General features: G+C 42.7%; 4 protein-coding genes and 1 long non-coding RNA gene across 6 annotated transcripts; all 5 read right to left on the reverse strand.

Moving 5' to 3' along the window:
* Positions 1 to 16317: 16317 nt before the first annotated feature.
* Positions 16318 to 19659, reverse strand: LOC146756796 (uncharacterized). The gene is made up of 4 exons (XM_085524211.1): positions 19582 to 19659; positions 19032 to 19216; positions 18106 to 18253; positions 16318 to 17221 (listed from the first exon to the last, which is right to left on the reverse strand). The coding sequence occupies exons 1-4, from the start codon at positions 19610 to 19612 to the stop codon at positions 17064 to 17066; spliced, it is 522 nt and encodes a 173-aa protein (XP_085380337.1). The 5' UTR covers positions 19613 to 19659; the 3' UTR covers positions 16318 to 17063.
* A 1155-nt stretch (positions 19660 to 20814) lies between these two features.
* Positions 20815 to 29705, reverse strand: LOC146756797 (uncharacterized). Of its 2 annotated transcripts, XM_085524209.1 has the most exons (8): positions 29465 to 29705; positions 28402 to 28516; positions 27970 to 28143; positions 27752 to 27858; positions 27189 to 27326; positions 26296 to 26444; positions 21035 to 21068; positions 20815 to 20954 (listed from the first exon to the last, which is right to left on the reverse strand). In XM_085524209.1, the coding sequence occupies exons 1-8, from the start codon at positions 29665 to 29667 to the stop codon at positions 20852 to 20854; spliced, it is 1023 nt and encodes a 340-aa protein (XP_085380335.1). In that variant the 5' UTR covers positions 29668 to 29705; the 3' UTR covers positions 20815 to 20851. The 2 variants fall into 2 exon arrangements, with proteins under 2 accessions (XP_085380335.1, XP_085380336.1); XM_085524210.1 differs by lacking the exon at positions 26296 to 26444 and having other exon boundaries at positions 20885 to 20954.
* Positions 29706 to 50158: 20453 nt separating this feature from the next.
* On the reverse strand, positions 50159 to 106063 carry LOC146756798 (ankyrin repeat domain-containing protein 26-like). The gene is made up of 26 exons (XM_085524259.1): positions 105823 to 106063; positions 104760 to 104874; positions 104328 to 104501; positions 104110 to 104216; positions 103547 to 103684; positions 102654 to 102802; positions 97393 to 97426; positions 97212 to 97312; positions 73881 to 73909; positions 73716 to 73779; positions 73592 to 73627; positions 70687 to 70772; positions 67459 to 67676; positions 65692 to 65875; positions 63960 to 64106; positions 62419 to 63375; positions 62027 to 62179; positions 60626 to 60801; positions 60364 to 60430; positions 57785 to 57897; positions 57236 to 57377; positions 56184 to 56477; positions 55264 to 55496; positions 54630 to 54876; positions 52663 to 52708; positions 50159 to 51150 (listed from the first exon to the last, which is right to left on the reverse strand). The coding sequence occupies exons 1-26, from the start codon at positions 106023 to 106025 to the stop codon at positions 51008 to 51010; spliced, it is 4356 nt and encodes a 1451-aa protein (XP_085380385.1). The 5' UTR covers positions 106026 to 106063; the 3' UTR covers positions 50159 to 51007.
* LOC146756799 (uncharacterized) lies at positions 93364 to 96017 on the reverse strand. The gene is made up of 4 exons (XM_085524212.1): positions 95940 to 96017; positions 95390 to 95574; positions 94464 to 94611; positions 93364 to 93579 (listed from the first exon to the last, which is right to left on the reverse strand). The coding sequence occupies exons 1-4, from the start codon at positions 95968 to 95970 to the stop codon at positions 93422 to 93424; spliced, it is 522 nt and encodes a 173-aa protein (XP_085380338.1). The 5' UTR covers positions 95971 to 96017; the 3' UTR covers positions 93364 to 93421.
* Positions 106064 to 107693: 1630 nt separating the features above from the next.
* On the reverse strand, positions 107694 to 111622 carry LOC146756800 (uncharacterized). The gene is made up of 2 exons (XR_014937347.1): positions 109851 to 111622; positions 107694 to 108793 (listed from the first exon to the last, which is right to left on the reverse strand). It is a non-coding gene; the product is annotated as an uncharacterized LOC146756800 (long non-coding RNA).
* Positions 111623 to 125442: the final 13820 nt, after the last annotated feature.

Below are 125442 nucleotides of genomic sequence, written 5' to 3' on the forward strand. Positions count from 1 at the left end.
TAGAAAATCAACTCCAAAGCCTGCAGCCAGGAGGCCAACGTAAGTAGTCTGACATAACTTTGTCCCAGTACTATCTCAACAGAGAACCTACGCTACAGGTATTTCAATGACCCTCAGATACAGGACATCGAGCAGCAGCAACATGGGGTAAATAAGCCTCACCAGGGGCGGGGCTCAACGCAAAGGCAAGCTCTCACGTAGTTCTCATCTGGCTCTCCCACAGACCGGGGAGATGCACATATCACAGAAAGTACCTCAGAATCCCAGGGAGAATCAGACTCTTCCTTTTTCTCTGTTCCTACTGCTGGCAGAGCACCTACAAAAAAATGGACAAAGAGAGACACTGAGAATTTACTGCACTCCACTTTTATACCCCATCAGTCAAACAAAGGATCTGAAAGATGAGTAACAGTACTACAGCAAAGGACAAACCAAGAAATGAGTTACACTCAACGGTAGCTTTACACCCAGTCACATCACAGTATTCTGTTTTCTCCTCTTCATTTCTTTTCCAGCAAAAGATGCATAAGAATGGTGGCTGACATGACAATGTCCCTCGTGTTGGGACAACGTTAAGGAAGAAACTCCAGCATGCTTCAGTCTCAGCATATGGACACCCTGAGTCATCTTCCCTCTTGCCTACACCTCCATCATCCGGCACTTACTATCACATTCCACTCTACAGGACATATCACAAAAGCACGATACAAAACAACCTCACACTAAGAGGAAGCTGCCAACACACACGGCTCCTTGCTTAGTGCTATCAAGGGATACCTCACCTGACCATGATTCATAATCCTGCAACTTCTGACCAGGTACATACATAAGGACTGACATTTAGGAATGAAACAGAAGCTCACAGCTCCAATACAGTCCAGAACACTGCAAGCATTTTAAATCTTATCACTTCAAAGTCTAGTATCTTCTGACCACCAAACTCCCATCTAGAGCAGACCACAGTCAGTTCTCTCTTCTAAGCTACTCCATTATGTAAAACAAACTCAGCATTGACTCACACAGAAACGCAAGGAAAATTTACAGGAATGAGCCAGACAGGAGCAATGGCGTCCACTCTGGAAAACCGTAACTGCTGATTCCAGCCTGAGTGCTGACTATTCATGCTTTTCCAAAATAAACTCTTTGCACATAAAATGCACTAAGAGAAAAGTGAATGCACCGTGAGTGCTGCTTCCACACCTTCTGAGCAGCAACTGACCAATAGCTACACGAGCTCTGAAAACATCTACAGCAACAAGATATCCTCTGGAGACGGACATACTATCTTCTGCTCTGAGACCCTGGGGTGAGTACCTAAGCACCCACCTCTCTCTGAGGTCATGCTCTCAAGCATACAAACGAGTAGCACAGGAGAGATCTCCTACATTTTACAACTGAACAAGGTGAGGCACTGGAAGAGTCTTCTCTGACTTTGAATCAGGTCAGCTCTCGGCTGAAGCCCTGAAAAACCACAGCTTTTCAATCTGATAGTACCCATTAGAAAGGGAATCAATAGTGTCACACACAAGGCACACTAGACTACCTACTTGTTTTGTGCAGATCAAGGAGAACACAGCAACAAAATTAATAAAGAAACTTGCATCATACATAATCATTAGGAACCCAGCACCACCATTTGTGACCTTTAGGAAAGAACGAAAAGCAACAAAAGCTGCAGACCTTCTCTACCACAGCAGGCTAGGGTTCACAGCTAAATCTTAAACCAGATACCACTCCCACCACTTTAAGCAACCACCTAAAGCAAAGAAAAACACCCGAACAAACACATATCCAAAAAGTATACATAATGAACGCAAGAACCGCCTGGACTAATCAAGCAGGCCAGCAAGTTCAGTGTTCACTGCTGTTAATTAACATCAGCCAAGCACTTCATTGCTACAGCACATACTCACTGAACAACAGGACTAACAAGGAAAACAAAAGAAAAAGTTCACTTGTCTGTAAACACAGACAAATCCAATCTATGAGATAGTTACCCTTGTTGTGCTCCCCTGAAACACTCTGCAAGCGTACTCCATGTTCAACTGCAGGTGGGAGAAACACAGGAGGAGATGCTTTCCTCGAACCTTCAGAACACGGCTGTACAATACAGTACATACGCGTAAGAATTTGTACAAAACAATTTTTTTAAAATAAAATCTAACAAAGGCTTTTGCATTTTAAATAAAAGGGCAAAAAAATCCTCACAATTCATCTAAACTATTCCATAATGTTGATTAAGGCTGGCAAATCACAGAGCCACACAAGAAATTAACACAGGAAATCAAGATGTTGATTGTGAACAAGAAGCTGCAGCTCTGTGTTGATTGAACATTGGCATCAAATTTGCACCTGGCATTCAAATATCAGCCTACATTGCTGGGGCACATGTCCCACAATGTTGAGTGAGTGCATCACTACGTTGCAAAAGCAAGATTTGATTTGCTTAAAGGCCAAAAAGGCAAAGCTGATAGCGATTAAGCTATCTAGAAAGTCTTGTATTTTTAAGAAAGGAGTGGGGAATTAGTTTTTTTCCCAACAACAAAGGCTAGAGGGGAAGTAGCTACAGACCCTGCTCACTCTCATCTTGAGAATTATCAGACAGAAAGGATAAACACAGCCAGCACACTTGGTGTCTGCTGAACATGATTTTCAAAATCGGATTAAGTCTATCTAGAGAAGACAGAGGTTCTATACAGAAAAATCTAAATGTCTGGGTTGCTCAGTGTATTGGCATCCGTTAAACTCTGACTGGATCAGCAGAATAGATCTGAATAGTAGGAAAAAAAAAAATCCTCACAAAAATATGCCTGAGAAGTTCATAAGTTTAAAAGCAGCAATAAACTGCTGTATTAAAACTGTGCTAGAAAATCAACTCCAAAGCCTGCAGCCAGGAGGCCAACGTAAGTAGTCTGACATAACTTTGTCCCAGTACTATCTCAACAGAGAACCTACGCTACAGGTATTTCAATGACCCTCAGATACAGGACATCGAGCAGCAGCAACATGGGGTAAATAAGCCTCACCAGGGGCGGGGCTCAACGCAAAGGCAAGCTCTCACGTAGTTCTCATCTGGCTCTCCCACAGACCGGGGAGATGCACATATCACAGAAAGTACCTCAGAATCCCAGGGAGAATCAGACTCTTCCTTTTTCTCTGTTCCTACTGCTGGCAGAGCACCTACAAAAAAATGGACAAAGAGAGACACTGAGAATTTACTGCACTCCACTTTTATACCCCATCAGTCAAACAAAGGATCTGAAAGATGAGTAACAGTACTACAGCAAAGGACAAACCAAGAAATGAGTTACACTCAACGGTAGCTTTACACCCAGTCACATCACAGTATTCTGTTTTCTCCTCTTCATTTCTTTTCCAGCAAAAGATGCATAAGAATGGTGGCTGACATGACAATGTCCCTCGTGTTGGGACAACGTTAAGGAAGAAACTCCAGCATGCTTCAGTCTCAGCATATGGACACCCTGAGTCATCTTCCCTCTTGCCTACACCTCCATCATCCGGCACTTACTATCACATTCCACTCTACAGGACATATCACAAAAGCACGATACAAAACAACCTCACACTAAGAGGAAGCTGCCAACACACACGGCTCCTTGCTTAGTGCTATCAAGGGATACCTCACCTGACCATGATTCATAATCCTGCAACTTCTGACCAGGTACATACATAAGGACTGACATTTAGGAATGAAACAGAAGCTCACAGCTCCAATACAGTCCAGAACACTGCAAGCATTTTAAATCTTATCACTTCAAAGTCTAGTATCTTCTGACCACCAAACTCCCATCTAGAGCAGACCACAGTCAGTTCTCTCTTCTAAGCTACTCCATTATGTAAAACAAACTCAGCATTGACTCACACAGAAACGCAAGGAAAATTTACAGGAATGAGCCAGACAGGAGCAATGGCGTCCACTCTGGAAAACCGTAACTGCTGATTCCAGCCTGAGTGCTGACTATTCATGCTTTTCCAAAATAAACTCTTTGCACATAAAATGCACTAAGAGAAAAGTGAATGCACCGTGAGTGCTGCTTCCACACCTTCTGAGCAGCAACTGACCAATAGCTACACGAGCTCTGAAAACATCTACAGCAACAAGATATCCTCTGGAGACGGACATACTATCTTCTGCTCTGAGACCCTGGGGTGAGTACCTAAGCACCCACCTCTCTCTGAGGTCATGCTCTCAAGCATACAAACGAGTAGCACAGGAGAGATCTCCTACATTTTACAACTGAACAAGGTGAGGCACTGGAAGAGTCTTCTCTGACTTTGAATCAGGTCAGCTCTTGGCTGAAGCCCTGAAAAACCACAGCTTTTCAATCTGATAGTACCCATTAGAAAGGGAATCAATAGTGTCACACACAAGGCACACTAGACTACCTACTTGTTTTGTGCAGATCAAGGAGAACACAGCAACAAAATTAATAAAGAAACTTGCATCATACATAATCATTAGGAACCCAGCACCACCATTTGTGACCTTTAGGAAAGAACGAAAAGCAACAAAAGCTGCAGACCTTCTCTACCACAGCAGGCTAGGGTTCACAGCTAAATCTTAAACCAGATACCACTCCCACCACTTTAAGCAACCACCTAAAGCAAAGAAAAACACCCGAACAAACACATATCCAAAAAGTATACATAATGAACGCAAGAACCGCCTGGACTAATCAAGCAGGCCAGCAAGTTCAGTGTTCACTGCTGTTAATTAACATCAGCCAAGCACTTCATTGCTACAGCACATACTCACTGAACAACAGGACTAACAAGGAAAACAAAAGAAAAAGTTCACTTGTCTGTAAACACAGACAAATCCAATCTATGAGATAGTTACCCTTGTTGTGCTCCCCTGAAACACTCTGCAAGCGTACTCCATGTTCAACTGCAGGTGGGAGAAACACAGGAGGAGATGCTTTCCTCGAACCTTCAGAACACGGCTGTACAATACAGTACATACGCGTAAGAATTTGTACAAAACAATTTTTTTAAAATAAAATCTAACAAAGGCTTTTGCATTTTAAATAAAAGGGCAAAAAAATCCTCACAATTCATCTAAACTATTCCATAATGTTGATTAAGGCTGGCAAATCACAGAGCCACACAAGAAATTAACACAGGAAATCAAGATGTTGATTGTGAACAAGAAGCTGCAGCTCTGTGTTGATTGAACATTGGCATCAAATTTGCACCTGGCATTCAAATATCAGCCTACATTGCTGGGGCACATGTCCCACAATGTTGAGTGAGTGCATCACTACGTTGCAAAAGCAAGATTTGATTTGCTTAAAGGCCAAAAAGGCAAAGCTGATAGCGATTAAGCTATCTAGAAAGTCTTGTATTTTTAAGAAAGGAGTGGGGAATTAGTTTTTTTCCCAACAACAAAGGCTAGAGGGGAAGTAGCTACAGACCCTGCTCACTCTCATCTTGAGAATTATCAGACAGAAAGGATAAACACAGCCAGCACACTTGGTGTCTGCTGAACATGATTTTCAAAATCGGATTAAGTCTATCTAGAGAAGACAGAGGTTCTATACAGAAAAATCTAAATGTCTGGGTTGCTCAGTGTATTGGCATCCGTTAAACTCTGACTGGATCAGCAGAATAGATCTGAATAGTAGGAAAAAAAAAAATCCTCACAAAAATATGCCTGAGAAGTTCATAAGTTTAAAAGCAGCAATAAACTGCTGTATTAAAACTGTGCTAGAAAATCAACTCCAAAGCCTGCAGCCAGGAGGCCAACGTAAGTAGTCTGACATAACTTTGTCCCAGTACTATCTCAACAGAGAACCTACGCTACAGGTATTTCAATGACCCTCAGATACAGGACATCGAGCAGCAGCAACATGGGGTAAATAAGCCTCACCAGGGGCGGGGCTCAACGCAAAGGCAAGCTCTCACGTAGTTCTCATCTGGCTCTCCCACAGACCGGGGAGATGCACATATCACAGAAAGTACCTCAGAATCCCAGGGAGAATCAGACTCTTCCTTTTTCTCTGTTCCTACTGCTGGCAGAGCACCTACAAAAAAATGGACAAAGAGAGACACTGAGAATTTACTGCACTCCACTTTTATACCCCATCAGTCAAACAAAGGATCTGAAAGATGAGTAACAGTACTACAGCAAAGGACAAACCAAGAAATGAGTTACACTCAACGGTAGCTTTACACCCAGTCACATCACAGTATTCTGTTTTCTCCTCTTCATTTCTTTTCCAGCAAAAGATGCATAAGAATGGTGGCTGACATGACAATGTCCCTCGTGTTGGGACAACGTTAAGGAAGAAACTCCAGCATGCTTCAGTCTCAGCATATGGACACCCTGAGTCATCTTCCCTCTTGCCTACACCTCCATCATCCGGCACTTACTATCACATTCCACTCTACAGGACATACCACAAAAGCACGATACAAAACAACCTCACACTAAGAGGAAGCTGCCAACACACACGGCTCCTTGCTTAGTGCTATCAAGGGATACCTCACCTGACCATGATTCATAATCCTGCAACTTCTGACCAGGTACATACATAAGGACTGACATTTAGGAATGAAACAGAAGCTCACAGCTCCAATACAGTCCAGAACACTGCAAGCATTTTAAATCTTATCACTTCAAAGTCTAGTATCTTCTGACCACCAAACTCCCATCTAGAGCAGACCACAGTCAGTTCTCTCTTCTAAGCTACTCCATTATGTAAAACAAACTCAGCATTGACTCACACAGAAACGCAAGGAAAATTTACAGGAATGAGCCAGACAGGAGCAATGGCGTCCACTCTGGAAAACCGTAACTGCTGATTCCAGCCTGAGTGCTGACTATTCATGCTTTTCCAAAATAAACTCTTTGCACATAAAATGCACTAAGAGAAAAGTGAATGCACCGTGAGTGCTGCTTCCACACCTTCTGAGCAGCAACTGACCAATAGCTACACGAGCTCTGAAAACATCTACAGCAACAAGATATCCTCTGGAGACGGACATACTATCTTCTGCTCTGAGACCCTGGGGTGAGTACCTAAGCACCCACCTCTCTCTGAGGTCATGCTCTCAAGCATACAAACGAGTAGCACAGGAGAGATCTCCTACATTTTACAACTGAACAAGGTGAGGCACTGGAAGAGTCTTCTCTGACTTTGAATCAGGTCAGCTCTCGGCTGAAGCCCTGAAAAACCACAGCTTTTCAATCTGATAGTACCCATTAGAAAGGGAATCAATAGTGTCACACACAAGGCACACTAGACTACCTACTTGTTTTGTGCAGATCAAGGAGAACACAGCAACAAAATTAATAAAGAAACTTGCATCATACATAATCATTAGGAACCCAGCACCACCATTTGTGACCTTTAGGAAAGAACGAAAAGCAACAAAAGCTGCAGACCTTCTCTACCACAGCAGGCTAGGGTTCACAGCTAAATCTTAAACCAGATACCACTCCCACCACTTTAAGCAACCACCTAAAGCAAAGAAAAACACCCGAACAAACACATATCCAAAAAGTATACATAATGAACGCAAGAACCGCCTGGACTAATCAAGCAGGCCAGCAAGTTCAGTGTTCACTGCTGTTAATTAACATCAGCCAAGCACTTCATTGCTACAGCACATACTCACTGAACAACAGGACTAACAAGGAAAACAAAAGAAAAAGTTCACTTGTCTGTAAACACAGACAAATCCAATCTATGAGATAGTTACCCTTGTTGTGCTCCCCTGAAACACTCTGCAAGCGTACTCCATGTTCAACTGCAGGTGGGAGAAACACAGGAGGAGATGCTTTCCTCGAACCTTCAGAACACGGCTGTACAATACAGTACATACGCGTAAGAATTTGTACAAAACAATTTTTTTAAAATAAAATCTAACAAAGGCTTTTGCATTTTAAATAAAAGGGCAAAAAAATCCTCACAATTCATCTAAACTATTCCATAATGTTGATTAAGGCTGGCAAATCACAGAGCCACACAAGAAATTAACACAGGAAATCAAGATGTTGATTGTGAACAAGAAGCTGCAGCTCTGTGTTGATTGAACATTGGCATCAAATTTGCACCTGGCATTCAAATATCAGCCTACATTGCTGGGGCACATGTCCCACAATGTTGAGTGAGTGCATCACTACGTTGCAAAAGCAAGATTTGATTTGCTTAAAGGCCAAAAAGGCAAAGCTGATAGCGATTAAGCTATCTAGAAAGTCTTGTATTTTTAAGAAAGGAGTGGGGAATTAGTTTTTTTCCCAACAACAAAGGCTAGAGGGGAAGTAGCTACAGACCCTGCTCACTCTCATCTTGAGAATTATCAGACAGAAAGGATAAACACAGCCAGCACACTTGGTGTCTGCTGAACATGATTTTCAAAATCGGATTAAGTCTATCTAGAGAAGACAGAGGTTCTATACAGAAAAATCTAAATGTCTGGGTTGCTCAGTGTATTGGCATCCGTTAAACTCTGACTGGATCAGCAGAATAGATCTGAATAGTAGGAAAAAAAAAAATCCTCACAAAAATATGCCTGAGAAGTTCATAAGTTTAAAAGCAGCAATAAACTGCTGTATTAAAACTGTGCTAGAAAATCAACTCCAAAGCCTGCAGCCAGGAGGCCAACGTAAGTAGTCTGACATAACTTTGTCCCAGTACTATCTCAACAGAGAACCTACGCTACAGGTATTTCAATGACCCTCAGATACAGGACATCGAGCAGCAGCAACATGGGGTAAATAAGCCTCACCAGGGGCGGGGCTCAACGCAAAGGCAAGCTCTCACGTAGTTCTCATCTGGCTCTCCCACAGACCGGGGAGATGCACATATCACAGAAAGTACCTCAGAATCCCAGGGAGAATCAGACTCTTCCTTTTTCTCTGTTCCTACTGCTGGCAGAGCACCTACAAAAAAATGGACAAAGAGAGACACTGAGAATTTACTGCACTCCACTTTTATACCCCATCAGTCAAACAAAGGATCTGAAAGATGAGTAACAGTACTACAGCAAAGGACAAACCAAGAAATGAGTTACACTCAACGGTAGCTTTACACCCAGTCACATCACAGTATTCTGTTTTCTCCTCTTCATTTCTTTTCCAGCAAAAGATGCATAAGAATGGTGGCTGACATGACAATGTCCCTCGTGTTGGGACAACGTTAAGGAAGAAACTCCAGCATGCTTCAGTCTCAGCATATGGACACCCTGAGTCATCTTCCCTCTTGCCTACACCTCCATCATCCGGCACTTACTATCACATTCCACTCTACAGGACATATCACAAAAGCACGATACAAAACAACCTCACACTAAGAGGAAGCTGCCAACACACACGGCTCCTTGCTTAGTGCTATCAAGGGATACCTCACCTGACCATGATTCATAATCCTGCAACTTCTGACCAGGTACATACATAAGGACTGACATTTAGGAATGAAACAGAAGCTCACAGCTCCAATACAGTCCAGAACACTGCAAGCATTTTAAATCTTATCACTTCAAAGTCTAGTATCTTCTGACCACCAAACTCCCATCTAGAGCAGACCACAGTCAGTTCTCTCTTCTAAGCTACTCCATTATGTAAAACAAACTCAGCATTGACTCACACAGAAACGCAAGGAAAATTTACAGGAATGAGCCAGACAGGAGCAATGGCGTCCACTCTGGAAAACCGTAACTGCTGATTCCAGCCTGAGTGCTGACTATTCATGCTTTTCCAAAATAAACTCTTTGCACATAAAATGCACTAAGAGAAAAGTGAATGCACCGTGAGTGCTGCTTCCACACCTTCTGAGCAGCAACTGACCAATAGCTACACGAGCTCTGAAAACATCTACAGCAACAAGATATCCTCTGGAGACGGACATACTATCTTCTGCTCTGAGACCCTGGGGTGAGTACCTAAGCACCCACCTCTCTCTGAGGTCATGCTCTCAAGCATACAAACGAGTAGCACAGGAGAGATCTCCTACATTTTACAACTGAACAAGGTGAGGCACTGGAAGAGTCTTCTCTGACTTTGAATCAGGTCAGCTCTCGGCTGAAGCCCTGAAAAACCACAGCTTTTCAATCTGATAGTACCCATTAGAAAGGGAATCAATAGTGTCACACACAAGGCACACTAGACTACCTACTTGTTTTGTGCAGATCAAGGAGAACACAGCAACAAAATTAATAAAGAAACTTGCATCATACATAATCATTAGGAACCCAGCACCACCATTTGTGACCTTTAGGAAAGAACGAAAAGCAACAAAAGCTGCAGACCTTCTCTACCACAGCAGGCTAGGGTTCACAGCTAAATCTTAAACCAGATACCACTCCCACCACTTTAAGCAACCACCTAAAGCAAAGAAAAACACCCGAACAAACACATATCCAAAAAGTATACATAATGAACGCAAGAACCGCCTGGACTAATCAAGCAGGCCAGCAAGTTCAGTGTTCACTGCTGTTAATTAACATCAGCCAAGCACTTCATTGCTACAGCACATACTCACTGAACAACAGGACTAACAAGGAAAACAAAAGAAAAAGTTCACTTGTCTGTAAACACAGACAAATCCAATCTATGAGATAGTTACCCTTGTTGTGCTCCCCTGAAACACTCTGCAAGCGTACTCCATGTTCAACTGCAGGTGGGAGAAACACAGGAGGAGATGCTTTCCTCGAACCTTCAGAACACGGCTGTACAATACAGTACATACGCGTAAGAATTTGTACAAAACAATTTTTTTAAAATAAAATCTAACAAAGGCTTTTGCATTTTAAATAAAAGGGCAAAAAAATCCTCACAATTCATCTAAACTATTCCATAATGTTGATTAAGGCTGGCAAATCACAGAGCCACACAAGAAATTAACACAGGAAATCAAGATGTTGATTGTGAACAAGAAGCTGCAGCTCTGTGTTGATTGAACATTGGCATCAAATTTGCACCTGGCATTCAAATATCAGCCTACATTGCTGGGGCACATGTCCCACAATGTTGAGTGAGTGCATCACTACGTTGCAAAATCAAGATTTGATTTGCTTAAAGGCCAAAAAGGCAAAGCTGATAGCGATTAAGCTATCTAGAAAGTCTTGTATTTTTAAGAAAGGAGTGGGGAATTAGTTTTTTTCCCAACAACAAAGGCTAGAGGGGAAGTAGCTACAGACCCTGCTCACTCTCATCTTGAGAATTATCAGACAGAAAGGATAAACACAGCCAGCACACTTGGTGTCTGCTGAACATGATTTTCAAAATCGGATTAAGTCTATCTAGAGAAGACAGAGGTTCTATACAGAAAAATCTAAATGTCTGGGTTGCTCAGTGTATTGGCATCCGTTAAACTCTGACTGGATCAGCAGAATAGATCTGAATAGTAGGAAAAAAAAAAATCCTCACAAAAATATGCCTGAGAAGTTCATAAGTTTAAAAGCAGCAATAAACTGCTGTATTAAAACTGTGCTAGAAAATCAACTCCAAAGCCTGCAGCCAGGAGGCCAACGTAAGTAGTCTGACATAACTTTGTCCCAGTACTATCTCAACAGAGAACCTACGCTACAGGTATTTCAATGACCCTCAGATACAGGACATCGAGCAGCAGCAACATGGGGTAAATAAGCCTCACCAGGGGCGGGGCTCAACGCAAAGGCAAGCTCTCACGTAGTTCTCATCTGGCTCTCCCACAGACCGGGGAGATGCACATATCACAGAAAGTACCTCAGAATCCCAGGGAGAATCAGACTCTTCCTTTTTCTCTGTTCCTACTGCTGGCAGAGCACCTACAAAAAAATGGACAAAGAGAGACACTGAGAATTTACTGCACTCCACTTTTATACCCCATCAGTCAAACAAAGGATCTGAAAGATGAGTAACAGTACTACAGCAAAGGACAAACCAAGAAATGAGTTACACTCAACGGTAGCTTTACACCCAGTCACATCACAGTATTCTGTTTTCTCCTCTTCATTTCTTTTCCAGCAAAAGATGCATAAGAATGGTGGCTGACATGACAATGTCCCTCGTGTTGGGACAACGTTAAGGAAGAAACTCCAGCATGCTTCAGTCTCAGCATATGGACACCCTGAGTCATCTTCCCTCTTGCCTACACCTCCATCATCCGGCACTTACTATCACATTCCACTCTACAGGACATACCACAAAAGCACGATACAAAACAACCTCACACTAAGAGGAAGCTGCCAACACACACGGCTCCTTGCTTAGTGCTATCAAGGGATACCTCACCTGACCATGATTCATAATCCTGCAACTTCTGACCAGGTACATACATAAGGACTGACATTTAGGAATGAAACAGAAGCTCACAGCTCCAATACAGTCCAGAACACTGCAAGCATTTTAAATCTTATCACTTCAAAGTCTAGTATCTTCTGACCACCAAACTCCCATCTAGAGCAGACCACAGTCAGTTCTCTCTTCTAAGCTACTCCATTATGTAAAACAAACTCAGCATTGACTCACACAGAAACGCAAGGAAAATTTACAGGAATGAGCCAGACAGGAGCAATGGCGTCCACTCTGGAAAACCGTAACTGCTGATTCCAGCCTGAGTGCTGACTATTCATGCTTTTCCAAAATAAACTCTTTGCACATAAAATGCACTAAGAGAAAAGTGAATGCACCGTGAGTGCTGCTTCCACACCTTCTGAGCAGCAACTGACCAATAGCTACATGAGCTCTGAAAACATCTACAGCAACAAGATATCCTCTGGAGACGGACATACTATCTTCTGCTCTGAGACCCTGGGGTGAGTACCTAAGCACCCACCTCTCTCTGAGGTCATGCTCTCAAGCATACAAACGAGTAGCACAGGAGAGATCTCCTACATTTTACAACTGAACAAGGTGAGGCACTGGAAGAGTCTTCTCTGACTTTGAATCAGGTCAGCTCTCGGCTGAAGCCCTGAAAAACCACAGCTTTTCAATCTGATAGTACCCATTAGAAAGGGAATCAATAGTGTCACACACAAGGCACACTAGACTACCTACTTGTTTTGTGCAGATCAAGGAGAACACAGCAACAAAATTAATAAAGAAACTTGCATCATACATAATCATTAGGAACCCAGCACCACCATTTGTGACCTTTAGGAAAGAACGAAAAGCAACAAAAGCTGCAGACCTTCTCTACCACAGCAGGCTAGGGTTCACAGCTAAATCTTAAACCAGATACCACTCCCACCACTTTAAGCAACCACCTAAAGCAAAGAAAAACACCCGAACAAACACATATCCAAAAAGTATACATAATGAACGCAAGAACCGCCTGGACTAATCAAGCAGGCCAGCAAGTTCAGTGTTCACTGCTGTTAATTAACATCAGCCAAGCACTTCATTGCTACAGCACATACTCACTGAACAACAGGACTAACAAGGAAAACAAAAGAAAAAGTTCACTTGTCTGTAAACACAGACAAATCCAATCTATGAGATAGTTACCCTTGTTGTGCTCCCCTGAAACACTCTGCAAGCGTACTCCATGTTCAACTGCAGGTGGGAGAAACACAGGAGGAGATGCTTTCCTCGAACCTTCAGAACACGGCTGTACAATACAGTACATACGCGTAAGAATTTGTACAAAACAATTTTTTTAAAATAAAATCTAACAAAGGCTTTTGCATTTTAAATAAAAGGGCAAAAAAATCCTCACAATTCATCTAAACTATTCCATAATGTTGATTAAGGCTGGCAAATCACAGAGCCACACAAGAAATTAACACAGGAAATCAAGATGTTGATTGTGAACAAGAAGCTGCAGCTCTGTGTTGATTGAACATTGGCATCAAATTTGCACCTGGCATTCAAATATCAGCCTACATTGCTGGGGCACATGTCCCACAATGTTGAGTGAGTGCATCACTACGTTGCAAAAGCAAGATTTGATTTGCTTAAAGGCCAAAAAGGCAAAGCTGATAGCGATTAAGCTATCTAGAAAGTCTTGTATTTTTAAGAAAGGAGTGGGGAATTAGTTTTTTTCCCAACAACAAAGGCTAGAGGGGAAGTAGCTACAGACCCTGCTCACTCTCATCTTGAGAATTATCAGACAGAAAGGATAAACACAGCCAGCACACTTGGTGTCTGCTGAACATGATTTTCAAAATCGGATTAAGTCTATCTAGAGAAGACAGAGGTTCTATACAGAAAAATCTAAATGTCTGGGTTGCTCAGTGTATTGGCATCCGTTAAACTCTGACTGGATCAGCAGAATAGATCTGAATAGTAGGAAAAAAAAAAATCCTCACAAAAATATGCCTGAGAAGTTCATAAGTTTAAAAGCAGCAATAAACTGCTGTATTAAAACTGTGCTAGAAAATCAACTCCAAAGCCTGCAGCCAGGAGGCCAACGTAAGTAGTCTGACATAACTTTGTCCCAGTACTATCTCAACAGAGAACCTACGCTACAGGTATTTCAATGACCCTCAGATACAGGACATCGAGCAGCAGCAACATGGGGTAAATAAGCCTCACCAGGGGCGGGGCTCAACGCAAAGGCAAGCTCTCACGTAGTTCTCATCTGGCTCTCCCACAGACCGGGGAGATGCACATATCACAGAAAGTACCTCAGAATCCCAGGGAGAATCAGACTCTTCCTTTTTCTCTGTTCCTACTGCTGGCAGAGCACCTACAAAAAAATGGACAAAGAGAGACACTGAGAATTTACTGCACTCCACTTTTATACCCCATCAGTCAAACAAAGGATCTGAAAGATGAGTAACAGTACTACAGCAAAGGACAAACCAAGAAATGAGTTACACTCAACGGTAGCTTTACACCCAGTCACATCACAGTATTCTGTTTTCTCCTCTTCATTTCTTTTCCAGCAAAAGATGCATAAGAATGGTGGCTGACATGACAATGTCCCTCGTGTTGGGACAACGTTAAGGAAGAAACTCCAGCATGCTTCAGTCTCAGCATATGGACACCCTGAGTCATCTTCCCTCTTGCCTACACCTCCATCATCCGGCACTTACTATCACATTCCACTCTACAGGACATATCACAAAAGCACGATACAAAACAACCTCACACTAAGAGGAAGCTGCCAACACACACGGCTCCTTGCTTAGTGCTATCAAGGGATACCTCACCTGACCATGATTCATAATCCTGCAACTTCTGACCAGGTACATACATAAGGACTGACATTTAGGAATGAAACAGAAGCTCACAGCTCCAATACAGTCCAGAACACTGCAAGCATTTTAAATCTTATCACTTCAAAGTCTAGTATCTTCTGACCACCAAACTCCCATCTAGAGCAGACCACAGTCAGTTCTCTCTTCTAAGCTACTCCATTATGTAAAACAAACTCAGCATTGACTCACACAGAAACGCAAGGAAAATTTACAGGAATGAGCCAGACAGGAGCAATGGCGTCCACTCTGGAAAACCGTAACTGCTGATTCCAGCCTGAGTGCTGACTATTCATGCTTTTCCAAAATAAACTCTTTGCACATAAAATGCACTAAGAGAAAAGTGAATGCACCGTGAGTGCTGCTTCCACACCTTCTGAGCAGCAACTGACCAATAGCTACACGAGCTCTGAAAACATCTACAGCAACAAGATATCCTCTGGAGACGGACATACTATCTTCTGCTCTGAGACCCTGGGGTGAGTACCTAAGCACCCACCTCTCTCTGAGGTCATGCTCTCAAGCATACAAACGAGTAGCACAGGAGAGATCTCCTACATTTTACAACTGAACAAGGTGAGGCACTGGAAGAGTCTTCTCTGACTTTGAATCAGGTCAGCTCTTGGCTGAAGCCCTGAAAAACCACAGCTTTTCAATCTGATAGTACCCATTAGAAAGGGAATCAATAGTGTCACACACAAGGCACACTAGACTACCTACTTGTTTTGTGCAGATCAAGGAGAACACAGCAACAAAATTAATAAAGAAACTTGCATCATACATAATCATTAGGAACCCAGCACCACCATTTGTGACCTTTAGGAAAGAACGAAAAGCAACAAAAGCTGCAGACCTTCTCTACCACAGCAGGCTAGGGTTCACAGCTAAATCTTAAACCAGATACCACTCCCACCACTTTAAGCAACCACCTAAAGCAAAGAAAAACACCCGAACAAACACATATCCAAAAAGTATACATAATGAACGCAAGAACCGCCTGGACTAATCAAGCAGGCCAGCAAGTTCAGTGTTCACTGCTGTTAATTAACATCAGCCAAGCACTTCATTGCTACAGCACATACTCACTGAACAACAGGACTAACAAGGAAGACAAAAGAAAAAGTTCACTTGTCTATAAACACAGACAAATCCAATCTATGAGATAGTTACCCTTGTTGTGCTCCCCTGAAACACTCTGCAAGCGTACTCCATGTTCAACTGCAGGTGGGAGAAACACAGGAGGAGATGCTTTCCTCGAACCTTCAGAACACGGCTGTACAATACAGTACATACGCGTAAGAATTTGTACAAAACAATTTTTTTAAAATAAAATCTAACAAAGGCTTTTGCATTTTAAATAAAAGGGCAAAAAAATCCTCACAATTCATCTAAACTATTCCATAATGTTGATTAAGGCTGGCAAATCACAGAGCCACACAAGAAATTAACACAGGAAATCAAGATGTTGATTGTGAACAAGAAGCTGCAGCTCTGTGTTGATTGAACATTGGCATCAAATTTGCACCTGGCATTCAAATATCAGCCTACATTGCTGGGGCACATGTCCCACAATGTTGAGTGAGTGCATCACTACGTTGCAAAATCAAGATTTGATTTGCTTAAAGGCCAAAAAGGCAAAGCTGATAGCGATTAAGCTATCTAGAAAGTCTTGTATTTTTAAGAAAGGAGTGGGGAATTAGTTTTTTTCCCAACAACAAAGACTAGAGGGGAAGTAGTTATTCTGTTTCACTACTGTTCTAGAAAATCAACCCCAAAGCCTGCAACCAAAGGGCCGATACAAGAAGCTTAACCTAACTTTGTCCCAGTACTATCTCCACACAGAACCTACACTACAAGTATTTCGTTGACCCTCAGTTACAGGACATAGAGCAGCAGCAATATGGGGTAAATAAGCCTCACCAGGGGCAGGGCTCAACGCAAAGGCAAGCTCTCACGTAGTTCTCATCTGGCTCTCCCACAGACCGGGGAGATGCACATATCACAGAAAGTACCTCAGAATCCCAAGGAGAATCAGACGCTTCCTTTTTCTCTGCTCCTACTGTGGGTTGGGCTTCTACAAAAAAAAAGGAGAAATACAGACACTGAGAAATATACTGCACTACACTTTTATACCCCATCAGTCAAATAAAGGATCTGAAAGACGAGCAGTAATTCTACAGCAAAGAACAAACCAAACAGTGAGTCCCACTCAAGGGTAACTTTACATCCAGTCACATCACAGTATTCTCTTCACTCCTCTTCATCTGTTTTCCAGCAGAAGATGCCCAAGCAGGACAGCTGACATGGCTACGTTCACCATGTTTGGACAATGTTCTGTGCAGCATCTGACCAATAGCTACACATGCTCTGAAGAAGTCTACTGCAACAAGCAGTGCTCTGGAGTCAGACAATGGAAATAGTATCTTCTGTTTTCACACCCTGGGGTCTATGCCAAATTACCCAACTCTCTCTGAGCTGGTCATGCTCTCAAGCCCACAAAGGTTTAGCAAAGGGGAGATCTCCTACATTCTACAACTGAACAAGTCGAGGTACTGGAAGAGTCTTCTCTGAGTTTGACTCAGGTCTGCTTTTGGCTGAAGCCCTGAAAAACCACAGCTTTTCAATCAGATAGTAGCATCGGAAAGGGAAACAATATTGTCACACAGAAGATAGATTAGATTAGCTTCTTGTTTTGTTCAGACGGCATCAAGGAGAACACAGCAACAAAATTAATAAAGAAACTTGCATCATACGTAATCATTAGGAATCCAGCACCACCATTTGTGACCGTTAGGTAAGAACGAAAAAAAACAAAAGCTGCAGACCTTCTCTACCACAGCAGGCTAGGGTTCACAGGTAACAGGAAAGTTTATCATCTTTGAGGATAATCATCATTTTACTTTATTTACTGAACATTAATACTTATAGAGGAGCAATCAGGATCATATTTAAACTCACTTCTCGCATAAGCTGTGTCTTCTGAAACTTTACGGACTTGATGTTTATTACTAGAAACAGAATGTTTCACATCCCCCAAAACTGTCGTTTGCAGCTTCCTTCTAGTATCTTCCTTCTCCTGTTCTTCTTTCCATTTAGGTGACTCCTTCTAAAACAGATTGACCAAAACAGCTGAAAAGCACAGAAATCAATATCTACTTCACCACCCATTAACAACTTGGAAAACGGTTTTCTTGGGTAAGACTTAAATGAAGCAAAGTGCAACATGGTTTCTAAAGGCCTACAATTTTTAGTGGGAATCTGCACAATTAAACTGCAGTGCCTCATGTTGTAAACCTCATCTCTGGCTATGCAAAACCTCTGAGAAGCACTTCCTTGTGTCAATCTAAATGCAGTTTCATTGATATTATTCAGAAAGTCTTCTTTCTGCCTACATATCTCACAATTTCACTAGTTTCCTGCCCTCAATTTCATTCAAAACTTCCTTTTGTTTCTTCATTTCCAGTCATTACCTCATGAATTCTACTAAATGGCTACAACTTCTAATGGATATTATCCATTCCCTCAGTTTTACATAACAGAAAGTGCACAGATTCCAGAAAGAATGAAGTTTCCTGTCTTTCTCCTTCCAAAACTCTCCAATCTCATAATAAAAATATTGAAAATAATGTCTGAGTTTGGCTATGAACAAGATGTTTTCAGTATCAAAATACAATGATTGAATACAGATACGTGATTGAGTATTAACAGGAAAATAGTTTACTGTCGCTTACCTGTATTACCCTTAACAAACTCTTCCAATTGAATCATCCCTGTACACTTACTTTTGTGCTTGAGGGAAATGCTGCCCATAGATTTTCCTCATATCTATTTAGGCCCAGGTTTTCACTTTCTTGTTTTAGTGTTTCATGGAATTTATTATGTACCTCTTTGCACTGCCCTTCTTCCTCTTCCACCAATTCATCTTCCTCAAGGTTGCCTGAATCTGAGACATCTTGTTTCAACAACTCTCCACATTCTCCTCTGCTCAGATTTGCACCTGTTGGTTTTTTTTGTTTGAGGCTTTTCTTCTGTGACTTAGGAATTTCAATTCTAGAACTATCACCACCACCTTAAAGCATGAGAAAGGGAAAGAGGAATATGAATCAAATGGGTTATATAAATAGCAGCAGGCATTTTACCCATTAAAAACACAGGAAAGTAGTCATCTGGGACTGTATGGAAAAGAAGCCAGGTAAGGGCAGGATGGGAGAAGGACACATCAGACACAAAGGCTTAGGAGGGGACTCAGTATGGTCATTTCCATTATCTTACTTATTTTATTCTGACATGACCATCTGTTCTGTTCTTATAACACTACTTTCCTCAATTACTACAGCCAAGTGAAAACAACAACAACAAAAACCGAAATGAAATTAATTAGTAAGTTTACTTTTGTATGTCATTGTATTATGAAGTACTTTCCAAATAACTTACCATTATTTCTGAACTGTTGGGGAACATTCATTAACGATGTCAAGTTTGGCTTCTGTGGCTTCTGCAAATAAAAACACATTTTAAAAGAATTATTTGATCTGTTTTTGTTTGCTTTTTTGTTTTAAAGCAAATCCTTTACTTACATCAAATCTTGAACAGTAAATACAACCAGGCTGTCCCCTTTTGAAAGGACTCAGATACTTGCTAGATCCTTCAACTTTAATTACACAAACATTCCTCTCCTCTTGTGTACAAGTCAGTGACTATTCAAAACTATCTGTAAATGCGTAACAATTCTAAAAAGGTATTTTAATCCATTGGTAAAATACAACTACACTCGCGATTACTTACTTGTAAGTATGCACAACTCAAGTATCAATTAAAGTTCCTGAAGCTTGAAGAATAAATTAGTTAATATAACTCCACTTAGTGAAATATCTGTAAATTTCAAAATAATGCTAGAAATTTGAATCACTTCCCCTAAAATCAATGTAAGAAAATAGAAAAAATTTTAAAGTACACATGCTTACATCTCCAGCATTACAGAGTGTGCTGAACTAACAAACTAAAGTTCCTAATCACTGCAGAATCCCAGTGCAACAGACTAAATACTCCAGACGCCATTGAAAAAACTGGTAATCCTTTGGAACATTCATAAAAACAGCAGGATAAGCACATGGAGCTTATAAAGAGAAAAGTCCAAATATTCAAAAAATGAAGATAGTCATGCAGTGTGAGATTATATACAAGCACGGAATGTCATCCCACAGAAGGAAAAAAGAAAGAAAAAATAATTATTTGAGCAACTCAAGTATCGAACACTTGAGGAACCTAGTGAGGAAGGAAAGAGAACCAGGTGATGAACAATTTCACTAGATTTTGATAAATAAATGTTCTTTTTCATTATCGTGTTCTTTTTCATTAATCATCCTATCATGTAAATTAGGGGAAACAATTGTGAAGTTTGAAAGAGAACAGAACAGGTTATTTATTAACTTATCAACTCCTAGGGTTGGCAAATCTCACTCAATGAACAACTAATACAATGTGGTAGTTTATCTTAATATCTACTCTTTTGCCTCAAACCACAAATCTACTGCATGTTCTGCCAAAGCAACAATTTTTAGGAAAAACTTACAGCAGAAGAAAGGTTGGCAGATGAGAGACTCTTCTTAAGGAGGAAAAAAAAAAACCAAAAAAAAAAACAAAGAATTGGCTGGAAAAAGAGTTTCCTTCTATCTCATAGGAAATTGCCTTCAAATCACTTATTTTACACAACTATTTTCCCATAAAGGCACCATACCTTGGCTGTAAAATCCAGTTCTTCTTCCTCAGAATTATTCCAGGTGCCATTACTGCCCTCTTTTTCAGAACTTCAAAAACAACGAAAAGTAAGTACTGGTCCTCTCAAATAATTCCTCAAATAAGCATTTGGTATTTTTATAAGACTCACCTTGTTGAGTATCCTTCGAAAAAGTCATCCATTGCTGTTCAAATATAAATCGACATGTTGAGATTAGATTTTGCATGCTAAAAATTAACCAATACAGACATTTAACATGAAAACAGCTCATAAGAGTACAGAAGCTGAAGTGGCCAATTCAATAAGAACAGCATGAAGGAAAGTATTTACAAAACAAATGCTTTTTCAAATTATACTGAAAAACAAATCAGACATATCTACAATATCTACCATTTTTTGCTGCCGTACCTTGCTATGGATTATAAGTAAAGTATATTTATAAATACAAAGAAAATCAAAAAGCATACTCAGGAGCTATAGGTTATCCCTAGCTAGAAGAATCACCAGCATTTCTCTACAGTGAATCAAAAAATGATATACTTGAGACAAAAGGAGCATTAGCAGGGCATGCTATACTACACCCCCAAGTTTTTATCAGTTCAGTGAAGGTAGTAACTCACACCTAAGACTATAGGATAGGTCAGGTCAAAAGGGATCTCTGGAAGTCTCTCAACCAACTACTTAAAGCCAGCTCAGCTTTGAGGTCAGGAAAAGTTGGTCAGGGTTTTATTCAGTCTAGTCTTGAACACCTCCAAGAGAAGGTTCACAACTTCTCTATTTTGCCATCCTTATCATGGCAACACTTTTCATCTCCAGCTAGAAACCATCTTGCTTCCATTTATACCTCTTGCCATCTTCGCTTCCTGTCAAGTATCACAGGGAAGCATCTGGCTTTGTCTTCTCATCTGCATTGGACGCTGCAGTTAGGGCCCTTCAAAGCTGCCTCTTCTTCAGGCTGAGTAAGTCCACTTTCTCAGCCCTCTCTCACAGGGCAAATACTCCTTCACAAATATGATGGCTCCCTAGAGAATTAGCTTGCTATTGATCGATCGACCTCTCACGTAGAAGGAACTCAAAATTACAGCCAAGGCACAGTCAAGTGAGTGCTAAACAGGGGCTGACAATCGCTTCTCTCAGTCTCCTGGCTTTGCTACTCTTAGCACAGTGCAAGCTGCAGCCCTTAGCTGCCAGAGCACCCTGCTGCCTCATGCTCAGCTTGCCTTCTGACAGGTCTGTGTCCTTTCTCAGCAGAGCTGCTCCCCTGCCGTGCAGTCCCATCATGTTTTGTAGGAAGGGGCTTTTTCACCCCAAATGGGTCTTGGTATTTGCCCCCGATGGATTTCTTAAGATGCCTGCCAGTCTATTGCCCTGGCTCATTGAAGTCCCTCTGAATGCCAGCTCTGTGCTGAAGCATATCCAACAATCGCTCTTACTTCAGATCATTAGCAACCCTGATGAGAGCGCCCTGCAGTAAATCCTTCAGGTCACCGTTCTAATGAAAACTGCAGTCTAGGAACACAATTTTTGAAGCGCTAACACCTCTTAACAACTAAAACATAATAGAAGGACTTTCTGATTCCCAGCACAGAAGGGAAAACAGACATATCTGATCTCCACATAGAAATCATAATTCCTGAAGTTTCTGAACTGTTAAATATTATAACAAAAAGAAGGGTTACTACTAACAACCTACAAATGAGTGTACAAATTTTGCCTTTCCTAAACACAGTATGCGAGAATATTCCCTGATCTGAACACAGCTTTCTGAGATGCAGTACAGTATAAATGTTCAAAGAAATCTCATGGAGAAAAAAGCTAGAGGCTGAAACTTCCCATCTGAGGGCATCTTAAATGGTTCAAATGCTAACAATCTGATTTTTGATGTTTTCCACTACAGAAAACACAGAATATTCTTAAATGCTAATGGAATCCTGCTGTATGTAAAGCTAAATAACTAACTCAGTACTATGACTCTATCTGCTAACTTTCCACGCAGAACAGAAAATTGCTGCTGTGTGGAACAGTTAAACTCTGGACAAACGACTTCAGTTACATCTTCAATGAGTACCACTAGAAGTAAGGAAAACAGCTCATTAAATTACCTACACTTTTGCTTTCAACATATAAATACTGCCAATGATCCTGCTATCCTTTAGAAGGCGAGACAGGAATTTGATGAGATAGCTTTCAGCTAGACCAAAACCACAGCCATGATGCACTGACACAGAAATGAGATCTAGTCTCCAGGGACCCGTTTCCACTTTAACTGAAGCCTATATCACCATTTCTGAGCAAGAGGAGAACAGATTACAAAACAAACAACCCCAAAACCAACACTATCACAAGTGATAAAAGCAAATGCTGAATTCAGTAATAAGGGACTCATGCAAAACATGCAAAGAAACAAAAGCTGCCCCAAATCCACTCTAACTCATAGATCTTAAATCATCAAGATACAGATCTGCAAGATAATAAGCACCTATGATGAATAAGTATTTGTGTATCACAAGACATGTGTGGTATTTAAAATACTGCTGTGCAGAATGAATACCTTCACTCGATTCTTCTGTTCTCAGAGTCTGCTCAGGGGACCGTTGCATTTCTATATCCATTAAGGGAAAGGCATGGAAAGGACAGACAACAATGACATCAGAATAAATGCGGAATCTCACAAGTTTGGAAAATACAAAAAGCACACACACAAAGCTACAGCACTGGGAGAATGCGCTGTGACTATGACATGCATTTGTGTGCATGTCTACATCTGTGTGTCAAAAGAGAAACTGTGGAACACTACCTTGACATCAAATTCTTTCACAATAAATCTGTTACTTTTCTCTGGAGCAGAAGATTGTCCTACTTACATGGATTTTATCACATACACATGCAGTGCTGTGGAAAAACAGCTACTATCAGAAACATACACTTAAGAGAAAGTTTAAAAGAATCATAGGATGGCTTGGGTTGAAAAGAACCTCAAGATGATTTCTCATCCCTTCTGGCTTTTCTCTGTTTCCTTAAGAGGGAATACAGGAAAAGTTTTATCTGACCTCAGGAGATAAAAATCACACAGAAGTGATAATTTACTTTTGTAAAGAGTTTTACAATGCTGAGACAATTCCTCTAATCATAGAAACACTAAGGTTGGAAAAGATTATCAAGTCCAATTGCAAATGACTCAGGGAAACGCTGAACAATACACTAGTATGTGCTGCAGTGGCCAAACATACTGTCACTGCAAACATACTAGAAACAGAAATAGCACAACTACTGTTTTCCTCAAAAATAAATTGTTACTTAAAATCTAAGAGATCGGTCATTCAATATGTTCTGGAAGCCAATCTGTACGTGATTAATAAAAGGGTTCATGTTCTGACATCCAAATAATCATGAGCAAACTTGTTGAAAAATGCTGACCTGTTCAACATTCTTCAGAATCTCCTCTTCTAATTAGAAAGTACAAAAGTAGCAGAAAGGATAAGGTCAAAATTTTAGATAGCAGAAAAATAAAACAGAAGAGCAAAAGACAATAAAAGAATTCCAAAGTGGGTATTTCTCTGGTCTCTCTCTCAACATCCCGGCTTCTCTAAAGGACACTTTTAAGACTGTTACTGTGGCATATTAAAAGGACTCTCATGATTCAGGGTGTGGATGCAATCAGAGACTGCAGAATTAATTCCAATATTGTTTCTACTACGCTACTGAACTTTCTCTCTGCTCCCTCCTACTCCTCATGCTGGTGTCATCTTTAAGAGACTGAGCACAGGGAGAATCACAGAATGGTTTGAGTTGGAACAGACCTTTAATATCATCTAAATCCAACTCCCTGCTATAGGCAGGGACACCTCCCTCTAGACCAGGTTGCTCAAAGCCCCATCCACCTTTGGCTTTGAATGCTTGCAGGGAGGGAGCACTTACAACCTCTCTGGGCAACCTGTTCCAGTGTCTCATCCCCCTCACAGTAAAGAATTTCTTCCTGATATCTAGTCTAAATGTACCCTCTACTTGGAAGAAGAAACCCTCAAATCACATATTTTAAATTAACCCAGGCCTGTTAGTCCTTACAATGGGGTACCAGAGCAACTATCTATGTGCACGGAAGGTAGCAACTGAGTGGATTTGGATAAAAAAAAGTATTTCAATGATTAAACCAACTGTATCGAGCCCCACTGAAAAACAAGCAAACAAAACTTCAAAACCAAGCTACGAAGAAACTTTTTCAACCACTCTCTAGTTCAAAGTAACTGCTCCTAAGTCAAAGGCAACATCACTTGGGTCTAAAATCTATACTTCCATCTGGGATAAGTCCAGGAAGAAAAAATATGCCATGTATTCTTTGATCATATTTCTCAGTCTTTATAATAAAAAAGTAATGACTTGTGTTTGAACAGTCTGCTGCCCATCTGACACATGATTCTCACAAAACCCTTAAAAATAAGGAACAAATAAAACCTCGTACGTTGGGGCTTGAAACGTAAACTGCAAGGCAATCTCATTCATACTAAAATAGCAACTTTCTAAGATTCATTTAGGGCAATTTGAGCTTATAAACGCTGCCTGGATTTTACAAATTCATTGAAGGAATGTATTTCTTTTATTTACAAGGCAATGAGAAAATGTAACAGTTTTTCTGGATCACAAAGTCTTTCTCAGTTGTTTTTTTTTTTTTCTTTTTTAAATAAAAGTAATTGAAAAAAACATTATTTGATTATAAATCAAACCATGTCCAAAAAGATACGGTATATACAAACAATGTACTGTTGTTGCTTATGAAGTTATTTTTCCAAGACAATTTTTGTTACGTCTCCACAACACAAACAAAAGCAATTGTAATTGAAGGTGAGAAATTATGTCTCCCAAAAAAGGAGCTTTATGCAGGTGAAACTATTAAAATTAAAACAAAGTGACAGAAATCCAGTGGTAATCAACAAAAGATGCATCTTCTTGCAATTCATCTGCTGCTTCGCTGCTACAGAAGATAAAACTACTATTTGGGATGAAACTACAGCTTTTGCAATTGGATTTTCTGAACAACAATCTAAATGAGCATCTCTAAGAAAAATTGCACACCCATAAAACAAGGCTACTTTAACCTATTTTGTTTCTTCTCTTCCCTCCTCCCCCTTGCTAAAGGGACAATTTAAATAAATGGGCAACTTGATGTGCTGAAAGTGACAACTGTATGAGCAGATGGATGTAGTGCACACAAATCACAACTGTCCCCACAGCCTGTGGAGATGCAGTGTAAACTAGCAGCAAGCAAACACATTCATAACACTTCTTATTACAGTCCACCTGATGATTCCACTGAAGTCCACACTGAGCACGGTGAATTTAAAAGATGCAAACCAACCTAAGGAAGGGGCCACCACGATTCTGCCCATTAGCTCTACCACAGTTAAGTATCCTACCTCCTCTGCTCGAAGCAGCTGCACCCAACGTAAAGCCAGCAGCTCTTGCCTGGTGAGGAGTCACTGGCACAGGGATGCCTCCTTTAGCACCTGCAGAAGCTTCCCCTGCGTTCTCATGGTCTGCATATTCTGCCAGTGTTTTACTAAGACTACGGAGAGCAAAAAAGGAAATGCATTTGGGAAAAATAATCCCATAGCTACATAAACACTTAATGGGATAATAAGAGCCTTATACTATCCATCCTAAACATAACCATAGCCAAAACAATTTTCATATTCAGTAAGTGTAACATACTCTACTTTTTGCAAACCGTAACATACTCAAATATAATGGACACATCTATTTTATAGATGCACATCCAGATCTATGAAGTTATTTACTTCTGCTCGGTACCCTTTGCAGTCCAGTTTTTACAAATACAACCACTCTTATGAATGAACACCCATGGGTAAAATACTTATGTGTAGGAGGAGTTAAACTGCTTAGTAATTTAACAAAAGAAATAACAGCTAGATCTCCTCTGAAACAAAACAGGTGGTTCCTGGTCAGTGGAACTGAAGACAGTAATAACAAGGGTTCTGTTTTGAGAAGAATTTACAAACATTTCAGTTTTTCAAGTTGAACTTCTGCGTCTGTGGGCTACAGACACATTTTAATAGTGTATAGCAGGCAGACATCAGCTTAGAAACAAACACTTGAAATCTTACAGAGAATTTTGAGCAGAAGCCCTTTTCTCAACTTTCAAATTAACACCAGACACATGAACAGTATACGTGAGAAGATGTCAATGAACACATCTTCAAAATAGCACCGTTAAACTTGGTGCTGTTACCAAAAAGGTTCAAACTCAACACTGATAACTAAAAACCTAGCAATAAATTTAAAAGTTTACCTAGCATTTCCATGAAGAATAGCATAGTCCTCAGCTGTCCATCCATTAACGTCTTTATGGAAAATTTCAGCACCATAGCGAAGAAGTATTTCTACCAACTTAAGCTCCCCACCGGCTGCTGCAGTCATAAGTGGGGTTCTACAGCATCCAAAATACAAGACAAACCATACAATTTAGTCAGACATTGTAATTATTTTAATTCCCATTTGCTCAATCTCAAAGAAAATCACTTTATGAACAGAAAAAAAAGCTTCCATATTAACAACACTTGCATACAAACTTGGCATCAATTTGAAAAACTCTCTCTGGCATAACAGCAATGTTGCTGGCACAATAGCAATTTTCCTGCCACAGCGGCTACCAGAAACAATGTTTTCTTGCAGTTCTCAATGCAGAAAACATGCAATAATGCATGCCACCTGCCAAGCTGAGACCTGCTTTCGCCAGTCACTCAACGAGCTCTTTCTCTGTGTCTTTCTACTTCAATGCTCATTCCCATCCCTCCCATCAGTCCAACCTGAAGATAACTAAGGTGACCTGCAGAGTTTAGACCATCTCCTCACCTTTCACACGGATCTCGAGTGTGAACATCAGCTCCTTTTTTAAGAAGGAGCTCTACCATTTCTTTGTGATTTTCAGAGATAGCAAGAGTAAGAGGAGTACATCCGTCCTGAAAGAACAGAAATAATTCAAGTTAAAAATCAAAAGAAACAAACAAAAAATCTACAATAAAAATATCAATGCAACTTTTTGAACTTCTCTATTGAATCTCGAAATGTACCTTATTCTGAGCATTGATACGGGCACTGTGCTCAATTAACATCCCTGCTAGAAATGTGTTAGGAGTTACAGCAGCCAAGTGAAGGGCAGTGTTGCCACCAGCATCTGCCAGGTTCGGATCAGCACCATGCTCTAGCAGGATCACTGCACATCTTTCTTTCTGGCATTGTACTGCCTGGAAACAACACACACACACACACACACAAAAAAAAAGGTAAAATTTCCAGCAGTCATATTTCACTGTGTCACTACTACTACAACTTCCCATTCCTGGAATATAAAAGCATCTGCCAAGATTAGCTAGCACATGCCAAAGCCACACTGATTACAGCATGCATGCTTCTACACAGACTTACTTAAAGAATCTGGAAAGACATCATTTAATACATAATCAATAATTCCTACTTGCAGCAACATAGTATGTTCTACTTACCTTCATCAGTGGAGATCTGTTATCACTGTCAAAAAGATTTAGCTTACACTTGTTTTCTACTAGAAACGTAACGACATCCTCACGTCCATTTGCACAAGCAAGATGCAGTGGTGTCCTAAAAGTGAAACGTGTAAATTGAAACAGACAGCTAAATAAATATTTTCACTCTGTGGTACATGAACAGGGCAAATTGCATTTCTTTATCCCAATTACCTCCCAAAATAAACAAAATCAAATAAAAACAAGCTTATTCCATTACCAGCGTGCACCAAACCATGTCGCTTAGTACAACATCTACATGTTTCTTGAACACCTCCAGGGACGGTGACTTTACCACCAACCTGGGCAGCCCATTCCAGTGCACAACCACTCTCTGGAGAGGCTTATCCTAGCATCCAACGTGAACCTCCCCTGGTGCAAGCTGAGGCTGTTCCCTCTTGTCCTAACAGCTCCCATCACAGGCAGGCTGATGAGTACCCTCCATAAGACCAGCTTCCTCCAAGGCAGAGAAGATGAGGACGAAATAACAGGCAGAACGTCAAATAACTCATCATGCCTTGTCACAGACATGGAACAACTCGAGGGTGACTGTCCCCACTGAGAAATTCCCAAATAAGTATACAAGATCCTTCACCTCCGAATAGAAGCCTGACAATATTGATCTGAGCACTGTATTTATTATTTATTTAGCACAGTGTACCGCAAAGAGCTCGAATGAGTAATTTAACTGTAACAAACACAACTTTGTGCAGGAGCCCCTCCTCACCCAAAAGCAGCCGTTACCAAGCACTGGGGAATATGACAACCTAAAGGAACCACCATCAGCTTCGCAAGCAAGAAAGCCTTCATGAAGCCAGCAGCCTTATCGCTGCCCTTTCTCACCAGCCCCCAACAGAGCTCTCAGCTCGGAGGAATGCCGAGCAGCCCTACGAGGGATCCAGGCCGGGAGGGCACATCGGAGCGGCCTCTACCGGCCGTCCCAGCCACGCGCGGCCCCCGTTAACAGCAGCCCTCTGTGCCCAGGTCATGCAGCGGGGATCCCGGCCCGGCCCGCCGCCCTTACCGCTGCGCCTTGTCGCGCTCGTCGATGTCGTGCTTCTTCAGTCCTTGCTGCACCAGGGCCAGGTCTCCGGCGGCGGCCCCTCGGTGCAGCTTGGTCAGCTCCTTCCGGCGGATCTCGTACGCACCGGCGGAGCACGCCGAGGCGGCGCTGCCGGGCGGCGGATCCCGTTTTTTCTTCTTTACGAAGCTGAGTATCTTCTTCATGTCGTCTTAAAACTCTGCCGGGCCGAGCCCCGAGCAGGACGCAGAAACACGGCGCACGCTCAGGAAGCCGCGGCCCAACCCACAGGCTGCAGGGCAGCCTCAGGCTCCCAGCCGGAGCCGGGAGCCCCACGTATGCGTTATACGTGCGATATTAAGCGATACTAAGCGATATGAAGCGATAGTAAGCGATATCAAGAGGATACACACCCGCGGAGAGCAGGAGTGTGCGCATCTGTAGGCTCGGCTGCCTCAGAAAGCGGTTGGCAACGGTGTGTCCTGGGGCCGTTGCCTTTGGAATAGTCACGGGGATAACCGTCTGCAGGGTTATTTCTTGCCCTACTTGTGGGTATTATTTAATAGGGATCTCAAAGCACGCGTTTTTAACCTGTTACTAAACCAGTTGTCAGCTTTCTGTCTTCAGTTTTCCCATCTTCCCCTCCCCCCCTCCACCTTTGTTCATACTGTTTATTAAATCTTTAATATGGGTGATTTTGAATAATATTTTTAATTCATTCCTGTTAAAAACAAATAGTTCCATTTAATTTTTATTTTTCTTCAGAAATTGGTATTTCCTGTCACGGTTCCTCATATTCTCAGTGTGTTCTCTTTGGTAATCTGGAGCTTTCTCTAAGAACCATTGAGCAATTGCTATTCCTGTTGCTGTCTGCATGAGGTGATTCCTCTTCTCTTACCCAGTACTAGATCCACGTAGCACAGTAAGATTTTCAAGTAAGGGCTTAAGTGTGGCTTAAGTGTTGCGTAAGCATTGGCATTTGGGTTAGTCTGCTAAAGACTCACCTTTCCTTTGACATAACAATACGGCTGGATAATTTAGCTCACAATCCTTGCAGCTCTGAGGTACAAAATGGCAGTCTGAAGCTCTCTTTTTGCAGTCTTTATTTTTCCCCTATTAAATCACTGTGTGTATTTTGCTTATTGAAGAGTAACAATGGCAGTAAAAGCTTGTGTGCTGCGTGTTGTCTGGTCATAGAATCTTTTAATCATAGAATGGAATGGCCTGGATTGAAAAGGCCCACAATGACCATCTAGTTTCAACCCCCCTGGATATAGCCACATCCAGCCTGGCCTTGAATGTCTCCAGCGATGGGGCATCCTCAACCCCCTTGGGCAACCTGTTTCAGTGAGTTACCACCCTCTGTGTGAAAAACTTCCTCCTAATATCTAACCTAAACCTCCCCTGCCTTAGTTTCAAACCATTCCCCTTGTCCTATCAGTATCCACAGGTGATTTACTACGCCTGATTTGCAGCTGATGTGTTTACAAGCTGGGAAATCTGGCTGGGCAGATAGCATGTTTCTGCATTGCTTGCTCCAGGGCTTTGAAGAGAACTGGGCAGTTGCAGGTAGAGACTATAGCAGCTCCAGCTCTGTCTAGGTTGGAGAGCTGGAGCTGAGGTGGTGCTTTTGATGTTACACTCTTGCTTCCCTATGCAGCCAATGTGTATGCTTAAATACAGTTTTGCTTGTTCCTGGTCCAGTCTGAAGCTCTCACACTGTATCTCATGCACATGGTCTGTTAATCCTCAGCTGGATTAACAGCTAGTTTCTATTGATAATGCTGAAAGAATTCCTTTTGGCTTACTCTAAATGAAAAAGATGCAGCTATGCTTCCCATTTTAACAATGAAAATTAAGAATAGGTTTCAAGATTGAAAAAAAAAATATATCATTTATTTGCTTTCTTTATGACTCCATTTTCAGTTGACATAAATACATGACTTGCAGATTTTCAAATGGAATATATGGAGTTGCAACTAAAAGTTTGATCATGTCTCTCTACCAGACCTCTACAAGTCTCATTTTACCAGAGAGAAATATCCTCCTTCTTACTTGTGTCACCGCTTCTGGCAGTAAATACATTTGTGAGTGACTGTTTTTCAAGGCTGAAGCACAGGAAGAGTAAAATTTCATCAAAACTGTGATCAAAACCTGGAGTTCTCACTGAGAATGGCAATCACTGCCATTAAAGCAGCCTCATGTGGTTGTTTCACAGAAACAAGATCACATATCCCACTAGTTTTGTGGGTTTTTTGGTCTCTTTTTTACATGCTTTAATAATAAAGACTAAAAATTAAGTTTTGTTATTTTGTATATGCAGTGTTTCTTCCTGAAGTTCACACCTTATTGCCACTCTTGCCAGTATCAGTACAGCACAGGGCCTGCAGTCACCTCCCTACCTCCCCAGACCAAATCCATGAATCATTTGCTTCTCATAGGCCTCAGATGAAAATACTATTTTATAACAACTCTAACCACGTTAAGGACAGTGAGACACTTTAATGCAGTGCTGTGCAGTTCTACAAACTTGGCAAATACCTCTAATGCAGGAGGAATGTCTAACGTGCAGCCTGAGGTCTTCGATACCACAACTAAAGCAGATCTAAACCTGAAAATACTTACACCAGCATGTTAGTGTAAACCCTTACCTTCTCTAGTGTTAACTATGGCTTGCCATAGCATCGTGGCAAGTCTCAAAACCACAAACGTGGGGAAATAACGAATGGCAGGATTTTCAGAGTAGCCTATGGTCAGCACAGCTTGGGAATTCAGCTCTCCTAGGCCCTCCAGGAAAATGTCATCATGCATTTTCCTCACAGAATTACTTAACTAGTCTCAGGAGCTTGCAAAACCCACAGAGGTTTTTAACTAGCTTACTGAAGCAAAGGCTTGAAGGTTGTCCTGAGGGGCTTCATTCATTTTGCTTTGTTGCTGAGCTGTGGTTTCCAGTCTGTCACTTCCAGCCTTGAGCCTGAAAGAGAGACAGGCCTTGCTGTGGACATTCACAAGAGCACAACTTCTGAAAGAGCAGTCTTTATGGAGGGAAACTGACAACTTCTACTTTCAAAAACTCACGTTACTTCATTGCATTCCCTTCTATTAGAATTCAAAAAATAGCTTTTTGAAAGGAACATGCACACAATTCTCCCAGCATGGAAAAAGCAACTTCTTGATTGGCAGCCCTCCTAATTACAGGTTAGTAAAACAAGGCAACCAACTTTCATATCACTGAATCTACCCTGCTGAAACGATGCTCAGTGTGCTACAGCAACCTGAGCTCATGCCCCCACTGTAACCTTAAGCTGCTCATAGGAGCAGACACGGAATGCAGCAGCCCCATTCCTTCCCAGTCACTGTCATAGCTGAGTGCACGCTGAAGCATCCTGAGCTACAGAAATGTCCCAGAGAAGGAATCAGCTCTCCACTCTGGGTTGTTACAGCAAAGACCTGAGCACCACTCTCTGGGAACTACGTGGAAACTTAGGACGGACATGGAGAAACCTCAGAGTCCAGAGCTTTGATGTGAGTATATGGCTTGTGTTGTCGTGTAATTTGGTGCCTGTTTACATTAAACATCCCCAATATGGCTGCAGTCTTTCATGTGGCACAAGCTTAGCAAAAGGGCCAATTCACAGTTGGGCATCGAAGGCAGGAGCTTGGGCTCCTCCTAGAATCAGGGATGGGGAGAATTCAGAAATACCCATTGCTCATCCACTGTTAGGTTCATGTCAGCTTCAGTGCAGAAACCTGCAGGGGGAGCAAAGTGTTTCTGTGTATCCACTAGAAGGCTGTTTCTAACACACTGCTTTGCCCCTCCAGCTTGTGAAAAGCACCCAGGCCTGCTAGCAGCATTATGTACCTTGAACAGCTGGCCTAGAGCTTAAGTATTTCAAGGTCTCATTGTTCAGAAGCATAAGGCAGAGGCAGCAGCAGAGGGAGGTGGGTCCAGAGGTGACAAGCCTAGAAGTAAGCAAGCCAAGAAGTAAGCAAGCCACCAGGGGTCCCTGCACATCCTTCAGAGAAAGTACCTCAGAGTACTGGGGAGATTCAGTCTTCCTCTTGCTCTGCTCCTGCTGCGGGCAGGGCACCTATGAAGAATGGACAAAGTGAGACACATTCAGTCTCTTGCAGTGAGTTTTCCTAAGTCTGTTAAGCCCTGTCATCAAAGCTTTGCCATGCTCTCTGTGGGGAAGTGCAGCTGCAAGCTTTGTTAAAAATTGGTGTTATCTAGCTTTACAACGTGAGTTTTCCAGTTATCATGTTCTGTGTTTTTTTTCAAGATTGTAATAGGGCCCTCTGTCAAAAGAAGCCCAACTCTATGCAGAGAGATGTGCATAATCAGGCAGAGCTTTCTAAAGAACAGCACCTGTTGCAGAACGGCGGGAGAAAAGCAAACGATCACACCTGTCATTGACATATGATCAGCTAATCTCGTTTATTCCTTGGCTGCGTGTACATTTATAATACGGATAATTAGCTCATACATATTGCAAAAGTGGAGCTCATCATTGGTTCCCAATTACATACCATCCCCAAGTATCTTTGCAGCTTCTTGTTATCATCCTGAAAGCTACTCCCTTGCTGAGTTCCCAGAACCATGGCTAGTTTCTCACCATCCCAGGGCATCCTGTTGTTCTCACTGTCCTTGCAGGTGTTATGGCTGCTTGATTAACTGCACCGTGTTTACGACCCTTCTCAGCTAACTAGCTGTAAAAAACACTCTCTACATTTCCCTCGTTTTCTTTTAGGCTGAAAAGGCTCAGTTTACCGACCGACTAACCATATTTAACAAGCAATTCAGTTCATTTGTTCAATTAGTTCTCATGTAGTTTTATCCTGCTCCGTAGCTGCTGCTCTGTGAACTCCTTATCTTGATCCATGGCTGCTGCTCCATAAAATTCTTCTTGTATTACAACAATTTCAAGATACTGCCTATAGAATAACAACACTACTTATATTAATAACATAACTATGATAACTCAATCAAGGCCTTGATTGACAATACTCTAAAAGTGAAAAAAGAGACAAGTCAAATACAACATAACAACATTACTGTTAAACCCACTAAAAAGAACAAATATGTCTGTACTGCAACCTAAGTTTCTGCAACCTGAAAATAAATCTGTGAGGGTCCCATTGTGTTAATCTGTACCTGATTTGGAAAAGTCTTCAATTTTCATATACTCTGATACATTGATTTTTTAATGACCACTAAAATTTGTGCAATAAATGCTTTTAAGATGCTCATAACCATGCTCTACTGACTGAGTTATCCGGGCTAATAATTGATTAATGATCGCGCAATTTAATGGAATAGCATGTCAAATAGAACCAATTTTAGAGGACAAATGTACTAGAGTATCACTAGGGGCATTATTACTTACTGACCCTTGAGAAACAGCAAACCGTGTTGGTGGTGGTTGCGACAGGCTGTGCCAGCAGGGCCTTCCCTGCTTCAAAGTGCACCTTTCCTCTCTCACCCATCACAGATTCTCTCCTGCATTCAGGGTCTGAAGGATTTCTTCCAGTTGTACACCACATCCGCATGGCCAGTGCATGATATAGAGCCCAAGTGGAACACCTGCTTGGAAAACAGAATAAACTATCAAATTTGGTTCTATTAGCGTGCACTTTCCTCTAAAATGATGCATGGTTATATTTTCAGGTCCCAATTAGTTGGATGTAAGCATGCGCAGGGTCACCCTGCCATGGACAGGATGGTGGCTGCTCCTGGGTCACAGCTGAGCCCTGTGCTGTGGGGCTGGGCAGGATGGATCACAGGCCCCATGGTTGCCCTGTGACGCACAGCACTGGGAGGTGGGGGCAACGCTGCCCTCTCAGCCTGTTCTTTTCCATTGGGATGTGTATGTCTGCGTTCGTGTGGCTGTAGCTGGGTGTACCATAGGTACTGGTGTCTCAGTACCTGTGTGGGTCGGTATCTCCCATGTGGAAGAGTGGGGGGGTGTTGATCTGGGGAGATGGAGGGTGTGTGTTGATTTGGTGTAGCTACCTCACGGTTCAAGCTGGGTGCTGTTGTCATTGATTTCATTTTGGGGGTGGGCTGGGGAGCTCAAGGGTTTCTGGTGTTGTAACAGCCTCTGCCTGAGGTCGAGGCAATCTGAGTTAAACTGAATCTTGTAATGCTGTTAAGAGTTGTTGTCCCCAAAATGCAGTTCAATCTAGATCCTGTCCCAGGCACTGAACATGATGAGGACAGCCCCAGGAAGCTGGCACAGAGCTCTGCCCTGCTCCCCATCACAGGGGAGCTGTGGGGGGGCAGCTCTGAGCCATGCTGTCAGGTTGGGGGGGCAGGTCCCCCAAATGCTAAAGCACAAAGTCCCAACTCAGCTGCAGTCCAGTGAGCGTGGCTTCTTGGCCTCTGCTTCTTCAGATCCTTCCCTTGCTGCCCTGCCTCTGCCTGTGGGCAGGCAGCAGGAGGCCCTGGGGCTGCACTTGCCTGTTTTGCCATCTGTTCCATGCCCCAGAGCACGGTGCCTGCAGGCCCCGTGCTGGGGCTGAGGGCTTTGGCCACAGAGGGTGAAGGTTCAGGGCTGGGCTGCAGATGGGCTCCGTCCTTTCGCACTGTGCTGGGTGCTCCTTTAGGGCTCAGGACTTGCACTGCTTTCTTGTGGTCTCTGAGCCTCTGTGCACCTAATTTTGCTTCTCCCTCGGTGCCTTTGGTGGTGTCAAGCATGGAGATAATAACTGCTGTCCAGGGAGGGAGCTCCTTCCTTTGCTGAGAGCTGGGGGACTTCTTCTTCCTGGCTTCTGCCTCTTGCTCCTGGATCTCCTCCTCCCAGCACACAGGAGCCAGCTTCATGCTCTGCTAAGGGCACTGCACTGCCTGGAGCTGAGCTTTGCACACAAGGGCTGGAGTTGACCCAGAAGTCCAAATGTTTGGGCCCCCAAACCAACCACTGTGAGCCCCTCCAGGGAGCTGCAGCTCTCCCGGCACAAAAGACAAGGCTGTAGGGCTGTCCCCAGCCTGGCCAGCTGCGAGAAGCACAAGGATGCGTTGTTCCTCCCCAGCGCCTCCAAAAGCACAGCTGCTTTGGGCTCCCTGCCTGGGCAGTCTGCTCCCAGGGATGCCCTCCCATCCCACACTGGATGGGCTCCAGGTACGATCCCACAGAGCACCTGTCACTTGTCCCCTTGCCTTGCAGCGTGCTCACCCCTGCTTTGCTCCATCCTGCAGGCAGCATCACCCTCCCCAGGGCTCCCACCAGCTGCCCCTCTCTCCCCGTGCTGCTCCCACCCCAACTGTGAGGGATCCCAGCACAGTCCCACTCCCCCCCCAGGCCTTTCCAGCAAAGCGTTGCCCTTCACCTTCCTGCCACCCCGGGCCTTTGTCCCCATTCCCAGTGGAGCAGCTCTGCCCCTTTAGCTGCTCACTGCTCTGCATCCCACCACCACCCTGCACTCTGCTCCCTGCTCTGCAGTGCTGCACTGCCAGCTCCATCAGCCCATCCCACACAGCAGCAGGTGCCTTTTCTTGCTCAGAGCTGTTGTACAGAGCCCAACTCCTGTTGGTGAAGGCTTTTTTTCTCTGCTGGGTGGTGCAGCCCAGCACTGCGCTCTGGGTTTGTCAAGGTGTGTACAAATATTTGATCCCTCGATGTGTTCCTGTAAATAGTGTAACTTATTTCGCTCTCATGATGTACGTTGGTTTGAATTGTTTCCCGATGGATGTGTTTGTTCCTCGCCTCTTTGTCTTCACAAATAAAGCGTTACTGAAAGGAAGAGACAAAGCAGTGCTGACTGTTATGGGGAAGAACAGAGCTGGGAGCCGCCCGTCCTGATGTGCATCCTGTCCTTCTGTGCCGTGGGTGCTGTGAGGAAGTGAGCACATGGGAACAGGGTCCTCAGGGACTGCAGGGATGTCCCCGTGGCTCTGGGATGTACCTGAGCAGCTGCCTGGGCTCAGTGAGCCAGCTCAGGGAGCAAAGTGCATTTTGGGGCACTCCACCCTACAAAAAGGTCCTTGAAAGCATCGCAAGGAGGCGACAAAGCTGGTAAGGGCTACGAGGTTCATCCTGTAGGAGAGGCTGAGGACCCCCGGCTCGTCCGAGCTGCAGGAGATGGGGCTGAGAATCCGTCCCGTTGCTCGTTGTGGCTTCCTAAGCAGGGGAATGGCACAGAGCTGCCCGTAACTGATGAAGGAAGCGGGGGAGGGCTGAGAAACGCGTCTTTGCCGTGGGGGTGGTCCAACGCAGGCACGGGCCCTTCTGGGGGGTGGTGGATGCCCCGAGCCCGTCACTGACCGAGTGGCGTTTGGACAATGCCCCGAATGTGGTGCTTAACTTCAGGGCAGCCCTGAAGCGCTCAGGACCCGCTCGGTCCCTTCCGGCTCCTCCATCCAATTTAATTGCCCCCGCATTTGTCCCATCCTGGGGGCGGCCCGGCTGCTGGAACCCCCGGCAGCGCTGCGGGGACAGCCGCCAGGTGGCAGCGCGGGCTGCGGTGCGGGGACGGCGGGCGGTGGGCGGTGTTGGCACCGGGGCCGTTTGCGGGATGTTGTGAGGTTCCTCCCTCCCTCCCAACTCCTTTCTGCCCCCCCCCGCCCCCGAGCCGCGCTGACTGCGCTGCAGTGCCCGCAGAGATGATGATGCTGGCACCGCGTTGTGCCCCACTCCGGGGTGATGGCGTCAGTGGGTCATACCTCGCACACTGGTTTGAAGGGAGCAGCAGGGAGAACCCGCTGGGCTCCCCCCTCATCCCAGCACCACACGTGCCAGGGGCAGCACCAGGCAGGTGGGTGCCAGGCTGGAGGCTTGGGCACATCCCAGGGCACAGATCCCCACTGCTTTCTTCTCTTGCTGCTGAAAGGAGCCAACCAGGATCAGGGACAGGACCTCAACTCTGACCAGCAGGAAAACTCAGGACAATGGAATGCAGTCTGCCAATCTTTTACCAGTTCAGCTGTGCTTTATGACTCATTATTGCAAAGACTCTTTTAGTAAAGTACCACCCTGGGGTATCCAACCAAAAAGAAAAGGTTTTTATTAAATTAAAGGGGTTTTTTTTTGTTTTTTTTGTTTTTTGTTTTTTTAAACATACTATAATAACTACTATGCAGTTCAACTGTCAATCATCTCAGAAAGTTCACGAAGGAGATCATCCTCATCCTTCTCCAGGTCCAAGTCAATTTCTGCTACCATTTCCCCTCCTGAGATTTCCAAGATGAACTTTTCAGTGTCATCTTCTACAGCCTTGGTGAGCAGGCTGACCTCCGGCAGGGCTGGAGCAGCAGTCTGGGAAGAAGGAAGACAAAGTCAATGATTGCTCAGGAGATCCTTCCTCTGCAGTGCTTCTCCTTCAGCACTGCTGATCCTGAACCCAACACGGGGGCTAAGGGGCTCCTGAAGGATGTTAACAACCACGGGAAGTCTGCAGAGCACCTCAGGTCTTTTTAACAATGCAGCATTAATGGACAAATTCCTTCACACTACAGAGGAATCACAGGGCTGCAGAGCATTTTGCACACACTGTCATTCATCCAGCATCCTGCACACAGTGACTACTTTGAAAGGAAACCTGCAGAACATTTCAGTTCTCCACACTTTCTACAGGAGTTGTATCTCAGTATCAGCCTGACCAGGACAGCACTGACACTTCTTCCCCTCCTTACCAAAGCTGCTTTTTTAGCTGGAGGCTCCTCTTCTTCAGTGCTCGTTTAAATCAGCACAGTGCTAGAGCTGTTACATACCACATTCTATTTGAGCAACAGAAAGTCATTCCTGTTCCCCTACACAACATCCACCCACAGTCTGATTTCATTGAACACGAAGCCATCGTGACCTTTTTGTATCCAGTGCTCCCACGTTAACCTCACAAGTTGTACCTGGTGCCAGCAGGGTTACTGCCTCACTGCCAGATACAATCAGATCAATTCTGAGTTTGAGGAGTGCAAAGCTGTCTGGGAAAGCCATTGAAAGTACCAGGATTGTGAAACATGGCTGCAGCTCTTCACCAAAGGCAGGAAGGTAGGAATGCACTCATGATGGTGGCACATGGTGAGCAGTGAGACACAAGAACATGTGAAGAAATTGTGTCACTGTGTCCATCTACAGAAGGGACTCACCTCTGCGGGTGCAGAGACAGCTTTGGGAGCAGCCCTGCTCCATTCCACAGTCTTTTCCTCTTCTCTTCCAGGTGCTTTAAAACAAGGAAAAAGAAAATCACTTGGTCAACAGCAAGCATAGAAAGAAACCTGAGTGCCAGCGTTTCCTCCATGTGCTTATTTCCTCACATTCAATAACAAAGAACACAAGAGAGGCGACATCTCGCAGTCCATACAGTATCCAAGCTCTTCCCTCCTTCACATGCTGTCTCTTCACAAAGCCTCTCTCACCTGCCCAATGAATAACTCACCCCCCTGACCTTTGTGACAGAGGTTGGCCCCCATGTTAAAAACTCAATCCATGCTTTACAAACACATTTACATATTAAAACAAGCAACACGCCAAAGATGAAGATAACCTTGGCGTCAACACACAGAACATGCCACACCAAAAACATGGCAGAAAGAAAGTACAGGAGAAACTGAATTACAAAACCTCACAGCGAATGAATTCTCCAGAATGAAGCAGGCAGACACCACAGATTCAATGGAAAAACACATGGATGGACATCCTGGCACTTCCTGCCTTTGCATGTTGTAAGAAACAGCCCAGGCAATTCTAAGCAAACTCCATTTGCTTGACAGGGGAAGCACTTCAGCAGAGCAGACAGTGAAACACCTCGTTACCTGCTGGCTTTGCGATCTGCTGCATCCGCAGGGCTTTCTCCTGCTTGATTTCTTCTAAGCTTTTAATATGCATTTCTTCCAATCGCTTGATTTTACGCGGTGGCTCTTCCAGTTTCACGTTACCAGGCTCAGGTGGAGGGAAAATTCTCTTCTTCTTGCGCTTATCCTTAGATCTCTTCTCAGTAAGAACCTCTTCTACTTTTTGCTTCTCTTCTTCCAGTCGTCTCTTCTTCCAGATCTCCCCTGCTGGCTTGGCACCCTTCTCTGTCATCATCAAGAAAGGAGAAGCATAAGGATTACAAGAAATTACAACGAGAGCTCAAGTTTCCAGATTTGTCATAATATTACAGAATATACGTGTTCCCAACAACAACGCTCCTGAGAAAGAATAAGCAGAAAGCCTAGAGAATCTGTGCAGCAAACACCGATGACCATTTACCTCTCCTTGGTGCTCTGTCAACCTCGATCTTCTTCCCCAGCCTTTCTACGAGGCTGCGCTTCAGCGGAAGGCCACTGACATCAGCTACAGAGAGAAAACAACAACATTCCTAAGATAATTCCTTTGGAGAAAGATTTTTACAAGTCAACCACAAACTTTGGTTTCTCCAAGTGTATGTTCTCAAATTCACCTTTCAGCTGCTACACTTGTGTGCCACTTGGAGTCATCACAGACCCACGACACACTTTCCTCCCTCCTGCTTCAGCAGTGCCCTCCCATTTACGTGGAGGCAGCCAAACAGCAGCTCACAAGCAGCCCTTACCTACAGAGGATTTCCGTTTTCCAGGTTTATCAGCAGTATTCGGTTGACTCACAGGCACCTCCCCTAAAACAAAGAAAAACAAAGTGCTTATTTGACAGAAACCAACAGAATTACTGTCTTGTGAGCCCATTTCCCACCCAAAACAAATACAACCAAAAGACACCACTTTGACAGCCCTGACACAAAATAATATTGCAACTGTAATGCACTCAGGGTAAGTCCCAATTGTAATTTCTCCATTCCACTTAGGAGCCACCAAATGGAAGCAAAGGTACTCATCATTACCCTGCTTTGCAGGCAGCATCACAGTGCTGACCAGTGTCCGCACATTCTCCTTCTTAGGCACACGAACAATCTGAGATTTGAGCCGATGAGCAGGAGCTCCTGAAGGTCCTTCTGATCCAAGTGTTTTTATTCCAGCATTCAAACTGTCATCTGGGAACACAGAGCAGTAAATGAGACTGAGGGACAGAGGCACACGCTGAGGACCACAGCTCTGCAAACTGCCTCCTGCTCAGAAGCATGCAGAACAAACCCTGTCAGCTCTCCCCACAGCTAAGAGCACCATGGACCTGATGTCTGTCTGCTGCCCTCCTTTCATCCTTCTGGATATTAAAAGTAGGCTTTATCCCTTACTTTATCCCATCCATATGACATTAGATTCCTCTATCAGCAAATGTGGCTTTCACCAGTGGTTGAAAAGATGCACATACAGGCACTTAAACTCCATGCTGTGGCCTCGTCTTGCTCTAATGATGTAAACAAAGGAGTTTACCTTCCTAATCTGAAAGGCACATGAAGTTACAAGGTAGGAACAAGATCATGGAAATAGCTGATTCCATTCAGCAACCCTATGTTCTGTTGTGTTTGTACAATGAATTGCTTTGGAGTTAATTGGCAAGTGCTTCTGATTAATCCTGGAATACCTTGTTTTGTATCAGCATCAGATTTTGTAGTGGAAATTATCTGCAATCCATGATGGTTTTCTTCAGCTGGTTGCTGGACAGGTGTTTTTGTTTCTTCTCCCTCCTTAGAAAGCTGGTCTGTACAAGCAAAGAAAAAATCAGTCTCTTCAGTTATGCGGTAGGAATTCAATCAGATTATCCACTGCACAAAGATGGCAGGCAAGGCTGAAAACCCACACAGATAAATGCTGAGTCTCCACTTGCCCATCCAAATGGCTTCTCTGTGAACAAAGAAATCCCCCCCTACACAACATTCATCTCCCTGACACCCAGAAAAAGCTTAAATGCAGGAGAACAACCTGCAAGGCAAAGGCCACAGGAGCAGAGAGAAGCTGAGCATGCAAGATAAAACTGAGGTATCAGAAGCGCACAAAGTTCAGCTCTGAACCTATCTATCAGCTCACAAGTGAACGTTATCTGGCATTCTTTATGACACTATACCCACCTGTGAGTAATAGAGTTAATCTTTCGTACCTAAAAAAGACAAACTCACTTTGGCTTGGTGGAAAGAAAACCCCATTGAGGTAACGTCCCTTGGTGTGATGGAAGGCACAGTTGGATTTCTGGCAGCCTCCTGGCTGGTTCTCCCAGTAGCAGGAAATCATGCTGCGTTTTTTCTGAAGACAGAAAGGAAGAAGAGCTGATGGTAACGTGGACCTAAGATCTGCAAAGGGAGACTGAGCTCCAGATGGTGCCAGTGAGCAGACTGCCACAAAGCAGCACTCAAACACCACTCTGAAGCGTGCGCAGGCTGGGAGCACCAGGCTCACTGAGCTTTCCTAGCATTCTGTGGGTGAGGACACCAGTTTAGAAGGGGTTAAACTAACACACCTTGCAGAATGCTTGTCTGATTGATGTGGTTCTTTAGTATCTGTTGATAGAACACTGTTGGTATCAACTACAAGAATATTCTGCTATGATATACCAATGCCATTGAGCTCTCTTCCCTCTGCTTCCTCCCCTATTCTTAACCGTAGGAACCATCATCATTTCAAAGCAAATGAACCTAATCTGCAAAAGCACATTCAGCCCACCTAAAGAAATGAGAAGTGGGTTTGGTGATAAACTCTGAGGAGCCAACACTCACACTGATCTCCATGTGCCTGAACCTGCAGACATTCCTGAAGCAGCGGCCCTCCTTCCACAGCGTGCAGATGGTTTCATTGCCCAAAGCGGCTTCACAGTGCCTGAAGGGACAGTTGTCTCCCTGTAACCCAATGGAAACCAAGAGAGGAAAATGAAATAGTACAGCCTGAGAACTGGCCATGCTTTGAGCTCATTTTTAGCGAGTTGCTCTATTGTACAATGCAATTAGTTATGAAGTTTGCTGAAGACCAGTAATACTTCTACTTATTCTACCCATTCCTCTTAACTTCAGAACTGAAAGAAAGAAAAAATGAAGGAAAAAACCCAAGCAGACCTTTTTACAAGTGGAATAGAAGTAGAAATAGCAATCATTTCCTTTAATCGACATGCTGGACGAGCGCACAGAAGCAGTTCTGGTCTCGGGGATCTCTGTGCAGCTCTTCCTGTGCTTCTCAAAGAGCTGGCTCGTGCTTCCTTGGACTGAAAGTCTTCTACAGTCTTGATCAGTGAAATCTTCTTTTGAAAAGGAACCCCAAGCAAAACACCGACAAGCAGAAAAGAATGAGGAATGCCCACCCGTCTTCCCAGCTTTGTTCTCTTCATTCAATCAGTCTCTCAGGAGCAGTTGTTTCAAAACATTGCCCTCCTCAACACTGGTCAAACTCTAGTAACATCACCCTGACTCAGCACGGAGTCCCTGGGCTGCACGGCTGCAAGCCCTCCAATGGAGCCCCTCCTTCAACACCACGAGTGACAGCAGTGAGTAACCCCAACACATTTGTCTGACCGCTGCAGGTCTTCAAGCTCAACCACCTGGACAACCTCAGCAAATACAGTGATCTTCAAAGCTTTGCAGTTCACTTCTCCTATAGGCCGAACCAACACTGAATCCGTGAATTAATTAATTATAACAGGTTAGGAAGAATTTTCCTCCTCACTTTGCCTATGTCAAATTCTGTAAGTTGGAATTTCTGGTCTTCAAGGATTCTTCACCTTTGAAGAATCCACAAAAACCATCCTCCGTCTTTATTACCTGTACAGCAAAAGCATGCCAGTGCGTATCAATACACAAATCCACACACATGTGCCTGTATACTGTAACTCAGCACTGCATGGAGCTGCAGCACGATCTGCTCAGCCACAACAAGGGTTTGGGTTGGTTCATTTTTTTTTTTCTTTTCTGATGTAAAAATCAAATATTTTGATATTTTAGATTTGTTTTGTTGTTGTATTTTTTAAGGTACCAAATGCAGTAAAACCTGCAACCAGGCCAGACAGAAGATCAAATTCAAGTGATTCAGAACTCTTTCATTAAAGTGCTGCACATTTCTGAGCTAAGCATTTCCGATAGTCAATAAAGGTTGGAACCTTTTACTCACACAGACACTAGTGAATTTTCGAGGAAATTTTTTTTTTTTTTTTTTTTTTTTTCAGGGAATTTCCCCAAATCTAAACTAAAGAGAGGAGAAGTCGAGTTCTCAAGTTAGTTGCTGGATTGACTGCATGACAAAGGGAACAAAAACAGCACTTAAGGACAAAGTTTCCTACCCTCCTCCAGTACTGATAGAAATGCTGCCTTTTACCTTTAGTACCTTCACATCAGATTCCTCTCTGGCAGATTCCTATGCTTCTAACAACCTCGGTGCTGCCCTGCACAGACACCGGGCACCAACTGTCACTGGACTCTGCACCATGGAACACGCACACAGCTCAGCACTTCTGTTTCCTCACAATTGGAAGGGTTCTGGAATCGGGAGCATGAAGCGGACTAGAAATACCTCACATCCCTCTGCTCCTTACAAGCCCTTCCATTTTAAAACAAGATAACCCCAGACACATCTGTTAGCACAGCAGCCCAAATGCTAACCAGAACACACAGTGTGTAACACTGAAAGTACCAGTTTAATGCCGCACCACAATCCCTATATAGTGGTACAGGTGACCGCCCCTATCAGATACCCATGACCTCCATGACTCCAGCCCTGGTGCACGCAGGCACCACCTGCCCAATACCCAACATCTCCCCCCTCTTTATTATCTGCAGCCCCTGTAAAGGTTCCCCTGCATACTCCCTGTTACCCCAAAGGTGATTTGCACATTTAAGGCTATTCCGCAAATGAATCAATCATTAAACATATGCGAAAAACAATGAAACTGTCATAATAACATACCAAAGAGATGCAGCTGCAGTGACTACAAACCTGAAAGCACACAACAGCAATCTGCCTAAAAATTGTGAAATGCTGTATGGCAACACTTAGTCAACTTGTAGAGAATGGTGCATTCAAGTTCAAGATAACAGCACAGTACACAATGGAGTTACAACTTCTCCAAGTTCAATGTAACACTATTGTACAGAATCTTCGTGGCAATCCAGTTCTGTCCAGTGTGCATTATAATGTCACACTCCATAACCAAATAAGAAGACAAAAACATATTGGCTGTGCAGAATCATTCTGAATGTCCACCACTGGGGGATTATCCAGGAACAAGGTCTCCCCCGCTCACGAACTATCAGTCCGGCATGAAGGCTGGATTCCCAGTTCGGACCTTCAGGCACATTGGGAGCAACGCTGTCTCATTTGCCGTTACCAGCAGCCGCTGCCCAGTGCTGACGTCAAATCACTGGCTGCACTGGAGACATTAACCAAGGAGTTGTTGACCAAAACTGGTGCTGAGATGTTCGGATCCTCACGGTGCACAGGATGGCTCGTCATTTGGTGCCGGCTTAACCCAACGTGCCGGCAGCCAGCAGGGCCCACTTGGGGTCCCGACACAGACGTGTTTCCTGCCCTTGACAAGGAGTGGCATAGGGTCTGGGAGCCATGGCCCTGCGTCAGGTCTGATCAGGACCTGACCTATTGGTGTCCATTTGGTCAGCTGATGGTCTCCCTTCCAATTCTCTCAGTTAACTTTCTAAGAGCACCAAAGGTGGGTAGCAGCTTCTGCGCCTCTTCGTCCCCTGCAAAAGCTCACAGAACTCCATGCTGGCTTTCTCTAATGCTGACCGACTCACACAGTGAGAAGCTCCATCAGCCAGACCTCTCCGCATCATCCACATAATAAGCAGATTGAGGTCCTCATCACACACTCTGTGTCATTTCTTGTCAGCATGTCCTGTCGCATCCCTGGCTCTCCAGCAGGACTGTAATGCTGGGGTGAGCAACACTGGGCACTGTCAGTGTGTTTTTCTTGCAAGCATCTTCCAGGGAAATACGTGCAGGCGTTCCCCACTCTTGGCTGTACCTCTGCAGTGCTGGGTTCTGTGTGAGCAGAGTTCTCTGCCCCAGAAGCCAAGTCACTGCTGTGCAGAGCTCAGCCTCGGGGTGAATGTGCTCCTGAGTTTGTCCCAGTGCAAGGACAACCTTCTCATTGCCCTTTAGGAGCACCTCTGGTGCTGATGGGTGCTCTGCTCTCAGCAACCACTGGATACACGGCTCCAGGCGCGTGTGTGCTTTGTCGCCTTGAGCTGTTTGCTCTGATCGCATCTCACCCTGGGGAGCCGGGATTTCCCTTTGGTCTCGGTGTCACTTCGAGACCAGTAGCAACACTAGGGGTCAGAGGAGAGCTGCTGAATGTGTGAGCAAAGCTGCTAATTGAGAAGGAGATCGCACGCGGGTGACTTCAAAACCCGAATTAATGAGCTTACCTTCACCCTCCTGACTAATGCAGACCTCATGCAGCCCTGGGCCTGCCCTTCTCCAGCCTCCTGCCTTGTTTTGCCTACTCATGGGAAAAGATTTAGCATAGCTCAGAGCCCCAGGCAGCGCTTGGAATGCCAGCAGGAAAGAGCTGCTGGTGTCCACATAGCTCAGGACTGCAGCAGTGGGGCTGCTGGACCTCAGTGTTCTGAACACTCTGATGTGGAAGTGATTGGCAGATGCTGTGGCCGGAGGGATGAGGTGCCTGCAGGGCATCCCTTGGAAGAAGGTTTGGTGAGGATGGATCCTCTGAGCCAGCATCGGGGACAGGGTGCTGGGTGCAAATGCCAGTGCTGCCCCCTGTCATCCTTTTGGTTTTAAAAGGAGTACAGCTCCGTTTCCAAACGTTGCCAACCACAGGCTGGCTGGCAGCTTGAAGGAACTGCCATGAAAATGGTCTAATGAAGCGTTCCTGGCAGAGCTTCAGGATGGAGAAAGTGCAGTTTGTCCTCAACTGAGCTGGGGTCCAATGAGCTGAGTTTCCTGGCTCAGAGCAGAGGCCGTGAGCATCATGTCTCACAGTCTGTGTCACCTGGGCAGAGCCGTTAGGCAGGGGCTGCTAGTGGGGAGATGCCAAGGTTTTCCATGAAGATGATTGCTCAGATATGCCTGAGTTCAGATGGAGGGGCCCATTGCCCTACCAGGAAGTGGAAGATGCTTGGGGGTGAGGCAGCTCGTGCTTTCCCATGCCTGTAGGACCTTCCAGTGCTGTGCCTTTCCACATACCTCCCCCACCTTCTTTCTTTCCCATGCAGGGGGCATCATTAATCCAGTGGGTGGCACCAAGAATGCCCGGACAGCCCCACTGCAGTGCGTCTCTGTGGCAGAAGGACACACCAAGCCTGTGCTCTGCCTGGATGCCACCGATGAACTGCTTTTCACTGCCTAAAAAGGCATATATTGGACAGAACAGGTGTGGGGGCTGCTGGCTTTTTATGCGCTATTCTCATAGATCTCCCCAGGCTGGCGTGGGGAATTGGGGTGCATGTCAGGGATGGCTCCTTCTGGGCTGCTCCCCTGTCCCTGCCTTCTGATGTCCAGGTGCTGGAGCAGGCTGGCTCCATTGCCGTGGAGCGGAGCTGTGGGTGGTGGGAGGCAGCGCTTGGGAAGGAGTCGGTGCCTCCACGCCACGGATGAACTCCTTAGCCCAACTCTCTCAGGCACGTTCTTCTTCCTACAGACCGGAGCTGTAAGATGTGGAACTTGGTGACGGGTCAGGAAATTGCTTCCCTCAAGGGTCACCCAAATAATGTCGTTTCCATCAAGTACTGCAGCCACACGGGGTTGGTGTTCACCGTGTGTCATGGTTTTGTAATTTTGTAATTTTGCTATCAGTATTCCACATCATAACATCATGTAAAGTATGGATACTTCTATTGAATGTGCAGTCCACAGAAGAAGACTACGTTACCCCTGTTGTTCTCTGGGATATGATAAGTCACGGGACCAGGACGCTGTATAATCTCGTTCCCAGGCTGGAGTGCCCTCCTCCTTCTCTCGGACTTCTCGGAGAGTGGGAAGCGTTCCAGCCGTGTCGCATAGAGTTCACAGTAGGCCTCTCTGTTTTCGGGGACTCTCTCTCTCTCTGTTTGTTCGATTTGTTAGCCTCAATTATATTATATTGTGTTATCTTGTATTTCGATATCATATCCGCAGGCACCGAACCCCAAGGGGCCACACACACTCCGCCTCACTGCTCCGGCAGCCCAACTCTAACTCGGTCCGGTCCCGGGCTCGGCGCAGCTGCTAGTCCGATGGCAATGGAAATTATAATAATTGATCACAGTCCGTTACAGATTTCTTTGTTCTTTCTCCACACCCACTGCTGCATTTGACTAGTCTTTAAAAAATCTGTCATGGGTTACTTAGATTTACCTATGCCCGTGACAGGGGAAGCCACCCCGTGGGCCCCCCCAGGGGCCCAGAAAGGAGGGGGAAAAAGGGGAATGGGATAAAAACAGCGGCAATCTAAGGAGGAAAAACTTATTTTACTAAATATGATATCGAAATACAAGACTCCTCACAAATTGAGGATTTCCCCTGCAGTTTCCTTAAATGACAGCATTCCCTGTCCCTTCTCTATCACAAGGAACTATCCACTCCCTGCACTGAATCTAGTTTAAAGTGCTGGTAATCAATCCAACCAGCTTGCTCCCCAGCATGCTTTTGCCCCACCTGCTCTGTCACATTCTGTCTGATGTCCACATACCTGGTCTCTCAAAGGCCTGCCCAAGATCACAGTAACCAAAACCTTGATCTGACACCATTACCTGAGCCAGTAATTTACCTGGCCCATTCTCCCTCTTCATTTCTCAGCCCCCAGTCAGCAGTACAGAGAAGACTACTTGTGTTCCTGCTCCCTTTAACATCTTCCCAAGGGATTCAAAGTCCCTTTTAATGTTCTGTAATTTCCTTTTTTGCAGCCTCCTGGGACCCTACTTGAATGAGACCTTGAGTGGGTAGTAGCCTTCTATTTTATCAGAGGCAGTAGAGTCTTCTTAACATCTGTGACATGTGCCCCCAGATAACAGCAAACTGCTCTGGAGAGGTTATTTTTGGTGGCAAATTCGGGGCCTCAGTGCCTCCCAGCAAGGAGTCTCAATTACCAAGGCTCGTCAGCTGTTTTTGGTGGCACTAGTTTTAATAGGACTCCTTGGTTGGCCCTGCCCCGCATGCTTGTTGTATGCAGTGGAAGCAGGGACAGGTAGCTGGGAAGGGGCCAGGTATGCTGTCTGGACATGCATGGGATCAGGAAGGCTGAGGCACAGATGGAACTGAACTTGGCGAGGGATGTAAAAATAACCAGAAGGGAGCCTACAGGTGCACTGGGCAGAAGTGACAGACCTGGGAGAGTGCACTCCCTCTGATAAATGAGGAGGGAGAACTGGCTTTAACCAACATGGAGAAGCGCAAGGTACTCTATGAGTGCTTTGCTGTCTGGATTCTGCTGGAGATATTCTTCCACCTGGCTCCTGGCTTGTACCAGCTGGAGAGAGCACAAAGGGCCACCAGAAGTTATCTCATAAAGGAATGGCCAACCTGCAGAAAAGGCTCCAAAGATCCCCCTCCCAAGCATGGCCAGGTTTACAACAGAGACTTTACCCTCGGCTTCCTGTTAATGAATCACCACCGAAGACCTGAAAGTGGTTCAGCACACCCATTAAAATCACAACCCTCCACACTGTTTCAAGCATATACCCCTTAATTTCTATGATGACAAACCTTATGACATATAGTAGCTGTTTGCCCCACTGCTTCAAGTACCCAGGAGGAAAAGAACACAAATGCATGCTGGCCACTTGTCTGATCTCAGGGCAGACTGAAGGCACCAGAAGGAGAGATGGAAGTGAGCAGAGGAGGACTGTAGCAAGTCATAGAGGCAAGGAATGAGGTGGAAAGCAAGTCAAGAAGGCCAACAGAATAAAACAAAGATGTACCAGATATGAAAGTTTATTAAATACCAAGTTGGAACATAAATATCTGGAATTAAATATAGCATATTAGTGTCATAAAATACATTCATATAAAAAGGTGCAGTACCAATTGGACAGAAGGTTGAAACATTAATTTTCCTTCTTCCCACTATGAACCGCTTCAGGTTCATCATGTGTTCATCTACCAACTGTGAATGTCTTAAGATGGGTCAAATTCTAATGCAAAATCCAACAAGGATATCAAGTCAGAAATATCAAAAAGGTCACATTAAAGCTTTCTTGGCACTGCTACACACGCACAGTATTTTTAAACCCTAGGTGCGTGAAAGTGACAGCAATGTAAAGTGCATTCTTCTCCAGCTTAATCACTGCTAAAACTTCCACTTAACCAGCAGAAATATTCACAGCATCAGGACGGAAACAGCTGGCAGGAATCCAATCAAAATCTCCTATGCGTTAAAATAACACTGGAGACTCTACCACAAACAGTGGAAGGGTTAAATAGAACCAAAGGAGTGCTTCTGGTAAAACCTTTAACAAAAAACATGGAGCAAAATAATGTGTCAAAAACATTTTGACAGTTCCGTCAAGTTCAAGAGCCAACCTTACTCAGTCTGACAGTAATTAAAAATAGATATGGTTCTTATCCTGAGTGCAAAATAAACTGACTGCCCCTCGGTGACCAACAGGTAAGTGCAGAGTGTCAACCTATTTAATATATTTAAAATTTATATTCAAACCGCAGTAAAGATGTTTCCACACTAAGCTGCAGGATGGGAAGTCACAGACCTCCTATGTAAACAAATGATCTCCAGTACTTTTCCCTTTACATTTTAAATAAAAATATATTTAGATCAGGTAATTTTGGTTTAAAACATCCCGGTACTCCTGTACCGCTCTGCAAAGGGGATCCTGGTCAACATTGAGATTTTTTGAAGATCCATAAGTAGATTTCATTGGAGAAGCTCTAGCAGTTTCAAGCTCAGCGGTGGCTGGAAAGAAAAGAAACAAGATTGACGATGTTACTTTTACAGTAGATTGAGTCAAATCAGTCACTGTAAAAACATTACTGATAACTGATCAGGCTATGCTCTAGAGAGATATTTAAAAACTTCCAAGGAAAACACAAATCAAAAAGGAAGGCATAAAGGAAGAAACATTTTTTCACATTCAATGATCAGCCAATACAATTTTTAAAGCTAGTTAAAGAAATTCCAGGTTTTAGAAACACAGAATGGTTTGGGCTGGAAGGGACCTTTTAAGATCACCCAGTTCCAATCTCCCTTCTATAGGCAGGGACAGCTCCCTCTAGACCAGGTTCCTCAGAGCCCCATCCGGACTGGCTCTGAATGCCTGCAAGATGGGGGCTATGCACAACATCTCTAAGCAACCTGTTCCAGAGTCTCACCACCCTTACATTAGGAAGTAAAGAGTTTCTTCCTAATATCTAGTCTAAATCTACCTACTTTCAAGTTTACAGCCATTTCTCCGCATCCTGTTATTACATGCCCATATATATATATGAAAGTTTTAGCCTTAACTTTAACTGCCAGGGATGTCTTAACTTTCCCTGGCTAAACCCTCTTTCGTTCATGGAAACACATCTTCGATGGAAGCAGAAAAGGATTTTCAGTACTTCCATCCATCAGCCTTTTCCAGACAAGATCCCCAGACCAAGCAAATACTACGGCTCCTACTACACATGTAATTATGTTTGAATATGCAAATGAGCACATGGCAATGGGTTTCTGTCTATTCAGGGAAATTGGAAGAGCTGTGAAGCAACAGCTGGATTCTCAAGGGCTCCCTGCTTCAAAATAACTCTAGGAACAGCAGCAGTGACTCTGGCAGAATGCTAATTGTGAAACAGTATGAATTCTTCTCTGAAGACCTGGCCTTTTATTATAGAACAGGCTTTACACTGCATATTAAAAGCAATCAGTTCATGCTGTGTTTGCCTATATATTGCTGAATGATTTTTACCTAAAGAAAGGCTATCTTTTCCACTGATTCTTCTTTATCCAAAGACAAGTATGACAACATGTCAGGTACAAAAAAAAGCAATGAAAAAGAGCGAGCAAAAATTAAGAACACCAGAAAATGTATATGGTATATTTGAAGTGCTGAATGCAATGAATGTATGCAGAAAGAGAAGTAGTGACAGAAGTCCATAAAAATCTTATTTCTGGGCTTTTTTTTTTTTTTTTTTACATTTGATGTTTGTGCCTGAGGATGAAAGGTGACTTGAACTTAAGCCAAGTGTATCTGTGCGGGGGAGATGGTTTGCTCTCCATGCTTCTTCTCAAAAGTAGCTGCAGAACATTCTGAAGAGTATATTGGTTAGCAGGAAGTTTTCCATTAAAACTCTCTAAGTTAGAGTTAAAAACAGCCCCACACTGTGCTTCAAACAGCACAAATCTTGACAACTTTTGAAAATAATTACATAGAAGTTACGAACAGTCATCACCTTCCTTAAAAACACTGATATCAGAGTAGCATATTACCTTGCTGAAGTTCCTTATTGATTTTTTCCTCCAATTCCTTCTGTACCTAGAATTATAAATAACACATGCATTATAAATAACACTGCACATTTTATTAAGTAACAGAAACCAGCTTGGATCGCTAGAAAGGAGCATTTGCCCCTCGCTCTCCCAGGAGATGTTTATTTACTGTCATTTATTCTGAATGCAAAGTTTTCATAAGGAGAAATTAGACTTTTTAAAGGGCCACAGTCCAAACACCGTATGCGATCATTTACATTTGAAGATATTTGCGACTCCTGTGTTATTTTCCATCAGGTCTTTAACGCATAGAAGTAATTGTCAAAACAGACAGCATATAGCTTCCAGACTCATGTCATTAGCAAATACAGTTAAGTGCTTGGAGCATGTGGCTTACGCGGAGAGGCTGAGAGCATCAGGACTGTTAAGCCTGGAGAACAGAAGGCTTGTGGTCTCACCTACAGGTGTAATTATCTGACTGTGGGATGCAGCATAAAGAAGACAGAGCAAGACATTTCTCGGTGGTGCCAAGTAAAAGAACAAGAGGAACAGGCAGAAGTCAAAAGAGTGGAAATTTATAAGACTGCTAAAAATCAGGAGTGCAGACAGGAAATAAAATCAGAAAGGAAACAGAAACTGAGAGACGGAATGGGAAGTAGGTGTTCCCTTTCTTATGCTACCAGTAGGAAAACTGGTTTCATGAATCCATGCACTCACACTGGTTGCAGCTAGCAGAAGTCACTATTATTTCCTGCACCCACTTTTCAGAGCTGCATTTCTTTCTCTTGTTTGTAATCAGTGCAATTTGTTTTTTCAAACAGTTGCATGGACAAAGTAATTGATACCAGCATTTTGAATAACAGCGGCGTAAAGTATTTTCAGCTTCTTATCCTTGAAGCTTTATCAAAGCTTTTGCAAAATCAAAGCCAAAATCTACACGAGCTTCCTCATCCCAGGAAATGCTCACACTCTACTTCAGATAACCTCCCTTACTTTGAAAAACACCAAATGTGCACTGAGAGCTTTACATAAAAACAAAAGTGCAAGATGACTACACGAGGCAAACTCCAATTTAAGTTCCTTAGTTTCCAGTTATTATGAACTTTACTGTCAGGAGAACTTGTAATCTCCTCCATCCAAGAAGGCAGCACTTAGTTTGAATTTAATGGCAATACAGAGGTGGTTTTTTTTGTTGTTTTTTTTTTTCCCAATAGAAGGAAACAGATTACTGGAAAAATCTGAGGTATAACTGCAGCAAAGACAAGGCTCAGAGTCAGGTAAACTCTTGTCTTTTTAAGTAGCCTGGTGAACAGGCCAAGTACTAAGCAGCACAACTGGCAAAGTACTTCAAAGCTATTGCAGAAGTTGCAATCATGTATAAATTGCTGCAAAATATTATAAAGCTGTGAAGACTTGAAGAGTAGGTTGTTGTTTTCTCAGGTAATAATACATAGCAGGAAGCACAAAAAGAAGTGTTTACTAGGCACAGCATGCATCCCACAGCAGACTGTATAGGAAGAAGCAAAGCAATCATACTCACATCATCCTAGTTTTAAAGGATGTCTTTGTTAGTATTAATGTACTAAAAGAAACTAAAAATGAAGATCAGTAAGGAAAAAAACAACGTGGCTTGACCAGAGATGTCTGATGGGCTGAGCAAAGATGTCAAAGTTATCCATTTCAAGTATGTCATACACTTATGCACATTCTATACAGTAAAGTTTAATAAATAGCTTAGCTGGGAACTTCCAATGCCACAGCAGCTGCTTATTAAATTTTCTCTAGTTGAAAAAAAAGAAAAAAAAAACAATACAAAAACCTTACATAAGTACATAGTTATGTGTATATACAGTTAGATAGTTCATCATTTAGATGTCAGTATTTTTGGTGTCTGAGCACTCTAGGAATTCTGTACAATCTTAATGACCTAAAGTCTTCATCACTGAAGAGTATTTCACAATGCTTACCTTATCCATGTACACTTCAACTTTTTTTCTTGCCAATAATGCAGTCCCAGCAGCATCTAGGAAGCATTCCCCTTGGCTGAAGCTTCTGTTCAGTGTGGAATTGTTTCTGAGATTTCCCAGTTCAGCTGAATATTTTCCTGGACTTGCAGTAGGACCTCCACTGACAGTGCTGCTCGCAATTAAAGATTTGTTTCTTTGGCGTTCCTCAAAGAGCTTACAATTGGCTTCTGCAAGTCTCTTGGTTGTTCTGAAATATTTAAAAACACACAAAGAATTATCTTTGATAATATTTTTGCAGAGTCACTTCTTCCAGGTCTTTGACTACTATTCAGCTTTTGAAAAGAGAAGGCATTAGAAGTCCAAAATGAGAGGGGCCCAAAGGCCATGTGTTAAAATGCTATCAACTTCAAACATGGGCCAGTGATGCCATAACTAGTGGTGTGACTGCTAGAACACTGAAGTGAAATGATGGTGGTTCCAAAAATAAAGGGGAAAGGTTTTAGAGGGTTACGCTTACATCCATAGTGCTGACAAGACACAGAAAAAGGATTTTAGGAGGAAACAGTACAAGGTTTTTCATGCAAGCTACTGCTACTTCACGTCTTGTTACCACTCCAAAAAAGCACGCACTTACCTTTCCAGCTTATTTGCTAGCCTTATTCTCATTTTCATTTCTTCACGATGCAGCTCTTTGTATTTTTCCACTTCCGCAAGCATAGATTCGTTTTGAAAAATACTGTCTTTGGTATTTTTTATTTTGTCCAACTCACATTCAACCTCTTTTATTCTGCACTTCAGCTGGTCTCTCAGCGAGGCATGATGATTTTCTCTGATTTGTTCTATCTTGTCTTGTGAGGCTGCCTGGACCTGAAGCAGATAATACAATTTCAACCATTGCAAAGAAAAAGTGAACTGCATCTCCCTATACGGTTGCCCATAACCAATTTAAAGGGCCCAGTTTTACTCAACTGAGTCAACTGGACCTTTTCACTACTATCAGCAATCAAGGCAAAACCCTGGAACCAACACGTTAAATAACTGTTTTCATCCAGACAGATCTGCTCTTAGCAATATTACTTATGGGAGCAGCTACTAAAAGAATGCTATGGCTGAAGGACAGGGCACACAAAAAGGATTCTACAAAGAAATTATGAGAATCCCATCCCCACTCTTTCTGCCCCACGGTAACTTCAGTGACTTCTTCCCTGAGCATTTTATCCTGTACAATGATAAAACATAACCTGTACGTATGGCCAAGCCATCTCTAAGTTATAGCATTCATGTGATGAACAGCAATAACAAGATGACCAGATGGCCATAGCTTCTTCTAAGAACTGCAAAACAGAAGTCTGTCAAGGGACGGCTATTAGCTTGGGGACCTGCAGGCAAATTACACACACAAAAGCACTTTCGCCAAACAATTTTCCATTCTTCCACTTCCCTTCAGGAAATATAGAAGTATGGCACTAACACAAAAAACCAAAGTACGAACAAGAAATGGCAAAAAGAAGTTACATAATAAAAACTACAGACATACACAACAAATTCACTTACCTGCAAAAACAAATTGACTTCTTGAAGTTTTTGATTTATTTCTTGTGCAGCTCGCTCTTCCACTTCTTTCTTGTATCGTTCGATTTGGTTGTAAGTCATCATGTGCACATTGTGGACAGCCTCCAGATGTTGTCTCAGGTTTGCCACCTCTTCTTTCAGCTGGCATCTGGTCTTCTCTAGTTTTTCATGTTTTTTCATGTTTAGAGCCAGCAGTTCTTGCAAATAATGGTTTTGTCCTTGTAGTTGGACGCATTTCTTACACTCTAAATCCAGCTGATGAGAAAGTTCAGTAACCTACAGACAGTAATAAAATGAACTTAGAGGGGTGTAAAATTATTCTCTGAAAATTTATGAAGGGGAAGACCATCAAGTCTGTAACTGTCATCTGCTGACTCAGTACCCGAGTCAAAGGAAAGACAAGATCATCTTTTAAGGGAAGAACAACTTTTAAGTTCTTGCCAATAGGGTTCCTTGACTTACAACCTTCCTCAGTTCTGCAGCAAGTAAAAGATCAACAAGTAGCAAACTAGCAGAATTTCACTTACGGGAGTGTGCTGAAAGGCACTAGGGCCATTCTTTTGTGCACTGCTCTACTGCTCGATGGAAATCAAACCACTCTACCCAGACAGCAGAAAGAATGCCTATCATGCTTCAGGGGGAATGTTCCAGTACAGAGTTAACTGGGCACAGGAAACAAGTACTCCTCCTGCCATTGCTCTTGAAAGCTTTGTAAACAGTGCTTCAAAAAGCAGCTTCCACAGCAGTGGTAAAGGAAGGTATTTTCTCTCTAGGTCAAATCCAGTGTCTGGTTGCAAGAATATGTACAAAATATGAGATGTTTCAGTAGTTTCCAAGGTCAACTGTGAAGCCAATTTTCTCTCCCAGAAATATAACTTTTCCATACCTACTGAAAAGAATATTACAAGTCTCTAGAAATTAACATGACCCAAACAAAACAACAACAACAACAACAAACAAACAAACAAACAACAACAAAAACAACAACAACAAAAAAACACCAAAAAAACCAAAAAGAAACAACAAGAACTTGCCTTTGTTCTTGATTTTTCAACTTCATTCACCATTTCAGAATACCTGTTCTTCATTTCTCCCTGGAAATTGAACTGGGAGTCTCTTTCTTTGGCTTCATGCATCTTTAGTTTTTTCACAGCTTTCTTCAAAAGGCTCTTGAACCTGCACAACAAATCAGTCAAGAAAATAAGCAAAAGAACTAGGTATCTATTTGTCACGCTTGTACAAGAAAAGCATAGCTATGGCTTGCTTCATTTTTAACATGCTCAACGGGCCAAAAGTTAATAAGAAAAACCAGCATTTCAATGCAATAGATCACCTGGAGGGTCCAAATTTCACCTCAACAGAGGAAAAAAAGACTTCCCTCCCAGAAGTGCAAGGCAGCCTACATTTGCTCTTCTTATGGCAGCTACAGAAAATCATAGGCTCATGTACCAGAACTGTCTTGCAAGAACTGATGTGAGATCTGAATTTGCTCAGAGTTAAACACACCTGCTTTTACATGCAAGTTCCTTAAAGCCTGACTTCTAACCTACATGAGCTCTCTTTCAAGTACTAGTGAACCATACCTGTCACATTCCTTCTGCAGTTCAGTATTTCTTTCCCTTTCCTGGTCAAGACATGCTTCAAGTGGTCGTTTCAATTCTATCGGCTTCTTCACATTCTTTCTTTCATTCTCACACTTTCAAAAAACAAACAAACAAAAATACATGATACACTCAGCACAGGACAGTACACATAGCAACTGCAGATAGCACATATCCATCCTTTTGCCACATTCAGCAGAACACTGAGGCACAGGATTCTTGTAAACATTTAAATCACTTCAGGCTTCACACAAGCGGGCCAAGACCTAGGGATACCAATTAACGCCCCTGCTGAAGCAAATGCTCCTCTGCCCCCTTATTGGGCTTCGTCCCAAAAAGCTGGAAAAAAGATGCTAGAGAACAGCTTCCGCAGTTCCTCTGCTAATAGGTCAGCTTGCACAGGTAGCCACAGCCCTGGAGAACACTGCACACTCTACAGCATTCATTCCAATGACCAGCAGGCTCTTGTGGAAGAGTCTGCTTTTCTGGAATTCACCAGTGTCTTCTCAGTCATTACTTCCATATCTTATTTGTGGGTGTTTACTAATTTAGTTGCTGTTCCTCATGGTGTTTTTTCAGACAAACTACAGGAGAACTGGCAACTAGTTCTGTAGTTTGCATTTGCACCTTATTTATTCTGCAAGGGTTTTAAGCTCCTGTTATTCTGAAAACATGCAGCAGTTCCTCCGTACACTGCACTGAAAATAAGGGGTGTTTTAATCCTGCTTGGAAATCAAGGGGTCAGACAATAACCAGAAGGAATTCAAATAAAGAACACAGGAACTGCTGCCTTGCTCCATGTGCTCAACTGGTATCAAACCACACCGTCTTTCTGACAGCACAACTCCGAGATATTCTCTTGGCTTTTATTCAATTCCTTCATGACACCCAAATCACAATAGTACTCAGGGCCTGAGTAGCAGGGATATAAAATCAGAGTATGTAAGAACTCAAGAAAATGTCAGCATTGCTCTGGGTATTGGCGAGGTGTTAGGGACTGTTTTCTGGGCTCACTTCTTCTAAAAGCTCAGCATTTTCCCTACTCAGTTTAGCAATATGGTCTTCAAGGTGGGCTCTCGACTTTCGATCTTCCTCGCACATCATGCATGAGCCTCTGGATGTCATAGCCAACATATTCTGATTTTGTATCTATGGAAACAACAATGACAAAGGGAATGCCAAGATAACCAGAGAGACAACACTGCACATAAACTGCATTATAAACTGTTAACTCAAATGGAGGCAGGGCTAAGCTCTCACAACTAAGGATCTATAGTGAATGTTACACTGAGTTTATAAAAGATGGCTTGAGAAGCACCATCAAGAATAGCACTTAATGCTAGTGGAAAAAGTGAATGCTCTCTATACGATAAAATGAGGTTACATCATTTGGAGATAAGAAGACACACATGCAACATTAACTCACAGTTTTCTTAAAATTCCCTACACTTACTGACTGAGGAGATCTGCAGATCTCCTCAGAGCAAGAAAATGTTTTCAGAACAGCAATGTTACTTATCCTTTTACACAAAGGAGCAAAGATTTGCATCACAGATGCATTTGTGTGTAAACAAGTTTGCTTATTCAGTTCCCTTTGTAAAGAATGAAAGTTGTCTACATGCTTTGAATAGCACATTTTAAGAAAAAGAGAGACATCCCTGACGTACAGAAGGACATAAAAACCTGAGCTTAAAGGCTTATATGACAAACTCATAAAACTTCCTCATGTGTCTTTACAGGATATGTTAAATGTCGGTTCTCCCTATGTGACAATGTATGGGTAAAATACAGAAGTGTTAAAAATGCTAAAAACCTTCTAATTGGTATATCACCAAAAGAAGATGACAGGAAAGGAACCTGGAAAAGAACTCAGACTTTTCTGGTGCAGATAATCAACAGCTTTTCCCTTCCACTAGATCCTTCTTATTCTCCCTATAGCAGCTTAATTTTCCAACAGCAAACTAATTAAAGAATATTCCAAGGTTACACAAGATGCTAAGCCATGCATGCGCACCAGCTACTTCCCAGCTGCCTGCCACTGACTGCACAGCATTACTTCACCTAGTTGTTCTTTCCTTACCTCAGCCCCCTGCGGGGCAGTAAAGTACCAACACATATTCACAAATGGAAAAAGAACCTAATGAGCTCAGGTGGAAACTATGACAAAGCTCTGAAGATAAAATAGATTTCTCACATCCAGGTTTCCCCTCCCAGATCTCAACCACACATCTCCCTCCTGCTGACACTGTCCGTCCTATCCATCAAAAGAATCATGCTGATTAACACAAACATTTTCATACTACTGCAAAGACAGAAATGGCAGCAGTGAAAGGTGGAGATTTACAACCTTTACCTTATGGGAAAACTCTCAAAACTGGAGAATAGACCATCAGGATTTTCAGAGTACCCTACAGTCACACCACAGCTCAGATGACTCAGCTCCCCTATGATCCCCAGGAAAACCACATAACTTCCCCACGAAAAATATCTTAATAGGCTCAGAAGCTCACATAAAAAAATAAAAAATAAATAAATAAAAGGGAAGTTTATGACTGGCTTACTGAGGCTTCAGTTCTCTTGTCCTGGTGTTGCGCAGCAGCTTCCACCCTGGCATTTTCCATTTCAAGCCTTAAAGAGAAGCACAGATCTTATTAGACAAATCCATAATAGCGCACACTGCAAAAGAATGGTGTGAAAGAATGCTATTTAAAGCAAGAGCTTCTTTTAAAATCATGTTTTACCCTGATGATGCAACAAGGCAATTCTGACGTTTTCAGAGAATCCCAGAAAGCAAAACCTTGCTTCACTCTGTTATTTTCTTACCGTTGGACATGTTCTTCCAGCTGCTTTATTGTAGAACTGCTTCTGGAAGCTGCTAACAGAAGGTCTTTCATTTTTTGGTTAGAAGCTGATATTTGTCTTTCCTTATTATCTAGGTCAGTCTTCAAATCTTGAATGCAACGCTCATATTGAATACGCTGTTTTTCAGAGTCATGTAACTGTAAAGTAGCAATGAGAATCCTCAGCAGCCCGGTTAGGTTCAGTATAGAGAGCTCAGTGAGCACTGAAGAATTTGGATATTGCATGTATCTACATACACCCCCTACCCAAAGTACTGGAATCGTTTCCAATTCATTCAAGCCTTCATTTCTCTTAGCAAATGAACAATAACAGATGATATTTCATCATCTGTGACACTGGCATTGACACTGCCAATCCTACCTTCTCAGTGGCTTGTGACATCCTGAAATTACTTGTTTGCTATTCTATCGAAAATATTAACCAAAAAAACCTCATCCTTTTCCTAAAGTGATTTCACAGCTCATTAGTATGTTATTATGGTAGATGTTTCAGAAAAAACCCACAACTCTCACAGAGAGCAAAAAAGAAAAACTCAAATTCAGCTGTCCAGTATTTCTACTTTTTCTCAGAAATCAGACACCAAACTTGGCCAAACCAAAAGCGATAACCTGCTGAGACACCAGGTCATTTTGCAAAGCAGCTTATCAAATACAGATCTTCTCCAGTTAAAGACATAATGACTTCGTGTCGAAGACCACCCAGTCATGGACACCAAGTGCACAGAACAATGCAGTTCATATACTTGTCTTTAAATCTATACCCCTGAATTTATTTCTAGGATAGGAGGACATTTGCTTATACTTTGAACTCTCTGCTCTGATTTGGCACAGGCATGACTGTGATCACAGATGACAAGGGGCAAGTTGAGAAGACTAAGGGGATAAAGACCACCTTATAGTGTTTACAACCAACCTTATAAGACACAGAAAAACAATTTGTAAATTCAGAGCACCTGTGTAATGTTGCTTCAGATAGTTGGTAGTTTGTACACATCCCATCCACAAATAAATTCTTAATTGTGTTTGACACCAGGAGAGGGAAGTAAGTTGGGAAAAGAAAGAACACTGCTACAACACCCTGGAGCCACAAGAAGAACTTTAGCCGTGGGGCTGAAGAACGGCTCCTACTTGCAAAAGAAACTAGTTGGCTTTTTGATGATTCTAGTAACACTTATCTTTCACTACAGAGGAGGAGGCCAGCTGGCAAAGATTTCACCAGCTTCATGAATTATGACAGGGTATCACTGCTAACCTCCTTAGCTCTCTCTGGTACTTGCTCTCAGAACATTATTTTTCTCTTCTTCACCAGAAACAGGGAAAAATCACCCTCAGATTTTATGTGTAAGTTACAGCCTCTCTGTACCTTAGCTTTAATCCTGTCCAGTTCCTTCTGCAAGTGCAATTTGTCTTCCTCAAGGTCACTGCGGTAGCATGTAGTAACTATAAGGGAAGCTTCTGACATAGACTGCTTTTTAAGAGCATCAGCAAGCTCCTGCTGCAGCTGTCTGACCAAACCCTAAGGAAACAGATAAACATGAGGAAAAACATGAAACTTGACTTTACTCCTTTAAACTGACTATATTATACAGTTCAGTCATTTACCGGTCCTCCTTAATTCTAAGAGAAAAAACAATGAACCACAACAAAACAACACAATTTGGTCCTATGTGTAAAACTTACACCTGATGCATTTTAGAAATACAAAATCATTTTATGAATTGAAACATTTTAATTTATTCTAATTGTATAGCTTACCTCTCTTTCTACTTTGTCAGTCTCATATTTAAAGACTTGTTCCTTTAAATCAGTACACTTGGTATTTAATTCCTTGTTTCTCTCTTCCATGAGGTAAACCTGCTTTTCACTGTCAGCTCTGAGTTTGTTGAACATATCATGAAATCTGTCCTGGACATCATTCACAACCTTTTCTTTGATGATCTCCTTGTTCCGCAAATCTTCCAGCTGCTGACGGAGTAAAAGGTTTTCACTTTGGAGCTGGGCCAATTGTTCCTGCATAGATTCATGCTTTATCATAAATTTACTGACTTGATCTTTCTCAAGTTGCCACGCATGCTCATTTTCTTTTGCTTGACACTGGGCTTGATTTAAGTCTTTTTGTGTCATTTCTAAAAGCAGTGTTTTTTCTCGAAGTGTTTGTTCCAACTGGTGAAGCTCGTTTTCTAGACTATTAACTTTGCTTTCCGTTTTACTCAGCTGCTGAGACAAGCTCTTGTTGCTCTCTCGCACCTCAGAGAGCTCACGATGGAGCTTGTCTTGTAAACGAAGCCATTCATCACGTTCTCTCTGAAATGTTCGTTCGGCATCACTTTTCAATGACTGATGATGTTCGAGATCTTGAACCACTGCATTCAAGCGGGAACAGAATGATTCAATCTCTGTTTCCAGTCTGTCTTTGCTTTCTTTTTTCTGTTCAAGCTTGGAAGTTAGCATTGCAGATTCCGTCTTGAGTAAATTCAGCTGTCCATTGTACTGAAATACTGTCTGTGTTAAGGTTTCCTCACTCAGTTTAAGTTCCTTCTGAAGAGAATCATTCTTTTCTTTCAAAGACTCATTTTCCTCTAAGTATTTTCCTTCATCCTCCTGGTGCTTAAGTTTTACTTGATCGAGTTCTAGTCTTAGCATAGCAATCTCTTCTTGCAGTAACTGATTTCTGTGTAGCAGATCCTTTTCTCTGTCATTAGTGTCAGATTTCTGTGTGATAAAGGACAATAATGAATAGTTAGTTGGGAAATAAATTCAGGTTTAACCCATCAGACAGCTAGGCACCACACTCTCATCACTAAGTGGGATGAGGGAGAGAACAGGAAACAAAACAGAACTCATGGGCTGTGATAAAAATAATTTATTAAGCAAAAAGATGAAGGACATGGAAACAAGAAAGTGATGACAGTATAATAACGAATTCAAAAGCCAAGTAATAGGATCACAAACAGCCTCAGCCAGCTTCTTTCCTAGTGAATCTCCAGATATCTGGACATTTCACGGGTAGAAACCTTAGAAATGATTGTAACAACTATACAGTGAAGAACAGCAGGCAGTTTAAGAGACTGGGAACACAATGTCTTATTTTCCAGTGGCTTCCTACTTCCACATGCAATTCAGGTCTATGTGGGATTGATGATGCTATTCAGAGTTTTTAGACAACAGTAACAAAATTTGGTTATATTGATAAACTGTAGATAATCCACGAAAAGGCACAAAAGGTTATTTTTCTTAAGGTTTTAGAATGAGCACAGTGAAGTATAACCAAATTAATTAGGAATGGAACTGCTTACCTCTGAATTTTTCCTAATAGTTTTTCTTGTCTCTTCTTCCAGCTCCTTCTGTCTCCACAGGTGGTTGCTCAAAATTCCTTCTTGCAGAGCTCTAGCACTCCTTTCATTAGAGAGCTGTCTCTGTGTTTCATCACGCTCTTCTTCAACCTACAGTAATATAGTTGAACTTGTGAATCTTGAACAAAATCAGAATTAGCAATACCTTCCTATTTCATTCTTTTTATTCTTACATTCTATTAATTCTATTAAGAGTCATTTATCATAAAATCATAGAATGACCTGCATATCAATTTTCCATGTTTGCAAACAAACATCTTTAGATTTATCTGAATTGAAAGTTATAAGGATAGTGTGAGTCCTTTGCACAAATCAGCATCATAGAAGTTTTATACTTAATGAATCTCCCTCTATAACACAAGAAAAAAACAAACAAACTAGAACTACTATTCTTGGAAACATACAGAGTTTAAGTAGAAACCCAAGTTATCTTTCTAACAAACTACATATACATACTAAAACCAGAGATGGACACTCATATGCTTACAGTCAAAGATTTAAAAACATCTATTCATCAATATGAGCACTAACACTAAGAACTGCACAAAACAAATGACTAAGATTTCCAAAAGCACAATAACTACACTTACTTTACCCCACTGCAAGGTCTTAAGTCTACATCTCTTCTACTAATATTTAGAAATGCTTCAGAAAATGTGCCAATCCATTTTCAGTTTACCAAAATCTAGCAATACTGCTGGATAAATTGAGTTGTATGAGATTTCCAAAGGCTATTAATGAAGTGAGACACAGAAGAGGACTGACCAGCTGAACAGCAGACCAGGAGGTAAACTAATGCCAATGATGTCCCTGTTAAATCCAGGCAGACTGAAAGAGGTGATGCTAACTACTTACTGCTTCTGCCAGAGCAACGTGGCCACTGAGGATCCTTAATGACCACTTTCACATGTTCTTAATATGTTTGCAAATACAAGTTCTGAAAATTTGAGGCTTACTATTTATGGGGAAAAATACAACACAACAGACCGAATTTCCGAGGTATATTTCAAACTGCGTAGAACCATGACAGGAATGCTGAAAAGTAGGTAAAGGCCAGTGAAAAGACCCTCAAAACTGTATGTAAGAACTGAAGAATTCATGCAGGTTGTGTACAGTGAGAACATCATCATCTCAATTGCATTAAATAAGCCACTAAACTTGTAATAAAAATAAAGGTGAGAGTTTTTCTGGATTCAGTCTTGATTGTAAGCAACTGAGGCAATTTACAGATTATCAGGTAAACAGTAACATTTAGGCCTAAATTTAAATTCATGTAAGTATACTTGAAAGAATACTACAAACAGTAACTGTAATTTCCTTCTGAAGAAAAAAAACAATAATAATAAAAACATTTTATATATATATATATACACATATAATATATATATAGATATATAGATATAGACATACATATACACACACGCGCACAGAGTTCTGTAGTAATTAGGAAAAATAACTCAAAGAGAAGCTTTGCCTGAAGCACAAACCAAAGTATAATTCTGAAAAATGTGAAAAGGTATCATGAACTTGTTTGTTCACGCTGGTTTCATGACAATGGTCCTCAAAATGCACCAAGATAATTGCCTAATGTCTCTTTCACCAACAAGTTGAACATACTAGCATAAAATATCAGTTTGAAAGAAACAGAAAAACAGAAGATATATATTTAATATACCTGTTTCTTGAGCTGTTTCAGCGTTATTAACTCTGTTTCTAAATTCCTTACACGAAACTCAAGTTGTTGTTTTTCCTCTGTCTCTCTAGAATATTGATCCTTTTCCCTCTTTAGTTGCTTTCTTGTTTTTTCATATCGCATTTCAGCTCTATGTCTCTTTTCCTCTTCTTGTTTCACAAAAAATCTGGGATTTAAAAGAGAGTATTTGAGGAATTAAAGCACTGACAAAAAAGTAAATATGCCACATCATGAACCAGGAGAAACAACTTAAAACTGTAGAAATGTCACACCTTTTCAAATATAGAAGTTTTTCTGCAATTTTAAACTTTTAACATCACTCTAATTTCATTCCATTAGTGGTGGAAGACACGTTATACATGAGCTGCACAAGACTGACAAATAAGCCCTTAAGTGATGTACAAAATTCATCATGTATTTCCATGTCGACATAGGTAAACATGAACAGTAAACCACGAACTTTTACTAACAAAAATACACTGTTTTTAATAAGTTGATCATCACCTATATAGTACAGATTCATAATGACTGCAAGTAATACCGATAAAACATCACATCACTTATCTAAGACAAATCAAAAACTTTTAAGAAGCCTTCCCTAAGACTATAACAACTGCTTACCATGTGCGGATGAACCTTTTCATTTCTTTTAATAAATTAAAGGATAAGGATAGTGTTCAAAAAAAGATTTGAATATCAGCAACCACTAACAAGTAGTTCAAAACATTGGCTGTAACATCAGTATTGAAGCAGCTTATTCTAAAGGAGAAAGATTTACATGTAGTCTTTAGCTTCCCAAAAAGTACAGCTTTTATCATGTATAGCTAATACTGTTTTGAGATTTTACATAGAAGAAAAATTAATTCCTTCTATTTACAGATGTTTGGGAATTCTGAAAAATGTTTAGAATCAAATCCAGGCCAAATCAGGAACGGCTTTGTCTTACTTACAATCCCCTTCCACGTACTGGGAGACTGCAGGCACATCCTGAAGTTTATTTCCCTCAGCTTATTCTCACAGAGTTTCATGCTCTGTGATCAGCCTGGAAAGCCTCTACTGAACTCACACATGTTGACTACGATCTCTTGAAGGCCATAAAAAGAAATGCACACAAGTACTTGGAGGCCAAAAGTTGGACCCAGTGCTCCAGACACAGACCAACTAGATGCTAAGTAGGGATGGACTCCTCCCTTCAGCTTCTTGACTCTGCAACCCAGGATGCTGCTGGCCTTCTCAGCTGCAAGATCATTCTGACTCATGTTGCACTTAATCTCTGCCAAAGCCCCCAGAGGCTTCTCAGCGAATCAGCTCACCAGCCAGAGCATTTCACTGTGTACACAAGGGCTTCCTCCATCCCACGTGCAAGGGCTTTGAATTCGTTCTTGATTAATTTATTAGGCATAGGAGGTAAGATTCTAAAGACACGATTAGAGTCAGTGTTAAGGAAGAAATTCTCTGGGAAGCCTGGTCTGGTGGTTGGTGACCCTGCACATAGCAGGGGGGTTGAAACTAGATGATCATTGTGGTCCTTTTGAACCTGGGCCATTCTATGATTCTGTGATTAAGACCTCTATCACCTCCAGCTAAATTAATCTGAACCTCCACTGTGCATTTAGTTCTTTGAAAAATATACTTTTAAAACAGTTTGGGGAGCAGGGGACTACTCAGCATAGCTTTCAATACCGAGGAAAGTGCTTCAATTACAAGATTTAAAACAATCTAATTCTACGGATTATTTTATTAGCTTACCCTTTTACTGGCATTTCAAGTAATTTTGGTCTCTCCTCAGATGAAGAATTCTTTGTGTGTTTTTCTTCTATCATTTTTTCATTCTTCCTTAGAGCAAGCTTTTCTTTTACTGGTTGATGGGTAATATTGCCCACTGGTGTATTTGATTTATCAAGACTTTCCTGTTTCTCCACTGCTTGCATTTTGAAATGTTTCTGCTTCCTTTTTTCCTTCTCAACCTATGAAGAGAAAATTAAGCTTCATATATTTTTCTGATTCTAAAGGAGATCCAAGACCAAATAATCTAAGCTTGACTTTTAAAATAATGTAAAATAAAAAAGATTTTCCCCAAAATTACTCTACAAAATGTACCAAGTCTACAAATATACTCTGAATTCACTCTTGATTTGAAGTATAACAATCAAACAAAAACAAAAAAGCAAAGCAGCCCTAAGGAAACAAACAATAGAAGCATTACTGATGGATAAGAAATCAGATGGACTACACAACAGTAGTTGTAGAAACACAAAGTATGAGTGGATGTATGATGTCATACTTCCTTAATGATGAGGAAAAAAGCAAACTGAACTCAAAAGCAGAAACAGCTTCACAGCAATCAGGAATTTTAGTGAGAGGCAATGAAGGCACACCATGCACAAACCACAGCAAATGAAGAGATAAATCAAGACCCTGTTCAGAAGCTATTTTCATTCCTTGATCGACAGTCAAAACTGGTGTACTTGTATGAATTTCTTTTTATGGTAATGAGGTGATAACTACTTACACTGGAAATGACTGCCACCTATTGTCAAACTGAAACAATACACTTTGCTTTCTCAAAACCTTCTGATTACATTATGGGGAAAAGCACAGTTCTCCACTGCTTTCCTTATTTATGAGTAACGCTCTTCTCTTAAGACAAAAAAACCAATTTGCACAAAGCACCTTCTTTTAATGATCAATAGCTAACATGAACAGGACCACCGATACTGAGAAAGACTAAAGAATAAGGAAAAGCAGGTGAACTTCTACCTCTTTTTGTAGCTCTACCTTCTCTTTTTCCAAAGCCAGGAATACCATTTGCAGCATTCCTACCTTACTCTTAAATCTTTCCATATCTTGTTTTAGTTCTTCATCCAGATTCCTTTTCAGCATGCCACAAGGTTGCTGAGCATGCGGGAAAAGATTTTCGATTTCTGTTTCTCCTATTTCCTTGTTTTTGATAAGGCAGTCTCTGGGAACACTGTCACTAAGACAGATGTCCTTGCCAATTTTCTTCTCACTTATAAAGCCAAGTGTACTTTCACCATTTGTGGAAACAGGTCTTATATTAGGAAGATTATTAGAAATGTCATCCCAAATATTTGTTTTTAAACAATGTCTCAGGGAATACTCAGGACTTCCCTCTACATCTCTACTAATCCCATTCTCATTCTCTTCCATTTCCTCTGCTTTTGATAGATGTACTTTTGTATTATCTGTGTAATTAGTGCAGCCTTCTTCATCTGGTATTCTCCAGGTATTTTCCATGCTCGCATTTAAGTTATTGTGATCAGGAAGGACACAGAGACTCGGAATAACTATTTCAGGTTTGGGTTCTTTTAGGTCTACATTACGTTTCACATCTCCAAATTCACCTTTACTTTCTAACTTATCACTTGATTCTGTCACACAAGGCGAAACACAAAGACTCTTCAATTCTTCAATGAGGTCATCTTCTGACACTTCTGCCACAAGGGATGGAGCTTTCTCAGATTCATTAATTTCACCAAACAGCTGCTTCAGCTCTGCTGTAATGTTTGTAAAATTTCTTTTCAACTCCCTTTTCTCTTTTTCAATCCACATTTTTTGTATCTTTCTTCCCACAGCTTTAGACTTAACTGCTTGTCAGCACTGTGGGATTCCTCATTTTCTGCTAGGGCTTCCTGATGAGAAATTTCTGCTTTGTCAGTCTGCTTTTCATGTGTGTATTTTCTATCAAGTTTCTAAAACATATTTATCCTTAAGTAAGCAGGTAAAGACAGAAAAATTACCAAGAAAAATGAAATTACCGTTAAGCCATATAATTTACATTGCAAACTCATCCCATCATACAACAACAACAAAACAAAGATACCTTATTTATTTTTTCCTCAAAACAGAAGGATCTAGTTTAGAAACATAAACCAATCAAACAGATCAAAACCAATCAGTAGCAACAGAAAACACAACTGCCCAAATTTTCCCATACTCAACTTTCTACTGACTGTCCCTTTAAACCCCCTGCTGGTTAGCATTCATAAAAAGCGTGAGTGATCATAACAAGCTTTTTTACTAACCACAACAAGGGACTGGCTACATTACAATCACTTATGCTCCTCAGAGTCAGAATTATTAAATTCTATTCCAAGCTCCCAAGACAAATATTTACAAGGAATACCTGTTCATTCCTGCCCTCAGCCCAAAATCAAGAACTGAGACATCTATCCAAACGGTACCATGCCTCAAGCTCACTGACCAGCTCCTCTCTCCAGCCTTCTCACTATCTCTGACTTCACAGTCCCTGCAAAGTTGCCCTTGGTTTGTGTTCCCTTCTGAACAAGGTCTGCAGCCTTGGCATCCCAAGGAACCACAACTATTGTCCTTCTTACTCTGGTTATAGAGGCCCTTTTCTCCTTCCACATCGTAACTCCACAAAAATCTTTCACAATGGAGAGCATCTCAGTCACCACCTGCCTCAGCCACTTCATTTCCAAGCTCCATTCACTTTGCACATCTGCTACCACCTTCCAATACTTAAGTTCCGCTCTCTACCTGCTGAAATGAATCACATCCCTCTTCCACAGTGCCTTGGATGTATGATGATATTACTTCCTCCACTTCCCTTGAGGTAGTACAGAAGACTCCAGACACTCAATGAAGATCCCTACCCAGTCCTGTATGCTCAATACAAACAGGACGCCTAGCCTATATTCCTCCATAATGACCTTCAAAAAATATTTTCGAACACTTACTAACTTGATCAGATAAGAAGATATTTTGCAGAGGCAGAGAAAGCACTGACAGATCATATTTCAGGTTTTTACTTAATCTTTCTAATACACAGAGGAAAATCTGGCGTGTTTTGTCAAAGAAATAATCACATGATTTAAAATTTTGCTCCCAAATGAGTATGTATTTTGCATAGGAAAAAACAAAAAACCCACCACATGACTGCACTGTTTCTCAGAATTGCACGCAAGGAAAAACACAATATTTGGTTTCACATACCTGCCTCCCAAAGTTTTCAGTGGCATCCTTGACCATCTCTTTTTTAGCTGATGACGACACATGAACGGTAGATTCTGAGCGCTCACCTACAGTGAAAAAATTACATCTTTATAACGAACATGACTTATTACAAATTAATTATACCTAGAGTACATCCTGAATCATTGCATTTGTGAGAAAATAGCACAAACTAACACAGCCTCTCAAGCGTATGATTATTTACGATTTGAACATAATATTACAAAACAGTTTGAAGATGCCTCTGTGCGAACTAATCCCTCTCAGGGCATTTTCCCTTTCATTCCTAAGGGAAATTTGATGAAAATCAGTCAGAAATACACCTTTAAGAATCTCAAATGGTTTACATGTAGAACTGTATTTATACATACATGACACACTGTATGCTAGACAGCAATCGGCTAGATTCCTCTAGCTACTTTCATTTCTCCTTGTTTTGTGCCACAAAGGGTCTCGTTTAACCCTTTTAGAGTTAGAAATACTTGTACCATAGGAATTATAACACTCTGCAGAAGAAATACAGCTTGCTGAAACCCAAACATAGGAGTTTGAGACAAACTTTCACATATATTTCTTAATACCTGATCTTTGAGCAAATACATGGATTATAGAAAAAAAACAGACACGAGGAAGGATGAACAGAAAATACATGAAATGATGACATAAAATGAGCTATGAAAAGACTGTTTTTCCTATCTAACTTTGCCACGTCCCACACCATCACTGGACTACATTTCACATGACTACATAAAACAGACAAAACAAGAACTCACAGAATCACAGAAACACAAAGGATGGAAAAGACCTCCAAGATCATGGGTAAATTAGGTTGCTAAGTCACTATCCACCATATTTAAAGAGTTGTGGCAGTCAGGTAAAACCCTTAGTGACAGGAGAAAGGGAAACATCACACTTGTTTTTAAAGAGTTTAAGAAAGGAGGTACTTTCCAAGGCCCAGACAACCTTCTATTATGGAGTGACTAGAGTGGAGGATAAAGAAATAGCAACTGATGTTAGCTACCTAGAGAGCTCATCTCTCTAAATTGGAGAAATATCATGGATGGATTCTTTGGTAGACAGGGAAGTGCTGCCAAGTGGTGTATCTGATATGTTAGTGAAAAGAGATCGCATTCAGACAGATACTGACAGCCTACAGAAGCAGGTCTTATGATGTTCAGCAAGGCCAAGCGCAAGATCCTGCACCTGGGTTGGGAAGTCATCAGCTTCAGCACAGGCTGGACAATGAACAGACTGAGAGCAGTCCTGTGGAAAAGGACTTGGGGATAATGCTGGATGAAGAATTACATATAAGCTGAGAATGCATGCTTGCAGTCCAAAAAGCCAATTGCACCCTGGGCCACAAAAAAAGAAGCACTGCATGGCCAGCAGGCCAAGAGAGGTGGTGTCCCCTTCTACTCCACTCTTTCAAAACCCTACCAGGAGCACCGAGTTCATCTCCGGGGCCCCCAGCACAAAAAATCTCTGGCTAGAGCAGGTCCAGGGAAGGGTCTCAAAAAACAATTTGAGGACTGGAACACTTTTCCTATGAGGAAAGCTGACAGAGTTGGGGAATATAAGAGTTTGCAGAGACCATATGATGGCCTTTCAATAATTAATGGGGGCTTACACGAAAGACTTTTAACTATGGCCTGTAGTGACAGAGCAAAGGGTAACAGTTTTAAACTAAAAGATCGTTCAGATTAGATATAAGGAATAAATTCTTGATGAGGGTGATGAGGCACTGCAACAGGTTACCCACAGCTGGGAAGTTTCAATTAGGTGATTTTTAAAGGTCCTTTCCAGCCCAATTCTATAATTCAATGATTCTAACCACCTTTTGTGCATCTTACAGAAACAATATCACTGCAGTAGAGAATCTCCTTTTCTTTATGCAAACACACGTACATTTTTTTTCTAGAAAGAAGTTTAACCTCTATTGTCATCAAAAGAAACAGTACCTTTTTTCCCAAGACATGGATGTCAAACAGCTTGGAGCAATTTCCATTCCATACTTAGAAGTTGCAATAGTTTTCTGAACTCTTATCTAATCATCTACTTCATATGCTTGCTTATATAGGTTTTCACCTGATTTGTAATTTTCAGGGCTCGTTGTAGAAATTCTAAGACCTTAATAGGGAACTGTTTTGTATCTCGCTAACAAATACTTAAATTCACATATATCAGAATTAAGAAACTAAGAACCCATTGAGGTTAGATATACTCTCTCCCATGTATAACAAATGATCTAGCTGCTTCACTTTTATTTATCTTTCCCAACCAAAAGGAATACCTGCCAACATACTTCCACTCACTACCTCCCACCTACACTCTCTTTCCCATGTCCTTCCACTAGCTCTAAACTCAGTGGCCAGTTTAAACAAAACATAAGAGGATGGCTTTGGAAGAGCATATGTAATACATGTTTTCATACAACTGCCAGAGAGGCAAAGAAAAAGCCAGGTAAATAATCAATCATGCTAATGAAGCATAAGCCTGTGAATCACCCATTCTGTCCCACCTGCAGCTCCTGGACAGCTCCATCTGCAGACCCTAGCCAGGAATCAGACACAGGACATGACCCCTATTGCTCCTCTGCAGATTGGTATATTTGGCAATGAGAAGGAAATGAGTAAATGTGGACTGCCTGACAAGGGGTGATGATAGCAGGTATGCTGGAGGAACCTTACACTGTAGAAGGATGTTTAGAAATGTTGAATGGAGCTGTAGTGGAGAAAACACCCAAAGATAGAGCCATATTTCATTAAATCTGCTGCTGAAATAACATCTTGCTAGCAAAACATTAATTTAATATGAAGAATTTACAACTACAATGTATCTGCCCACAAAGGGACATGACAAAAAAAAACCAACAACTATTTATAAATACCTTCAATATCATCTACACTCAATTTCTCCTGTGGATCTGCAAAACAAATGAATCAAATGCTTAATTAAATATGCTTATCAGAAAGATTTTGAAGCTAAAATCAGAATATAAAAGACATCATTACCTGATTTTTGCTTTTCTGTTTTTGAAGATGTTTCATTCATCTCTAAAACTGCAGAAACCTTTAACTATGAAAGACAAACCAATGAAAAATAAACACCCATACATTCAAAGTAACCACATATTCATTAATGAGCAGGACAAGTAGATTTCAATGAAAAGCATTTACCTGCAAATTACTGGGTTTCTCTGAAAAGCCTGGAGATGAAAAATGAAAGCGTTATTTTATTTAATTGAAGATATCTTTTATTCTTTACAACATTAGTAGGCTCTGTAATTGTTTCTTGCACAAATTACTTCATTGAGAGTGAAATAGCTAATATCCAATTATCTTATCACACAGAACTTGTAGTAGTATATAAGAAATACAGAGTAATTCCCATCATCCAACTTTTATTAAAAAAAAAAAAAAGAATCAAATCACAGAATGACAACAATTCATGTGAAGCATTAAGTCATGTCTATTAAGAGAACAAGATTAAAATATTTTGTTCCTTTTGGAAGCTGAATTCTGCTTTCTGGAAAAATTAATTAGAGCAGATAGCTTTGGCTTCTTAATGACCAATCAAGAAAGAACCCAGCAGAACTATGACTACTTCTATTCTAGCAGTGCATAATGTTGAGGCTACTTTCTCATTAACAGCTTATGGAGAGCAACGGTACAGACACAGCAACCTCATACAAACATCATTCAATGAGGTAAAAACAATCTGGTTCTCAACTGACCTCTCTGGAACAGTTTGCAAGGAAATAAATGATACAAACATTGCTTGGTTGTAATGCACAACATGTGCGTTATTCCAAATCTTTTTCAAGTTTAGTGTCAAATCTTATTTCCTAACTCACACAACCTACTGCCCTGTGCTGCAGTCATCTTATACTTTACGACTCCATTCATGAAACAAGCATACAAAATGCTTCTACGAATTGTTCCACAAAATAATTTTTAGATTTAAATAAATACTAAAAACAAATCATCAAGACTTGATTTTCGAACACTAGGTGGTCAAGTAACATGGAAATACATTAGAAAGACTACCACAGTCACCTCTTCACCCCTCCCACACTGATTTCAAGCTTAGCAGAATCATATGAAGCAGACATTAAAGACAATTGGTAAGTTGATTTATGGATTCCGGAAGCTTGCTAAGATTTGGTGTCTGCTTACAAAAATAAAATTGGACTTGCCTTTTAGGCTATGTCATTGAATCCATATTATAAGCCACATTGCCAAAGCACTCTCAAAAAGATAAAAGATTTATTCCAATAGCAAAACTTTCCAGCACACTTATGATCAATCAGGATGGTCATAAAGCAAATGCCATGAGCTGCAGGTGGAAACCCGCAGCAACATAACAAGAATTTGCCCACATATTTTAGTTCTTAAAGAAAAACAGGAAACTAAAAAAAATTAAATAAACAAACAAAAAGATTAACCAAATGATATTTTTCTTCTGCTGATTATCCAGAAATATCCAAATCCTCAGACAGATAAATCTTAAACCAGATACCACTCTCACCACTTTAAGCAACCACTTAAAGCAAAGAAAAACACCCGAACAAACACATATCCAAAAAGTATACATAATGAACGCAAGAACCGCCTGGACTAATCAAGCAGGCCAGCAAGTTCAGTGTTCACTGCTGTTAATTAACATCAGCCAAGCACTTCATTGCTACAGCACATACTCACTGAACAACAGGACTAACAAGGAAAACAAAAGAAAAAGTTCACTTGTCTATAAACACAGACAAATCCAATCTATGAGATAGTTACCCTTGTTGTGCTCCCCTGAAACACTCTGCAAGCGTACTCCATGTTCAACTGCAGGTGGGAGAAACACAGGAGGAGATGCTTTCCTCGAACCTTCAGAACACGGCTGTACAATACAGTACATACGCGTAAGAATTTGTACAAAACAATTTTTTTAAAATAAAATCTAACAAAGGCTTTTGCATTTTAAATAAAAGGGCAAAAAAATCCTCACAATTCATCTAAACTATTCCATAATGTTGATTAAGGCTGGCAAATCACAGAGCCACACAAGAAATTAACACAGGAAATCAAGATGTTGATTGTGAACAAGAAGCTGCAGCTCTGTGTTGATTGAACATTGGCATCAAATTTGCACCTGGCATTCAAATATCAGCCTACATTGCTGGGGCACATGTCCCACAATGTTGAGTGAGTGCATCACTACGTTGCAAAAGCAAGATTTGATTTGCTTAAAGGCCAAAAAGGCAAAGCTGATAGCGATTAAGCTATCTAGAAAGTCTTGTATTTTTAAGAAAGGAGTGGGGAATTAGTTTTTTTCCCAACAACAAAGGCTAGAGGGGAAGTAGCTACAGACCCTGCTCACTCTCATCTTGAGAATTATCAGACAGAAAGGATAAACACAGCCAGCACACTTGGTGTCTGCTGAACATGATTTTCAAAATCGGATTAAGTCTATCTAGAGAAGACAGAGGTTCTATACAGAAAAATCTAAATGTCTGGGTTGCTCAGTGTATTGGCATCCGTTAAACTCTGACTGGATCAGCAGAATAGATCTGAATAGTAGGAAAAAAAAAAAATCCTCACAAAAATATGCCTGAGAAGTTCATAAGTTTAAAAGCAGCAATAAACTGCTGTATTAAAACTGTGCTAGAAAATCAACTCCAAAGCCTGCAGCCAGGAGGCCAACGTAAGTAGTCTGACATAACTTTGTTCCAGTACTATCTCAACAGAGAACCTACGCTACAGGTATTTCAATGACCCTCAGATACAGGACATCGAGCAGCAGCAACATGGGGTAAATAAGCCTCACCAGGGGCGGGGCTCAACTCAAAGGCAAGCTCTCACGTAGTTCTCATCTGGCTCTCCCACAGACCGGGGAGATGCACATATCACAGAAAGTACCTCAGAATCCCAGGGAGAATCAGACTCTTCCTTTTTCTCTGTTCCTACTGCTGGCAGAGCACCTACAAAAAAATGGACAAAGAGAGACACTGAGAATTTACTGCACTCCACTTTTATACCCCATCAGTCAAACAAAGGATCTGAAAGATGAGTAACAGTACTACAGCAAAGGACAAACCAAGAAATGAGTTACACTCAACGGTAGCTTTACACCCAGTCACATCACAGTATTCTGTTTTCTCCTCTTCATTTCTTTTCCAGCAAAAGATGCATAAGAATGGTGGCTGACATGACAATGTCCCTCGTGTTGGGACAACGTTAAGGAAGAAACTCCAGCATGCTTCAGTCTCAGCATATGGACACCCTGAGTCATCTTCCCTCTTGCCTACACCTCCATCATCCGGCACTTACTATCACATTCCACTCTACAGGACATACCACAAAAGCACGATACAAAACAACCTCACACTAAGAGGAAGCTGCCAACACACACGGCTCCTTGCTTAGTGCTATCAAGGGATACCTCACCTGACCATGATTCATAATCCTGCAACTTCTGACCAGGTACATACATAAGGACTGACATTTAGGAATGAAACAGAAGCTCACAGCTCCAATACAGTCCAGAACACTGCAAGCATTTTAAATCTTATCACTTCAAAGTCTAGTATCTTCTGACCACCAAACTCCCATCTAGAGCAGACCACAGTCAGTTCTCTCTTCTAAGCTACTCCATTATGTAAAACAAACTCAGCATTGACTCACACAGAAACGCAAGGAAAATTTACAGGAATGAGCCAGACAGGAGCAATGGCGTCCACTCTGGAAAACCGTAACTGCTGATTCCAGCCTGAGTGCTGACTATTCATGCTTTTCCAAAATAAACTCTTTGCACATAAAATGCACTAAGAGAAAAGTGAATGCACCGTGAGTGCTGCTTCCACACCTTCTGAGCAGCAACTGACCAATAGCTACACGAGCTCTGAAAACATCTACAGCAACAAGATATCCTCTGGAGACGGACATACTATCTTCTGCTCTGAGACCCTGGGGTGAGTACCTAAGCACCCACCTCTCTCTGAGGTCATGCTCTCAAGCATACAAACGAGTAGCACAGGAGAGATCTCCTACATTTTACAACTGAACAAGGTGAGGCACTGGAAGAGTCTTCTCTGACTTTGAATCAGGTCAGCTCTTGGCTGAAGCCCTGAAAAACCACAGCTTTTCAATCTGATAGTACCCATTAGAAAGGGAATCAATAGTGTCACACACAAGGCACACTAGACTACCTACTTGTTTTGTGCAGATCAAGGAGAACACAGCAACAAAATTAATAAAGAAACTTGCATCATACATAATCATTAGGAACCCAGCACCACCATTTGTGACCTTTAGGAAAGAACGAAAAGCAACAAAAGCTGCAGACCTTCTCTACCACAGCAGGCTAGGGTTCACAGCTAAATCTTAAACCAGATACCACTCCCACCACTTTAAGCAACCACCTAAAGCAAAGAAAAACACCCGAACAAACACATATCCAAAAAGTATACATAATGAACGCAAGAACCGCCTGGACTAATCAAGCAGGCCAGCAAGTTCAGTGTTCACTGCTGTTAATTAACATCAGCCAAGCACTTCATTGCTACAGCACATACTCACTGAACAACAGGACTAACAAGGAAAACAAAAGAAAAAGTTCACTTGTCTGTAAACACAGACAAATCCAATCTATGAGATAGTTACCCTTGTTGTGCTCCCCTGAAACACTCTGCAAGCGTACTCCATGTTCAACTGCAGGTGGGAGAAACACAGGAGGAGATGCTTTCCTCGAACCTTCAGAACACGGCTGTACAATACAGTACATACGCGTAAGAATTTGTACAAAACAATTTTTTTAAAATAAAATCTAACAAAGGCTTTTGCATTTTAAATAAAAGGGCAAAAAAATCCTCACAATTCATCTAAACTATTCCATAATGTTGATTAAGGCTGGCAAATCACAGAGCCACACAAGAAATTAACACAGGAAATCAAGATGTTGATTGTGAACAAGAAGCTGCAGCTCTGTGTTGATTGAACATTGGCATCAAATTTGCACCTGGCATTCAAATATCAGCCTACATTGCTGGGGCACATGTCCCACAATGTTGAGTGAGTGCATCACTACGTTGCAAAAGCAAGATTTGATTTGCTTAAAGGCCAAAAAGGCAAAGCTGATAGTGATTAAGCTATCTAGAAAGTCTTGTATTTTTAAGAAAGGAGTGGGGAATTAGTTTTTTTCCCAACAACAAAGGCTAGAGGGGAAGTAGCTACAGACCCTGCTCACTCTCATCTTGAGAATTATCAGACAGAAAGGATAAACACAGCCAGCACACTTGGTGTCTGCTGAACATGATTTTCAAAATCGGATTAAGTCTATCTAGAGAAGACAGAGGTTCTATACAGAAAAATCTAAATGTCTGGGTTGCTCAGTGTATTGGCATCCGTTAAACTCTGACTGGATCAGCAGAATAGATCTGAATAGTAGGAAAAAAAAAAAATCCTCACAAAAATATGCCTGAGAAGTTCATAAGTTTAAAAGCAGCAATAAACTGCTGTATTAAAACTGTGCTAGAAAATCAACTCCAAAGCCTGCAGCCAGGAGGCCAACGTAAGTAGTCTGACATAACTTTGTCCCAGTACTATCTCAACAGAGAACCTACGCTACAGGTATTTCAATGACCCTCAGATACAGGACATCGAGCAGCAGCAACATGGGGTAAATAAGCCTCACCAGGGGCGGGGCTCAACGCAAAGGCAAGCTCTCACGTAGTTCTCATCTGGCTCTCCCACAGACCGGGGAGATGCACATATCACAGAAAGTACCTCAGAATCCCAGGGAGAATCAGACTCTTCCTTTTTCTCTGTTCCTACTGCTGGCAGAGCACCTACAAAAAAATGGACAAAGAGAGACACTGAGAATTTACTGCACTCCACTTTTATACCCCATCAGTCAAACAAAGGATCTGAAAGATGAGTAACAGTACTACAGCAAAGGACAAACCAAGAAATGAGTTACACTCAACGGTAGCTTTACACCCAGTCACATCACAGTATTCTGTTTTCTCCTCTTCATTTCTTTTCCAGCAAAAGATGCATAAGAATGGTGGCTGACATGACAATGTCCCTCGTGTTGGGACAACGTTAAGGAAGAAACTCCAGCATGCTTCAGTCTCAGCATATGGACACCCTGAGTCATCTTCCCTCTTGCCTACACCTCCATCATCTGGCACTTACTATCACATTCCACTCTACAGGACATATCACAAAAGCACGATACAAAACAACCTCACACTAAGAGGAAGCTGCCAACACACACGGCTCCTTGCTTAGTGCTATCAAGGGATACCTCACCTGACCATGATTCATAATCCTGCAACTTCTGACCAGGTACATACATAAGGACTGACATTTAGGAATGAAACAGAAGCTCACAGCTCCAATACAGTCCAGAACACTGCAAGCATTTTAAATCTTATCACTTCAAAGTCTAGTATCTTCTGACCACCAAACTCCCATCTAGAGCAGACCACAGTCAGTTCTCTCTTCTAAGCTACTCCATTATGTAAAACAAACTCAGCATTGACTCACACAGAAACGCAAGGAAAATTTACAGGAATGAGCCAGACAGGAGCAATGGCGTCCACTCTGGAAAACCGTAACTGCTGATTCCAGCCTGAGTGCTGACTATTCATGCTTTTCCAAAATAAACTCTTTGCACATAAAATGCACTAAGAGAAAAGTGAATGCACCGTGAGTGCTGCTTCCACACCTTCTGAGCAGCAACTGACCAATAGCTACACGAGCTCTGAAAACATCTACAGCAACAAGATATCCTCTGGAGACGGACATACTATCTTCTGCTCTGAGACCCTGGGGTGAGTACCTAAGCACCCACCTCTCTCTGAGGTCATGCTCTCAAGCATACAAACGAGTAGCACAGGAGAGATCTCCTACATTTTACAACTGAACAAGGTGAGGCACTGGAAGAGTCTTCTCTGACTTTGAATCAGGTCAGCTCTTGGCTGAAGCCCTGAAAAACCACAGCTTTTCAATCTGATAGTACCCATTAGAAAGGGAATCAATAGTGTCACACACAAGGCACACTAGACTACCTACTTGTTTTGTGCAGATCAAGGAGAACACAGCAACAAAATTAATAAAGAAACTTGCATCATACATAATCATTAGGAACCCAGCACCACCATTTGTGACCTTTAGGAAAGAACGAAAAGCAACAAAAGCTGCAGACCTTCTCTACCACAGCAGGCTAGGGTTCACAGCTAAATCTTAAACCAGATACCACTCCCACCACTTTAAGCAACCACCTAAAGCAAAGAAAAACACCCGAACAAACACATATCCAAAAAGTATACATAATGAACGCAAGAACCGCCTGGACTAATCAAGCAGGCCAGCAAGTTCAGTGTTCACTGCTGTTAATTAACATCAGCCAAGCACTTCATTGCTACAGCACATACTCACTGAACAACAGGACTAACAAGGAAAACAAAAGAAAAAGTTCACTTGTCTGTAAACACAGACAAATCCAATCTATGAGATAGTTACCCTTGTTGTGCTCCCCTGAAACACTCTGCAAGCGTACTCCATGTTCAACTGCAGGTGGGAGAAACACAGGAGGAGATGCTTTCCTCGAACCTTCAGAACACGGCTGTACAATACAGTACATACGCGTAAGAATTTGTACAAAACAATTTTTTTAAAATAAAATCTAACAAAGGCTTTTGCATTTTAAATAAAAGGGCAAAAAAATCCTCACAATTCATCTAAACTATTCCATAATGTTGATTAAGGCTGGCAAATCACAGAGCCACACAAGAAATTAACACAGGAAATCAAGATGTTGATTGTGAACAAGAAGCTGCAGCTCTGTGTTGATTGAACATTGGCATCAAATTTGCACCTGGCATTCAAATATCAGCCTACATTGCTGGGGCACATGTCCCACAATGTTGAGTGAGTGCATCACTACGTTGCAAAAGCAAGATTTGATTTGCTTAAAGGCCAAAAAGGCAAAGCTGATAGTGATTAAGCTATCTAGAAAGTCTTGTATTTTTAAGAAAGGAGTGGGGAATTAGTTTTTTTCCCAACAACAAAGGCTAGAGGGGAAGTAGCTACAGACCCTGCTCACTCTCATCTTGAGAATTATCAGACAGAAAGGATAAACACAGCCAGCACACTTGGTGTCTGCTGAACATGATTTTCAAAATCGGATTAAGTCTATCTAGAGAAGACAGAGGTTCTATACAGAAAAATCTAAATGTCTGGGTTGCTCAGTGTATTGGCATCCGTTAAACTCTGACTGGATCAGCAGAATAGATCTGAATAGTAGGAAAAAAAAAAAATCCTCACAAAAATATGCCTGAGAAGTTCATAAGTTTAAAAGCAGCAATAAACTGCTGTATTAAAACTGTGCTAGAAAATCAACTCCAAAGCCTGCAGCCAGGAGGCCAACGTAAGTAGTCTGACATAACTTTGTCCCAGTACTATCTCAACAGAGAACCTACGCTACAGGTATTTCAATGACCCTCAGATACAGGACATCGAGCAGCAGCAACATGGGGTAAATAAGCCTCACCAGGGGCGGGGCTCAACGCAAAGGCAAGCTCTCACGTAGTTCTCATCTGGCTCTCCCACAGACCGGGGAGATGCACATATCACAGAAAGTACCTCAGAATCCCAGGGAGAATCAGACTCTTCCTTTTTCTCTGTTCCTACTGCTGGCAGAGCACCTACAAAAAAATGGACAAAGAGAGACACTGAGAATTTACTGCACTCCACTTTTATACCCCATCAGTCAAACAAAGGATCTGAAAGATGAGTAACAGTACTACAGCAAAGGACAAACCAAGAAATGAGTTACACTCAACGGTAGCTTTACACCCAGTCACATCACAGTATTCTGTTTTCTCCTCTTCATTTCTTTTCCAGCAAAAGATGCATAAGAATGGTGGCTGACATGACAATGTCCCTCGTGTTGGGACAACGTTAAGGAAGAAACTCCAGCATGCTTCAGTCTCAGCATATGGACACCCTGAGTCATCTTCCCTCTTGCCTACACCTCCATCATCCGGCACTTACTATCACATTCCACTCTACAGGACATATCACAAAAGCACGATACAAAACAACCTCACACTAAGAGGAAGCTGCCAACACACACGGCTCCTTGCTTAGTGCTATCAAGGGATACCTCACCTGACCATGATTCATAATCCTGCAACTTCTGACCAGGTACATACATAAGGACTGACATTTAGGAATGAAACAGAAGCTCACAGCTCCAATACAGTCCAGAACACTGCAAGCATTTTAAATCTTATCACTTCAAAGTCTAGTATCTTCTGACCACCAAACTCCCATCTAGAGCAGACCACAGTCAGTTCTCTCTTCTAAGCTACTCCATTATGTAAAACAAACTCAGCATTGACTCACACAGAAACGCAAGGAAAATTTACAGGAATGAGCCAGACAGGAGCAATGGCGTCCACTCTGGAAAACCGTAACTGCTGATTCCAGCCTGAGTGCTGACTATTCATGCTTTTCCAAAATAAACTCTTTGCACATAAAATGCACTAAGAGAAAAGTGAATGCACCGTGAGTGCTGCTTCCACACCTTCTGAGCAGCAACTGACCAATAGCTACACGAGCTCTGAAAACATCTACAGCAACAAGATATCCTCTGGAGACGGACATACTATCTTCTGCTCTGAGACCCTGGGGTGAGTACCTAAGCACCCACCTCTCTCTGAGGTCATGCTCTCAAGCATACAAACGAGTAGCACAGGAGAGATCTCCTACATTTTACAACTGAACAAGGTGAGGCACTGGAAGAGTCTTCTCTGACTTTGAATCAGGTCAGCTCTCGGCTGAAGCCCTGAAAAACCACAGCTTTTCAATCTGATAGTACCCATTAGAAAGGGAATCAATAGTGTCACACACAAGGCACACTAGACTACCTACTTGTTTTGTGCAGATCAAGGAGAACACAGCAACAAAATTAATAAAGAAACTTGCATCATACATAATCATTAGGAACCCAGCACCACCATTTGTGACCTTTAGGAAAGAACGAAAAGCAACAAAAGCTGCAGACCTTCTCTACCACAGCAGGCTAGGGTTCACAGCTAAATCTTAAACCAGATACCACTCCCACCACTTTAAGCAACCACCTAAAGCAAAGAAAAACACCCGAACAAACACATATCCAAAAAGTATACATAATGAACGCAAGAACCGCCTGGACTAATCAAGCAGGCCAGCAAGTTCAGTGTTCACTGCTGTTAATTAACATCAGCCAAGCACTTCATTGCTACAGCACATACTCACTGAACAACAGGACTAACAAGGAAAACAAAAGAAAAAGTTCACTTGTCTGTAAACACAGACAAATCCAATCTATGAGATAGTTACCCTTGTTGTGCTCCCCTGAAACACTCTGCAAGCGTACTCCATGTTCAACTGCAGGTGGGAGAAACACAGGAGGAGATGCTTTCCTCGAACCTTCAGAACACGGCTGTACAATACAGTACATACGCGTAAGAATTTGTACAAAACAATTTTTTTAAAATAAAATCTAACAAAGGCTTTTGCATTTTAAATAAAAGGGCAAAAAAATCCTCACAATTCATCTAAACTATTCCATAATGTTGATTAAGGCTGGCAAATCACAGAGCCACACAAGAAATTAACACAGGAAATCAAGATGTTGATTGTGAACAAGAAGCTGCAGCTCTGTGTTGATTGAACATTGGCATCAAATTTGCACCTGGCATTCAAATATCAGCCTACATTGCTGGGGCACATGTCCCACAATGTTGAGTGAGTGCATCACTACGTTGCAAAAGCAAGATTTGATTTGCTTAAAGGCCAAAAAGGCAAAGCTGATAGCGATTAAGCTATCTAGAAAGTCTTGTATTTTTAAGAAAGGAGTGGGGAATTAGTTTTTTTCCCAACAACAAAGGCTAGAGGGGAAGTAGCTACAGACCCTGCTCACTCTCATCTTGAGAATTATCAGACAGAAAGGATAAACACAGCCAGCACACTTGGTGTCTGCTGAACATGATTTTCAAAATCGGATTAAGTCTATCTAGAGAAGACAGAGGTTCTATACAGAAAAATCTAAATGTCTGGGTTGCTCAGTGTATTGGCATCCGTTAAACTCTGACTGGATCAGCAGAATAGATCTGAATAGTAGGAAAAAAAAAAATCCTCACAAAAATATGCCTGAGAAGTTCATAAGTTTAAAAGCAGCAATAAACTGCTGTATTAAAACTGTGCTAGAAAATCAACTCCAAAGCCTGCAGCCAGGAGGCCAACGTAAGTAGTCTGACATAACTTTGTCCCAGTACTATCTCAACAGAGAACCTACGCTACAGGTATTTCAATGACCCTCAGATACAGGACATCGAGCAGCAGCAACATGGGGTAAATAAGCCTCACCAGGGGCGGGGCTCAACGCAAAGGCAAGCTCTCACGTAGTTCTCATCTGGCTCTCCCACAGACCGGGGAGATGCACATATCACAGAAAGTACCTCAGAATCCCAGGGAGAATCAGACTCTTCCTTTTTCTCTGTTCCTACTGCTGGCAGAGCACCTACAAAAAAATGGACAAAGAGAGACACTGAGAATTTACTGCACTCCACTTTTATACCCCATCAGTCAAACAAAGGATCTGAAAGATGAGTAACAGTACTACAGCAAAGGACAAACCAAGAAATGAGTTACACTCAACGGTAGCTTTACACCCAGTCACATCACAGTATTCTGTTTTCTCCTCTTCATTTCTTTTCCAGCAAAAGATGCATAAGAATGGTGGCTGACATGACAATGTCCCTCGTGTTGGGACAACGTTAAGGAAGAAACTCCAGCATGCTTCAGTCTCAGCATATGGACACCCTGAGTCATCTTCCCTCTTGCCTACACCTCCATCATCCGGCACTTACTATCACATTCCACTCTACAGGACATACCACAAAAGCACGATACAAAACAACCTCACACTAAGAGGAAGCTGCCAACACACACGGCTCCTTGCTTAGTGCTATCAAGGGATACCTCACCTGACCATGATTCATAATCCTGCAACTTCTGACCAGGTACATACATAAGGACTGACATTTAGGAATGAAACAGAAGCTCACAGCTCCAATACAGTCCAGAACACTGCAAGCATTTTAAATCTTATCACTTCAAAGTCTAGTATCTTCTGACCACCAAACTCCCATCTAGAGCAGACCACAGTCAGTTCTCTCTTCTAAGCTACTCCATTATGTAAAACAAACTCAGCATTGACTCACACAGAAACGCAAGGAAAATTTACAGGAATGAGCCAGACAGGAGCAATGGCGTCCACTCTGGAAAACCGTAACTGCTGATTCCAGCCTGAGTGCTGACTATTCATGCTTTTCCAAAATAAACTCTTTGCACATAAAATGCACTAAGAGAAAAGTGAATGCACCGTGAGTGCTGCTTCCACACCTTCTGAGCAGCAACTGACCAATAGCTACATGAGCTCTGAAAACATCTACAGCAACAAGATATCCTCTGGAGACGGACATACTATCTTCTGCTCTGAGACCCTGGGGTGAGTACCTAAGCACCCACCTCTCTCTGAGGTCATGCTCTCAAGCATACAAACGAGTAGCACAGGAGAGATCTCCTACATTTTACAACTGAACAAGGTGAGGCACTGGAAGAGTCTTCTCTGACTTTGAATCAGGTCAGCTCTCGGCTGAAGCCCTGAAAAACCACAGCTTTTCAATCTGATAGTACCCATTAGAAAGGGAATCAATAGTGTCACACACAAGGCACACTAGACTACCTACTTGTTTTGTGCAGATCAAGGAGAACACAGCAACAAAATTAATAAAGAAACTTGCATCATACATAATCATTAGGAACCCAGCACCACCATTTGTGACCTTTAGGAAAGAACGAAAAGCAACAAAAGCTGCAGACCTTCTCTACCACAGCAGGCTAGGGTTCACAGCTAAATCTTAAACCAGATACCACTCCCACCACTTTAAGCAACCACCTAAAGCAAAGAAAAACACCCGAACAAACACATATCCAAAAAGTATACATAATGAACGCAAGAACCGCCTGGACTAATCAAGCAGGCCAGCAAGTTCAGTGTTCACTGCTGTTAATTAACATCAGCCAAGCACTTCATTGCTACAGCACATACTCACTGAACAACAGGACTAACAAGGAAAACAAAAGAAAAAGTTCACTTGTCTGTAAACACAGACAAATCCAATCTATGAGATAGTTACCCTTGTTGTGCTCCCCTGAAACACTCTGCAAGCGTACTCCATGTTCAACTGCAGGTGGGAGAAACACAGGAGGAGATGCTTTCCTCGAACCTTCAGAACACGGCTGTACAATACAGTACATACGCGTAAGAATTTGTACAAAACAATTTTTTTAAAATAAAATCTAACAAAGGCTTTTGCATTTTAAATAAAAGGGCAAAAAAATCCTCACAATTCATCTAAACTATTCCATAATGTTGATTAAGGCTGGCAAATCACAGAGCCACACAAGAAATTAACACAGGAAATCAAGATGTTGATTGTGAACAAGAAGCTGCAGCTCTGTGTTGATTGAACATTGGCATCAAATTTGCACCTGGCATTCAAATATCAGCCTACATTGCTGGGGCACATGTCCCACAATGTTGAGTGAGTGCATCACTACGTTGCAAAAGCAAGATTTGATTTGCTTAAAGGCCAAAAAGGCAAAGCTGATAGCGATTAAGCTATCTAGAAAGTCTTGTATTTTTAAGAAAGGAGTGGGGAATTAGTTTTTTTCCCAACAACAAAGGCTAGAGGGGAAGTAGCTACAGACCCTGCTCACTCTCATCTTGAGAATTATCAGACAGAAAGGATAAACACAGCCAGCACACTTGGTGTCTGCTGAACATGATTTTCAAAATCGGATTAAGTCTATCTAGAGAAGACAGAGGTTCTATACAGAAAAATCTAAATGTCTGGGTTGCTCAGTGTATTGGCATCCGTTAAACTCTGACTGGATCAGCAGAATAGATCTGAATAGTAGGAAAAAAAAAAATCCTCACAAAAATATGCCTGAGAAGTTCATAAGTTTAAAAGCAGCAATAAACTGCTGTATTAAAACTGTGCTAGAAAATCAACTCCAAAGCCTGCAGCCAGGAGGCCAACGTAAGTAGTCTGACATAACTTTGTCCCAGTACTATCTCAACAGAGAACCTACGCTACAGGTATTTCAATGACCCTCAGATACAGGACATCGAGCAGCAGCAACATGGGGTAAATAAGCCTCACCAGGGGCGGGGCTCAACGCAAAGGCAAGCTCTCACGTAGTTCTCATCTGGCTCTCCCACAGACCGGGGAGATGCACATATCACAGAAAGTACCTCAGAATCCCAGGGAGAATCAGACTCTTCCTTTTTCTCTGTTCCTACTGCTGGCAGAGCACCTACAAAAAAATGGACAAAGAGAGACACTGAGAATTTACTGCACTCCACTTTTATACCCCATCAGTCAAACAAAGGATCTGAAAGATGAGTAACAGTACTACAGCAAAGGACAAACCAAGAAATGAGTTACACTCAACGGTAGCTTTACACCCAGTCACATCACAGTATTCTGTTTTCTCCTCTTCATTTCTTTTCCAGCAAAAGATGCATAAGAATGGTGGCTGACATGACAATGTCCCTCGTGTTGGGACAACGTTAAGGAAGAAACTCCAGCATGCTTCAGTCTCAGCATATGGACACCCTGAGTCATCTTCCCTCTTGCCTACACCTCCATCATCCGGCACTTACTATCACATTCCACTCTACAGGACATACCACAAAAGCACGATACAAAACAACCTCACACTAAGAGGAAGCTGCCAACACACACGGCTCCTTGCTTAGTGCTATCAAGGGATACCTCACCTGACCATGATTCATAATCCTGCAACTTCTGACCAGGTACATACATAAGGACTGACATTTAGGAATGAAACAGAAGCTCACAGCTCCAATACAGTCCAGAACACTGCAAGCATTTTAAATCTTATCACTTCAAAGTCTAGTATCTTCTGACCACCAAACTCCCATCTAGAGCAGACCACAGTCAGTTCTCTCTTCTAAGCTACTCCATTATGTAAAACAAACTCAGCATTGACTCACACAGAAACGCAAGGAAAATTTACAGGAATGAGCCAGACAGGAGCAATGGCGTCCACTCTGGAAAACCGTAACTGCTGATTCCAGCCTGAGTGCTGACTATTCATGCTTTTCCAAAATAAACTCTTTGCACATAAAATGCACTAAGAGAAAAGTGAATGCACCGTGAGTGCTGCTTCCACACCTTCTGAGCAGCAACTGACCAATAGCTACATGAGCTCTGAAAACATCTACAGCAACAAGATATCCTCTGGAGACGGACATACTATCTTCTGCTCTGAGACCCTGGGGTGAGTACCTAAGCACCCACCTCTCTCTGAGGTCATGCTCTCAAGCATACAAACGAGTAGCACAGGAGAGATCTCCTACATTTTACAACTGAACAAGGTGAGGCACTGGAAGAGTCTTCTCTGACTTTGAATCAGGTCAGCTCTCGGCTGAAGCCCTGAAAAACCACAGCTTTTCAATCTGATAGTACCCATTAGAAAGGGAATCAATAGTGTCACACACAAGGCACACTAGACTACCTACTTGTTTTGTGCAGATCAAGGAGAACACAGCAACAAAATTAATAAAGAAACTTGCATCATACATAATCATTAGGAACCCAGCACCACCATTTGTGACCTTTAGGAAAGAACGAAAAGCAACAAAAGCTGCAGACCTTCTCTACCACAGCAGGCTAGGGTTCACAGCTAAATCTTAAACCAGATACCACTCCCACCACTTTAAGCAACCACCTAAAGCAAAGAAAAACACCCGAACAAACACATATCCAAAAAGTATACATAATGAACGCAAGAACCGCCTGGACTAATCAAGCAGGCCAGCAAGTTCAGTGTTCACTGCTGTTAATTAACATCAGCCAAGCACTTCATTGCTACAGCACATACTCACTGAACAACAGGACTAACAAGGAAAACAAAAGAAAAAGTTCACTTGTCTGTAAACACAGACAAATCCAATCTATGAGATAGTTACCCTTGTTGTGCTCCCCTGAAACACTCTGCAAGCGTACTCCATGTTCAACTGCAGGTGGGAGAAACACAGGAGGAGATGCTTTCCTCGAACCTTCAGAACACGGCTGTACAATACAGTACATACGCGTAAGAATTTGTACAAAACAATTTTTTTAAAATAAAATCTAACAAAGGCTTTTGCATTTTAAATAAAAGGGCAAAAAAATCCTCACAATTCATCTAAACTATTCCATAATGTTGATTAAGGCTGGCAAATCACAGAGCCACACAAGAAATTAACACAGGAAATCAAGATGTTGATTGTGAACAAGAAGCTGCAGCTCTGTGTTGATTGAACATTGGCATCAAATTTGCACCTGGCATTCAAATATCAGCCTACATTGCTGGGGCACATGTCCCACAATGTTGAGTGAGTGCATCACTACGTTGCAAAAGCAAGATTTGATTTGCTTAAAGGCCAAAAAGGCAAAGCTGATAGCGATTAAGCTATCTAGAAAGTCTTGTATTTTTAAGAAAGGAGTGGGGAATTAGTTTTTTTCCCAACAACAAAGGCTAGAGGGGAAGTAGCTACAGACCCTGCTCACTCTCATCTTGAGAATTATCAGACAGAAAGGATAAACACAGCCAGCACACTTGGTGTCTGCTGAACATGATTTTCAAAATCGGATTAAGTCTATCTAGAGAAGACAGAGGTTCTATACAGAAAAATCTAAATGTCTGGGTTGCTCAGTGTATTGGCATCCGTTAAACTCTGACTGGATCAGCAGAATAGATCTGAATAGTAGGAAAAAAAAAAATCCTCACAAAAATATGCCTGAGAAGTTCATAAGTTTAAAAGCAGCAATAAACTGCTGTATTAAAACTGTGCTAGAAAATCAACTCCAAAGCCTGCAGCCAGGAGGCCAACGTAAGTAGTCTGACATAACTTTGTCCCAGTACTATCTCAACAGAGAACCTACGCTACAGGTATTTCAATGACCCTCAGATACAGGACATCGAGCAGCAGCAACATGGGGTAAATAAGCCTCACCAGGGGCGGGGCTCAACGCAAAGGCAAGCTCTCACGTAGTTCTCATCTGGCTCTCCCACAGACCGGGGAGATGCACATATCACAGAAAGTACCTCAGAATCCCAGGGAGAATCAGACTCTTCCTTTTTCTCTGTTCCTACTGCTGGCAGAGCACCTACAAAAAAATGGACAAAGAGAGACACTGAGAATTTACTGCACTCCACTTTTATACCCCATCAGTCAAACAAAGGATCTGAAAGATGAGTAACAGTACTACAGCAAAGGACAAACCAAGAAATGAGTTACACTCAACGGTAGCTTTACACCCAGTCACATCACAGTATTCTGTTTTCTCCTCTTCATTTCTTTTCCAGCAAAAGATGCATAAGAATGGTGGCTGACATGACAATGTCCCTCGTGTTGGGACAACGTTAAGGAAGAAACTCCAGCATGCTTCAGTCTCAGCATATGGACACCCTGAGTCATCTTCCCTCTTGCCTACACCTCCATCATCCGGCACTTACTATCACATTCCACTCTACAGGACATATCACAAAAGCACGATACAAAACAACCTCACACTAAGAGGAAGCTGCCAACACACACGGCTCCTTGCTTAGTGCTATCAAGGGATACCTCACCTGACCATGATTCATAATCCTGCAACTTCTGACCAGGTACATACATAAGGACTGACATTTAGGAATGAAACAGAAGCTCACAGCTCCAATACAGTCCAGAACACTGCAAGCATTTTAAATCTTATCACTTCAAAGTCTAGTATCTTCTGACCACCAAACTCCCATCTAGAGCAGACCACAGTCAGTTCTCTCTTCTAAGCTACTCCATTATGTAAAACAAACTCAGCATTGACTCACACAGAAACGCAAGGAAAATTTACAGGAATGAGCCAGACAGGAGCAATGGCGTCCACTCTGGAAAACCGTAACTGCTGATTCCAGCCTGAGTGCTGACTATTCATGCTTTTCCAAAATAAACTCTTTGCACATAAAATGCACTAAGAGAAAAGTGAATGCACCGTGAGTGCTGCTTCCACACCTTCTGAGCAGCAACTGACCAATAGCTACACGAGCTCTGAAAACATCTACAGCAACAAGATATCCTCTGGAGACGGACATACTATCTTCTGCTCTGAGACCCTGGGGTGAGTACCTAAGCACCCACCTCTCTCTGAGGTCATGCTCTCAAGCATACAAACGAGTAGCACAGGAGAGATCTCCTACATTTTACAACTGAACAAGGTGAGGCACTGGAAGAGTCTTCTCTGACTTTGAATCAGGTCAGCTCTTGGCTGAAGCCCTGAAAAACCACAGCTTTTCAATCTGATAGTACCCATTAGAAAGGGAATCAATAGTGTCACACACAAGGCACACTAGACTACCTACTTGTTTTGTGCAGATCAAGGAGAACACAGCAACAAAATTAATAAAGAAACTTGCATCATACATAATCATTAGGAACCCAGCACCACCATTTGTGACCTTTAGGAAAGAACGAAAAGCAACAAAAGCTGCAGACCTTCTCTACCACAGCAGGCTAGGGTTCACAGCTAAATCTTAAACCAGATACCACTCCCACCACTTTAAGCAACCACCTAAAGCAAAGAAAAACACCCGAACAAACACATATCCAAAAAGTATACATAATGAACGCAAGAACCGCCTGGACTAATCAAGCAGGCCAGCAAGTTCAGTGTTCACTGCTGTTAATTAACATCAGCCAAGCACTTCATTGCTACAGCACATACTCACTGAACAACAGGACTAACAAGGAAGACAAAAGAAAAAGTTCACTTGTCTATAAACACAGACAAATCCAATCTATGAGATAGTTACCCTTGTTGTGCTCCCCTGAAACACTCTGCAAGCGTACTCCATGTTCAACTGCAGGTGGGAGAAACACAGGAGGAGATGCTTTCCTCGAACCTTCAGAACACGGCTGTACAATACAGTACATACGCGTAAGAATTTGTACAAAACAATTTTTTTAAAATAAAATCTAACAAAGGCTTTTGCATTTTAAATAAAAGGGCAAAAAAATCCTCACAATTCATCTAAACTATTCCATAATGTTGATTAAGGCTGGCAAATCACAGAGCCACACAAGAAATTAACACAGGAAATCAAGATGTTGATTGTGAACAAGAAGCTGCAGCTCTGTGTTGATTGAACATTGGCATCAAATTTGCACCTGGCATTCAAATATCAGCCTACATTGCTGGGGCACATGTCCCACAATGTTGAGTGAGTGCATCACTACGTTGCAAAATCAAGATTTGATTTGCTTAAAGGCCAAAAAGGCAAAGCTGATAGCGATTAAGCTATCTAGAAAGTCTTGTATTTTTAAGAAAGGAGTGGGGAATTAGTTTTTTTCCCAACAACAAAGACTAGAGGGGAAGTAGTTATTCTGTTTCACTACTGTTCTAGAAAATCAACCCCAAAGCCTGCAACCAAAGGGCCGATACAAGAAGCTTAACCTAACTTTGTCCCAGTACTATCTCCACACAGAACCTACACTACAAGTATTTCGTTGACCCTCAGTTACAGGACATAGAGCAGCAGCAATATGGGGTAAATAAGCCTCACCAGGGGCAGGGCTCAACGCAAAGGCAAGCTCTCACGTAGTTCTCATCTGGCTCTCCCACAGACCGGGGAGATGCACATATCACAGAAAGTACCTCAGAATCCCAAGGAGAATCAGACGCTTCCTTTTTCTCTGCTCCTACTGTGGGTTGGGCTTCTACAAAAAAAAAGGAGAAATACAGACACTGAGAAATATACTGCACTACACTTTTATACCCCATCAGTCAAATAAAGGATCTGAAAGACGAGCAGTAATTCTACAGCAAAGAACAAACCAAACAGTGAGTCCCACTCAAGGGTAACTTTACATCCAGTCACATCACAGTATTCTCTTCACTCCTCTTCATCTGTTTTCCAGCAGAAGATGCCCAAGCAGGACAGCTGACATGGCTACGTTCACCATGTTTGGACAATGTTCTGTGCAGCATCTGACCAATAGCTACACATGCTCTGAAGAAGTCTACTGCAACAAGCAGTGCTCTGGAGTCAGACAATGGAAATAGTATCTTCTGTTTTCACACCCTGGGGTCTATGCCAAATTACCCAACTCTCTCTGAGCTGGTCATGCTCTCAAGCCCACAAAGGTTTAGCAAAGGGGAGATCTCCTACATTCTACAACTGAACAAGTCGAGGTACTGGAAGAGTCTTCTCTGAGTTTGACTCAGGTCTGCTTTTGGCTGAAGCCCTGAAAAACCACAGCTTTTCAATCAGATAGTAGCATCGGAAAGGGAAACAATATTGTCACACAGAAGATAGATTAGATTAGCTTCTTGTTTTGTTCAGACGGCATCAAGGAGAACACAGCAACAAAATTAATAAAGAAACTTGCATCATACGTAATCATTAGGAATCCAGCACCACCATTTGTGACCGTTAGGTAAGAACGAAAAAAAACAAAAGCTGCAGACCTTCTCTACCACAGCAGGCTAGGGTTCACAGGTAACAGGAAAGTTTATCATCTTTGAGGATAATCATCATTTTACTTTATTTACTGAACATTAATACTTATAGAGGAGCAATCAGGATCATATTTAAACTCACTTCTCGCATAAGCTGTGTCTTCTGAAACTTTACGGACTTGATGTTTATTACTAGAAACAGAATGTTTCACATCCCCCAAAACTGTCGTTTGCAGCTTCCTTCTAGTATCTTCCTTCTCCTGTTCTTCTTTCCATTTAGGTGACTCCTTCTAAAACAGATTGACCAAAACAGCTGAAAAGCACAGAAATCAATATCTACTTCACCACCCATTAACAACTTGGAAAACGGTTTTCTTGGGTAAGACTTAAATGAAGCAAAGTGCAACATGGTTTCTAAAGGCCTACAATTTTTAGTGGGAATCTGCACAATTAAACTGCAGTGCCTCATGTTGTAAACCTCATCTCTGGCTATGCAAAACCTCTGAGAAGCACTTCCTTGTGTCAATCTAAATGCAGTTTCATTGATATTATTCAGAAAGTCTTCTTTCTGCCTACATATCTCACAATTTCACTAGTTTCCTGCCCTCAATTTCATTCAAAACTTCCTTTTGTTTCTTCATTTCCAGTCATTACCTCATGAATTCTACTAAATGGCTACAACTTCTAATGGATATTATCCATTCCCTCAGTTTTACATAACAGAAAGTGCACAGATTCCAGAAAGAATGAAGTTTCCTGTCTTTCTCCTTCCAAAACTCTCCAATCTCATAATAAAAATATTGAAAATAATGTCTGAGTTTGGCTATGAACAAGATGTTTTCAGTATCAAAATACAATGATTGAATACAGATACGTGATTGAGTATTAACAGGAAAATAGTTTACTGTCGCTTACCTGTATTACCCTTAACAAACTCTTCCAATTGAATCATCCCTGTACACTTACTTTTGTGCTTGAGGGAAATGCTGCCCATAGATTTTCCTCATATCTATTTAGGCCCAGGTTTTCACTTTCTTGTTTTAGTGTTTCATGGAATTTATTATGTACCTCTTTGCACTGCCCTTCTTCCTCTTCCACCAATTCATCTTCCTCAAGGTTGCCTGAATCTGAGACATCTTGTTTCAACAACTCTCCACATTCTCCTCTGCTCAGATTTGCACCTGTTGGTTTTTTTTGTTTGAGGCTTTTCTTCTGTGACTTAGGAATTTCAATTCTAGAACTATCACCACCACCTTAAAGCATGAGAAAGGGAAAGAGGAATATGAATCAAATGGGTTATATAAATAGCAGCAGGCATTTTACCCATTAAAAACACAGGAAAGTAGTCATCTGGGACTGTATGGAAAAGAAGCCAGGTAAGGGCAGGATGGGAGAAGGACACATCAGACACAAAGGCTTAGGAGGGGACTCAGTATGGTCATTTCCATTATCTTACTTATTTTATTCTGACATGACCATCTGTTCTGTTCTTATAACACTACTTTCCTCAATTACTACAGCCAAGTGAAAACAACAACAACAAAAACCGAAATGAAATTAATTAGTAAGTTTACTTTTGTATGTCATTGTATTATGAAGTACTTTCCAAATAACTTACCATTATTTCTGAACTGTTGGGGAACATTCATTAACGATGTCAAGTTTGGCTTCTGTGGCTTCTGCAAATAAAAACACATTTTAAAAGAATTATTTGATCTGTTTTTGTTTGCTTTTTTGTTTTAAAGCAAATCCTTTACTTACATCAAATCTTGAACAGTAAATACAACCAGGCTGTCCCCTTTTGAAAGGACTCAGATACTTGCTAGATCCTTCAACTTTAATTACACAAACATTCCTCTCCTCTTGTGTACAAGTCAGTGACTATTCAAAACTATCTGTAAATGCGTAACAATTCTAAAAAGGTATTTTAATCCATTGGTAAAATACAACTACACTCGCGATTACTTACTTGTAAGTATGCACAACTCAAGTATCAATTAAAGTTCCTGAAGCTTGAAGAATAAATTAGTTAATATAACTCCACTTAGTGAAATATCTGTAAATTTCAAAATAATGCTAGAAATTTGAATCACTTCCCCTAAAATCAATGTAAGAAAATAGAAAAAATTTTAAAGTACACATGCTTACATCTCCAGCATTACAGAGTGTGCTGAACTAACAAACTAAAGTTCCTAATCACTGCAGAATCCCAGTGCAACAGACTAAATACTCCAGACGCCATTGAAAAAACTGGTAATCCTTTGGAACATTCATAAAAACAGCAGGATAAGCACATGGAGCTTATAAAGAGAAAAGTCCAAATATTCAAAAAATGAAGATAGTCATGCAGTGTGAGATTATATACAAGCACGGAATGTCATCCCACAGAAGGAAAAAAGAAAGAAAAAATAATTATTTGAGCAACTCAAGTATCGAACACTTGAGGAACCTAGTGAGGAAGGAAAGAGAACCAGGTGATGAACAATTTCACTAGATTTTGATAAATAAATGTTCTTTTTCATTATCGTGTTCTTTTTCATTAATCATCCTATCATGTAAATTAGGGGAAACAATTGTGAAGTTTGAAAGAGAACAGAACAGGTTATTTATTAACTTATCAACTCCTAGGGTTGGCAAATCTCACTCAATGAACAACTAATACAATGTGGTAGTTTATCTTAATATCTACTCTTTTGCCTCAAACCACAAATCTACTGCATGTTCTGCCAAAGCAACAATTTTTAGGAAAAACTTACAGCAGAAGAAAGGTTGGCAGATGAGAGACTCTTCTTAAGGAGGAAAAAAAAAAACCAAAAAAAAAAACAAAGAATTGGCTGGAAAAAGAGTTTCCTTCTATCTCATAGGAAATTGCCTTCAAATCACTTATTTTACACAACTATTTTCCCATAAAGGCACCATACCTTGGCTGTAAAATCCAGTTCTTCTTCCTCAGAATTATTCCAGGTGCCATTACTGCCCTCTTTTTCAGAACTTCAAAAACAACGAAAAGTAAGTACTGGTCCTCTCAAATAATTCCTCAAATAAGCATTTGGTATTTTTATAAGACTCACCTTGTTGAGTATCCTTCGAAAAAGTCATCCATTGCTGTTCAAATATAAATCGACATGTTGAGATTAGATTTTGCATGCTAAAAATTAACCAATACAGACATTTAACATGAAAACAGCTCATAAGAGTACAGAAGCTGAAGTGGCCAATTCAATAAGAACAGCATGAAGGAAAGTATTTACAAAACAAATGCTTTTTCAAATTATACTGAAAAACAAATCAGACATATCTACAATATCTACCATTTTTTGCTGCCGTACCTTGCTATGGATTATAAGTAAAGTATATTTATAAATACAAAGAAAATCAAAAAGCATACTCAGGAGCTATAGGTTATCCCTAGCTAGAAGAATCACCAGCATTTCTCTACAGTGAATCAAAAAATGATATACTTGAGACAAAAGGAGCATTAGCAGGGCATGCTATACTACACCCCCAAGTTTTTATCAGTTCAGTGAAGGTAGTAACTCACACCTAAGACTATAGGATAGGTCAGGTCAAAAGGGATCTCTGGAAGTCTCTCAACCAACTACTTAAAGCCAGCTCAGCTTTGAGGTCAGGAAAAGTTGGTCAGGGTTTTATTCAGTCTAGTCTTGAACACCTCCAAGAGAAGGTTCACAACTTCTCTATTTTGCCATCCTTATCATGGCAACACTTTTCATCTCCAGCTAGAAACCATCTTGCTTCCATTTATACCTCTTGCCATCTTCGCTTCCTGTCAAGTATCACAGGGAAGCATCTGGCTTTGTCTTCTCATCTGCATTGGACGCTGCAGTTAGGGCCCTTCAAAGCTGCCTCTTCTTCAGGCTGAGTAAGTCCACTTTCTCAGCCCTCTCTCACAGGGCAAATACTCCTTCACAAATATGATGGCTCCCTAGAGAATTAGCTTGCTATTGATCGATCGACCTCTCACGTAGAAGGAACTCAAAATTACAGCCAAGGCACAGTCAAGTGAGTGCTAAACAGGGGCTGACAATCGCTTCTCTCAGTCTCCTGGCTTTGCTACTCTTAGCACAGTGCAAGCTGCAGCCCTTAGCTGCCAGAGCACCCTGCTGCCTCATGCTCAGCTTGCCTTCTGACAGGTCTGTGTCCTTTCTCAGCAGAGCTGCTCCCCTGCCGTGCAGTCCCATCATGTTTTGTAGGAAGGGGCTTTTTCACCCCAAATGGGTCTTGGTATTTGCCCCCGATGGATTTCTTAAGATGCCTGCCAGTCTATTGCCCTGGCTCATTGAAGTCCCTCTGAATGCCAGCTCTGTGCTGAAGCATATCCAACAATCGCTCTTACTTCAGATCATTAGCAACCCTGATGAGAGCGCCCTGCAGTAAATCCTTCAGGTCACCGTTCTAATGAAAACTGCAGTCTAGGAACACAATTTTTGAAGCGCTAACACCTCTTAACAACTAAAACATAATAGAAGGACTTTCTGATTCCCAGCACAGAAGGGAAAACAGACATATCTGATCTCCACATAGAAATCATAATTCCTGAAGTTTCTGAACTGTTAAATATTATAACAAAAAGAAGGGTTACTACTAACAACCTACAAATGAGTGTACAAATTTTGCCTTTCCTAAACACAGTATGCGAGAATATTCCCTGATCTGAACACAGCTTTCTGAGATGCAGTACAGTATAAATGTTCAAAGAAATCTCATGGAGAAAAAAGCTAGAGGCTGAAACTTCCCATCTGAGGGCATCTTAAATGGTTCAAATGCTAACAATCTGATTTTTGATGTTTTCCACTACAGAAAACACAGAATATTCTTAAATGCTAATGGAATCCTGCTGTATGTAAAGCTAAATAACTAACTCAGTACTATGACTCTATCTGCTAACTTTCCACGCAGAACAGAAAATTGCTGCTGTGTGGAACAGTTAAACTCTGGACAAACGACTTCAGTTACATCTTCAATGAGTACCACTAGAAGTAAGGAAAACAGCTCATTAAATTACCTACACTTTTGCTTTCAACATATAAATACTGCCAATGATCCTGCTATCCTTTAGAAGGCGAGACAGGAATTTGATGAGATAGCTTTCAGCTAGACCAAAACCACAGCCATGATGCACTGACACAGAAATGAGATCTAGTCTCCAGGGACCCGTTTCCACTTTAACTGAAGCCTATATCACCATTTCTGAGCAAGAGGAGAACAGATTACAAAACAAACAACCCCAAAACCAACACTATCACAAGTGATAAAAGCAAATGCTGAATTCAGTAATAAGGGACTCATGCAAAACATGCAAAGAAACAAAAGCTGCCCCAAATCCACTCTAACTCATAGATCTTAAATCATCAAGATACAGATCTGCAAGATAATAAGCACCTATGATGAATAAGTATTTGTGTATCACAAGACATGTGTGGTATTTAAAATACTGCTGTGCAGAATGAATACCTTCACTCGATTCTTCTGTTCTCAGAGTCTGCTCAGGGGACCGTTGCATTTCTATATCCATTAAGGGAAAGGCATGGAAAGGACAGACAACAATGACATCAGAATAAATGCGGAATCTCACAAGTTTGGAAAATACAAAAAGCACACACACAAAGCTACAGCACTGGGAGAATGCGCTGTGACTATGACATGCATTTGTGTGCATGTCTACATCTGTGTGTCAAAAGAGAAACTGTGGAACACTACCTTGACATCAAATTCTTTCACAATAAATCTGTTACTTTTCTCTGGAGCAGAAGATTGTCCTACTTACATGGATTTTATCACATACACATGCAGTGCTGTGGAAAAACAGCTACTATCAGAAACATACACTTAAGAGAAAGTTTAAAAGAATCATAGGATGGCTTGGGTTGAAAAGAACCTCAAGATGATTTCTCATCCCTTCTGGCTTTTCTCTGTTTCCTTAAGAGGGAATACAGGAAAAGTTTTATCTGACCTCAGGAGATAAAAATCACACAGAAGTGATAATTTACTTTTGTAAAGAGTTTTACAATGCTGAGACAATTCCTCTAATCATAGAAACACTAAGGTTGGAAAAGATTATCAAGTCCAATTGCAAATGACTCAGGGAAACGCTGAACAATACACTAGTATGTGCTGCAGTGGCCAAACATACTGTCACTGCAAACATACTAGAAACAGAAATAGCACAACTACTGTTTTCCTCAAAAATAAATTGTTACTTAAAATCTAAGAGATCGGTCATTCAATATGTTCTGGAAGCCAATCTGTACGTGATTAATAAAAGGGTTCATGTTCTGACATCCAAATAATCATGAGCAAACTTGTTGAAAAATGCTGACCTGTTCAACATTCTTCAGAATCTCCTCTTCTAATTAGAAAGTACAAAAGTAGCAGAAAGGATAAGGTCAAAATTTTAGATAGCAGAAAAATAAAACAGAAGAGCAAAAGACAATAAAAGAATTCCAAAGTGGGTATTTCTCTGGTCTCTCTCTCAACATCCCGGCTTCTCTAAAGGACACTTTTAAGACTGTTACTGTGGCATATTAAAAGGACTCTCATGATTCAGGGTGTGGATGCAATCAGAGACTGCAGAATTAATTCCAATATTGTTTCTACTACGCTACTGAACTTTCTCTCTGCTCCCTCCTACTCCTCATGCTGGTGTCATCTTTAAGAGACTGAGCACAGGGAGAATCACAGAATGGTTTGAGTTGGAACAGACCTTTAATATCATCTAAATCCAACTCCCTGCTATAGGCAGGGACACCTCCCTCTAGACCAGGTTGCTCAAAGCCCCATCCACCTTTGGCTTTGAATGCTTGCAGGGAGGGAGCACTTACAACCTCTCTGGGCAACCTGTTCCAGTGTCTCATCCCCCTCACAGTAAAGAATTTCTTCCTGATATCTAGTCTAAATGTACCCTCTACTTGGAAGAAGAAACCCTCAAATCACATATTTTAAATTAACCCAGGCCTGTTAGTCCTTACAATGGGGTACCAGAGCAACTATCTATGTGCACGGAAGGTAGCAACTGAGTGGATTTGGATAAAAAAAAGTATTTCAATGATTAAACCAACTGTATCGAGCCCCACTGAAAAACAAGCAAACAAAACTTCAAAACCAAGCTACGAAGAAACTTTTTCAACCACTCTCTAGTTCAAAGTAACTGCTCCTAAGTCAAAGGCAACATCACTTGGGTCTAAAATCTATACTTCCATCTGGGATAAGTCCAGGAAGAAAAAATATGCCATGTATTCTTTGATCATATTTCTCAGTCTTTATAATAAAAAAGTAATGACTTGTGTTTGAACAGTCTGCTGCCCATCTGACACATGATTCTCACAAAACCCTTAAAAATAAGGAACAAATAAAACCTCGTACGTTGGGGCTTGAAACGTAAACTGCAAGGCAATCTCATTCATACTAAAATAGCAACTTTCTAAGATTCATTTAGGGCAATTTGAGCTTATAAACGCTGCCTGGATTTTACAAATTCATTGAAGGAATGTATTTCTTTTATTTACAAGGCAATGAGAAAATGTAACAGTTTTTCTGGATCACAAAGTCTTTCTCAGTTGTTTTTTTTTTTTTCTTTTTTAAATAAAAGTAATTGAAAAAAACATTATTTGATTATAAATCAAACCATGTCCAAAAAGATACGGTATATACAAACAATGTACTGTTGTTGCTTATGAAGTTATTTTTCCAAGACAATTTTTGTTACGTCTCCACAACACAAACAAAAGCAATTGTAATTGAAGGTGAGAAATTATGTCTCCCAAAAAAGGAGCTTTATGCAGGTGAAACTATTAAAATTAAAACAAAGTGACAGAAATCCAGTGGTAATCAACAAAAGATGCATCTTCTTGCAATTCATCTGCTGCTTCGCTGCTACAGAAGATAAAACTACTATTTGGGATGAAACTACAGCTTTTGCAATTGGATTTTCTGAACAACAATCTAAATGAGCATCTCTAAGAAAAATTGCACACCCATAAAACAAGGCTACTTTAACCTATTTTGTTTCTTCTCTTCCCTCCTCCCCCTTGCTAAAGGGACAATTTAAATAAATGGGCAACTTGATGTGCTGAAAGTGACAACTGTATGAGCAGATGGATGTAGTGCACACAAATCACAACTGTCCCCACAGCCTGTGGAGATGCAGTGTAAACTAGCAGCAAGCAAACACATTCATAACACTTCTTATTACAGTCCACCTGATGATTCCACTGAAGTCCACACTGAGCACGGTGAATTTAAAAGATGCAAACCAACCTAAGGAAGGGGCCACCACGATTCTGCCCATTAGCTCTACCACAGTTAAGTATCCTACCTCCTCTGCTCGAAGCAGCTGCACCCAACGTAAAGCCAGCAGCTCTTGCCTGGTGAGGAGTCACTGGCACAGGGATGCCTCCTTTAGCACCTGCAGAAGCTTCCCCTGCGTTCTCATGGTCTGCATATTCTGCCAGTGTTTTACTAAGACTACGGAGAGCAAAAAAGGAAATGCATTTGGGAAAAATAATCCCATAGCTACATAAACACTTAATGGGATAATAAGAGCCTTATACTATCCATCCTAAACATAACCATAGCCAAAACAATTTTCATATTCAGTAAGTGTAACATACTCTACTTTTTGCAAACCGTAACATACTCAAATATAATGGACACATCTATTTTATAGATGCACATCCAGATCTATGAAGTTATTTACTTCTGCTCGGTACCCTTTGCAGTCCAGTTTTTACAAATACAACCACTCTTATGAATGAACACCCATGGGTAAAATACTTATGTGTAGGAGGAGTTAAACTGCTTAGTAATTTAACAAAAGAAATAACAGCTAGATCTCCTCTGAAACAAAACAGGTGGTTCCTGGTCAGTGGAACTGAAGACAGTAATAACAAGGGTTCTGTTTTGAGAAGAATTTACAAACATTTCAGTTTTTCAAGTTGAACTTCTGCGTCTGTGGGCTACAGACACATTTTAATAGTGTATAGCAGGCAGACATCAGCTTAGAAACAAACACTTGAAATCTTACAGAGAATTTTGAGCAGAAGCCCTTTTCTCAACTTTCAAATTAACACCAGACACATGAACAGTATACGTGAGAAGATGTCAATGAACACATCTTCAAAATAGCACCGTTAAACTTGGTGCTGTTACCAAAAAGGTTCAAACTCAACACTGATAACTAAAAACCTAGCAATAAATTTAAAAGTTTACCTAGCATTTCCATGAAGAATAGCATAGTCCTCAGCTGTCCATCCATTAACGTCTTTATGGAAAATTTCAGCACCATAGCGAAGAAGTATTTCTACCAACTTAAGCTCCCCACCGGCTGCTGCAGTCATAAGTGGGGTTCTACAGCATCCAAAATACAAGACAAACCATACAATTTAGTCAGACATTGTAATTATTTTAATTCCCATTTGCTCAATCTCAAAGAAAATCACTTTATGAACAGAAAAAAAAGCTTCCATATTAACAACACTTGCATACAAACTTGGCATCAATTTGAAAAACTCTCTCTGGCATAACAGCAATGTTGCTGGCACAATAGCAATTTTCCTGCCACAGCGGCTACCAGAAACAATGTTTTCTTGCAGTTCTCAATGCAGAAAACATGCAATAATGCATGCCACCTGCCAAGCTGAGACCTGCTTTCGCCAGTCACTCAACGAGCTCTTTCTCTGTGTCTTTCTACTTCAATGCTCATTCCCATCCCTCCCATCAGTCCAACCTGAAGATAACTAAGGTGACCTGCAGAGTTTAGACCATCTCCTCACCTTTCACACGGATCTCGAGTGTGAACATCAGCTCCTTTTTTAAGAAGGAGCTCTACCATTTCTTTGTGATTTTCAGAGATAGCAAGAGTAAGAGGAGTACATCCGTCCTGAAAGAACAGAAATAATTCAAGTTAAAAATCAAAAGAAACAAACAAAAAATCTACAATAAAAATATCAATGCAACTTTTTGAACTTCTCTATTGAATCTCGAAATGTACCTTATTCTGAGCATTGATACGGGCACTGTGCTCAATTAACATCCCTGCTAGAAATGTGTTAGGAGTTACAGCAGCCAAGTGAAGGGCAGTGTTGCCACCAGCATCTGCCAGGTTCGGATCAGCACCATGCTCTAGCAGGATCACTGCACATCTTTCTTTCTGGCATTGTACTGCCTGGAAACAACACACACACACACACACACAAAAAAAAAGGTAAAATTTCCAGCAGTCATATTTCACTGTGTCACTACTACTACAACTTCCCATTCCTGGAATATAAAAGCATCTGCCAAGATTAGCTAGCACATGCCAAAGCCACACTGATTACAGCATGCATGCTTCTACACAGACTTACTTAAAGAATCTGGAAAGACATCATTTAATACATAATCAATAATTCCTACTTGCAGCAACATAGTATGTTCTACTTACCTTCATCAGTGGAGATCTGTTATCACTGTCAAAAAGATTTAGCTTACACTTGTTTTCTACTAGAAACGTAACGACATCCTCACGTCCATTTGCACAAGCAAGATGCAGTGGTGTCCTAAAAGTGAAACGTGTAAATTGAAACAGACAGCTAAATAAATATTTTCACTCTGTGGTACATGAACAGGGCAAATTGCATTTCTTTATCCCAATTACCTCCCAAAATAAACAAAATCAAATAAAAACAAGCTTATTCCATTACCAGCGTGCACCAAACCATGTCGCTTAGTACAACATCTACATGTTTCTTGAACACCTCCAGGGACGGTGACTTTACCACCAACCTGGGCAGCCCATTCCAGTGCACAACCACTCTCTGGAGAGGCTTATCCTAGCATCCAACGTGAACCTCCCCTGGTGCAAGCTGAGGCTGTTCCCTCTTGTCCTAACAGCTCCCATCACAGGCAGGCTGATGAGTACCCTCCATAAGACCAGCTTCCTCCAAGGCAGAGAAGATGAGGACGAAATAACAGGCAGAACGTCAAATAACTCATCATGCCTTGTCACAGACATGGAACAACTCGAGGGTGACTGTCCCCACTGAGAAATTCCCAAATAAGTATACAAGATCCTTCACCTCCGAATAGAAGCCTGACAATATTGATCTGAGCACTGTATTTATTATTTATTTAGCACAGTGTACCGCAAAGAGCTCGAATGAGTAATTTAACTGTAACAAACACAACTTTGTGCAGGAGCCCCTCCTCACCCAAAAGCAGCCGTTACCAAGCACTGGGGAATATGACAACCTAAAGGAACCACCATCAGCTTCGCAAGCAAGAAAGCCTTCATGAAGCCAGCAGCCTTATCGCTGCCCTTTCTCACCAGCCCCCAACAGAGCTCTCAGCTCGGAGGAATGCCGAGCAGCCCTACGAGGGATCCAGGCCGGGAGGGCACATCGGAGCGGCCTCTACCGGCCGTCCCAGCCACGCGCGGCCCCCGTTAACAGCAGCCCTCTGTGCCCAGGTCATGCAGCGGGGATCCCGGCCCGGCCCGCCGCCCTTACCGCTGCGCCTTGTCGCGCTCGTCGATGTCGTGCTTCTTCAGTCCTTGCTGCACCAGGGCCAGGTCTCCGGCGGCGGCCCCTCGGTGCAGCTTGGTCAGCTCCTTCCGGCGGATCTCGTACGCACCGGCGGAGCACGCCGAGGCGGCGCTGCCGGGCGGCGGATCCCGTTTTTTCTTCTTTACGAAGCTGAGTATCTTCTTCATGTCGTCTTAAAACTCTGCCGGGCCGAGCCCCGAGCAGGACGCAGAAACACGGCGCACGCTCAGGAAGCCGCGGCCCAACCCACAGGCTGCAGGGCAGCCTCAGGCTCCCAGCCGGAGCCGGGAGCCCCACGTATGCGTTATACGTGCGATATTAAGCGATACTAAGCGATATGAAGCGATAGTAAGCGATATCAAGAGGATACACACCCGCGGAGAGCAGGAGTGTGCGCATCTGTAGGCTCGGCTGCCTCAGAAAGCGGTTGGCAACGGTGTGTCCTGGGGCCGTTGCCTTTGGAATAGTCACGGGGATAACCGTCTGCAGGGTTATTTCTTGCCCTACTTGTGGGTATTATTTAATAGGGATCTCAAAGCACGCGTTTTTAACCTGTTACTAAACCAGTTGTCAGCTTTCTGTCTTCAGTTTTCCCATCTTCCCCTCCCCCCCTCCACCTTTGTTCATACTGTTTATTAAATCTTTAATATGGGTGATTTTGAATAATATTTTTAATTCATTCCTGTTAAAAACAAATAGTTCCATTTAATTTTTATTTTTCTTCAGAAATTGGTATTTCCTGTCACGGTTCCTCATATTCTCAGTGTGTTCTCTTTGGTAATCTGGAGCTTTCTCTAAGAACCATTGAGCAATTGCTATTCCTGTTGCTGTCTGCATGAGGTGATTCCTCTTCTCTTACCCAGTACTAGATCCACGTAGCACAGTAAGATTTTCAAGTAAGGGCTTAAGTGTGGCTTAAGTGTTGCGTAAGCATTGGCATTTGGGTTAGTCTGCTAAAGACTCACCTTTCCTTTGACATAACAATACGGCTGGATAATTTAGCTCACAATCCTTGCAGCTCTGAGGTACAAAATGGCAGTCTGAAGCTCTCTTTTTGCAGTCTTTATTTTTCCCCTATTAAATCACTGTGTGTATTTTGCTTATTGAAGAGTAACAATGGCAGTAAAAGCTTGTGTGCTGCGTGTTGTCTGGTCATAGAATCTTTTAATCATAGAATGGAATGGCCTGGATTGAAAAGGCCCACAATGACCATCTAGTTTCAACCCCCCTGGATATAGCCACATCCAGCCTGGCCTTGAATGTCTCCAGCGATGGGGCATCCTCAACCCCCTTGGGCAACCTGTTTCAGTGAGTTACCACCCTCTGTGTGAAAAACTTCCTCCTAATATCTAACCTAAACCTCCCCTGCCTTAGTTTCAAACCATTCCCCTTGTCCTATCAGTATCCACAGGTGATTTACTACGCCTGATTTGCAGCTGATGTGTTTACAAGCTGGGAAATCTGGCTGGGCAGATAGCATGTTTCTGCATTGCTTGCTCCAGGGCTTTGAAGAGAACTGGGCAGTTGCAGGTAGAGACTATAGCAGCTCCAGCTCTGTCTAGGTTGGAGAGCTGGAGCTGAGGTGGTGCTTTTGATGTTACACTCTTGCTTCCCTATGCAGCCAATGTGTATGCTTAAATACAGTTTTGCTTGTTCCTGGTCCAGTCTGAAGCTCTCACACTGTATCTCATGCACATGGTCTGTTAATCCTCAGCTGGATTAACAGCTAGTTTCTATTGATAATGCTGAAAGAATTCCTTTTGGCTTACTCTAAATGAAAAAGATGCAGCTATGCTTCCCATTTTAACAATGAAAATTAAGAATAGGTTTCAAGATTGAAAAAAAAAATATATCATTTATTTGCTTTCTTTATGACTCCATTTTCAGTTGACATAAATACATGACTTGCAGATTTTCAAATGGAATATATGGAGTTGCAACTAAAAGTTTGATCATGTCTCTCTACCAGACCTCTACAAGTCTCATTTTACCAGAGAGAAATATCCTCCTTCTTACTTGTGTCACCGCTTCTGGCAGTAAATACATTTGTGAGTGACTGTTTTTCAAGGCTGAAGCACAGGAAGAGTAAAATTTCATCAAAACTGTGATCAAAACCTGGAGTTCTCACTGAGAATGGCAATCACTGCCATTAAAGCAGCCTCATGTGGTTGTTTCACAGAAACAAGATCACATATCCCACTAGTTTTGTGGGTTTTTTGGTCTCTTTTTTACATGCTTTAATAATAAAGACTAAAAATTAAGTTTTGTTATTTTGTATATGCAGTGTTTCTTCCTGAAGTTCACACCTTATTGCCACTCTTGCCAGTATCAGTACAGCACAGGGCCTGCAGTCACCTCCCTACCTCCCCAGACCAAATCCATGAATCATTTGCTTCTCATAGGCCTCAGATGAAAATACTATTTTATAACAACTCTAACCACGTTAAGGACAGTGAGACACTTTAATGCAGTGCTGTGCAGTTCTACAAACTTGGCAAATACCTCTAATGCAGGAGGAATGTCTAACGTGCAGCCTGAGGTCTTCGATACCACAACTAAAGCAGATCTAAACCTGAAAATACTTACACCAGCATGTTAGTGTAAACCCTTACCTTCTCTAGTGTTAACTATGGCTTGCCATAGCATCGTGGCAAGTCTCAAAACCACAAACGTGGGGAAATAACGAATGGCAGGATTTTCAGAGTAGCCTATGGTCAGCACAGCTTGGGAATTCAGCTCTCCTAGGCCCTCCAGGAAAATGTCATCATGCATTTTCCTCACAGAATTACTTAACTAGTCTCAGGAGCTTGCAAAACCCACAGAGGTTTTTAACTAGCTTACTGAAGCAAAGGCTTGAAGGTTGTCCTGAGGGGCTTCATTCATTTTGCTTTGTTGCTGAGCTGTGGTTTCCAGTCTGTCACTTCCAGCCTTGAGCCTGAAAGAGAGACAGGCCTTGCTGTGGACATTCACAAGAGCACAACTTCTGAAAGAGCAGTCTTTATGGAGGGAAACTGACAACTTCTACTTTCAAAAACTCACGTTACTTCATTGCATTCCCTTCTATTAGAATTCAAAAAATAGCTTTTTGAAAGGAACATGCACACAATTCTCCCAGCATGGAAAAAGCAACTTCTTGATTGGCAGCCCTCCTAATTACAGGTTAGTAAAACAAGGCAACCAACTTTCATATCACTGAATCTACCCTGCTGAAACGATGCTCAGTGTGCTACAGCAACCTGAGCTCATGCCCCCACTGTAACCTTAAGCTGCTCATAGGAGCAGACACGGAATGCAGCAGCCCCATTCCTTCCCAGTCACTGTCATAGCTGAGTGCACGCTGAAGCATCCTGAGCTACAGAAATGTCCCAGAGAAGGAATCAGCTCTCCACTCTGGGTTGTTACAGCAAAGACCTGAGCACCACTCTCTGGGAACTACGTGGAAACTTAGGACGGACATGGAGAAACCTCAGAGTCCAGAGCTTTGATGTGAGTATATGGCTTGTGTTGTCGTGTAATTTGGTGCCTGTTTACATTAAACATCCCCAATATGGCTGCAGTCTTTCATGTGGCACAAGCTTAGCAAAAGGGCCAATTCACAGTTGGGCATCGAAGGCAGGAGCTTGGGCTCCTCCTAGAATCAGGGATGGGGAGAATTCAGAAATACCCATTGCTCATCCACTGTTAGGTTCATGTCAGCTTCAGTGCAGAAACCTGCAGGGGGAGCAAAGTGTTTCTGTGTATCCACTAGAAGGCTGTTTCTAACACACTGCTTTGCCCCTCCAGCTTGTGAAAAGCACCCAGGCCTGCTAGCAGCATTATGTACCTTGAACAGCTGGCCTAGAGCTTAAGTATTTCAAGGTCTCATTGTTCAGAAGCATAAGGCAGAGGCAGCAGCAGAGGGAGGTGGGTCCAGAGGTGACAAGCCTAGAAGTAAGCAAGCCAAGAAGTAAGCAAGCCACCAGGGGTCCCTGCACATCCTTCAGAGAAAGTACCTCAGAGTACTGGGGAGATTCAGTCTTCCTCTTGCTCTGCTCCTGCTGCGGGCAGGGCACCTATGAAGAATGGACAAAGTGAGACACATTCAGTCTCTTGCAGTGAGTTTTCCTAAGTCTGTTAAGCCCTGTCATCAAAGCTTTGCCATGCTCTCTGTGGGGAAGTGCAGCTGCAAGCTTTGTTAAAAATTGGTGTTATCTAGCTTTACAACGTGAGTTTTCCAGTTATCATGTTCTGTGTTTTTTTTCAAGATTGTAATAGGGCCCTCTGTCAAAAGAAGCCCAACTCTATGCAGAGAGATGTGCATAATCAGGCAGAGCTTTCTAAAGAACAGCACCTGTTGCAGAACGGCGGGAGAAAAGCAAACGATCACACCTGTCATTGACATATGATCAGCTAATCTCGTTTATTCCTTGGCTGCGTGTACATTTATAATACGGATAATTAGCTCATACATATTGCAAAAGTGGAGCTCATCATTGGTTCCCAATTACATACCATCCCCAAGTATCTTTGCAGCTTCTTGTTATCATCCTGAAAGCTACTCCCTTGCTGAGTTCCCAGAACCATGGCTAGTTTCTCACCATCCCAGGGCATCCTGTTGTTCTCACTGTCCTTGCAGGTGTTATGGCTGCTTGATTAACTGCACCGTGTTTACGACCCTTCTCAGCTAACTAGCTGTAAAAAACACTCTCTACATTTCCCTCGTTTTCTTTTAGGCTGAAAAGGCTCAGTTTACCGACCGACTAACCATATTTAACAAGCAATTCAGTTCATTTGTTCAATTAGTTCTCATGTAGTTTTATCCTGCTCCGTAGCTGCTGCTCTGTGAACTCCTTATCTTGATCCATGGCTGCTGCTCCATAAAATTCTTCTTGTATTACAACAATTTCAAGATACTGCCTATAGAATAACAACACTACTTATATTAATAACATAACTATGATAACTCAATCAAGGCCTTGATTGACAATACTCTAAAAGTGAAAAAAGAGACAAGTCAAATACAACATAACAACATTACTGTTAAACCCACTAAAAAGAACAAATATGTCTGTACTGCAACCTAAGTTTCTGCAACCTGAAAATAAATCTGTGAGGGTCCCATTGTGTTAATCTGTACCTGATTTGGAAAAGTCTTCAATTTTCATATACTCTGATACATTGATTTTTTAATGACCACTAAAATTTGTGCAATAAATGCTTTTAAGATGCTCATAACCATGCTCTACTGACTGAGTTATCCGGGCTAATAATTGATTAATGATCGCGCAATTTAATGGAATAGCATGTCAAATAGAACCAATTTTAGAGGACAAATGTACTAGAGTATCACTAGGGGCATTATTACTTACTGACCCTTGAGAAACAGCAAACCGTGTTGGTGGTGGTTGCGACAGGCTGTGCCAGCAGGGCCTTCCCTGCTTCAAAGTGCACCTTTCCTCTCTCACCCATCACAGATTCTCTCCTGCATTCAGGGTCTGAAGGATTTCTTCCAGTTGTACACCACATCCGCATGGCCAGTGCATGATATAGAGCCCAAGTGGAACACCTGCTTGGAAAACAGAATAAACTATCAAATTTGGTTCTATTAGCGTGCACTTTCCTCTAAAATGATGCATGGTTATATTTTCAGGTCCCAATTAGTTGGATGTAAGCATGCGCAGGGTCACCCTGCCATGGACAGGATGGTGGCTGCTCCTGGGTCACAGCTGAGCCCTGTGCTGTGGGGCTGGGCAGGATGGATCACAGGCCCCATGGTTGCCCTGTGACGCACAGCACTGGGAGGTGGGGGCAACGCTGCCCTCTCAGCCTGTTCTTTTCCATTGGGATGTGTATGTCTGCGTTCGTGTGGCTGTAGCTGGGTGTACCATAGGTACTGGTGTCTCAGTACCTGTGTGGGTCGGTATCTCCCATGTGGAAGAGTGGGGGGGTGTTGATCTGGGGAGATGGAGGGTGTGTGTTGATTTGGTGTAGCTACCTCACGGTTCAAGCTGGGTGCTGTTGTCATTGATTTCATTTTGGGGGTGGGCTGGGGAGCTCAAGGGTTTCTGGTGTTGTAACAGCCTCTGCCTGAGGTCGAGGCAATCTGAGTTAAACTGAATCTTGTAATGCTGTTAAGAGTTGTTGTCCCCAAAATGCAGTTCAATCTAGATCCTGTCCCAGGCACTGAACATGATGAGGACAGCCCCAGGAAGCTGGCACAGAGCTCTGCCCTGCTCCCCATCACGGAGGGCTGTGGGGGGGCAGCTCTGAGCCATGCTGTCAGGTTGGGGGGGCAGGTCCCCCAAATGCTAAAGCACAAAGTCCCAACTCAGCTGCAGTCCAGTGAGCGTGGCTTCTTGGCCTCTGCTTCTTCAGATCCTTCCCTTGCTGCCCTGCCTCTGCCTGTGGGCAGGCAGCAGGAGGCCCTGGGGCTGCACTTGCCTGTTTTGCCATCTGTTCCATGCCCCAGAGCACGGTGCCTGCAGGCCCCGTGCTGGGGCTGAGGGCTTTGGCCACAGAGGGTGAAGGTTCAGGGCTGGGCTGCAGATGGGCTCCGTCCTTTCGCACTGTGCTGGGTGCTCCTTTAGGGCTCAGGACTTGCACTGCTTTCTTGTGGTCTCTGAGCCTCTGTGCACCTAATTTTGCTTCTCCCTCGGTGCCTTTGGTGGTGTCAAGCATGGAGATAATAACTGCTGTCCAGGGAGGGAGCTCCTTCCTTTGCTGAGAGCTGGGGGACTTCTTCTTCCTGGCTTCTGCCTCTTGCTCCTGGATCTCCTCCTCCCAGCACACAGGAGCCAGCTTCATGCTCTGCTAAGGGCACTGCACTGCCTGGAGCTGAGCTTTGCACACAAGGGCTGGAGTTGACCCAGAAGTCCAAATGTTTGGGCCCCCAAACCAACCACTGTGAGCCCCTCCAGGGAGCTGCAGCTCTCCCGGCACAAAAGACAAGGCTGTAGGGCTGTCCCCAGCCTGGCCAGCTGCGAGAAGCACAAGGATGCGTTGTTCCTCCCCAGCGCCTCCAAAAGCACAGCTGCTTTGGGCTCCCTGCCTGGGCAGTCTGCTCCCAGGGATGCCCTCCCATCCCACACTGGATGGGCTCCAGGTACGATCCCACAGAGCACCTGTCACTTGTCCCCTTGCCTTGCAGCGTGCTCACCCCTGCTTTGCTCCATCCTGCAGGCAGCATCACCCTCCCCAGGGCTCCCACCAGCTGCCCCTCTCTCCCCGTGCTGCTCCCACCCCAACTGTGAGGGATCCCAGCACAGTCCCACTCCCCCCCCAGGCCTTTCCAGCAAAGCGTTGCCCTTCACCTTCCTGCCACCCCGGGCCTTTGTCCCCATTCCCAGTGGAGCAGCTCTGCCCCTTTAGCTGCTCACTGCTCTGCATCCCACCACCACCCTGCACTCTGCTCCCTGCTCTGCAGTGCTGCACTGCCAGCTCCATCAGCCCATCCCACACAGCAGCAGGTGCCTTTTCTTGCTCAGAGCTGTTGTACAGAGCCCAACTCCTGTTGGTGAAGGCTTTTTTTCTCTGCTGGGTGGTGCAGCCCAGCACTGCGCTCTGGGTTTGTCAAGGTGTGTACAAATATTTGATCCCTCGATGTGTTCCTGTAAATAGTGTAACTTATTTCGCTCTCATGATGTACGTTGGTTTGAATTGTTTCCCGATGGATGTGTTTGTTCCTCGCCTCTTTGTCTTCACAAATAAAGCGTTACTGAAAGGAAGAGACAAAGCAGTGCTGACTGTTATGGGGAAGAACAGAGCTGGGAGCCGCCCGTCCTGATGTGCATCCTGTCCTTCTGTGCCGTGGGTGCTGTGAGGAAGTGAGCACATGGGAACAGGGTCCTCAGGGACTGCAGGGATGTCCCCGTGGCTCTGGGATGTACCTGAGCAGCTGCCTGGGCTCAGTGAGCCAGCTCAGGGAGCAAAGTGCATTTTGGGGCACTCCACCCTACAAAAAGGTCCTTGAAAGCATCGCAAGGAGGCGACAAAGCTGGTAAGGGCTACGAGGTTCATCCTGTAGGAGAGGCTGAGGACCCCCGGCTCGTCCGAGCTGCAGGAGATGGGGCTGAGAATCCGTCCCGTTGCTCGTTGTGGCTTCCTAAGCAGGGGAATGGCACAGAGCTGCCCGTAACTGATGAAGGAAGCGGGGGAGGGCTGAGAAACGCGTCTTTGCCGTGGGGGTGGTCCAACGCAGGCACGGGCCCTTCTGGGGGGTGGTGGATGCCCCGAGCCCGTCACTGACCGAGTGGCGTTTGGACAATGCCCCGAATGTGGTGCTTAACTTCAGGGCAGCCCTGAAGCGCTCAGGACCCGCTCGGTCCCTTCCGGCTCCTCCATCCAATTTAATTGCCCCCGCATTTGTCCCATCCTGGGGGCGGCCCGGCTGCTGGAACCCCCGGCAGCGCTGCGGGGACAGCCGCCAGGTGGCAGCGCGGGCTGCGGTGCGGGGACGGCGGGCGGTGGGCGGTGTTGGCACCGGGGCCGTTTGCGGGATGTTGTGAGGTTCCTCCCTCCCTCCCAACTCCTTTCTGCCCCCCCCCGCCCCCGAGCCGCGCTGACTGCGCTGCAGTGCCCGCAGAGATGATGATGCTGGCACCGCGTTGTGCCCCACTCCGGGGTGATGGCGTCAGTGGGTCATACCTCGCACACTGGTTTGAAGGGAGCAGCAGGGAGAACCCGCTGGGCTCCCCCCTCATCCCAGCACCACACGTGCCAGGGGCAGCACCAGGCAGGTGGGTGCCAGGCTGGAGGCTTGGGCACATCCCAGGGCACAGATCCCCACTGCTTTCTTCTCTTGCTGCTGAAAGGAGCCAACCAGGATCAGGGACAGGACCTCAACTCTGACCAGCAGGAAAACTCAGGACAATGGAATGCAGTCTGCCAATCTTTTACCAGTTCAGCTGTGCTTTATGACTCATTATTGCAAAGACTCTTTTAGTAAAGTACCACCCTGGGGTATCCAACCAAAAAGAAAAGGTTTTTATTAAATTAAAGGGGTTTTTTTTTGTTTTTTTTGTTTTTTGTTTTTTTAAACATACTATAATAACTACTATGCAGTTCAACTGTCAATCATCTCAGAAAGTTCACGAAGGAGATCATCCTCATCCTTCTCCAGGTCCAAGTCAATTTCTGCTACCATTTCCCCTCCTGAGATTTCCAAGATGAACTTTTCAGTGTCATCTTCTACAGCCTTGGTGAGCAGGCTGACCTCCGGCAGGGCTGGAGCAGCAGTCTGGGAAGAAGGAAGACAAAGTCAATGATTGCTCAGGAGATCCTTCCTCTGCAGTGCTTCTCCTTCAGCACTGCTGATCCTGAACCCAACACGGGGGCTAAGGGGCTCCTGAAGGATGTTAACAACCACGGGAAGTCTGCAGAGCACCTCAGGTCTTTTTAACAATGCAGCATTAATGGACAAATTCCTTCACACTACAGAGGAATCACAGGGCTGCAGAGCATTTTGCACACACTGTCATTCATCCAGCATCCTGCACACAGTGACTACTTTGAAAGGAAACCTGCAGAACATTTCAGTTCTCCACACTTTCTACAGGAGTTGTATCTCAGTATCAGCCTGACCAGGACAGCACTGACACTTCTTCCCCTCCTTACCAAAGCTGCTTTTTTAGCTGGAGGCTCCTCTTCTTCAGTGCTCGTTTAAATCAGCACAGTGCTAGAGCTGTTACATACCACATTCTATTTGAGCAACAGAAAGTCATTCCTGTTCCCCTACACAACATCCACCCACAGTCTGATTTCATTGAACACGAAGCCATCGTGACCTTTTTGTATCCAGTGCTCCCACGTTAACCTCACAAGTTGTACCTGGTGCCAGCAGGGTTACTGCCTCACTGCCAGATACAATCAGATCAATTCTGAGTTTGAGGAGTGCAAAGCTGTCTGGGAAAGCCATTGAAAGTACCAGGATTGTGAAACATGGCTGCAGCTCTTCACCAAAGGCAGGAAGGTAGGAATGCACTCATGATGGTGGCACATGGTGAGCAGTGAGACACAAGAACATGTGAAGAAATTGTGTCACTGTGTCCATCTACAGAAGGGACTCACCTCTGCGGGTGCAGAGACAGCTTTGGGAGCAGCCCTGCTCCATTCCACAGTCTTTTCCTCTTCTCTTCCAGGTGCTTTAAAACAAGGAAAAAGAAAATCACTTGGTCAACAGCAAGCATAGAAAGAAACCTGAGTGCCAGCGTTTCCTCCATGTGCTTATTTCCTCACATTCAATAACAAAGAACACAAGAGAGGCGACATCTCGCAGTCCATACAGTATCCAAGCTCTTCCCTCCTTCACATGCTGTCTCTTCACAAAGCCTCTCTCACCTGCCCAATGAATAACTCACCCCCCTGACCTTTGTGACAGAGGTTGGTCCCCATGTTAAAAACTCAATCCATGCTTTACAAACACATTTACATATTAAAACAAGCAACACGCCAAAGATGAAGATAACCTTGGCGTCAACACACAGAACATGCCACACCAAAAACATGGCAGAAAGAAAGTACAGGAGAAACTGAATTACAAAACCTCACAGCGAATGAATTCTCCAGAATGAAGCAGGCAGACACCACAGATTCAATGGAAAAACACATGGATGGACATCCTGGCACTTCCTGCCTTTGCATGTTGTAAGAAACAGCCCAGGCAATTCTAAGCAAACTCCATTTGCTTGACAGGGGAAGCACTTCAGCAGAGCAGACAGTGAAACACCTCGTTACCTGCTGGCTTTGCGATCTGCTGCATCCGCAGGGCTTTCTCCTGCTTGATTTCTTCTAAGCTTTTAATATGCATTTCTTCCAATCGCTTGATTTTACGCGGTGGCTCTTCCAGTTTCACGTTACCAGGCTCAGGTGGAGGGAAAATTCTCTTCTTCTTGCGCTTATCCTTAGATCTCTTCTCAGTAAGAACCTCTTCTACTTTTTGCTTCTCTTCTTCCAGTCGTCTCTTCTTCCAGATCTCCCCTGCTGGCTTGGCACCCTTCTCTGTCATCATCAAGAAAGGAGAAGCATAAGGATTACAAGAAATTACAACGAGAGCTCAAGTTTCCAGATTTGTCATAATATTACAGAATATACGTGTTCCCAACAACAACGCTCCTGAGAAAGAATAAGCAGAAAGCCTAGAGAATCTGTGCAGCAAACACCGATGACCATTTACCTCTCCTTGGTGCTCTGTCAACCTCGATCTTCTTCCCCAGCCTTTCTACGAGGCTGCGCTTCAGCGGAAGGCCACTGACATCAGCTACAGAGAGAAAACAACAACATTCCTAAGATAATTCCTTTGGAGAAAGATTTTTACAAGTCAACCACAAACTTTGGTTTCTCCAAGTGTATGTTCTCAAATTCACCTTTCAGCTGCTACACTTGTGTGCCACTTGGAGTCATCACAGACCCACGACACACTTTCCTCCCTCCTGCTTCAGCAGTGCCCTCCCATTTACGTGGAGGCAGCCAAACAGCAGCTCACAAGCAGCCCTTACCTACAGAGGATTTCCGTTTTCCAGGTTTATCAGCAGTATTCGGTTGACTCACAGGCACCTCCCCTAAAACAAAGAAAAACAAAGTGCTTATTTGACAGAAACCAACAGAATTACTGTCTTGTGAGCCCATTTCCCACCCAAAACAAATACAACCAAAAGACACCACTTTGACAGCCCTGACACAAAATAATATTGCAACTGTAATGCACTCAGGGTAAGTCCCAATTGTAATTTCTCCATTCCACTTAGGAGCCACCAAATGGAAGCAAAGGTACTCATCATTACCCTGCTTTGCAGGCAGCATCACAGTGCTGACCAGTGTCCGCACATTCTCCTTCTTAGGCACACGAACAATCTGAGATTTGAGCCGATGAGCAGGAGCTCCTGAAGGTCCTTCTGATCCAAGTGTTTTTATTCCAGCATTCAAACTGTCATCTGGGAACACAGAGCAGTAAATGAGACTGAGGGACAGAGGCACACGCTGAGGACCACAGCTCTGCAAACTGCCTCCTGCTCAGAAGCATGCAGAACAAACCCTGTCAGCTCTCCCCACAGCTAAGAGCACCATGGACCTGATGTCTGTCTGCTGCCCTCCTTTCATCCTTCTGGATATTAAAAGTAGGCTTTATCCCTTACTTTATCCCATCCATATGACATTAGATTCCTCTATCAGCAAATGTGGCTTTCACCAGTGGTTGAAAAGATGCACATACAGGCACTTAAACTCCATGCTGTGGCCTCGTCTTGCTCTAATGATGTAAACAAAGGAGTTTACCTTCCTAATCTGAAAGGCACATGAAGTTACAAGGTAGGAACAAGATCATGGAAATAGCTGATTCCATTCAGCAACCCTATGTTCTGTTGTGTTTGTACAATGAATTGCTTTGGAGTTAATTGGCAAGTGCTTCTGATTAATCCTGGAATACCTTGTTTTGTATCAGCATCAGATTTTGTAGTGGAAATTATCTGCAATCCATGATGGTTTTCTTCAGCTGGTTGCTGGACAGGTGTTTTTGTTTCTTCTCCCTCCTTAGAAAGCTGGTCTGTACAAGCAAAGAAAAAATCAGTCTCTTCAGTTATGCGGTAGGAATTCAATCAGATTATCCACTGCACAAAGATGGCAGGCAAGGCTGAAAACCCACACAGATAAATGCTGAGTCTCCACTTGCCCATCCAAATGGCTTCTCTGTGAACAAAGAAATCCCCCCCTACACAACATTCATCTCCCTGACACCCAGAAAAAGCTTAAATGCAGGAGAACAACCTGCAAGGCAAAGGCCACAGGAGCAGAGAGAAGCTGAGCATGCAAGATAAAACTGAGGTATCAGAAGCGCACAAAGTTCAGCTCTGAACCTATCTATCAGCTCACAAGTGAACGTTATCTGGCATTCTTTATGACACTATACCCACCTGTGAGTAATAGAGTTAATCTTTCGTACCTAAAAAAGACAAACTCACTTTGGCTTGGTGGAAAGAAAACCCCATTGAGGTAACGTCCCTTGGTGTGATGGAAGGCACAGTTGGATTTCTGGCAGCCTCCTGGCTGGTTCTCCCAGTAGCAGGAAATCATGCTGCGTTTTTTCTGAAGACAGAAAGGAAGAAGAGCTGATGGTAACGTGGACCTAAGATCTGCAAAGGGAGACTGAGCTCCAGATGGTGCCAGTGAGCAGACTGCCACAAAGCAGCACTCAAACACCACTCTGAAGCGTGCGCAGGCTGGGAGCACCAGGCTCACTGAGCTTTCCTAGCATTCTGTGGGTGAGGACACCAGTTTAGAAGGGGTTAAACTAACACACCTTGCAGAATGCTTGTCTGATTGATGTGGTTCTTTAGTATCTGTTGATAGAACACTGTTGGTATCAACTACAAGAATATTCTGCTATGATATACCAATGCCATTGAGCTCTCTTCCCTCTGCTTCCTCCCCTATTCTTAACCGTAGGAACCATCATCATTTCAAAGCAAATGAACCTAATCTGCAAAAGCACATTCAGCCCACCTAAAGAAATGAGAAGTGGGTTTGGTGATAAACTCTGAGGAGCCAACACTCACACTGATCTCCATGTGCCTGAACCTGCAGACATTCCTGAAGCAGCGGCCCTCCTTCCACAGCGTGCAGATGGTTTCATTGCCCAAAGCGGCTTCACAGTGCCTGAAGGGACAGTTGTCTCCCTGTAACCCAATGGAAACCAAGAGAGGAAAATGAAATAGTACAGCCTGAGAACTGGCCATGCTTTGAGCTCATTTTTAGCGAGTTGCTCTATTGTACAATGCAATTAGTTATGAAGTTTGCTGAAGACCAGTAATACTTCTACTTATTCTACCCATTCCTCTTAACTTCAGAACTGAAAGAAAGAAAAAATGAAGGAAAAAACCCAAGCAGACCTTTTTACAAGTGGAATAGAAGTAGAAATAGCAATCATTTCCTTTAATCGACATGCTGGACGAGCGCACAGAAGCAGTTCTGGTCTCGGGGATCTCTGTGCAGCTCTTCCTGTGCTTCTCAAAGAGCTGGCTCGTGCTTCCTTGGACTGAAAGTCTTCTACAGTCTTGATCAGTGAAATCTTCTTTTGAAAAGGAACCCCAAGCAAAACACCGACAAGCAGAAAAGAATGAGGAATGCCCACCCGTCTTCCCAGCTTTGTTCTCTTCATTCAATCAGTCTCTCAGGAGCAGTTGTTTCAAAACATTGCCCTCCTCAACACTGGTCAAACTCTAGTAACATCACCCTGACTCAGCACGGAGTCCCTGGGCTGCACGGCTGCAAGCCCTCCAATGGAGCCCCTCCTTCAACACCACGAGTGACAGCAGTGAGTAACCCCAACACATTTGTCTGACCGCTGCAGGTCTTCAAGCTCAACCACCTGGACAACCTCAGCAAATACAGTGATCTTCAAAGCTTTGCAGTTCACTTCTCCTATAGGCCGAACCAACACTGAATCCGTGAATTAATTAATTATAACAGGTTAGGAAGAATTTTCCTCCTCACTTTGCCTATGTCAAATTCTGTAAGTTGGAATTTCTGGTCTTCAAGGATTCTTCACCTTTGAAGAATCCACAAAAACCATCCTCCGTCTTTATTACCTGTACAGCAAAAGCATGCCAGTGCGTATCAATACACAAATCCACACACATGTGCCTGTATACTGTAACTCAGCACTGCATGGAGCTGCAGCACGATCTGCTCAGCCACAACAAGGGTTTGGGTTGGTTCATTTTTTTTTTTCTTTTCTGATGTAAAAATCAAATATTTTGATATTTTAGATTTGTTTTGTTGTTGTATTTTTTAAGGTACCAAATGCAGTAAAACCTGCAACCAGGCCAGACAGAAGATCAAATTCAAGTGATTCAGAACTCTTTCATTAAAGTGCTGCACATTTCTGAGCTAAGCATTTCCGATAGTCAATAAAGGTTGGAACCTTTTACTCACACAGACACTAGTGAATTTTCGAGGAAATTTTTTTTTTTTTTTTTTTTTTTTTCAGGGAATTTCCCCAAATCTAAACTAAAGAGAGGAGAAGTCGAGTTCTCAAGTTAGTTGCTGGATTGACTGCATGACAAAGGGAACAAAAACAGCACTTAAGGACAAAGTTTCCTACCCTCCTCCAGTACTGATAGAAATGCTGCCTTTTACCTTTAGTACCTTCACATCAGATTCCTCTCTGGCAGATTCCTATGCTTCTAACAACCTCGGTGCTGCCCTGCACAGACACCGGGCACCAACTGTCACTGGACTCTGCACCATGGAACACGCACACAGCTCAGCACTTCTGTTTCCTCACAATTGGAAGGGTTCTGGAATCGGGAGCATGAAGCGGACTAGAAATACCTCACATCCCTCTGCTCCTTACAAGCCCTTCCATTTTAAAACAAGATAACCCCAGACACATCTGTTAGCACAGCAGCCCAAATGCTAACCAGAACACACAGTGTGTAACACTGAAAGTACCAGTTTAATGCCGCATCACAATCCCTATATAGTGGTACAGGTGACCGCCCCTATCAGATACCCATGACCTCCATGACTCCAGCCCTGGTGCACGCAGGCACCACCTGCCCAATACCCAACATCTCCCCCCTCTTTATTATCTGCAGCCCCTGTAAAGGTTCCCCTGCATACTCCCTGTTACCCCAAAGGTGATTTGCACATTTAAGGCTATTCCGCAAATGAATCAATCATTAAACATATGCGAAAAACAATGAAACTGTCATAATAACATACCAAAGAGATGCAGCTGCAGTGACTACAAACCTGAAAGCACACAACAGCAATCTGCCTAAAAATTGTGAAATGCTGTATGGCAACACTTAGTCAACTTGTAGAGAATGGTGCATTCAAGTTCAAGATAACAGCACAGTACACAATGGAGTTACAACTTCTCCAAGTTCAATGTAACACTATTGTACAGAATCTTCGTGGCAATCCAGTTCTGTCCAGTGTGCATTATAATGTCACACTCCATAACCAAATAAGAAGACAAAAACATATTGGCTGTGCAGAATCATTCTGAATGTCCACCACTGGGGGATTATCCAGGAACAAGGTCTCCCCCGCTCACGAACTATCAGTCCGGCATGAAGGCTGGATTCCCAGTTCGGACCTTCAGGCACATTGGGAGCAACGCTGTCTCATTTGCCGTTACCAGCAGCCGCTGCCCAGTGCTGACGTCAAATCACTGGCTGCACTGGAGACATTAACCAAGGAGTTGTTGACCAAAACTGGTGCTGAGATGTTCGGATCCTCACGGTGCACAGGATGGCTCGTCATTTGGTGCCGGCTTAACCCAACGTGCCGGCAGCCAGCAGGGCCCACTTGGGGTCCCGACACAGACGTGTTTCCTGCCCTTGACAAGGAGTGGCATAGGGTCTGGGAGCCATGGCCCTGCGTCAGGTCTGATCAGGACCTGACCTATTGGTGTCCATTTGGTCAGCTGATGGTCTCCCTTCCAATTCTCTCAGTTAACTTTCTAAGAGCACCAAAGGTGGGTAGCAGCTTCTGCGCCTCTTCGTCCCCTGCAAAAGCTCACAGAACTCCATGCTGGCTTTCTCTAATGCTGACCGACTCACACAGTGAGAAGCTCCATCAGCCAGACCTCTCCGCATCATCCACATAATAAGCAGATTGAGGTCCTCATCACACACTCTGTGTCATTTCTTGTCAGCATGTCCTGTCGCATCCCTGGCTCTCCAGCAGGACTGTAATGCTGGGGTGAGCAACACTGGGCACTGTCAGTGTGTTTTTCTTGCAAGCATCTTCCAGGGAAATACGTGCAGGCGTTCCCCACTCTTGGCTGTACCTCTGCAGTGCTGGGTTCTGTGTGAGCAGAGTTCTCTGCCCCAGAAGCCAAGTCACTGCTGTGCAGAGCTCAGCCTCGGGGTGAATGTGCTCCTGAGTTTGTCCCAGTGCAAGGACAACCTTCTCATTGCCCTTTAGGAGCACCTCTGGTGCTGATGGGTGCTCTGCTCTCAGCAACCACTGGATACACGGCTCCAGGCGCGTGTGTGCTTTGTCGCCTTGAGCTGTTTGCTCTGATCGCATCTCACCCTGGGGAGCCGGGATTTCCCTTTGGTCTCGGTGTCACTTCGAGACCAGTAGCAACACTAGGGGTCAGAGGAGAGCTGCTGAATGTGTGAGCAAAGCTGCTAATTGAGAAGGAGATCGCACGCGGGTGACTTCAAAACCCGAATTAATGAGCTTACCTTCACCCTCCTGACTAATGCAGACCTCATGCAGCCCTGGGCCTGCCCTTCTCCAGCCTCCTGCCTTGTTTTGCCTACTCATGGGAAAAGATTTAGCATAGCTCAGAGCCCCAGGCAGCGCTTGGAATGCCAGCAGGAAAGAGCTGCTGGTGTCCACATAGCTCAGGACTGCAGCAGTGGGGCTGCTGGACCTCAGTGTTCTGAACACTCTGATGTGGAAGTGATTGGCAGATGCTGTGGCCGGAGGGATGAGGTGCCTGCAGGGCATCCCTTGGAAGAAGGTTTGGTGAGGATGGATCCTCTGAGCCAGCATCGGGGACAGGGTGCTGGGTGCAAATGCCAGTGCTGCCCCCTGTCATCCTTTTGGTTTTAAAAGGAGTACAGCTCCGTTTCCAAACTTTGCCAACCACAGGCTGGCTGGCAGCTTGAAGGAACTGCCATGAAAATGGTCTAATGAAGCGTTCCTGGCAGAGCTTCAGGATGGAGAAAGTGCAGTTTGTCCTCAACTGAGCTGGGGTCCAATGAGCTGAGTTTCCTGGCTCAGAGCAGAGGCCGTGAGCATCATGTCTCACAGTCTGTGTCACCTGGGCAGAGCCGTTAGGCAGGGGCTGCTAGTGGGGAGATGCCAAGGTTTTCCATGAAGATGATTGCTCAGATATGCCTGAGTTCAGATGGAGGGGCCCATTGCCCTACCAGGAAGTGGAAGATGCTTGGGGGTGAGGCAGCTCGTGCTTTCCCATGCCTGTAGGACCTTCCAGTGCTGTGCCTTTCCACATACCTCCCCCACCTTCTTTCTTTCCCATGCAGGGGGCATCATTAATCCAGTGGGTGGCACCAAGAATGCCCGGACAGCCCCACTGCAGTGCGTCTCTGTGGCAGAAGGACACACCAAGCCTGTGCTCTGCCTGGATGCCACCGATGAACTGCTTTTCACTGCCTAAAAAGGCATATATTGGACAGAACAGGTGTGGGGGCTGCTGGCTTTTTATGCGCTATTCTCATAGATCTCCCCAGGCTGGCGTGGGGAATTGGGGTGCATGTCAGGGATGGCTCCTTCTGGGCTGCTCCCCTGTCCCTGCCTTCTGATGTCCAGGTGCTGGAGCAGGCTGGCTCCATTGCCGTGGAGCGGAGCTGTGGGTGGTGGGAGGCAGCGCTTGGGAAGGAGTCGGTGCCTCCACGCCACGGATGAACTCCTTAGCCCAACTCTCTCAGGCACGTTCTTCTTCCTACAGACCGGAGCTGTAAGATGTGGAACTTGGTGACGGGTCAGGAAATTGCTTCCCTCAAGGGTCACCCAAATAATGTCGTTTCCATCAAGTACTGCAGCCACACGGGGTTGGTGTTCACCGTGTGTCATGGTTTTGTAATTTTGTAATTTTGCTATCAGTATTCCACATCATAACATCATGTAAAGTATGGATACTTCTATTGAATGTGCAGTCCACAGAAGAAGACTACGTTACCCCTGTTGTTCTCTGGGATATGATAAGTCACGGGACCAGGACGCTGTATAATCTCGTTCCCAGGCTGGAGTGCCCTCCTCCTTCTCTCGGACTTCTCGGAGAGTGGGAAGCGTTCCAGCCGTGTCGCATAGAGTTCACAGTAGGCCTCTCTGTTTTCGGGGACTCTCTCTCTCTCTGTTTGTTCGATTTGTTAGCCTCAATTATATTATATTGTGTTATCTTGTATTTCGATATCATATCCGCAGGCACCGAACCCCAAGGGGCCACACACACTCCGCCTCACTGCTCCGGCAGCCCAACTCTAACTCGGTCCGGTCCCGGGCTCGGCGCAGCTGCTAGTCCGATGGCAATGGAAATTATAATAATTGATCACAGTCCGTTACAGATTTCTTTGTTCTTTCTCCACACCCACTGCTGCATTTGACTAGTCTTTAAAAAATCTGTCATGGGTTACTTAGATTTACCTATGCCCGTGACAGGGGAAGCCACCCCGTGGGCCCCCCCAGGGGCCCAGAAAGGAGGGGGAAAAAGGGGAATGGGATAAAAACAGCGGCAATCTAAGGAGGAAAAACTTATTTTACTAAATATGATATCGAAATACAAGACTCCTCACAAATTGAGGATTTCCCCTGCAGTTTCCTTAAATGACAGCATTCCCTGTCCCTTCTCTATCACAAGGAACTATCCACTCCCTGCACTGAATCTAGTTTAAAGTGCTGGTAATCAATCCAACCAGCTTGCTCCCCAGCATGCTTTTGCCCCACCTGCTCTGTCACATTCTGTCTGATGTCCACATACCTGGTCTCTCAAAGGCCTGCCCAAGATCACAGTAACCAAAACCTTGATCTGACACCATTACCTGAGCCAGTAATTTACCTGGCCCATTCTCCCTCTTCATTTCTCAGCCCCCAGTCAGCAGTACAGAGAAGACTACTTGTGTTCCTGCTCCC

This window comes from Coturnix japonica, chromosome 26 (genome assembly GCF_054131305.1).
Source record: "Coturnix japonica strain WE chromosome 26, WE-NBRP24, whole genome shotgun sequence".
Lineage (NCBI taxonomy): Eukaryota > Metazoa > Chordata > Aves > Galliformes > Phasianidae > Coturnix > Coturnix japonica.

Bases quoted from the DNA above. Each gene is read 5' to 3' on its own strand.
- LOC146756796 (XM_085524211.1), bottom strand. From the start codon at position 19,612: ATGAATGTTCCCCAACAGTTCAGAAATAATG. The intron at 19,217-19,581 runs GTAAGTTATTTG...TCATGCTTTAAG, and splicing joins CCAACAGTTCAGAAATAATG to GTGGTGGTGATAGTTCTAGA. The intron at 17,222-18,105 runs GTGAGTTTAAAT...TTTTTTTTGTAG, and splicing joins AGACACAGCTTATGCGAGAA to AAGCCCAACCCACAGTAGGA.
- LOC146756799 (XM_085524212.1), bottom strand. From the start codon at position 95,970: ATGAATGTTCCCCAACAGTTCAGAAATAATG. The intron at 94,612-95,389 runs GTACATAATAAA...AATCTGTTTTAG, and splicing joins AAGAAGGGCAGTGCAAAGAG to AAGGAGTCACCTAAATGGAA. The intron at 93,580-94,463 runs GTGAGTTTAAAT...TTTTTTTTGTAG, and splicing joins AGACACAGCTTATGCGAGAA to AAGCCCAACCCACAGTAGGA.
- LOC146756797 (XM_085524209.1), bottom strand. From the start codon at position 29,667: ATGAAGAAGATACTCAGCTTCGTAAAGAAGAAAAAACGGGATCCGCCG. The intron at 26,445-27,188 runs GTAAACTTTTAA...TGCTCTCCGTAG, and splicing joins ATTCTTCATGGAAATGCTAG to TCTTAGTAAAACACTGGCAG. The intron at 21,069-26,295 runs GTAGGATACTTA...ATATTTGAACAG, and splicing joins AGCTGCTTCGAGCAGAGGAG to CAATGGATGACTTTTTCGAA.
- LOC146756798 (XM_085524259.1), bottom strand. From the start codon at position 106,025: ATGAAGAAGATACTCAGCTTCGTAAAGAAGAAAAAACGGGATCCGCCG. The intron at 60,802-62,026 runs GTACAGAGAGGC...GCTACTTTACAG, and splicing joins TGGACAGGATTAAAGCTAAG to TTACATGACTCTGAAAAACA. The intron at 55,497-56,183 runs GTAAGTGAATTT...TATCTGCTTCAG, and splicing joins AAGTCAATTTGTTTTTGCAG to GTCCAGGCAGCCTCACAAGA.